At 46.7% G+C, this 141987-nt stretch overlaps 6 protein-coding genes across 12 annotated transcripts; 3 read left to right on the top strand and 3 right to left on the bottom strand.

The window, feature by feature from the left end:
* Window positions 1–37231: 37231 nt before the first annotated feature.
* LOC122620970 lies at window positions 37232–69955 on the top strand. The gene is made up of 6 exons (XM_043798671.1): window positions 37232–37269; window positions 56942–57158; window positions 58820–58911; window positions 59191–59301; window positions 67410–67679; window positions 67802–69955. The coding sequence occupies exons 2-6, from the start codon at window positions 57014–57016 to the stop codon at window positions 68180–68182; spliced, it is 999 nt and encodes a 332-aa protein (XP_043654606.1). The 5' UTR covers window positions 37232–37269; window positions 56942–57013; the 3' UTR covers window positions 68183–69955.
* A 10120-nt stretch (window positions 69956–80075) lies between these two features.
* Window positions 80076–81511, top strand: LOC122621415 (males-absent on the first protein). The gene is made up of 2 exons (XM_043799266.1): window positions 80076–80241; window positions 80304–81511. The coding sequence occupies exons 1-2, from the start codon at window positions 80122–80124 to the stop codon at window positions 81480–81482; spliced, it is 1299 nt and encodes a 432-aa protein (XP_043655201.1). The 5' UTR covers window positions 80076–80121; the 3' UTR covers window positions 81483–81511.
* A 1001-nt stretch (window positions 81512–82512) lies between these two features.
* LOC122618982 (dynein axonemal heavy chain 10) lies at window positions 82513–115647 on the top strand. The gene is made up of 46 exons (XM_043795589.1): window positions 82513–83661; window positions 84362–84417; window positions 84541–84664; window positions 84763–84869; window positions 85641–85873; window positions 86739–86869; window positions 87043–87671; window positions 88037–88227; window positions 88430–89024; window positions 89077–89383; window positions 89439–89837; window positions 89903–90776; window positions 90834–91187; window positions 91245–91536; window positions 91614–91772; window positions 92931–93083; window positions 93504–93722; window positions 93794–93928; window positions 95175–95596; window positions 95656–95851; window positions 96932–97165; window positions 97609–97714; window positions 98104–98224; window positions 98571–99315; window positions 99369–99896; window positions 100415–100573; window positions 100976–101086; window positions 101710–102540; window positions 102667–102759; window positions 102837–102997; window positions 103086–103410; window positions 104874–105062; window positions 105119–105912; window positions 105974–106338; window positions 106396–108701; window positions 109400–109471; window positions 110186–110651; window positions 110715–110857; window positions 111098–111428; window positions 111494–111625; window positions 113274–113485; window positions 113879–114019; window positions 114200–114304; window positions 114470–114571; window positions 114720–114866; window positions 115228–115647. Exons 1-46 carry the CDS (start codon window positions 83076–83078, stop codon window positions 115375–115377), a joined length of 15231 nt encoding a protein of 5076 aa, XP_043651524.1. The 5' UTR covers window positions 82513–83075; the 3' UTR covers window positions 115378–115647.
* An 85-nt stretch (window positions 115648–115732) lies between these two features.
* On the bottom strand, window positions 115733–116570 carry LOC122618983. The gene is made up of 3 exons (XM_043795591.1): window positions 116449–116570; window positions 116137–116370; window positions 115733–116081 (listed from the first exon to the last, which is right to left on the bottom strand). The coding sequence occupies exons 1-3, from the start codon at window positions 116518–116520 to the stop codon at window positions 115749–115751; spliced, it is 639 nt and encodes a 212-aa protein (XP_043651526.1). The 5' UTR covers window positions 116521–116570; the 3' UTR covers window positions 115733–115748.
* A 195-nt stretch (window positions 116571–116765) lies between these two features.
* Window positions 116766–136691, bottom strand: LOC122619246 (papilin). 6 transcript variants are annotated; one of them, XM_043796049.1, is made up of 18 exons: window positions 136313–136691; window positions 127645–127705; window positions 127405–127583; window positions 126259–127287; window positions 125892–126195; window positions 122250–125835; window positions 122003–122182; window positions 121548–121718; window positions 120406–121439; window positions 120164–120347; window positions 119910–120104; window positions 119655–119825; window positions 118822–119387; window positions 118607–118757; window positions 117927–118343; window positions 117654–117812; window positions 117474–117590; window positions 116766–117415 (listed from the first exon to the last, which is right to left on the bottom strand). In XM_043796049.1, the coding sequence occupies exons 1-18, from the start codon at window positions 136333–136335 to the stop codon at window positions 117246–117248; spliced, it is 8697 nt and encodes a 2898-aa protein (XP_043651984.1). In that variant the 5' UTR covers window positions 136336–136691; the 3' UTR covers window positions 116766–117245. The 6 variants fall into 6 exon arrangements, with proteins under 6 accessions (XP_043651984.1, XP_043651987.1, XP_043651985.1 ...); XM_043796052.1 differs by lacking the exon at window positions 117927–118343; XM_043796050.1 differs by lacking the exon at window positions 121548–121718.
* A 2020-nt stretch (window positions 136692–138711) lies between these two features.
* On the bottom strand, window positions 138712–141244 carry LOC122620535 (translation initiation factor IF-2, mitochondrial). 2 transcript variants are annotated; one of them, XM_043798037.1, is made up of 5 exons: window positions 141024–141244; window positions 140795–140915; window positions 140160–140728; window positions 139687–140106; window positions 138712–139624 (listed from the first exon to the last, which is right to left on the bottom strand). In XM_043798037.1, exons 1-5 carry the CDS (start codon window positions 141168–141170, stop codon window positions 138791–138793), a joined length of 2091 nt encoding a protein of 696 aa, XP_043653972.1. In that variant the 5' UTR covers window positions 141171–141244; the 3' UTR covers window positions 138712–138790. The 2 variants fall into 2 exon arrangements, with proteins under 2 accessions (XP_043653972.1, XP_043653973.1); XM_043798038.1 differs by having other exon boundaries at window positions 140795–140904; window positions 141024–141111.
* Between the last annotated feature and the right edge of the window lie 743 nt (window positions 141245–141987).

The raw sequence follows: 141987 nt of genomic DNA, 5'->3' as shown, positions 1-141987 counted from the left end.
GAAGTCCTCGTGGCAGCGACGGCAAACAACAACGGACATGTGTCGCTTAACATTCTGCCAGAGGCAGGACTCGCGTCCTGGGCCCGCTATATTGAGTTGCCTGCCCATCAGTCAGCCAGATAGCCATCCTGGCAGTCAGTTAGTCAGTGCTCGATGCTGGGTGCTTGGTGCTCAGCTTGCTGGTCGGCATCAAATGAAGTGAAATCGATGCGCTGCTGACTCTATTCATATGAGCCAAGTAGAGACAAGCGGAGGTGGGGACATCCGTCCACTGTGCCAGTCAGTCAATCCAGCGCACCCAAAGAAAAGGAATAGCTGAATCATTAGGGAAGCTAATAAGTTGTATTACAAAAAAATTCATTCTGCTAACATTGGAGTAAGTAATGATATATTAAGATACTTTTCAGAATAGTAGTGAAATACTAGAAAAAATCAATTGGAAAAATGCATTTGAATTACTTATTGTTACTAATCATAATCTTTGGAACATCGATTTAAATTCTTTTGCATATATTCGATACGAGATGCGACTTTATATTTTTGTAAATATTTTTTCTCCCAGTGCAGATATCAGAGGGCAGACACCGAGGAGCAGATTCCGAGCTGCGGGCGGGCGTCATGCGGGCAGCTGTCAATGTGTCTATGGAAATGCGCGGCGCACATTTGAGTGGATTTGCTAACTGATTTTGTTGAACAGTCGACTGGCGGCGCTGCTGATTTGCTGATTGCGATGCCGCAGTGTCCGAAGTGTTCTGGTTCTGGTTCTGGCTCCGGCTCTTTGTGCTGACAATCGAATTGTGTTGACGCGGCTGGATTATTACTTCATAAGCAGGGTGAAACAATAAAATAATAATGCCCAGCCCAAAACCAATGCCATCAATCGCCCCAAAACCCAACCAAAGCCAAGCCATCGCAATCGCAATGTCAATTATCAGCGATTCGTTGTCAACGTCTCTGGCTTCTTGGCATGCCCTTCCGATTCGACAAACCCATTAACCATTTCATTCGATTTTCGTATGCGAATCGCAATTGCCACTGGCATTCCATATTAACGGCGGCTAAGCTAATTTGCTGCCAAGGACATGGGGCAAAATCGTGTGGATTCAGCTCGCAGACACTTGAGGGCCACCACAATGGCAATTGCCACATAAAAGTGGGCGTGGCTGGACTGAGTAATAAGCTGCGAAAGCGTTGAGTTCATTTAATTGAGCCGGAGATCAAATCAATCAGTTTTGTCGAGACATCCAGATTGCTGTGGGCCAATTACGTTAGAAAATATTTGTCTGCAATCCAAACTGAAAGATCACTATTTTCTATCACAGTTTTCATTATTGGCCATTTTATTACATTTTAATATTTAAAAAAAAATCAAATAAACGGAATTGGTTTATATTATTGCCATTCACCCATTTGGGAAATATGTATAAAGTGTAAGACAATAAATTTTTCATGTTGCCGAAATTGTTTAAATTTCAGCAGCGACATACGTGGCAGAAATTTTAATTAATACCCTTTGCCAACAATCAAATGTTTGACGGTTTATTTTAAAGCAATTAACCAACGGGAATTTTTTCATATATAAAATAAGGCAAATGAGAGCAAAATAGAGCCAAATAACCGAATCATCATTTTAATGCATTTATTTGACGGTGCAAAGCGAAAAAATGTGTGCCCTCAGCTGCTGATGGAGTCACAATGACGTGACAGGATGAAATTGAACGAACCGAAACGATGGGGCGCCAAGGTAGTTATTTCCGTTCGCAGACACTTCCTCCATAGAGTTGAGAACCTGTTAAGCACTCAATGCGTAGAAGAAAACATTCGGAAATAAGTTCATTCATATGGAGTTTGGGCCGGGGGCGAGTGATTCCTCCACGGGAGCTGCGTCCGTGGTCGGGCCTTTAAATGGATTTTACGGAATCCTCATTTAAATACACAACGGGCGGCAATCATTGCCAATGGGGTAACACAGTAACGCAAATACCCTCACAAGGGACTTTGGGGTATAAATATATTACAAATTAGTTGAAACTATGTAGGAAAACTACCATTATATTTTTGCCAAATATATATATTAAATCTATAAGTGTAATGACTTACTAACATTCTATTAGAACCTTCTCCCAATCACAGAAATGCCCGATCCCCTCCAAGGGTATGCATATGTATGGCTTTTGTGGTATATGGAAGCGAGCGAGCCAGTTCAGTAATCGCATGTGCCTGGCCGCAGGAACAACCCACATGCATACACAGCTGCCCCTGTGTGTGTGTGTGTGTGTGAGTGTGGGAAAACCGGAGAAAAATAGCAGGGGAAAATCGGGGAAAAACCAGGAGGGGAAAATGGGCAAGGGCGGAGGTCAGCGAGCGCTGGACCGGCATAAAAAGCTTGTTCTATGCAGTCGTTTAGCTTAACCGCAACATTATGTCGAATGCTGGAATCTTCAATCTGCTGATGCTGCTCCTGCTCCATCTCTGGTTCTGGTTCTGACTCTGGCTCTGGCTCCTCTTGCCAAGCGAACTGATGGGGTTCCCGGGGGCTTTAGTCAGTAGTCAGGGAGCCTGGGAGTCCAGGAGTCGCTGGGAGTTTATGTTTCGGGTCAAGCGTGAAGGCATATTCATTTTACCCCATGTGCCATGTCCCATATCCCATATCCCGTATCCCATATCCGTGGCCCGGACCTAAATTCCCGCTGAAATATGCAGAGCGATGCGTGTGTACGTTAGCATTGTTTAATTTTGAAATTTTTGCCCAGCGTACCAGAGCTTAATAAGCAAAACCCTGGGATTGCATTCCTCAGTTTTCCGTTCAACGCTTTGTACGAGGGACCTTGAAAAACTAGACGAATGAGTTTAAATGGCAATTACCAGTCAAACATTTCGGGTGAGTATTTCACTTTGAACAGCAACTTAATTCAATTGCCGCTGCACTCAGCAAAAGGAAGTTTTTGGAGATCAACGGGAGGGAAAGAAGTTCGCATTCAGACAACTCAGTTCGCTACTGGTTGGCTGGCCAAGTCCATTAAGTTGTTTTAATTATTAAGCAGCCTTAAAAGCGATGCCTTTGCGTTTTTAATTCCAACGAGCCTTTGCATTTAATTATGAGCACTTTTGTCTGCTCTGCAGCAGGACTCTCACAGTCCTCTCACAGATCAGAGTTTAACAAACTTTGTCAACTTGACCCTGCCCAGCGAAAAGGGTCGTCGCACAATAAATAATACGACCTCTAATACGATGGGTGGTGGGGCTGAGAAGGCATATAAATTGAGGAAAAATTCCGATAGCTGGCCGATTGGCTTTTGCCACCTGACAGTTGAAACTTTTGCCGAAAAACCCAGGGAGCACATGCACGAAATCATATCCACGCACAACAAACACAAATCTTACCCGCGCACACACACGGGATTTTCTATATAAACACACACACATATACATACATACATATATGGTATATTGGAGGAACTTGGGCCTGATCCCGAGACGAGGGCTAGCTGCGTCAACGGCACAATTTCGTAATTTTTATGGCAAAAGTTCTCTAATCAAATTTAATGAATTGTGAAAAAGGCAACAAATATACGACAACTTTCTGGGAAACTTTGCCCTGAACCCGAGTCGAGCATCGAGCATCCAGCATGGAGCATTGAGCATCTCGTGGCTGATATTTGTTATAAGTAGACGTCAACCCAGCGAGTCGAGGATGCGGCATCGATTCGGTTTGGCGTTGTAAATTGGCGGATGTGATTTTTGTGGGCTGGCATTATTAAATGCGGCATAAAATCAGCCCATCCACTCCGCATTGAAGTCTAACAAATGCGAACAGTTAGCAGGGGCAGCCAACAAATTGTTGTACACATTTTCGTTTTTTTCTTCCCTTTTTTTTGTTTTTTTTTTTTTGGCTTTTTTGACTATGGCTGCTCTAGCTGGTTGTGTCCTTTGTTGTGCCTTGTGGCTGCTGAAGTGTCCTGGCATTGTTCGAGCACTTTTCCCGGCTCAAAGTTTGTCAATGTAACGGAAAACTGTGTTTAAGTAAATTTTTCATAAATTCTCTGTTTGCTGCTAGGGTGCAGATGAATTGTGGAGTATCCCAACTCGGCAAGATAAATATGCAAAGTAAAGTTTACATTTTTTGCACTTATTTAGTTAGTAAAAAACAAAGTTTATATTCATATTTCCGTATTTTTGTTAAGTTGTAAGTGCGACTTTGTAAGGCTTATACTCTAATTAAGCTAATTGCAATTGAAAAGTAGCATTTTTTTTTTGTTTTCTAAATTTATATGTCAGCCACCCTGTCGTGTGCCTGCTGGCGGCTTTTATTATAAGCCGCCATAAATTGTTATATTTTATTAATGTGCCTCGAACGCGTCTAGTTCGTTGGTTGCCAGTTGGCCATATGGAAGTATTAATCAAAGCGGGAACAAAAAGCGTAGCATACATTTGAGCGCTGCAAAATTTCGGCTATTTTTTATTATACGCGTATTTTTGGCCGTTCTAGCCAAAGTTTGGTACGTAACGCACCAACAGAAACAGAAGCAATTTACGCATTGCCACAAATATTCGACATGACTCTGTGTGTCTGAGTGTGTGCGCCCGCGTGTGTGTGTGTGTGTGTGGTGCCATTATGATTACTCATACGCTGCGTTTGCAGCAATCATACGGCACGTTATTAGCTGTGTCAGCCTAACAAAAATAATGACAATGAGAATATGCCAAAAGTATTTGTATTTCTCTGAACGATTTATATATGTATATGCATGTATGTATATATGTATGAGCGTATGTATACACGTAGTTACCCAGCTCGTTGCCAGATGATGACGACGTCTTAACTCCTCATTGCCGTCGTCGTTAGCGTCTTGGGCCAACTGAAACGTTGAGATTTATGTCTTGGCATGATCTTTTGTGCTGCCAGAGCAGCTAAGAAAATATTATATGAAATAATACACACAAAAACACGCTTAAACACACGAGCACGCATTTGATAGCAGCATATATGTATAAGCTCGGTATATATATAGTCGTACACTCATTTTTGGGGCGTTAAGTGCTTTCTGCTGCGTCATCTTTTAAGTATTTGCAGCATAATTAGCTCGCCGAGTGCGTGTGTCAGGAGTCGAGTGTCAAGTTGAGTGTCGAGTCGAGTCGAGTTAAGTTGAATTTGGACCAACTAACACGGAATTCGCAGGCTAATTGTTTCGTTTCAAAAGGTACGTACAATGTATATCTGCGTGGTTTGAGGGTCTGCTGTTAAAGCCGGTTAATTACGGCCTCCCATTGAAAATCATTCGGCTTTAAGCCTTTTGCTCTTTTGGGCTTAGAATGTCAATAGTCACAAGACGAATTGAAAACCACATCAAAGTCTCGTGACCCACGCGACCTTTTTCCACAACCTTTTTAGATATTTTTTCGAATTTGTTAGCTAATTAAACATCAGTTGGCTGGCCATAAATTGCCGCTGCAATAGAAATGCTCGGCTCATAATTTGTACTTTTTTATCCCTCGGTTTTAGGTCCGCAAATTGAGTTCATTGCACTTGTCGGCCAGCCAGCGGCATGTTGCAGCCACGCGGCGTATGCGCAATATTTGCTGGCTGTGCAGCATTTCTTTGGCACTTGGCTGGCCAAAACGCAGTCAGCTGAACTTTGACAGTGGCGGGCTATAATTTATGACTTGTTTTACAGGCACCCCCACATATACGAACACACTCCATCGATAGATGGCGCCACTCGCTAGCGAAGCACTTGAAATATTTATGGAGTTTTCTTTTCGTTACAATTTTTCTCCCAGATTTTCCGCATTTTTTTGTTTTATTTTTTTTTTCTGTTTCGCTGCTGGTCGCAATGGCTTGCTTTTCGTTCTCTGATGTGGTTTTATCTTGGGGACACGCCCCCGCCGACAAGCTTCTGTAAGGAGGGGCGGTCGGGTCGCTCAGTCAACAGTTGACTTTGCCTTTGTTTATGACATGTCCCCTCATTCATTTTAATTAATTCTAGCCAGCATTTCGCGCCCATGGCAATGACGTCCCAGTGCAAACAATAAAAAACAAGCGAACAGAAGGAAAAAAAGGGACTTGGAACTCGGACTTGGAGTCCAGGACATTTGCCTGGACATGGCGCTGGAGGATCTGAGGATCTGGGGGTTTCCCCAATGTAGAAATCACGGGGGCGTTTATGCTGGCCAACTATTTTTATTTCCATTCTCATTTTTATGCTCATTCCTGGCGGCTGCCTTACAAGTTACCCGGCAACATTGCGAATTGCGATGTCGAGGCCAGGCATTGGGGGCATGGGCATTATTGACGTAGTTTATGGAGCCATTTATGACGATTCAACATTTTTATTTCCACCGCACTGCAAGGAGCGTTGGCGGAGGATAAAAGGGCCGAAATGGAAGGCGGGGGGGCAGGGGGCACAAAAAAAAGGAAAACAGGAAGTAGCAAGGAGCAGCAGCAACTTAAATTTACTGCTTGTAAAAGCCGCTTGCCCCGGTGTGGGTAAATAAAAACAAAAGGCGGGGGGAGGGCCGCGAGAACAATGCCAAAACAGCGAAGGAGTCAGCCATAGATAAAGCTTAGATGCGCAGAGCGTATCGAGTTTCTATTATCTCTGCGAAAACGTCGCGACGTCTAGGAGTCGAAAAGTTTTTACGCAAAAGACGGTGAACTTAAAAAATAAAAAAATAAATACCACGGAAGCATAAAGCAAAAGCGCCAGCAGCCCCACCAACAGCCAACAGCCAAAAGGCAGTACGAGCGCTGCATTCACTGCTGCATCTTCACACAGGCGCATAATGAAGCGCGTCATTATCCTTAAGATACATAAACAATGCCGGCGAAAGCAGCAGCTGACTGGAGGTAGTGCGGCTGCATGGGTACACCCGGAAAAATCAATTGTGCAATTGAAAACTTATTCACGTTTTATTTGCGTCATTTCAGTTGAATAAATGTAAGGTATGCGTGCTTGAAATGCAATTATGGGCTGTCAAAAAGAATGCAGGGAAATTACACAGTTGCATACTATTGAAAAAAATCGAGTGAAAATATATGCTTGCATACTTTTTGACACCTTTGTAAATGCTTTTGAATTCCTGGTAATATTTTAAATACTTTTTTAACTACTTCTGCAATTATTATAAACAAAATGTTTATAGTTGTGTCATTTTTTCATTGCACAGTGTATAGCTAAACTATAACAAGCGGCAACAGAAACAACAATAGACAGCCGGGCAAGCGAGTGGAAAATACTCGGGCATTGTTTCTGTTCAGTGCTTAATTACCAGGCAAAAGTTCCATAGTTCCTTGAACTGGGCGAAAGTTTGCGGCATGCGAGGACTGGACAATGTGACGGTACACAATTACCTTTTGCATTTCGCAATGCAATAAAATTCACGCAAACCATGTCGATAAGATCCGGGAGAATATTTTCGAGTCTCTGGAATTGTGGAATTCTCAATTAGCTTGCATAAACGTTGTCCTATTGGCCAGACAGACACAAACATGCAGCATGCGGCATGCGGCATGCAGCATGGCAGGGTGGTCGAGTTGGCTGGACAAAATAATGAATTTAATCGAAAAAGTGCATAGAATAATATGCATGCGAAATATTTTTAATAGATCGTTTTAGTGGCATCCTTTTGTGCTGCATCATGCCACATGCCTCATGCCGCACGCAAGTTTATTTTCTCAGAGAGGGCGAGTATTTCCGTCCCTTTTGTTTCTTGCCGAGAATTGCATCTATTGGTTTTTGAATTTTAATTAAAATTTGATAGCTGGCGGCGCCAAAAGCTGCAGCTTGGGCTCGCACAAAAATACTGCAAATTGCAGGAGCGTCGAAGGGTTGCATTATTTCGATTTTATGGCGGCATTTACAAGTACATAAGTAACCCCCAATTTTTCGACTCCCATGGCTGTACAATGAACAGAAATCCCTTTGCTTTCTGCTGTTATTGTTGTCTAATACCGGGGTATGGTTTTGTTTGGCTGCTGAACTGGCGAGTTACGCAGATATTTGCAATCTGGTGCTCTCAATAAAAGTTTATTAAGCCAACAAATGTTGCACCACTGGCGTTGGGTGCAACAATTTGGAGCACACGAAAGCTGTGTACCATTAAACCGTAACCTGTAACCTCTGCCAATCAAATTACAGCCGCGGTTTAGTGAGCCCGGCTCAAAATTTCATTTGTGTTAAGCTGGCTAAATTGTTTTGCTTATTATGAAGCTACAATGCTGCCGGCAGTTTCGGCTGCTGCACGGTGCACATGGCGTATGAGTAATGTTTATATGAAAATTATGCAAAATGCATATTAAAAAAGAAAGGTAAACCCGCTTGTTGGCTGCTCTCTAAACGGCGGGTGCAGTAAAAATGTGAGCCAAAAGCTTCTTAAGGATTAAAAACGTCAGCAATTTTGCGGTACACAAAAAATGAGGGGCCCATTTGCAAAGAAAGGAAAACAAAAACAAAAAAACGAGAGAGGACACGAAAAAAGAGGTAACAAAGCAAAGGCAACAGCCACAAAAATATTTAATAAATTTTACAAGTAAATAAGCACCAGCAGCAGGCAGGCGGGGAAAAGTTGTAAAAACTGCAAGAGCGCAGGATTTTTGTTGTCCACGCTGTGGGGGCAGCCATGGGTTAAGGGTTCATGGTTCGGGGGGTCGCCGGATGCCACATGTTAATGATAGTTTGCCAAAGCCGCAGCTGCAGCAAATCTGTTGCCACACGACGGTTCTCCAGCGGAATGCGGACACACGGAGGGCTTTGTGTGCCTGCCTTAGTTGAGTGACATGTAAATAAAAGTAAAGTGCGTTGATGGTGACGACAAAGTGAAACGGATGCCGTTGAACGCCACATTTGGCTTTAATGCTGCATAATCGCCAAACAATTTCATTTCTCACACTCAGGTTGCTTTTGGACCTTGCTTGGCCTTTCCTGACTTTCCTGCGAGTGTCAACAGTTTTTGCAAGCTGCACGCAGGGCCATAAACACACGAAGGGCCAACCGAAAGGAGGCGGAAAGGTCCTTTGGATCTCGCTACTGCCATGTATTTGCTATGTGCTATGTGCTATGTGCAGGAGCATCGCTCCTGTCGGCCCGGTTTTGGGTCACTTAAGTTTTATGTGGCGAAACGCGTTACCAAATTGCGTTCAAATTGCGCACGCAGATAACAGTTTTTCATTACGGCACATAAAAGCGTTTGCCATTGTCCTGGACGAGCCCTGATGTTGTTCTTGCTGCTGCTGTGTTTGGTCCTGCCAAATTGTTACGCCAACACGTGCCGCACTTTGCAGCTCATGTCAGCAGACAGAAACATCCACATCCACATTCACAGCCACATCCTCATCCACATCCACATCCACATCAAGGGAACAGGACAGGCGGCAAAGGCAAAGGCAACCGAACGCAGGACAGCAACAGGCACAGCTTTGTCCAGTTTAATGCTGGGCAGGGTCACTTCGCACTCCAATATCCCCCAGGACACCCAATCCCTGCCCACATGTCGCCGACACATCGCTGATGATTCCATAGCTCTTAGATTAGAAGCTTTTCAAAAGCCACACTCGAAGAAAAGCCGGCGTGAATGTCCCTTGAGTTTCCTGGAAACAGGCGTTTCCCTGGTTACTCGTTAAAATTCGAGGAAATCGTTTTTCTTCTACACTTAAGGTTCGTATGCAGCTTCAGTTTACACATGCAGATTTAGTTTGGTCCACTCCACTTTTTGCTGAATGGAATTCTTTTTTAAACCTTAGACCTAGCTGTTTCTATCCTATGGTTTCTTTTTTTAATTCACGAAGGAACTGAAGAGATTGAACCAACATTTAAAAGCTATTATAAGCCAGAAACATTTTCCAAGTGCACTCCATCTTTTAAAAGGCCAAAATCGTGCTTATTTAGTGGCGCCAGTTGGCGGCCAAGTTAATTTTTCAAGAGCCTAAGCGTCCGGAAGCCGATTCGAGTCACCCGATTCTGATTTAAATATGTGTCGCTGGCAGTCGTCGCACAACAAAAAAAGGCGAATCGGAAGTGGCAAAAATACTTGTACCAACATTATGTTCTGCTATGGGGGCCCGGGAGATTGATGGGCGCCCGTCGAGACTTGTCTGGTTTCGGTTTTGGTTCTGGTTCTGGTTCTGGTTCTGCGATGCGGGAAGGCGAAAGTTTGCAGGCTGTCATTGTGTAGCATGCTTTTAGGCGCTGACAATGAAAACTTTTGTGCTTATCATGCGTGCAAGTTGTGCCAGCGTTTTAATTGAAAAATACTTAGCAAAGTCTCTCTGCAGTCCGGGGCTCAAGAGAGAGTGTCAAATGGCAAAGGCACACCTTTAAAGCAGCCGTTCAAGTGCAATGCACACGCATGGCAGGATAACACCTTGGATCCTGGCATCCTGCGAGTCGATATGCAGCCTGCACGCTGGTCTCGCATTTAATTGCTGGCTTAAGTCTGCTGGCCCACTAACCTAGTCAGTCCGAGGCTCTTAGCCCGGCCGACAAGCTCTCCATCTCTCTCTCTTTCTCTTTCTTTTTCTCGCTCTCTCGCATTTCCGGTTCCGCTCTCTCTCTTTCTCTCTGTTGGCCACGATGAGGACGATAGTGTTTTTAATTTGGTCGGGATTAGGATGGGTTGCGTGCTTAAATTTAAAAACTCCTGAAGAGAGAGTCGGAGTAGAGTGGAGTGGAGCCTGCCTCCATTCTGATTTTGGTGCCATCACGTGCTGTTGGCACGTCTCCGGCTTTCTTATTACGCACTCGTAAAAAGAAACGGCTCCTCCGCCTGACTTGTCCAACTCGTTCGGGATTATAGCCATTAACTTTGGCATTGCATATCGCTGCGTGACGTCTTTAGCGCGTGCAGTTCGTTCGGACCTGGCCTGTTTGTCACTGTAATAAACTTGGCAACAAATTGCCAGCCAGCGTGTGTCTTCCTCTGTCTTCCCCCTTAACCCTTCCCACCGCTCGCTTTTTTCCCTTTGACGTTTAACCCTTTGGTAGCATTTTGACACGCACGTGTCGAAAAAAGGCACATACATTTTTAAGTGATTAAAAAAGTGCGCACACACACACACACATACACGCAGAAATTGCCAGCGCGAGAGAGAGGGACGGAAGACAATAAGCAAAAACATTTAAATGCGAGCAACGTGCAAAAAATAAATTGTTGTCAATGCGCGCGGGGCGAAAAAACGCGTTGCAGCCTCTTATCAGGCGGAACACTTTGGACTTGGCACACAGCATCCACAAAAGGGTCCTTTGGTCCTTTGGTCCTATTCCCAATCGTTTTGGTCCACAAAATGCCGAAGCGCTCGCGTTCCACACAGAGCCGACAGGATGCGAGCTCGGCTTTTTTGGCCCGTCAAACCGAAAACAGGACTTCGGCACGTCGAGTTGCCTCGTTCCGCCGCGACTTCGAGTGCGAATCAGTTGAAAAAGGTCCTTCGTGCGGGTCGGTTAGTGTAACGGTGTTTATAGCGCTCCCACTGGGAACTGCTGCCTTCGCCCAAAAGTAAACAACAACAATAATTAAATAACATTTGTCCACCGCCCGAGTGCTGCATATACATATAAATCCATGCGTATGACTGGGAAAGTTCGCAGACGACAAAGAAACGTATTCAAATTGTATAAACAAGAGACCGGAATCGCAATGACCACCGCAAGTGGGCACTGATAACCCGGCGATAACGCGGCTCCGTGTGATTCCATTGGCAATTTGCATTGATGAACTGTGCGCGCCGCCCGCAGTGCATAACAAAAAGCGAAACCCCAGCCGTAATCCGAATTCCGTCATCCGCATCAACCGGAGCGTGGGGGGTTCATCGATAATCAGCAGTGGAAGAACCCCTGCAGACCTCCAGACCGCCAGGCCAGAGAATCCTCCTCCTGCCCGATTATCCTTTGATGTCTGAGTGAGTGAGAGTGTGTCTCAGTGTGCAAAGTGTGAAAAAGCGCAAAATAAATATTAAAAGCGAAACGTGCGTGGATTAGAAAGCATAAACCGGCTGGCTGGCAGGCAGGCAGGCGGGCAGGCTGGCAGGCAGGATCCTTTGAAAGGAGCAGCAACCACAACAACTACCGCCAACTTGGTAGTGAGCGGCAGCAACATTCCCATAAGGTTCGTATCACATCCTGTATAAAGGTAGCAGTGGCAGTTCAATGCACTGCCACTGCTCTTTGTTTTCTCTCCGCTGGGTTCTTGTTATCCCAATTTTTCTTTCTATTTTTTTATTGGGGCCGCGCGCACGTTGGCGCATAATTTACGCTAACTTTTCACTTTGCCACCAGCTATGCCAGCTATGGCAGCTATATCGGATATACCTCTTCGCTTATTTCCCCTGGCAAGTGAACTGGAAAGTTCGGCAACTGCAAACAGAAATTTGAATTTTTCCGTTAAGTGGGTCGCTCAAACTTGCACCTGTCAGAGGCCTTGGGCACTTGGTCAGCGGAGCGAGCATATGCCACCGGCCAACATCCAACGGCCAACAGCCAACATCCAACAATCGGTTGACAGGCCGGTCCATGGCCCACTTGTAGGCCCATCATCCGATCGCTGGCTGTGTTGGTCCATGTTGATTTATGACAATCGAAGACAGGGAATCTCCCCGTCTATTTGCCCAAGTAGCTCTCTGTGTGTGTGTGCACAGCTCCCGTCCGACTGGAAACTAAATAATTATGTAGAGCAGGTGGGGCTAATGGGTGGGATTCTGCAGCTCACGGCGCCGCATTTCTGTCTCAGTTGGGTTGAGTTTAACGAACATTTATGCGAGTGCGGTTGTTTATGCTCAGGCCGAGTTATGTGGCACTCGAGAGGCGTGGCAACCACACACTCGCACTCACACACACGCACACATTCCCATTCGCACTCGCACAGGGGGCTCTTTCGCAGCCGCACTCATACGCCGTGTGGCAGACGGGCTGGGGCAACAACGTTTGCATATGTTCATCAAGAATGAATTAAAAGTTATTTTAAATTCGTGACACTCGCCTAATTTTGCAGGTCTCCAAATGTTTGTGCACAGGAAGAATAACAAGCTTAAAAATAACAGAATAAATATAATAATAATTGTAATACTAAGCATTTCAAAAATGAGATCAATTTGTTTAATAAAGTCGATGCAAAATAATCTAAAAAATTTGATCAATTTGTTTAATAAAGTCGATGAAATATAAAATGAATAAAAAGTATTTAAATCAGACATATTTCATAGCTTTAGGTAGCTTATTATAAATTTTAGGAAGTTTCAAGCCTCTGAATTGCCATCAAAGGCGCTGCTACGACTCCTACTCCTAGGACCAACAATTCTATCCCTTCTAATTAAGCTCGAGTTTTGTGCAGTGCACTTGTTGGAGCTCCTCAGTTTAAATGTGTGTGTTGGCTCTGTCAGTTGTTCTCGGCGTTGCTGTGTTACGTTGCTCAAGTGGCGGAGGTGTCACCTGGCAGACAGGTATGCTCTGCGACTATCATCCTGCCACTCACGAGCTCTACGCTCTAATGCGAGCACACACACTCGCACACCCGCACACTCACACACACACGCGCGTACTGCAGGCACACCGAGCAGACACTTATGTGTACCCCATAGGGGCAATAGTCGCCGGAAGGACTCGGCGTGGCAAGTGAATTAAATTTCAAATGTTTCTTAATTTACTTTTTCGGTTTTCTGTTGACAGTTCAAATTGCTATAACAAATTTTCTAGCGCTACGCATGCCACTCATTCATTCATTCATTTCACTTTGCTCACAGGCTCTGAGGGGGCGCACATGCATAAGTGAAATATTATGTACAACTGTCGGGTTTGTTTTTCCTTTGCTTGCTTTTTTTTTCGCAGTTTTTCTTCCTTTGCCGGTTTTTTGCTTGTGTTCTTGTTGAATTTTTCTTGTTTTTTATTTCGTTTGCCGGTCGTCGTTGGTGGCGAAAATAAATGAAGCCATTCGAGCGCAATCAGAAATTCGCATTAAAGCGTGGCGCACACGCATTTCCAATGCGATTGTCAGATTGAGAGCACCAAACCCATATAGGAATCGTGTTCGAGCAGCAAAGTCAAAGTTGAAACGGTTATTTCAGCTCGGTCCAAGAGGATGGCTTAGAAGGCAGGATGTTGGCAGTGCCAGGTAGAAAAATCGAACGCGGATCAATAGGAAAGAAATTGCAGACAGGTGGCAAATGGAGTAAAGTAAATTATACCGAAAGCTAATATCTCTGAACCTAAAGTTGATATATAAAAGTAATAGCTTCTTTATTAAAATAAAATATACCGATGAATTCTATTCAAAGAGGAAATATTAAAAACATATAAAACGGTGTTTAGGCCAAATTTATTTAAATACCATACCGGAAATTAAATCTAATAGTAAATATTGATGGAATTTTAGCGAAAATATCGAAATGAAAATAGGATAAATATCAATGTATTCCATTTGTTGTTTGCTGCAGGGGAAAATGTGCAGGTTATTTGATATAAATAGAGATGTACATAGAAAAGAGGGAAAAATTCACTTTAGTAAATGAAACTAATACAAAACGAAATATGATTTTAAACAGTACACATATAGCCAACAAATTCGGCGCTATAATGTTCTCGGATATTACATTTTTCTTTGCATCCTTAAATTTACTTCATTATTTCGACTCCGTTTTGCTGATGATCCGAGTCCTTTGGGAAGGGTGCAGGAGAAGTAAACTGCAGGCAGCACTTGAGAGCCTGGCTAAATGAAAGGAAACAAGAGGCAACCATCAGCGTCTGTTTGTTTGCTCGGTTGTCTTAGTCGCCGAGCGCTAAAAACCATTTAAAGTTTTCAGTTAACTCGCAAGGCAAACGGAATTGCTGCGTGCAAAATAAATAAATACTTTGCGAAACTTTCAACAGCCAGCCAGCCGTCGTGTTTTCGTGAACAGCTCGCAAATTGAACCTAAACGTAATGCAGTGGAATTACAACTTATTCGGCGCAGTAACCACCATTGCCGACGTGTTTCCAACCTTTAACTGTTGCCGGGCCCTTTGTTTCGATGGCGGCCACAAAAACCGGTCTCCACCAAATGAAATTAGTGTCAAAACGCTGCTCCTACAAGTGCTGCATGCCTCGTCAAATCCGTTTCCGTGGCGAATGGCACTGGCACAGGCACAGGCTCGAAGGATAGCGACAGACAGGCGACAAGGCAAGGCCGGTGTCCTGGCCAAAAGTGGGCGTAATCGCTGGCATCGTCGTCGTTACAGCGAAGCCAATGCCTCTGGCAATCTAGCAACCAACAACTAGCAACCAGCCACAGCTATATTCACAACTACGAAATTATATCATCATGGTCTAAGCCTACACAGAAGACAATTTTCAATAAATTTTACAATTTTAAAATCAAAACAAATTTGTTAAAAGTAATAACCTAAAATATGGTTTAATATATGGTAAAATATGGTAAAATATGGTTATTACTTTTAACATATTTTTTCGATTTTAAAAATGTAAAATTGATTGATAATTATCTTCCGTGCAACACACACATTAAATGGTACATAAAATGCATTTTAAGAAAAAACTGTTAAGTAACTTTCTAATAGCAGATAAAATATTTCAAAGTGTCCCAAAAATTAATGAACATCATTTTGATCCTAAAACATATATTATATATCATTAAAAGTATAAAGTGTCATATTTTGAGCAGTCGTTTAAATTGTTTCCTGTGTAGCCATACCAGTTACTGACGTTTTCCATGTTGCCAATGCCTTTTAAGTTGATTATGGACTCAAAAAAAAAAAACAAAAAAAACGCAAGCTAGAAACAACAAAATAAAGGATGGAGAAGAGCAGTGGAAAAAAGCGGCGCCGTTGTGCTGAATGAAATTGATGAAGTAGTTTCAAAAGCTGCTACTGCTGCTGCACTACCTTTGCTTCCGAGGAAAAAACCCTTCCTGACCAGAGTAAATAAGCCTTGTTTTTGCCTCCTGCTCTTTGCAACTTGTTTGCCGCTAAGTTTTTGCCAGGACCTCCCGCGCTTTTACCTGCAAATTGAATGGGATTTCGGGCTGCAGCCTGCGAAGTGCATTGCCCCGGGAAAAGGACAATGGAGTGCATGGAGCTGCATCGCATTGTGGCCAAATGGAGTTCTACATCGAGCGAATACCACTCAAGTTGCGGCCTCGCTTTGATTAACTTCAATCAGCGCTGGGGAATCGCTTTCAAAATTAAAATTTATTGCCAATTTGCGGCAAATTCGATTAAGCTTAGGCCGCTGCTTCGTTTTCCTCTTCGTGGTCCTCCGACACAAAAGCCAAAGTCGAGCTGGAAAAACACTCAGCTGGACAAGGAAGGAAGGAAGGAAGGAGGGAGGGACGGAAGGAAGTCTCGGGCATTTAAATCCAATATGTAAATGAAAACAGGATGGAACAGGGAAGGCAGCAGGATCAGGCCGTTGGACTCGAACCCCCGCACTCGAACTGTTGAAAAGCTGTTGAAGTTTATTGGAAAAATATTCAAATCACGTGGGTGGTCTCAGCTCATCGCCCGGCAACGTCGACTTCCTCCTGGCTGGGTGATAAAAATGGCCAAGAAATTACTTATAGATTGAATGGAATCGTCAGCCGCTCCAAGACTCCAGGTCTTTTGCTCCGAATCCGGCACCGGCTTAGGCATTGCTTTGCTGCTCTGGTTTGTCTTGCAACATTTTTGATCAATTTAAATGCCCGGCTAAGACAATAAAAAGTCTTATTGGACCGGCTTAGCTGGGGATTTCGAGAGGCCGAATGGCATTCGCATTGTTTCCGGCCCAGATAAGCGTGCAATTAAAACTGAAGACGACTTTTTGGCCCGCTAAATGGTGAAATGATGTACGGTAGCTGGCGGTTTGCAGCTTCTGCAAAACTTATCTAATAAGTGTCAGTTGGACAACGTGGGGCAAACAGTATTAGAAACGATAACAACGTGCTGCGGCTGACCCCCGACCTCAAGGCAAAAGTTTCACTTTCACTTTTTGGGTTGAACCGCCCAAGACTTTTGTCACTTTTCCGGGAAAGGGCAACTCCCCTGCTTTTGAGGCTTTGAGTCGCAAGGAGCAAGGAGCCGGAAAATCAATGCCTATAAATTGCTTGACGCCTGCTCACGCTTATTTATAGCGTGGGGATTTATGTTCGGCATATTTATTTATGAACAACAATTTGCCGGCTGCTTTAAGGCTCATTGATGCCCGATGCCCGGGAGAGGGTCGTAAATTAGCCAACGCCCTGCAGCAACAAATGTAAATAGTTCAATAACAAAGGCGCTGCCAATGCCAATCTGTAGAGCCCCATAACCAATAACAATCCCCGGCTGCAGGCAGTTCGATCCTAGAGCAGGAACACATGGACATCGCAATGGCCAGGAATAACGTCTGTCGAGGGCAGCAATAACAAATGGACATGTTTTATTTATGGAGCAAACGTAGACGACGACAAACGACATCGAAAGTAGCTGTTAAAATTGTTTTAATTTGCTGTTCGCAGTCGAATACACACAGCTGAAGTAGGACTAGTACAAAAACACAGCTGACAACATCGGAAAACGACAGGGCCAACAACAACAAGCCGTCATCAAATAAAAGCCCAGACTGAAGGTCAACTAGGTTGCGAATGGGTCAGTAAGCCAACGGCAGCCAAAGCCTAGATACACGAAAAAAATAGAAAACCCAGTTAAATAATAAATAAAATCAGCATTGAGTGTCTAAAAATAAGTAGCTTAAAAAGGCATCGCAAACACTTGATTGTTTAATTGTTTTTAAAGTGTACATAATTTGATTATATCTTTTTACATCTATACGCTTTAGATTTTATAGTTGATTTTAATATTGACCGCAGTTGTGGCACATAAATCAATTCAATCGTTGAGTTTGTAAAAATAGAACAATGAATTAAACAACAGGGCACAGAAATATATATTTTTGCATTTATTGACAGGTTCAAAGCTCACAGAGCACACGATGATGGACCTTCTTTCGCACAGACGAAAGGCAAACAAAAATGGGTGCAAATGAGTGTCGATGTCCTTGCTGTGGGCGGTGTGGGTGGGCGATGTTGGTCCTTGCTGGCACCAGCGATATTCTCAGCTGCTGTTGTTGGTGCTGCTCCTTTTTGGCTGGTTAAGTGACCAAATCGAGTACCAAATGGGCAAACGTCTGCTCCACCCGATGTAATAATTCAATTGTGCAGCGGACCAATGCCTTCAAGATGGATGGCGTGCATTGAGACTCGCCTTTGGCGACATTTGTGTGACGTGTTGTCCTGCCGTCTTGCTGAATTATGTATAGATATAGATATAGATATGTGTATGTGTGTGCGTGTGCGACGCTTCGAGGCGCAAATGCTCGAGCTAAAAACTTTGCCAACTTTGGAAAACAAAAAAAAAACCAAAAACGGAAAAAAATACCAGCGAAGAGAGAAGCGAAGAAGTAAAGCTGAAAGCTGGTAGCTGGTGGCAAAGAAAGCCAATGCCTTCAGTGGATTTAAGTTGGCTTTGAGAGTCGCAGCAAAGCCATCGTCATCTAGTCATATACTCGTTGCCAGATAAGCATTTATACGCATTAAAGCGACAGCCAACTTTTGACCAACTTTTCCTCTTGGCAAAGTTATCAAAAATTCCACTTGCGCAGTGAATCAAGTGCCATTTACTGATTGTGTCCCACGGTGCGGCGGCTGAAAGGAGCTGCCTGCTCCTAATCCGCTTCACATTTTATCAGCGCTGTGACAGTGGCTCTCTCACATCCTTGAATTCAATCCCCCTCTATCTGTGTGTGTGTGACTGACTGCGTGTGTATTCATAAGTTCACCCTAGTCCTGAATAGGGAGTCCTGAGCCTGGCCTGAAGCACTTTTAGGCGCTCTTAGCGCGCCCAAACTTCGAGTAGCCAGGCTGAAACAGCTGAAACGGCTGACTGGGAATGGGGTCGTGTTAAATCGACGCCTAATGCCACATCTAAGCCCTTAACTAGGACATTGACAGTTGTCGTTGTTGGCGGCAAAAGTGTGGGCAACTTGCTCTCTCTCTCTGCCAGCCCGACTCCTTGAATGCCGGTCATAATGAATTAATCGAAGGCCAGACACGCATTTCCCTGTAAGCCGAGACCTCCACTAAAACTATTTGAACCACGTCTTATCTGGCCGCTTTGGGGCTTTTCCCTAATGTCCCGGAGCCAGTCTTTTGGACTTATTTAAAATTAATTAGAAACGCATTAGATGCGGATTTTATTAGACGTGATTGCGGGATTAACAGATTCCATTGAGTAGGCTGGCCGAAAGTTTGTGCATGAGTCCGAAAGTGATTACTCAGCATTTTGTTACCCATTTCTGGTGAATTTTCAATGGCAAATATGCAGTTGGCAGGCGGCTCGGGCCGTGGAGATATGCTTGAAAATATGCTTTCTGGCCAGTCAACAGGCATGGCGCATACGTCGTGTGGGGAATGGAATGGAATGGCAGTGTAGAGCAGAAATAACAAGCGATTTTTGGGGCAAAATCAAAAATCAAGTCATTGCTTTTGAACTACGGCAAACATGGGGACCATAAACCGGAACGTACACCCGGAGAGAGATAGCCGGAGAAAAAGCGGCGCTGAGCAGCAAGGGGAGTTGTGCTGGAAGCAAGCTAAACATTTCCTCAATTTATTGGTGAAATACGATTTGTGCCAGGAGACTTTTACGGACTGGCTGCTGAGCTATGCCATGTACTCCAGACTCCAGATGCTTTTTGAGGCATCAGGGCATTTTATGCAAATGTGGCAACTTTATGGTTTGCTGCTGGTTCATGTGCATGTGCATGTGCATGTGCATCTGCATGTTCATATGCAAGTGCATGTTCTGGTGAACGCAATCGAAGCATATGACTTTTAAGTGAACTGTGGTCATCATTACGCCGAGCTCCTCAACGGCTTCCAATCGGCCATATATGTATATATTTGCACATGCCTTGGCCAGCAAAGAAGTAGCAAAGGAGGGAAATATATATTGCATAAGCGGGCCTGGGTCGGGACATGTGGAATACGGGTTAAAGCGGCCCGTAAGTGACAGTGACGGGAGGCAATAAGGACCTGAATCCTGTCCAGTCTAAGCCTTTTGTACGGGGGGAGGGGGGGCAGGACAACAAGGCAACAGAAAGAGAATTCATGTAAATTCAGTTGAGTTAACAATTGCAATTTTTGCATGGTGCTGCCTTTCTTGTGCCATTCGCAGGCTTTGCCTTTCGGTATGTTTTGTGCATTTGTAGCATCGTTGGCTTTCTGCTGCCTCCTGCATATTGACAGATAAATCAATCAAACTTTCCCCCATCCCTCGGATGCACCACTCCACCGACGTAGTGTGTGTTGCAAGTGGTAGTCAGCTTTCGGGTTTGGCATTTGGTACTTCGCATCAGCTTCAGTTCCCATGCGCAGTCAAAGATTTTCAATTAAAACTCTATGTTTTCCGACTTGCAAACAATAACAAAAATGACTAAATTATCCCCGGGCACAACAATGCTGTTCTAACAAAAATTCCTCGTTCACTCGGTATACGACGTATGCAGTGCAAGTATCTTAGATAATCGAAAAACTTTACCCTGGCATGTCGAATGGCTTGAAGGGGTTTTCCAAACTATGGTTACTATATATATACACATATATATGGATGCTGCGTTAAAAAACGATATCCGATTCGCTCGCAGGCGTTTTTAGAAACGCCATTAGTGCCTGACTGGAGCTATTAAAAGTGAAAAGTCAAAAGCAAAATTCATCCCTTTAACGTGCAACTTTTAGAGCATAATTAATCATTTCTTGTGGCATTTCGTGAGTGTATGAGTGTATGAGTGTGGGTGTGTGTGGCTTTGCGGTACCGTTTCGCAAAGTTTGAACTAAAAAACTGGTATTGGCTGTGGCATCAATTATAATTAGCTCGAAAGTAGGTTCAGGCCTTAATTATACAACTGGTGGACCCCACAAACTGTGGGCGGTCGATGGGGAAGTTGCCCAACTATGGCTGATTGCCAATAATCAAGTATACGCCCCGTGGCGCCGGGGACAAAGTTTTAAAAGCTGCGTGATTTGCGTTTTACGCTTTTAGTTCACAATTTGTCTTCTATTGACGTTGGATATTGCGCATTTTAAACAATTTACGGGGGTATCAATATTTGCCGAATGTGTTTTGAATATCAAATGAGTCCCGGATTCCCATTCCCATACAGAATGCCATTCCGGGCCCTTTCACTCGTTTCGTTTCACTTCGCTTCGGTTTGGTTTGGTTTGGTTCAGTTCAGTTTGGTTGAGTTTGGTTCAGTTGCCTTTTGTCCCTGTAAATTCATTAAAAATTTGCTGCCACACGGCGAACACAAAATACAAATCCGCAGTGCAAATACACAAATTCTGCGGCCTGAAAATGGGAATGGAAACTTTTGTGTGAGTGATAAAAGAGCCGGGTTCTGCTCTTTGGGTCTTCCGGCGGCGGCTGTTCGGCTGTTCGTCGAACTATTTGAGCGTCTATAAATAAACACGGAAGATGTTGAGGGGCTTTTTCGCCCCTTTCTGGTTTTGGGGCTAACAACATAAATCGAATCTTATTTATTTTGGTTTTGCAATTTCTTGAGCATGAGTGTTGCTTGCACAGATAAAACGTATTGAATGCCCCAAATCGCATGCCGGCATACCCAAAAATACGTTCGATGCCTTGCCATCATTTGTTGTTGCTGCTGCCGTCGTTTCTAATGCCCCAGTCTAAGTCCTTTTGGCACCCTCGCACAAACGGAAGCGATTTGTAGGGGGTGCTGGGGCATAGGAATTTTGTCATCAGGGTTGACCCAATGGTCTCTGATTGATATATGCACAGGGGGAAAAAAGCAAGGAAAATATGTATTTGAAATGTCAATAAATGCCAACTTAAGCTATGCCCATGAATATAAAGCAAGAGAGCAGATTACAAATGGTGCACAATTTAAATAAAGTAGCAGGGTAGTGATTTGGTACAGATGTTTTTATAAATTAAATTCATCTTTGATACTCATGTTTTTCTAAGTGCATACTACAAAGGCACAAATGTGGGCTATCCAATTATTTTGGCTGCACTCCCAATTAGATTTCCATTAACAGGAGTGTTGCTTACAGCAATAAGGGCATTCGAAATTCACCCTTGCCCAATCGGGAGTCCCATATCTTGTTGCTTTATTTATTTGCACACAGCGGCAGGGACAGGACAAGTTTAGCATGAATTCGGGTCAACTTTATGAGCAGCCACGCAGTGCGTGTTGTGTTGCTTTTGGGCCGATTCTTTGCGACTCCTGTGTGTGCTTGTTTGTTTGTTAAATTCTGCAAAATCCTTTCATACAGAAAATGGCAAACAAGCACAGTAGCAGCTTGCTGCTTGCTGCTAGAGACAAAGGAGGAGCGAAGGTCGCAGTGAATGAATAAATAAATAAGCCAGAGCCGCTGTTCCTGCCACTGCCACTGCCACTGCTCCTGTATCCTGTACCCGAATCCACAAACCCAACCCCAATCCCCACACGAATCCTTTGAAGGAGCATCGTTTGCTGACTGACTGCGCTGGCATTTTTGGACAGCGAGCAGTGGCGAATGGTAAATGAAATGCCGTGCAAAAATTTATAGAAAACGTATTTATGCGTCGCTCTGCTCTGTTCCAATTCGTTTCTCTGGCTACAAAGTAAACAAATCTTGGAACGTGCCCCACATGCCCCACATGCCCGGAACTCACCCACACACTCACGTATGCTATGTGTATCCCCAGCACGCACACACACACACACACTACACACACGTTTCGAGGATCTGGCGAGCCATGAAAGCGAGCCAGAAATTAAATTTTCGCAAATTTGATTCGTAATGCGTGCAAGGAAATTCATTTAGCGCGGCATTGTCAAACAATTGAAACTGCCTTTTACACTTAATTGCGTGTTTATACGTCAATCAGCTTGGCCACTGAGCAGCTTTGCTCCTTCGCTTGCCTCAACTATGATCCCTTGGCCACGCCCAAGAACTTCCTATCGGCCTTTGTGATTTCGTACACGTAGTGTCACGTTCTTCAAAATATGAAACGCTCACTGATTTTTAATGAACCAAAAGTTGTTGGCTTGGTTTTTGGGCCAACAAGGTACAAAGTCGCAGAAAACTAGAACCAGTCGAATGGGGGGCAGTGGGAGAAGTCGAAAAAACTTCAGTCCTTTGATTAATACGTGCACTAAACGAGTCCTGCCATCCCTACCTGCGGGCATCTTCTCTAAAGTCCGGCTACATCGTTACGGTCATGTACGCAATAATTAAAAGTATCGAAACTTGTGTGTGACTCCACGTGTATCCATGTGGCCATGTGGCCATGTGTGTTTCCAGCCCTGTGTGTTGTATTGTGCCCTGTGTGGGCACTTGTCGCCTGGCCGCGCGGCCACTCACTGCGGCTGATTGCAAACGCAAACGCAGACCGGCGAGGGGGACGCCACTGTTAGAGATATGCCACGTTACGTATACGACATGTGGTCCAGTGTGTGTAGTGGGTATGTGGTACGTGAGCTTCTACGATTGTACGGGATTTCTTTTTCTGTGTTTTATGCCCAACACCCCCACGATGCAGTGAGAAAAACCAAGACCTAGGTTAAGAAAAATCGTTCTCTTCGGCTTGCCCTCATAAGTATGCAACAAAAACCATTGCAGCAATTAGGAATGTCCCTTTTGGTTATAATTTGATCCAAGGCCTCAGTTGTAGCTTAGCCCAAGTTTGAGTAACAAGTATAGCATTTCGCTCAGTGTGCCAATGCCGGCTGGCTGGCCAGTCAATTTAGGGGCATGGCCGCTGTGGCATAGATTGCCAGCGCACGGAACAAAGCAAATGACAAATAAACAAACAAACAAACAAATGGAACGAAACGTAGTCATTGGAGTTGCTGCACACGGAACGTGTGTATAAATAAAAACTTTGCAACAGTCGCCCCGAAGTCTCAGAAAGAAGCAGTAAGGCGAAGGGGTCCGGAAAAGCAGGGGAAAGCAAGGAAAATCCAGATAGCCAGAGAGCAGGCGATGCCCCTCCGCACTAATACACAAATACACTTAAGTTATTGTTACTGTTATTTAGTTAGTTTATGCCACTTTGTATTATGTGTGTGATTTTGAGGCGGTGCGTGAGCGTGAGCGTGTTTGCTCTTTGTCTGCGCCCGTATTTGTTCTTCATTGTATTGCGTTTTCTTCTGATTTTCTTGCAGCCGCCACCGCAAAACCGGAAAACTCAGCCAGCAGTGCCGACAATGAATCAAACAACTCCACTTTGATTTGATTGATTTGCGCTGCGTCAGCTGGGCGCGTGTATGCGGAAATGGGGGGAGGGTTCAGAGTTGAGAGTGCAAAATGAACAAAAATGAAAATGGAAAAAAGGGAATTTGAATCGGCAAAGCAAATAGGAACATGGACAGCATATGGAATTGTTTGCACTGGCAATCAGACAGCAGACAAATATATTTCAAAAGACCGATTTCCAATATGCCCTCGAAAAATCCACTTCATTGGAATCTCTAAATATTTTAAAATAAATAAAAAAGCACTTTTCTAAATGACCGTTAGCAACAAAAAGCTTTCTTAATTGATGTCGAGAGCATATTCAAGATTACTTATTTTCAAAAGAGCATTAATTATGATTTCCTTGAGTAACTTCAAGAAATATTAAATTCTAGGAAAGCTTAATATCCTCTTTGTATTAGTGGTGATCAAATTTCAAGACTCATTCAAATACTCAGAGTACTCGAGAAAGCCCTTCAAGTATTTGCCACTTAATAACCAGCCAATAAATCAGATGAAGGAAAAAATATTGCACCTCAAATTTATATGCCGCCTGGAAGTTCAGACTGTGAACAAAACGTCTGAGCAGAGCATTAAGTACAGTGAAGTATTTGCAATTGATTTTAAGGTTTCCCCACCAGCAGCCATTTATCCTCCAGCTGCGAGTGTGTGGTGGCACTTATACACAGAACACCGAGCACAACCCACTCAAACTCGGCTAGGTGTTATGTGTGTGTGTGGGTGTGGGTGTGGGTCTAGGCTTAGGCTCCATGATCCAGGATCCTGAATCCACTCCAGAGTCCTTTTTATTTGCTGGCTGGCGGAACATGAAAATTTACTTTGCATGAATTTGTTCGTCACGCTTGATTTTTTATTTATACATCAAGCTGGCAAACCAAATATGTCACATGGGTGTGCGTAGGCCGTGAACGGATTAGGAGCGTAGCCAGTAAATGGGTTTTGAGGGGGCTTTTCGAATGGGACATAATAGATTCAAATCCCACATACCTTTTGTTTTGGTGTGAGAATGTAAATTTAATGCGTCACGCTTGGGTTTTATTTTGTAGTTAATTGCAGGTGGGAAAGCACTTAAATAATCCCCTCTACTCCAACCCTGAACTTGGTTTTTACTTTGGGGAAAGGTGGTACTTTCCCAGTCATAACCTGATGACAAACCCTTGGATGTTAGTGCCTTCGGTGAGGACATAAGTTCCAAGCTAATTAAAAGTCAAAAGTCGAAGTGGAATGACTTTTGCAACCCCACATGCACACACACGCGTATGTACATATGCAACAACATGGTTCGAATTTGACGCATTGCTCATACGCAATGTGGAACAGCAGCAATGTCGAACAATAGCGTTCCGTAAACTTCAAACGATTGACAGGATGTAGCGCAACCAGGATGCAGAGGAGGGAATGCAGGGAGGCGAAACAGCAATGGAAGGGAATTCGCAATTGAAGCTTGCTGCTCGCTGCTTGCTGCTGGCTGCTGGACATCCTGCCGAGGCTTATTAAAATTTTATTGTTCAACCCAGTTGTCTGGCCGAAGAAGGCGAGTAGTTGACATGGGGAGGCGACATGAGAAAGTCCATGGAGGCGGGTGCCAAAGACACAATTGTGACGGCTGTAGATCGTGGCACAAAAGGAGGCGTCCACCGGAGGGCGGATTGAAGGCGGACCGTCCATTGATGGGACAAACAAAAGGCAGGTGCAAAATGCGGACAAAGAAACACTTTCACGGAGAGCATTACAGCAATGACAACGAAGGGTGGCCAATGACGGGGGACTCTGCCTTTGTGGAAACTCGATAAATTACAAGATAGCGAAACGAATCAAACAAAACCCAAAATTAGCCGCTACTCGCTTCCTGCAACTTTTGTTCCCTGAGATTCTGGTAATATTTTAATAAAAATGTCAACTTTTGAGCGCACGACAGGTCGCGTGACATGCTGCCACAGACAGGTGGTGACGCAGCATCCAGCAGCAGCAGCAGCAGCTTCAGTCTCAAGTGCCTCATCCCGAATACTCCCCCTGATGTATTTATGATGAGCCCGAACTGATCCGCCTGCTCCACCACCATAGCCACCGCCACAACCAGTGTGTATGTGAAGCACGTTTTGCGATTTTGTGATTTTTTGCTGAAAATCCATTTGACGCTTGGCGCCGCCGCCCGGGCTTACAGTTTAGTTTATCTGCGTAAAAATATTTAAAGGACCCTCGTGGCCCGGCATCGGCAATCTGGAAATCTGAAAATCTGAAAATCTGGAATCAACGCATGTAGGCCTCATAATTCTGTCAGCGTCATAAACGCGTCGCTTGCCTCAACATGGCAGCTGCATGCGAATGGAATAATAAAAGAGGACACCCAATCTGCCAGCCCTAAAACCCAAGCCCCACCCACTCAACCTGCCTATTCCAGGATTCAACATGAATCTGAATCTGGGCAACTTTATGTTTTAATTTGATTTGATTTGTGTTGCGTTGTTGTGTTGTGTTGTGCCGCGCACACTGTCGTATGTGCAAATATTGTTAAGGCAACCAAATTTGATTTATCACGCGCTCGCACCATTGGATTTTCCCCACCGCCCCTTTGTGCCAGGCGTCTTAATTGGTTTTTGGCGTGCGAATTTTGGGCGCGGAAATGGGCCGAGCAATTAGCTGCACTCCGTATGCCACTTTAGAGGGTGTTGGGGGCGGCAGCAGCTTGGCTGCCTGTTAAGTGGCCACAAGTAGCAAAAAGCTGCAGATTTCGCCTGGGGCGAGGGAGACAATTGTCGGCAGAGCTGCCAAGTGAAGTTTGCAGTGGAAATTAAGGAATCATCACAAAAACCAAGCCCCGCGTTTATGCGGAGCATTTTGCAAAGTTGCTCATAAGCAAGGTCACACTGTTCATTGTCACAAGTAAGTAAGGCCACACTCGCTACGCCTGAAGTAGGGTCACACTTGAGTCGTATGTAGATGTGGTCACTCATTAAGCTTTCTTAAGAGGCAGTAAGCAAGCAATTCAAATTTCTATAGGTTAATATAAAGATTACTAGAGCTAATATATGTTTATGCCATAGAATTAAAGTGCCTAAGTAATATTCTGCAGCTTATCAAGATTCATGAAGTGCAAACCTTTTTGTGGCTGCCTTCTTATCCATATTGAATTCCCCATTCATAATTCATTTGATAAATTGTGAAATTGAAAGCGTATTTTGTTTATTGAAATAAATGCATAGCATATTCATGAATCGAAACCCGCCAAGAAGGTTGAATTAACCGGTATAAAAGGCAGACCTAATTCCCCTCCCAGTTAATCGGATAAATTCAGCTTTTGTAAACTCGGACAGCCACTGGGTGTGAACGCAACTAGAAGGCGGACAGCTGCTTTTTGCCGCACTTTCTGCTTTAGCCAGTTTCAGAGTCTGCTGACTGTGCTTAGGATTGAACTGCCATTTTAATTATGCAGCAGCAGCCGACAACCGACGCTCCACGGTCCACGGTCCACAGTCCACGGTCGACATCAGCGGGCGGTTGTAACTCAAGGGCGCGCCGAGGTCGTGGCGCCTTGCAGAGCCTGCGAAATTAATATAAAATGGCAAAAACTTTGCGAGGACATGGAGGGCTGGCGGTCGAAGAGGGGAGGGGGCATTTTAGCGAATAGCTACTGTGCCTCAATGGCAGATTGTGGCGCGAATGCAGCCGCCAACTGCATAAAATTTAACGAGAGACCCCGGACTGGCTGGCAGCATTCAGAAACAATTTGCTGCAGATTATGAAAATTGCTTAAGAAATTAAATTGCTGCAATGGGCGTAGCTCTATGTACCTAACTACATACATATATATGTAGCTGCAGGAATAGCAGAAGCCGCGTTGGGCCAAAGGTCCTGCGGTCGCAGTAGCAGTCGCGGTAACCGCGGGAAATTTGCATTTCCATTTGCGGTTACGGTCGAGACTCCAAACCCGCCGTTTGCCAGCGCCTTTGATTTGGCCCGGCACGTAGCAGGCGGTGGGTGGATGGGTGGTTAGATGGTGAATGGCACACAAAAAGGATTTCTGCTGCCTGTCCACTTTCTGCCTTGGTTACTAATTCAATTTGCAATAACAACACTGACCGACAGCGGTATGCTCTAATTATATTGCGGCTGCTTTGGTCAGCCAAAGCGGCTCGGGCCGTGAACTTTATTAAAAATATTTTGGGCACAGGCACCCCCACGAACCTGGAGTGTATTTACATACTTTTCCTTGCGCGGGAAATTTTTACGATTCCTAGACCAATTTGGAGGGCAAAGCACGCGCCCGGCCTATAAAGTGGGACCCTTCTTTATACATTCTTTTTTTTACTGTTCAATTAGCATAATGGGCACACCAAAGAAATGACGATTCTTGGGGGAGTGGCAAGTGGGGAGCAGACAGGAAGACGCGACTGATCCTTTTGGCAAATAAATAAATGCATAAATATAAATACAGTTGCGGTTGGAGTCCGAATTTTGGGGCATGAGGTTGTCCTTTTTCTCGTTTCTTCATTTGGGCCCTTCCGTTCGTTTTGAAAATGGTCAGCCGGCAGGCGGCACATCATTTCCGGTTTGTTTACGCAAATCGAGCACATTTCGCATAATTTCCTATTGCCAAATGGTAGAGCGCTGTGCACGGCATGCCAAAGTTACTCCACATATTTATATATATATGTATGTTATGTGCGCAATGTTTTTCTTGTGGCAAATTTTATGAAAATGCTTCCCAAATTGAATGAAAACATATTGACTATGCCATGACGACGACGTCAACGATGGCAAACGGCAAGAAAAACAACGTTGTTGATGGTTGACGGCGAGGATTCGGATTGGCAATGGGAATGGGAATGGAGGTATGTGGTATGGGGTATTGGGCAAAGCGTTTGATGTTGGCACTGCAAATACATGTCCCTGTATATTTGCCTACAAGTGAATACATACATACGTATGTGTGGGTTTGGAATCTATGTATGTGAGGTCCTTGGTATCTGTGAGCTTGCGTTATCGCCTGCTATTTGTATTTGCTACCCGCTGAGTGTGCGTTTGTGGGTTGCGGGGCTTTTTCTGTGGTTTTTTGAATATGTCTCATTTTGTGATTGCTCCCCTGCCATTTGCCTGGCATTCCGCCTCCTCCTACTCTCGAAATCCCCCACCCACATCTGAATTCCAATCCTGGGACAAACATGCCCGTTGGAATTTGATTTGATGCCGGCCGACAATAGGGCTTGAACTAAGAAACCTAGGCACACTGACCGCACTGGCTAATAAACAACAAAGCGCATAAATTGTTGGCCTAGACAGCATCCAGTATACGCCCGAGTGCCTACGCCATGGCCAATTGGCTGCAATTTAGCAAAATGCATCGAAGCGAAGGACCCCGGGTGAAAAATCCAAATAACAAAAACTAAAATAAAGTACGGAAAAAATGACGAGAGAATTTTCAGGCAGCAGGAAAATGAAGCCAGGCGACGAAGGACAAGGGCCGAAGGACGACGACGGGACGGCTATGGGAGATCAAGCTCAGGAATGTTGTGTACTTTCCCTGCTCGTACATACACACATACATACTCGTACATATGGGTGTATGCAGTTTCTGGAGAACAGATTGCTTTAATAGTTTAGTGCGGGAATTTTCTGGCTGGGCTATGGAATCCATTCAGTATTTGCTATCAGCTTGGTTTAGATTTAACATTTTCCTTATTTATTTTTAGACGAATTGAATGAAATTACTTATTTTGAGTAGATATTTTACCTTTTATAGATCATGGAATTTCGTTAAGTATGTGGTATCAGCTATGATTACACTTAACATCCTTATTTATTAGGAAAAAGGTGCAGCTTTGGATGAACGTGAAAACGTTATAAAGTTTTATTCTATTTGTTTACATTCATGAAACAATTTTTGAACTGCAAATTAGAGCAATGGAAATTCGACTTCCTGCGGCTTACTCCTTATCCCCTGATAAGCATTGTATAACAAATGGCCCGTTGGCTCCGCCCCTTCCGAATCCTAAAGGTTGTCGTTTATATCGCTTTTTTGCCATGTACATATATACATATATAATATAAATAACATCCTGCCCCTGCTGGCTTGCTGGCTGTCTGTCTTTGACTTGCCGTGCATAATTAAATCAGATCACATTTTAAAATTCCATTTATATTTACCTCTTGTCGGACCTGGGTGTCTGTCCTTTTGTCGGACGGGACCGACTCGTAAATCATGATTAAAAGCTTCGGGCGACAGGGCTGGCCGCCCAACTACTATGCCTAACACGTAGCCAACCAAAAAATAAAAAAAAAAATCGAAAGAAATATACTACAAAAAAGGACAACAACGGGGCGGCAGAAACTTCAAATAAAAAGCGCTGCGGCCAGCAAGACGACATCGCTGGCAGAGCAGCGGAGCTAGTTGCCGCAAAGATGGCAGAGCTGGGCGAGATTCAATTCTGGAGATACAAGTGGCACAAGAAGAGCAGTTTCTGGTTCCAGCCAGCCAGCAGCTGCGGTGGTGACTCACTTCTCAGCCGCCAGAAGAAAGGATGGGCAAGAAGCGAGACAACACAGCGGAAGCAACAAACAACATAGAGCACACACAGTTCTAAAAAGAACAAGAACAAGAAAAAAACGAAGGACTGAAAACGTGATATGGTAGGGTAGATGGTACATATATGTGGCTCGACTTGTATATAAGGCGAGATAAATCAAATGTGGCGAGAAATTGCAACAACAATGGCTGGCAAAGCCAAGAGAGGAGTCGCCGTCGTCGGCGTCACAGGACGAGCAGAGCAGAGCGCAGAAAAAAAAGGGGGAAGGGGGGAGAAAAAAACTAGCCAAAGCGAAAATGCGAAAAATTTATCCAATTTGGTAAAAATTTAGGTCACAGCCGGGGTTCCTCTCCTGGAAGCGCCAAAAGCGCAGCAGTGGCATCCACAGGCCACAGGAAGAGCTCAAGTGCAGCAAGTGCTGAAGCCATTGTCTCGCTCTCGTTGGCTGTTGGTCGAGGCGAGCCGAGGAGCTATTAGATAGCGTAAATTTGCAGGACATTGCAGGACGATGCAGGACGTCGGGAGAATGGTTGCAACTACTCTATACTCAACTAACGAAGCCCAACGAAACCGCACGGAACGAGGCGCAGCCGGCACAAAAGTGAGCCATGATAAATATGGCACAAGGGGGCCTGGAAAATATAAACATAAAGCATAAAACTGAAGGACCAAGGCAGAAACAGGAGGCCACTCTGAAGGAGTCCTGGTCAGAGTTCGGTGAAAGTTGGCAACTGCTAACTGGTTACTAGCAACTGTCATTCCCAGCGACACATACACAATTTACACAACTTACACAACGGTGGCCCCCACAGCCACCGCACAACCCCCACCCCCATTCTACTGACAGCTAATAGCACATGAAATGAGTAAATTATCGCACACTTGGCGGCAGGGACAGCCGCCTTCACGCTCCTCCCCTCCATTGCCAGCTAATTTGCAGTGAAAAGAAAACCAACAAGCCACAACATTGCGTATACGTGATATTTGCTCTCGGCGAGTGCTCAGCATCCCCCATGCGATGTGGCTGCCAGTTGGCAGATAAGCGAGAAAGTGCAGCGTAAAAAATCGAATGCATATTTCACAAACATAAAATGACGCAAAAAGAGTGAGAGGAGTAGAAATTCGATGCCAGGAGGTGCAAAAAGGTAAAAATGACAGAGGGTAGAAAGTAGCAAGTGTCCTGTTTCTGCCGATTCTGCAGCCAGTCAGCCAGCCAGCCAGTCAGCCGTGCCAATAGTATTTTCTGAATTACTTCGCACGATATGAACTCTGGCAACAAGTCCCAATAATTCTTAAGCTGCCAATAAAGGAAAAGGAAACCCAGAAGCACCAGAAGCACCAGAAGCACCAGAAGCTCCTGGAACCGTGGGGATGTTGGGCTGTTGCTCTGCATTAAATCAATGAATCGAACGGGCAACGGATGTCAGTAAGTTGCCATTTTGAGAAATTAAAAGTGCCCGTTGCCGCCTTCATTTCCGCTCTGCCATCTACTCGCTTCCGCTGCCGCTGCCGACTGCGGTCACACTGCGTTCCCCCTGCAGGTAATTCCCCAAACGCAATCCTATTAAAAAAAATGCGTAAGGATACTGAAATTACTTTCGCCCAGGAAGGCAAAGGATCCTGGACCCAGGAAAGCCGCAAAGCACTCGATAATGATGCCCTGACCATGCTGATGCGTCCGATAATAAGCTGCCTAATAACCCAAGGCGACCTGCGGAGACGTTTATGGGCGTGGCCCGGAATGGGCGTGAAGCTCCTGCTGCTTCAGTCGCTCAGCTGCTCCTTTACAGTTCGTCAATTTTAATGGTCCTTGGGAGGACACACTCGGAAATCGCTGCTAAAAGTAATTCACTTTTATATTAAAAAGATTTTCGTTATGCCCGGGTAGGTCGCTCATTTGCATGGCGTCCTCTTCTTGGCTGTTTGTGTGTTTGGGTGTCCTGTTCTGTGCTGTCCTGTCCCTTGGCTCGGCGCAAAAAGTAATAAAATAAACAAGTGTCGTGGAAAAAAAAAGGACGGCCTGCTGTAAAAACCGGGTCTACACCAATGTCCGCCGACAAAATGGTGTGAAAGTGATTTATATTTTAATTCAAAAATGAATTATTTAGCACACTTTTTAATTCCTTTTAGTCTTCTTCGCTTTATTACGGCTCGAATCTGAAATTCTGATTACTTTTTATTTGCTTTTACTTCCGCGAGTTTATTGCATTCGCTTCGGCCCAAAGAAATGCAAATATTTTTTGCTCATTATTGCGCTACATTTAACAGGGCCAAGAGAGGCCTAAAAGCTGTTGACAGTCGGACAACAGAGTGAGTCCTTGTGAAATCAGAACCAAATGCCATCAGACAATTTGCCGCTTAAGCGTGCAATGACATGGCACGGAAATGGGAAAAGGACTTGTGCATAACATGCATAATAAGGTACATCAGCAAGGACCCGCCACTCGACTCCACTCTGCTCCCTGGGATAACTAGTTCCTGCGATGTTATGCCTGCTCCAGAGAATTTCCCCATCATATGCAAAGCAAAATCTGACGGTCCTTAAATAAACCATCCTGCGACTTAGCAGCCACCCAGGCTGGTGTGGCGTTATGCCTCGCATTATGGAGCGCATAAAAGCTGGTTATAACCATTATTTGGGCGGACTGTAAGTCTCTGGTTGAATGCCTGTGAAATCGACAGTAAATTCAGCACTCCTTTCTGCATACTCTCTCTCTCTCTCTCTCTCTCTCTCTCTCTCTCTCTGTTGCAACTGATTATTATGAACCCATATAAGCAGCCCGGGGAACCGAAAGCGCTAACAGACCTTGGGCCAAAAACAAAGCAGCAAAGCGGCAGGAGAAAAAAAGTATATATTGTGGGGGCAGGGCCAACAAACTGCGAATAGAATGGAATTTGCAGTGTCCTGGTCGCCAGACTGCAGCGAAAAAATTTGAATATAAAATGCGTTATGCTGTGGGATTGGTGAGGGGAGAAGGGCGAAGGGGGCAGGGCGCGGAACGTAGGGCGTCGAAAAAGGAGCGCCAGATCCTGCGGCAACAATGAAATTGCGTATGTAAATTTCATGTCGTTACCAGAGGCAGCGGCAGCGGCAGCAGAAGCAGCAACATTGCTGAAATAATTAAAGTGGAATGCACCCGCAACAAAAAGATGGAGAAAAAAATCGCGACGCGGCCAGTTTGGAGCTGGAGTTTCCATTTTGGAGTCGCAATCGCAGTTGTCCTTAGTTTCCGGGGTCCTGGGTCGCGAGTCCTGGGTCCTGGTCCTTGTCCTGGTCCTCCTGTTTGTCTATTGCCAGCTTGGCAGCTTTTTTTCGCCCATTCCTTGGTCCTTCGTCCATATGCAAAATAGAAGCAGCAGCAGCAGCATCTGCTCCATGCTTCTTGCATTGCAAATGTGCGGCTGCAACAACGAGACACTGACTGCAACTTGTCAAAAAATGTCGCAACAACTGCGGCAGCAGCAAACGCTTTTGCTTTGCTTTGGCATAAATATGAGTGCCATCAAATTAATATGCGTGGCATATGGCGGACGATTTTGTGGTACAACATGTTAAGTGCATTCAGTGCCAGATGTTCCCACAGCAGTTGGCAAAAAAATGTAGGCCAGGAAAATGCGAATGGGAAATAAGACAAATTTCTCAAGTTACTGCAAATTAACTGAAAGTATCTCTTGGGTAATATGTGTGCTTTTCTGCTTTTGTTTTTGATTTTTAGGTAAAAAACTTATTTGTTTTGATATTTAACATCATCATCTTAAAATAACTTCTTTATTGTTTGCATCTTGTATTGAATCAAAATTTAAATTGAGAATTCATGTAAAATAGTTTTAAAGTAATTCCGCGCCCCGATTTTTTCCTGAGTGCCGAACTTTGGTGCCTCGGGAGCAGTGCATAATGCAGGCAGGACTCCTTGCCGACTTCTTGGCATCTTGGCAGGTTTTTCACGCTCCTTGAGTGACGAGCACGGATGCCCGGCGTGAGTTATGATGCTTAGCCGCGTTACTGCGGCTGGCGTGGCAAAGATAAAACTCCCATCTCCTCGAGCGTTTTTCGAGTGCGCTGCAGCCGGAGGAGTGGTGGGAGTGGCAGGAGCATCCGGAGCATCCGGAGCTGGAGGAGCGTTTAATTTGACTCGGAGTTGGCACCCGCAACTGTCCACGGGTGTGAAGCTTTTAGCGGAATTGTCTGCGGCATGAGTATACGTGTGTGTGTGCAGCATGCACATGTTGCACTGTCAGCTCAAGTGTGGCTGTGGAGAAAAAGCGGCGAATCCTGTCGCCGTCACCTGTGCCCTTTGTTAATATCCCAAATGGATCTCACCGCATCGCCCCGCATCGGCGGTTGTGCTTAATTTAAAAGCTTTTCATTAGAATCTCAGCGGGAAAACAAAATGCCAAGCTGTCGAATACCCGATAAAGATGGTTATATGCCACCACTCAAGGATATATGTCCGTCCATCCTAATCTACTATCTGCTGGCTAATGACATGTGAAATGTGTTGATAAAAAGCTTGGGAATGGGCACTAAGACATTATAAATTTGCGTTCCGAACGTTTGGCAGCTGTTGATTCAGTCCACTCAACGCATCACTGGGCAAAAAGTGGCCGGGCTTAGTTTTTGGGGGAGTGAAAAAGCCGGATCAGCCGCATCGAACCGGGATGGAGCACGGACCTGCCCCTTTGCCACATTAGCCACGCATCAGCGGGCACACGGACGCTTCGAGGCAGGCAGCTGCTGTCGCATTTGATTAGACTTTGTTTGCTTCTCTCCCCGGCTTTGGTCAAAAGGATATTGATAAAGGCATTGCGAGTCCTTCCTTGTATAGGTGTGTGTGTGTGTGTGTGTGTGTGCGCAAAGGTGCGTTCCGAAAGTTGAGTCAAAGGTTTTTCGCTTTGACTCGTAATTAATTTGCTTTGTTTCATCCGCTTGACTGGGCAGCAACCACCCAGAACTGCCCCAGAAAAGTGGGCGTGGCAAGTGGCAACCGCTGCGTCGCAGTTGGTGGCCGGCCAACTGAGCTGGCCCTTCGGCCTCGGCCATAAATTATTTTATTAAGCCACTTCGGACGGCCTTTCAGCACGCCCCGAAGTTATGTGAATTATTTTGCAAAAGTTAATTTCATGCAATAAATTCTAAATCGCGTTGGTAACATTTCATGCCACTGGAGGCGATTTCAATTCGTTTGCTGCTGCATTTTTGTTTTTCATTGTTCGACGGCAACTTTTTGGGGGGAGCCTGTGAAGCCTGGCCCGAAAAAGTATGCGGCATAATTACATTTTCAGCAGGTGATTAAATGGGCCGTAATTGTTTCTGGCGCTCCTGTTGTTCTTCGGGCCCCCACTAATAGCCGTAATTAGTGGCTGATCCCGCTGCCGGGGGATGAGTTCGTGTCCGCCAGGATGAGTAGGCTGGGATTGGGCTACGGGCTAAGGGCTGGGATCTGAGAACTCTTGGGGGCTCTGACTTTAATTTATGCCCGCGTGTCTTGCAGTCGTTTGTTTGTTTGTCGGTCTGCCGGGGGCTACATTTAAATTACACGATTTAACAGTGGAGCCTCGACCTTGCCTCCCGGTGTCGGGCAATAAAAGTTTTTCACTCAAAACAATAATTGAGCGACATTGCCGGCCCACTTGACTTGGGTGTGTGTGTCGGTGTGTGTTGGTGTGAGTGGAAGTGGAAGTGGCACTGCGACTGTGTTTGTGTTTGTCCTGGCTGCCTGGCTGCCTGACTGCCTGGAACTTCGGGCATCAATAAGCATCTCTTGATAAATGTCCAATTTAATTTTGCTCTCTTTACTTATCTCCGGGACTGGCGCTGTGCCTTTGATTCGACTTCACCACCGCCGCCCACATGGTCGCCCATTTTTTTTTTCTCTGCTTCCTATATGCAGGAGGAGCTTTTCCAGCTTTTTATCCCATTCTTTTCGTTTCCTCCGCCGTTCTTTTTTTTGCCGATTTTATTTCGTTTCATTGGCACCATTTCTTACACTTTGTCGGCTTCTTTTTATGCGCTCTGTAATCACGATACGAGCGAATGAATGGCATATTCGTTTGCCACTTAAGCAGATAAGCATTTCAACAATTGAGCGGCGGGATTATGGCGAGAAGTTCGATTTATAACCTGCAAGCGTACAAATAATTTGATATGAAAATGCTACACGGCGCTTTTAAGGCCATCATGCACTTGTTGCGAATTGAGAGTTTACCGGGTTTCTATGCCGAAATCAGTGTATTTTTCATTCGAATATGGGCTCCATCTTCTTGGCTTCCCCACATCAATTCCATGATTTTCATTTTTTCCCTCTTTGCTGGCCAATTTATTTTTCCCTCCATTCTTCTTAGGGTTTTTTTGTATTTTCTGTTTTTCTTTTTTTTGGTTTTTTTTCTTTGCAGCTTGCGCTTTAAATGTAATTTAATTCGTCTTCCATTTCTACTTGCAGACACTGCCGCCAGCAGACGGCGTCTGGCGCCGGAACTGTCTAGCGGGTAAGAAATATGCTGAGGCTTTGATTTAATTGAACTTGCGTCATTTTCCCCCCAAATGGAGCCCGGCCGCACTCGAATCCGGATCCGGGAACTGTGCATCTGCTCCATATTTAAAGTACGGCGGCCTTATTAAGCAGCTGGCGGGCGGGAGAACGGGGCGGAACGGGGTCCATTGAGTTTGGCTAATGGAAGTCTGCCACTGATAGCAGGCGTGCTCGCTGAGATCCTGCTTCCATGCTACACTGCAAAAAAACAGGAAGTAATCAAGAAAATCTAGAGGGTATCAAAAGCAGCCATACAACTGCCAGAAGTTCTTGATTAGCAGCATGTTTTGAAAAACCTCCTTGGTAAATCTCAATTTTATGAGGTTTGAATAATCTTTTCAAGTGCACACCATGTTGGTGCCACATGTGGGCCAGCACCGCGGCTAGTAAATATTGTCTCATTTGGTATGCTGTGTGCCGTGGCCAAAATCAATAAATCAAAGCTGGCCAGGGATGAGCCTGGATGAGGATGAGGATGAGGAGGAGGATGTGGCGCAGTTGGTGGACCTGCGAACTGGGTCTTGGTTGCGACGTCACGAATGTCGCACTCCGGCGCGTGCCTTGGTCCCAGCTGGAGCTGCCAAACATATTTGCGTGCGCCAATGCAAACAATGCCGGGTGTTGCCACACATTGACCCCCACCCACTTGCCACCCACTAAACCAGCGAACTAGCCACCCACTAGCGCCCAGCGAACCGCGCCAACTATCGTTTCAAGGCCGCCTGCTTATTCAGACCGGTATCGCAGCCCGCATTGATAGCCTGTCTAATGTTTACAGCTGCTTTGCCTTCCATGCCCAGAGGTCCTGACCTGGCAACAGGTTGACCCGAAACCCCCACGCTGGCATGCAGTGCAAACTTCAACATTGCAGCCCAGAACGCCATATTCCCATATATATACATACATATGTACATATGGGATCGAGTTGAATCTTTGCCCGTCTGTCAGCTGGGAACGGAGCGACCACAAAGGCAAATACGCTTGGCTAAAACTTGAAGCGGCTCAAAAGTTTCACGTTTTAAAGGCTTAGCCCAACCCTTTTGGGCCACGCCCCCAGAGGGCGGCTGTGCTGGTTTTTATGCGCCGCTCTGTGGGTTTAAAAAGCAATTCCGCAACTGTTTTTGCACACAGCATATGTATTTGTAGCTAGCTCCCTTCACACATATATTCGTATATATATTCGTATTCGTTTTTCATATATCCCAGCGGGCTGGCAACAAAGCTACCGAGCCGAGCAGAGCCATTCCAAATACCATTTCCCAGGATCCCATACGAATACCCAGTCCCCAAGTTTCCCAGTCTCCCAGTTTCCCAGTTTCCAGCCACCAAACAATGCTGTCGTTATCGTCGTTTTCACTTCAATTAAAAGTTGGCAACTTTTCTTGCCATGTTTACCTAACTTGGCTGGGACAACGGAGAGCAACGGGCTCCGATTGCCATTATGCAGATTCGTATGGCTGATTACCGAATTACAAACTGTAATGGCAGCAATTGTTTTGCTGAGACTCCCCGAGTTTTCCATATGCCACACGCGAATGGTAAGTAGGCCGCAAGTTGTCACTGCAAACAAAAAATGGCTAAAAGGGAGCACACAGCCCCACCCCCCAACACTAAATGCCTTCAAACAGGCCGAAATGGGATGGTATGTGGGTGAACATGGAACAATGTCATGCAACAATTTGCAGCAGACACTCAGCGACACCCACACACACAGCCATACTCACACAGTCATCCACTCACACATAAAGAAGGTCAGACCTTAAAGCACGTATCCGACGTGTGGGCCGAACGACTTCCGTGCTGTTCACGCCCCAATGCGTTTGCCCTCTCCTTCCGACCCGCTGATCCCACTGCCAGGAATTTCCGCGAACGTTAATTGCGACAAGCCAGCACTCGCCTGGGGGCCAAAGGAGCAAAAGAAATGCCATCTGCTTGCACCTGGAAATGGCTAGAGACAGGTGCACGCAACTGTATAACAACTTAGTTGAGGGACTTGCGCCCTCAAAGGAAATACTTAAAAAAAAAGAAGAGGAGAACCAGAAAAGGAGACTCAGCACACATACGCATTAAATATGATATGAGATGTCCCCAGACTTTGCCAGGTGTCCCTTGGGGTAACTCCACCTAAAACTATATTTTCCGCAAATAATTACATTACATACATTGTAGATGCTTTCTTTCTGCTTAATACTACTCTTTGCTAAAGCATAAAAGGGAATTGAAGATACTTTTATTTTCCAAAAGTCGTATTCCAGCAAGGTCTCATGTAACAATCAATATATTTGGATATAGCTTCCATTTCCGGCCATCTCTAACTGAAGGGGTCACGCTCAAAGTCGACCCACGACCCGCTGCCGACTGCATATGTTGCAATCGAGGCCAGGATGAGTTAGGGGATAACCATTTTATGGAGGTGCCATTTGCCATTTACTCGCCACCGCCACTCGCTTCGCTTCCTCGCCATTGAGGCTGCCTGGCAGCTTGGTATCATTAAAATTGATTTTGCAGAAGGATGCTGTTCGGTTGGCGGCGTGAAGCGGCAAAGAAAAGACTGAGAGCCGTTGAAAGTTGGCTTTTCTATTTGCCAAACACCAAGGAATTTGCTAAATTGCTTTTCTGCTTGCACCAGCACCAGCTGCCTTGGCACACCTGTCCGCCCAGTCAGGGGCGGCGGTGGAAGGGGGGGGGGCCAGAAACGGAAGCGGGATCGGTAGCTACTTGGGATGTGCGTTTGGTTTTGCAATTAGTTTCTGCCTCGGGCCAATGGCAAAAAGTTGCAATCGCTGCTTAGTCATACAAAAGCGAAAGCAACAAGGGGTGGGAAATATAAAGGAAACTGCTGAAAGGACCTGCCACACAGTCACACACACATACACTTACACACATAGACTTGCACGCAAGCTAAATTCTTTTTATTGTGTTCCATTGTCGAGTTATTGTTGCGACTTTGGCAACTGTAACAAAAGCGATTAAAACTGCCATAAAACCTGAGCCCATTAATAGCGCAATAATATTATCAGCTTATGTCCGATGCCTCATGCAACCAAATCGTTTTCCCTTCGTCGAACTAAACTTTGTCTCTTGTATTTTCATTAACATTTATTGGTTTTTTACTTAGACCTACGGACATAATAACTTGGTTGAAACACACACACACAGGCACACAATCTGCAGGTCCTTCAGCCTCCATGGGTGTGGGTGTGGGTGTGGGCGTGGCTGCCTGACTGGCACACAATATTTCGCGGTCGTATCAGCGTCATCATAAAATAACGTTAATGACGGCAACAAGGTCGTAAAATCAAAATTTCTGCTATTTCAACGCTGAAACCGCTGCGGTTGCGAGTAGCTGAAGCTGGCAGCTTAGCAACATTGTTGATATGAGACCCGCTCCCGTCCACAGATGAGATGGTGGCAATGACGAAGTGGATGAAGGCGATGGAGATGGAGACGGGGACGGAAAGAGAGACCAAAGACCCAGACCGGGGCAGACCAGAATCGAGACTTTTGCCCTTGCAAACCAGCAGGCGCCGACATGATGGCCTGGTTACAAGCCGCACAATCAAACGCACACAGGCAGGAGCAACACACTCGGTCCGCAATGTATCTGTGCTGTAACATGTGGCGTATGCGTAATACCACGAGAATTTAATTACTTTAAAGGCGCGGCTCTAGCCATTGGGCCATTGGATCGGAAAACGCAAATAAAGCCATCATCCAAACGTGCACAGATTTCTGAGATATTCTCAGATATATCCCAGAAATAAGTGGTTTTGTAGAAGCTGGCTTGTTGGTTTGGACACTCAATGCAGTTGTCTTGAGATAATTCCTACTGGCTAAAACATTTTATTTAATAAAATATATTACAGTACTTATGTTTTCAATATATACAGCGTGAAGCAAGTGTCTGCATAAATTTCTGATTGTGTTTTTTTCCACCAAGTCAAGTTTTCCCTTCTGCAAAATTGCAGCTAATGTGCTGTCCTGGCAACCAGTTGAAAGGGTCCATATATTTTCTATGTGCTGGTGGGACGTGCAGCTGTTTAAATATTCATTAGCCAGCCGGCACCGCAACTCCAGTGTGCGGCAGGTCAGGGTCGATTTGTGGGCCGCAAGTGAGAAATGATATTTGAAATTAATTTAAATCACCGAAAATGTGAGCCACCAATGAATTGGCCATTGCAGGGAGGGTGCAGTGCTTTTGGCCTGGCGATTTCAGGCGGCGCGGGGGTATCAATGGGATATCGCTTTCGAGACCCTTTGCAGCCATTGTCTGAGCCCAGGTTTATGGCTCTTGGCCAGGGTTTATGGACGAGGACGAGTGCGAGAGCATCGGCGTTCAGATTTTATCGTGGCGGGCGTTAAAAGGTCGTAAATGGCTGCTGTCTGTGGCCTAAGTAAATCAGCATAAAACCTAACTAAATGAAGACAATCAAAGTGTGGCCACGCCCCAAATTGCATATACATGATATATATAGTATATATATATATCTATATGTGGTTGTATGTGTCTCTCATTTAGACATCGGGCTACTTGAATTGAGTCACAGCATCTGGCGGGTTTGTTTGTCATGGTTTTTGTTGCTCCTCGGCTCTGTGCACTCGAAATTATGCTGTGGCCAGGACTTTGCCTTTTGGCCTCATTCCTCTCGAAATATTTGCAGGCCAAGCAGGGAAGCAGCACAAAAAAAGATAGCCAGTAGTAGCCCAACAATATGGTAAACTATATAAAAATTTGCCTAGGCCAAGGGACAAAAGGTCGGGATAGCGACATCGTTATTGTCCTCATTGTCCTGGGCCTGGTCAAGTGGCTAGCAGACGGGCCGATGACGAGGACGATATAGCCATATAGCTATAAAGCTATGACAGTGGCAGTGGCATCAGCAATAGCAGCATCAGCAGCAGAAGCAGCATCAGCAGCATGAGAAGCGAGCAAAAACAGCAACAAGGAAGATTTTACTGTCCTAATAAAAGACAAACAAAGGACTTTTTGGGGTGGCCTCCACGGAGCTCTTTCGCATCGCAATTTTCATTATTTTATTTGCCTATAAACGGAGCCATCTTTTCTGCAAGTGTATACGCCCCACACACACACACAGATCCAATTGTTTATTTGCCTACACTAGACAATTTTAAGCAAAATAAGTAATTAAAAAAGTCATAAAGTGGTCGGCTGGTGCTTCTATCTCGGCAATAGCCCAAGCTCCAAGCTCCATAAAAATCAATGCCGACAGTCTGGGGCCGCAGAGGCGGCAGCAAGTGGACGAGTAGAGGGATTGGCACTTCGGACTGGACCGAACCGAAGCGGACCGGTCATTGGGTCAGTCGCGTCGAGGTCAATTCACTTGACTTTAAACGATAAACATACTCGGCAACAACAAGGCAAACAACTTGTAAGCAATTAAGGCAACGTATTGACTTCTCCTCCCTGCCCATTTTGCGTGTGCGAATGTGCAGGATGTGGTGGCTGTTGGCCAAGAGGAGGAAAGTAGCAGAGGCATGTTGGCCGAAAGGGGATGTTCGAACAAGCCGGCTGTCGCCAACCGTCTGCCGTCGATATCCTTGTCGTCGACATGACGATATTTACTCCCTTACTCCGCACAAAGTTAACGGCAGAAATAAAATAGTATTCACCGATCAGCATACCATGCAATTCGATATCGATGCGGTAGGCAGAAAAGGTCGCTTAACTTGATTACCAAATTTACGGGGTATGCATGGCATTGAAGTCGGGTTTCTAAATTTAGAATGAAATTTGGTATCGCATTCATAAGCCAGTCAATTACCAAAATTAAGAATTTAACTTAACTTTTAGGAATTGAAAAAATAAGAATTAAATGGTCAACGACAAATAACTTCTAGCACGATTCAACTCCACACTAAAACTTAACATCCATATCCAGCTAACTTCCGATTTGAAGAGCATATCCGTTTCGGCTTTTATGATGCTTCGATTTACCCATTTAAATATTAACTGACTGTCTAGCTAGAACTGCTATATTATTGCCCCCCCTCTTCAGTTGATCCCCACTACGGTTTTATTTTGCATTTGTGGCCAGTTTTCGGGCGCCACTGGCCAATTAGGGACAAATTGTTTTGTCTTTTCTTTGTGCTGCGCATTTGTTTAAATGGATTTTTCTGCGTATTTTGATTTATTTAAAATATATTTTTTCATGTATTTCTATGGCATTGTACTCGTGTGTGTATGGGTGGGTATGAAAATAAATTTCGGTCAATGCGCTGCACAAAGTAAAGCGTTTTTATTTTGCATAAAAAGTGTTTATGCGCTGAAAATTGAGGTCGTCAGCGTTTTGGAGTACATGTGTCTGTAACTGTGATTCTGTATGTGTAATGCTGTATGTGTGATTCTGTTTGTGTGTGTGTGCACTAGTGTGTGAGGGTGAGTGGCAAGTTTTGGCTCTGGGCAGAAGTGCCACCCACTTGCCACCACCCACTTTCACTACAAGAGCCTGCTAAATGTTTGGCGACATGCTGAATGCAGGCAAAAAATGAAATTCTCCGCCTGTTTGCCGCTGTTGCTGCTTTTACGGCCGGTATTGTATTGTTGCCGTGAAGTTGAGCTGTGTTAATGAAATGCGTTTGGGTTTTTTAGCTGGCACAAAGCGCGGCTTGCTGCTTGCAACAAGCAACGTGCAACTTGTGGAGGCCGAGCGAAAACTTTCGCGACTGCCTCTCGAAAAAAGGCCGCGATTCGCAACTGTAATTAAATGCAGAGCATAACTGCTCCGAGCAGCGGCAACATTTATATACAAAGCACTAACACACAGACGAAGATGCACTATGAGAAAAAAGATAAACTTTTAAAAATGGTTTGAAAGGTAAATGACCTCTGAAGACATTGTTTTCATTTATAACGTTGTAAATTGTCAAATATGACTTTTAGCAATTACTTAAAAACTTAACTGTGCAATTCATTCATAGATGTTTACTTTTAAAAGTCATTTTTGTTTCCTTTTATATTTTTTGCAGTGCACCGACTTTTGCGCATTTACAGTACTTTCTCTGCTTTTTGTTTTCCCCAGCATTTTGACCTAAAATTTTCGCAGCCACCGCACTAATGTCAAGTATGCTGCCGGCAGAGTTTTCATTTCGCATATGCGGCAATTATGTGCCCCTTTCCACGCTCCTGTCTGTGAGTGTGTGTGCGTGCTGTGTGCAAGAGTGTGAGAGTGCGAGGATGTGTGAGGGTGTGTGCGTGTGTCTGGGAGCAGTAACAATAATTGCGGGTAATCAAGTAATGCTCATTTGCAAGGCACAACAAAGTGTATCGTCGCGATAAAGAAGACATCGTGCTGGCAGACGTGGGGTTGCGTCAAATGTGTCATGTTAATTCCAGGCGAACAGGCAGCCAAGTTAACCGCTGATTGAAGTGCGACGCCCCAGCGATAAGACAATTTCCATTCAGCGGATTTTTCCTGGAAAAACTCGAGCTCGAGTGCGTGCATATGCGTGAAAGGTGCGACTTTTAAGTACGTTACGTATACGCACAAATTGCGGCTTTATTGCGCTCAACTGTGAGCAAATTGAAAGCGGAAAAAACAAATCGAACAAAAATGTAGACAAACAAGAACCCAGTCAAATGTGAAATGAAACAAAATATTCTTAATTTATGTGTACATAGAAATACATTTTGATCCTTTTTTCCGTCCATGCTAACCTAGTAAAATTGTATAAAAAACAAAAGGCTTAAATCAGAAATCTGAAAGTTTCAACTTTAAGTTTCGATTGCGTGCGCAAGAGTCGCACTGAGGGATTAAATATCTATAATATAGACAAAAATAAGAAAGTGCACTCTACGTTTGGTACAAATTTATGTCTTTGTTTTGGCCATGACAAAATATATATTTCCCCAGAAACCATTCTAATTTATTGACCCAAAACACCATTTGCCACTGTCACATTGATACAAAAACATCCTGAGTTAAAATATTAAAGGTGTTTGCTTTCCATTATTTAAAGCTGGAGTTCGAGGACCAGAATGAGTTTTAAGTGAACTGTCCCTTTCATAAATTATGTGGCATACCTGATTTGTGGATTTCCCTATTTTTGAAGGCTGTATTTCAGGATTTCAGAAGCCACTTAGTGCTTGAGAGAAAAAACAAATAGACCAAAAAGTTGTGTAAGACAGCGAGTTTTCCCCGCTTATCTACCCCCCTGCCATCAGTATGCGGCAACTTTTCGAACCATCCTCCATACACTGGCCTTTATTTTAATTTATTTGCCATTTCGGCACACAGCCCCGTCGCCCAGATAAACACGCAGCATATAGAGAACAGCGAGGCATCAACGCTTGGCTTTTTGGCAAAAGGCTATGGGAGTTGGCTTTTTATAAAATAAAAATAAAATAACAAACTTTTGCTCTTGCTTTGTGCAAAGGGCTAAGAACAGAGAACCGAGAACCGAGAACAGAGGGAGCAACAACAGTTTAGCCGGCGTGTGTGAGCAGAGCAGGCTGTCAAAAAGTTACTTATTTTCTTTTAAAAACTTGTACGAGTCCTTCTGCTCGGCGCGCTCTGCCGCTCGATGTCCTGATTGCTCCGCCCTGTGCGATGTTTACACAGCTTTTGCTTTTGATAAGGTTAATCAAAAGTTTTTTAATCCATTCTGCATACAGGCAAACATAGACCGGCGCACACATGCCCACACACACACACACACACACATACAGACACGAGCGCGAGGGGATCATCAGTATCAGATTCGTGTGTCCTCATTATACATTAGTGCCCCGCGAAAAAGTGCAGAAGAGTGAAAGGCGAGGCAAGGCTACTTTGAGCTCGCGGCTCATTCGAACTTTCTGGCGCTGCAAAGTGAATTTCATGAATGCCAAATTATATGTATTTGTTTTCTTCAACTTGGAACAGAAACAGGAACAGGCACAGAAACAGCCCGCACTAACCAAGCGCACAGCGCTGAAAACTCCGAGATGGCTGGCTGTTTAAAAATCGCATAATTTATGTGCCAAAGTTCAGCGAAATCACTTTGGACAGCAGCAGCAGCAGCAGCAGCGTCGCCTCTGATGGCAAAAACTTTGCAATTAAGCTCCGAGAGACATTTGGCAAACGGCAAAGTGAATCGAATCGCTTCTCCGTCTCCACTGCGCCCTCCCATCAAATGTGCCACCTCACAAGCCATTCAACGTGCACCCTACCCTGCTCAGGTTGCAGTCCCTGCCGGGGCTGCTGCAACTTTTGCGATAACTTTAAATCATCTAATTATGAGTAGCAGGCATTGGACAAGCCTCTTTGCTCCGCAAACAGCAAAAGCAAAGCATAAACGGCTGGTGGAGTTCTGTAAGGGTGGTGGAGTTGGGGAACTGCCAGTGGCAGCATTTAATTTCCGCTGTCTCAGCTCAGCCTGCTCACCTCCGGAGTCCTACAAAGTCCTGCGGACCCTTCGATGGAAGCCAGGTCCCACCGACCGACCGACCGTCCGACGGACCGGCATAACTGACACTTTACTTCATTTCAGCTGACTGGAATTAATGGCTTTTGTTGGCATAGTTTTAACGCTTGAAGTTCGACTGCCGTGCTGTGTGTATAAAATTTATGTTCGAATTTATTGCAAAGTTTATTAGACAATTCCTTTATTTTTGCAAAGTAATTTTCGCCAAAGAAACCGAAGGGAAAATTTTTGTGAAATTTATGAGCTTCATAAATGACCAGGCATCGCAGGAGCACGGTGAGCACATAAGCACCAGTCCGGTCAAGTTGTGTGCTAGTGCTAGTGCTAGTGCGAGTGGGAATGGGCCCACGCGGCGTATGAGCAACGTGCCAATTGCCATGATTTCTGTGTAACAAACGGCCGGCGGAGGAATGGAATGGAATGGAATGGCACGGAGTTAAAGGACCTGACAGAGTAAGGTCGGTAACAGCTCTTCACATTACGAAATGATGTCGGCTGAATGCAAAAATGCCATAAATATGAATGAGCTGCCGTGCAGAAAGAGGAATCCTTACCGCATCCTCATCCCCATACCCATCGTGGCGCACACTGTGCGATGCCATTGCCCAACTGATGTACTTTATTTGTTACAACATATTTAACTGTAGTTTTCCGCCCACCATCTCCACCCCCCTCCCTGCCTCGTGATAACCCCCTTCATCTGTGGGCAGGCTTTTAGTTTCAGTTTTCTGCTTCTGATTTATGGCGGCGCAGGCAAAACATTTCAAAAGCCAGTCGTCGAGTCGAGGAAACTGTGTCAGGGAGCAGAGAGCACCAAGAGTGTGTGTGCGGGGTGTGTGTGCAGGGTGTGTGTGTGTGTGTGCTTGTCGGCCAGGTTGGTTGGGTGGAAGGGACAGAACTTTTGCTCATAACTTGCTGTCCATCCGCCTGCCACTTGTTGTGTGTGTCTCATCAAAAATGTATTAACGAGCTTGCATAGCAGAAGATTTTTATCTGCCGGCGTTGATTTCATTTTGAGCTTAGTCCGAGCATCCATCTCCCTCCATTTAGATTTGGCTTAGATTTGTATCGCTGGCGTTTTCAACACGTGCATGCAAAGTTATTTGTGGCAGCTGCGACTCGAGGCGCCGCCTTTCCTCGTTCGTTTTCGTTTTCAGTTTCCTTTTCATTTTTTTTTTGCCTTCCGGCGAAACTTTTAATGGCACATTATTTCGTGCTATAAATTATGAGTGAGGCCACGCCGCGTATTAACCGCCAGCAGATAAAAACTGTTAACATTTAACAAAGTCAAGTGGCGCCAATGACAAAGCCCTTTGACATTTACGCTGATGAACCAAATGGGTGGAGGTGGGGGTGGTTGGATTCCCGAAAAGGTGCACTTTCGAGACTCGTCGCCCCTTTCATTTGGCGACTAAGCAAGCGGAAACTGCTGGGGAAAAAGGGAAAAGTTTCATTTCCAGGCGTGACGCGATCTTCGCAAAAAAGTTTCCCAGCTACACACACACACACAAACATATATATAGAAAGAGCACAGGACACAGAGAACAGGAAAAACAAGGCCAAAACACAGAAATAGTGAGCACAAGTTTCAAAAGCCACTTTATCTTGCGGCTACGCTACGCCTAGAAGTGAGCTATACATTATTTTCTTCCAGTGGCTATGTGTGTGTGAGTGTGGCTCTGTCTCTGTGTGGGTGAGTTTCGGGACGGTATTTATGGGGGTGATGCGGATTTTTGAGCAAAATAAGCAACTACCCAGAGAAAAAGTTATGAGTTTCGTGTCATAAAATGCCACCGAAACGGCGGATGCGATTCCACCTGCATGGCCATTGCTTAAACGAGTGTCTGTGTGGGCGGTAGATGTTTATGCCCAAGCTCATTTCACGCTTCCGCTTCCGTTTTCTATTATATAAGACAGCGGCAGCAGCAGTCGTGGCGGAGAAAAAACAAAATCATAAATTTGTAATAAAATAAATATTCCTTTATCCGACTATATAGTCCTCGCCGCAACAGCACAAAACATAACTTCAGCTTAAGCCAAAGAAAAAACCCTGGGGACGAGGCAGCTAAAAGCGGGACGAACAATGTTTTTTGGCAACTTTGTAACTTTCTCTTTGGCGCAAAAAATTAGCTGGAATTGAATTAAAAGCGGGGGGCTAATGAAAGCGTATATTTTCGGCTTGCTAATCAAATTAAATGCAGTCAGTGCCTGATGAGCAAGCTGGGGACCAAAGGCAAATAAGGCAAATGGAAAAGGATGCGAGGATGTCACGCAGGCCAACATTAACCCCAAAACGACCAAGGGGGTTTGGCTTCAATCTCGGCAGAAGGCTGCAGGGCTGGCTTGTCATGATGCCGCCACGCATCGTGTCGCCTACAATGTGGCAACATAAAACTATTACCGCGACGACATGAACACAACTCCTAATTACCCAGGGATTTGCATTTGTCTTGCGACGTGCACAAAAGCACACACACATCTATACGCACACACACGCACACATACGCAGACATGGAGAGAGAAATATATGGAGAATGAGGATATACTGTATGTGAATTTGTGGCATGTTGGGGGCGTGGGTGTCATAAACGAATCTTATCTGCCGCGCCTTTTTCTGGGCTGCCACGCCCCCAGCCCGGCACTCGCCTGTCTCCGACATGCAATCGCTATCGTTCGCAATCTCTGGCTTTCTCTCTTTTTTTTCTCGCTTTTCTCCGCTTTAATTTAACGGCTTGTAGCGGAAACGCAGCCGCCATTTTCTTTTCACTTCATTGCCATCACTGCTGCTTTCGTCACTTCCCCTGTGCAGCCCACCCACACTGTTGCAACCCCTTGTCAAGGCCCACTCACTACTTAGCCCAAAAGTCATTAGCTTGTCTCGTTTATCTTTTAATGAGTGTAAAATTCAAGAAAAAACGACATGGCAGCGCCTGCTTAACAGCTAACCAAAAATTCCGGCACAGAGGCAAATTATCGAGCTGTTAGGACTGCTCAGCCCACTTCCCATTTCCCTTTCCCCCTCGACTTTCCACTTTATCTCTATGCAGAGTCAGGGGCCAAGTGCCTGGGTAATCTAAAGAGGCCTGCTAATAGGCAAATGCTCGTCATTAACCCAATATCCGGAACAATGTTGCCATCCATGAGCATGTGAAAATATATGAAGGGGAACGGTTCCAGGGATGGTTAGCTATGTGCATGTAACATTATTGAAATCCTTATCTGTTAGACACTATAAAAATTGTAAATAGGAAAGCCTTAAGCTGTAGATACTAGCAATCACAGAGATTTCAGGGAAAGGGGACAAACAGAAGCCAATAGAAGGATATGCATGCTGTGGAATACAAAACCCCAAATTTCCAAGCAAAACTATCAGTCTTTGTGACACCATAATCCGATTGAATAGTTCAAGACAAAAAAATAATTAGATTTTATTTCCCCACCAAGCAGTGTAAGTATTTTTCGCCCTACCGCACTGGCCATAGTTTACTTAGTTTTGCGCTGGTTTATGTGCAAGCGTAATCTTTTTTCTCTACCTCCGGGAATGCTGAAGTCCATGTTGCTTAAAGATTATGGTCCGCTCTTCGGTTTCCATCCAACTTCCGTCATTTGTTTGGGCGCTCTTTAATGTTTTTCCCCAGATCCCGCTAGTTTACTATCGCCGCCTTGGACTGGAGTTGCTGATGCTGCTCCTAATCTCCAGTTTCTACTTAGCATTAAGAAGCTTGCCTTTAACCAACACTTGCACACAAATCAAGTATACGCACTGGGGTCCGGCGACTGGCCAGCAATGTTTTAGTCACTCCCCGGCGGAGGGAGCCATTTCCCAGACCGCCTCTTCCTGTTTATTCTTAAGCTGCCACTTAATCCAGCCACTTCATCCGCTCCACACCCATCACCCAAGCCCGCTCCCGTGCCCGTTCCCATGCCATCCCCACTCCCGTGGATAAACAGCCACGCCCCCTTTTGGGGGATTCGACCACCGGGAGCCGGGAGCGTGTGTTTGCGTGCTCACCAGGCGGCGGATTGCCGGCATACTACGGCAAACGGTTACGGATTTTTTTGTTGCTCCGGGTTTACTTTTTTTTTTGTCGCTCTGCCGTTTGGCCCCTAATTAAATATTAAACGCGCCTAATTGCGCATTTCATAACTCAGGCAACGGCAGGTAATTAATTATTTACGTTTAACTAAATTGAGCAGCACCAGCCACGGCGCTTCACGCACAAACTTTCGGCGCTCCAGGCCCCCGACAAACAAATATGCTACAAATGGCTGGGTAAAAAAAAAAAAAAGAAATGGGAAGCCTTGTATGGATTTAACCCAGGCATGGTAAATTAACATGTCTACGGCAGGCGAAATTGGCAGGAGAATCGTTAGCGCCTTTAAGAATTAGACCCACAAACCGTTGACTTCACATGCGTGACTTTGATGTTGAAACCGAAAACTCGGCGATGCCGCAGGGCATTTAATTATGCAAAACTCTGAAGGAAGTCTGAAGGAAGAAGGAAGCTAGAGTAGTGCTGCTGGTCGTGCATAAAATGAGCAACTGGCATGATTAGCTCTGTCATCCCCGAAAACCCAAAAAACAATCCGAGGCATCGAAATTAAAACCGAGAAATCACAGAGCTGCCCGTCCATTGTTCGGCCACAATTTGCACAACTTTTGGCAGCCAGTGGTTAGGAAACTTTTACATTGAGTATACACACAGAAGATGGGGGCTGCTGCGATGTTCCATGGGTTGCAACTTGCTCCACAAACTATTTTCATAAATAGTCGGCGACCAGCGCCAAATGCAAACAGAGTCCGTCGTCTGGTCTCCGTCCATCCGCCCATCCGTCTGGCCGCCCATGCCACGCCCTTTGGAGGACAGCCGCCCTCGAAATCACATCGCCGCCTTCTGGCCAAACTCCTGACAGCCACCGGACAGGCGGCGTGAATCCTTTAAGTTTCTTTTGTTCGGAATGTACTAATGCCGGTTTTTCACTGTGTGATTTATCGGTTTCGGGGTTCACAGTTCGAGTTTCAAATGCATTTTCCATGTTACCCGGCTCTGGGTTGAATCTGGGTGGGAATCTATCTGGGCTCCTCTGTCAGGCGATGGGACTCCCAGAATCCCAGACTCCCAGTTACAACAAACTTCAAATGGCTTTCGGTTACCTCTCATTTGGGTGCTCTGCGTGGGTGGGCAAACTATTTGGCCTTAAAATTGTCAACTCATCTCAACGAGTGGCTTTTGCCGGCAATAATAACTGAATGATAAAGTTTTCGTGTGAGAATGGGCGGACACAATTTCAGCAACTCAAATACATTCCATAGCATCAGCTTAAGTGAATGGCAATAGCTTTTAACGGCTAAGAGTTTGACTGCGGGCCTGGTACATTTATATTATATTGGAAATTAAATTAAAGCCCAGAGATTAAATGATAAACATATACGAGCATGTTATGCCTTCAGCATATTAGTCTAACTAACAGCTCCATTTGTGTTAAACGCAATAATTCGAATTTGTTAGTGCGAAATGCTCATAAAGAGATTAATCGAAACCACTTGCGTAAATAAAGTGTGAATATGCGAATACAAGAAAGTTAATTAATTTACCTGTTTAATTTATATTTTCTGGTTTCATTTCTATAATAATGCTTAACGATATGCTATTCTATGGCAAAATACCTGTTTCTATATCTATAACCTAGTGCCAAATACTAATTAAGAGGCTATTCGAAAGCAGTTAGGCGATTAAATTGCACATTTACCGGGCAGATCTAATCAGATTTCGGTTGCCACCTCACGCCTGAGTGGATGAGCCTACAATCGCACACGGCGTCAAAGCGATGGGCAGTGGCTAATTAGGGCTCTGGACCTCAGGATGCCCCAGTCACAGTCACAGTGACAACCGCAATCGGCGTTTTGATTAAATATTGACCCGAAACAACGGACTGCCATGACCACGTCTTCGGCGGCCGGCTATCGCAGTTGCCTGCAAATAATTACGGCTAAATTCATTAGTGAGTCATGCATAATTAAGGGAAACAGAAGGCGGTGGACGGTGGGCAGGAGGGCGGGAGGCGTGTCAACTCAACGCTGGGCAAGAGAGCAAGTCTTTGAGTGGAATATGCATAAGTGGCGGAGGAAGTAGGAAGTAGGAAGACCGTTTGATCAGGCTTGGCAAAAAACAAAAAAAAAAAAGAAAAGGGGGGAAAGAAATCAATGTCCTTGCAGGAAGTGCCTTGGCAATTTGCAATCCTTTGTGCCATTACACAAAGCTTCCGCCGCCTGTATCCTGGCAAATGGTCGTGCTCCCGGCTCCTTCGATCCTAGTTGGGTTTCAGCCTGCAGCCAAACGCTGCTGCAATCAAAGCGTGCCCCTAGTGTTGCTAACCAGCAGGAGCAGCAGCAGCAGCAGGAGCAGCAGCCGCATTAATCCTTCATTGGCAATCAGGAACCTGTGATGAACTCGCCTTGCCCCGCCGAAGAGCGGAAGTTGTAAAAACGCCAACGCCGCACAAAAGCAAACATTGAAGGGTATTTTCGGGGGCCAATGGCTGGCGGCTTCCCTTTTTTTTTTTTAGAAGCAAACCAAAGAAGATGGGGGCTAACCAGTGGCACGGAACCGATTATAGTATTCCGTATTTGGGTCCTGGATTCTGGATTCAGATCCGACCCCGTGGGGCATTCGTCAAACGACGCATCAAGCGAGGCAATTGTTTCGCCAAGTTTCTTTCTCGCTTTGGCATTGTTCATTATGTACTTTCTGTTGCCTTCAGTTCTTTTATTTTGGTTTCGTTTCGTCTCGTTTCGATTCGTTTGTCCTTGGTCCTTGGAGCAGAGCGAAGGGGCCTGCTTTCCGGCGAGGAGAATGTGGCATAAACACTGATTGATTGATTAGAGGCTAGAGCCGTACGAGAGGCGGAAGGAGGAGGAGCACAAGTGCTCCAGTCGCCTCGCACGGGGCACTAAACCTAATGAGAAGCCCTCGAGCAAGTGTCGCATCAATCAAGGACGCATTTAATGCGTTATAAGTGTGTGCGTATGATAGCAACGATTTCTCTTGATTTGCGATTATTGTTTTGGGTGTATATGCTCCGTCTGACAGCCGGCGATTAGCAAAGTGGATCAGCGAAATGAATGAGCTTCAAGACCGGCACAGCTGACTGAATCCTTTAAGTGCTTCTGCTCTTAAAGCCGTACCAGTTTTCCTGCTTACCCAGTTGTGTCGCTACAACAATGACAATTTTCAGCAGCTCAAGTGTCGGCGATTGGCATCATGGCTACGAAATCGATGCCAAACTGGATAGCCAACAGGGCTTACCTGCTGCTGGCTCAGCATACTGGCCTGTCATGCCTTCCGCATTAGAAACCGGTCAGCAACTGCTCTCCAGTAACTACTTATTGTCTACACTTAAAAAAGCCAGAAAACCAAACAAGAATTGCAACAAAGAGATACAAGAGGTGGATAAATGGTTATATATTAGAGAGAAGTGTAACTTCTAATTGAAGTGTATCTGTTGTTTGCCATACACCAATCCATTGCGTTCGGCGAACTATTTCATGTCATTCCGGAAAATCATATCAATTGGCTCGGCCACTGGTTTTGATGGGTTTGCTGAGGTGTCCACCCCTCCGATTCGATTTGATTTCAACTCCAACTATATAACAGTAGCTATCCCCGCGTACAGATACTTTTGCCCCCATCCAACGGATTTCGATTTTCGCAGACCCCTGGCAAAGTGCTCATTATCAGCTGAAATGTTGTCAATTACGGATTTTCGTTTGCTTTGTTTTGATTTGACTTTCAATTGAATTTCTCCTCGGAATTTGAATATCCGGCATTGTCCTTTGTCCTCGCCATCGTAGCCATCGTCGTCATCGTTACGAGCGGTTGGCTCCCCAAGAATCCAAATCCGACGGAACCGTTCCCCAACCGCCATTGCCGACGTTGCCATTAGGTTAAGCGTCCTTTTCAGAGCTGACTGCTTATGATGAGCTGGGCTCTGCTATTGGCAAACTGCAAACTTTGTACATAAAAAATTAATTTGATTATTTCTCCCCGGCGCTTAGATTTGCGTTAATGACGCCATAATCAACTGTTTTATGGCACTTTAAAAAAGTTAATCCGACACATATACGCTGCACTGGACATTTTATTCAGCTGAAGCTGTAACTTTTTTAATTACACACGTTTTCATGTCTGGGGTGAAATTTTGTTGCCTCTCGAAAAGCGCCGAAAAATAATTTGTTAATTTACTCTGTTTATAATTATGATCTTCGGAGCTCAGTGCTCAGCTTTCAGCTTTTCAGGGCACGCACACATACATTAAATCAAATATTTCAATCTTATTTAAGTCTGCGAAGCACAAAAGGCTTTTGGGTTGGGCCTGAAATTTACTATGCGGAGAAATTTCAATTAAAATCATAATGAAATATTTGGAAATTCGTTTTTATCAAATTTGAGCCGGACTACAAATTTTGTGAATTCCTAATGCTAGAGCACACAAAGACAATGGTTGGATGAAATACAAAAGGGGCTGAGGAACATCAGAGGATATCATCAGGACCACAGACAGCCAACCGCAAAATAATTTCCCTTAGTGCCCCAAAAACAGAAAGGCTATTAGTCAGCAGAGAAGGCCTGCTGCTTGGGGCCAGGCCATTCAAACAATAACACCGAAACATTAAAGTTCAAAATGATGACCCGAACATAATCGACTTGCCTACAATAATATTTAAATTTAATTTAAATGCTCACATGAGGGCATTTAACGGAGTCGATCCAGCAAACCAACCCGCAAGCAAACAAATCGATGAGGATGTGTCTCAATCTGCCGGACAATTTGCAAAACGATATGCTTGAAATGGTCGAAGGGAAAGGTCGTTGGGCATGCAAAATGCAAAGGCAACACTTCGTCCTTCGTCCTTGGTCCTTGCTCCGGAGTCCTTCATCCAGTGGGTGGCCGTGTAGGTTAATGCGATTGTTGTTTCTGAGGCAGAGGGACGACGAACGACGATAACTTTGAGTCGCCTGCTTAAGAGCACAAAATGATTGGAGTGCCAGAGGTCCCCCGTCCAGACTAATGGCATTTTACTGCTCCATTTCTGGGTTTTGTCTCTGGTTCTGGTTTCCTGTGTTTATTTCGAGGGATTGCCATTCAAAATTGGAGCCAAAACGCTCTGCGCACTCGACCTCAAGACGATGCAGCAAATGACATATAAGCCCCAACCCAGGCTTATGTGCTTAGAGCGCCTTGAATTAATGCGTTGATATGATGATATCATTATCAAAATATCCTGCTTCGTATCGTAGTATCTCCGCTTTTGTATCTGTATCTGTAGCTGTATCTGTATGTGCAGTGTTTGCTTGGGGGCCATTTGTAACTTTTGACCATTAGCTTCTGTTTTTGCGGCCAAATGGAAGCCAAACAATTGGTCTTGCTGATTTTGCGGTCTAATTGATACACGACGCAGACGTCTTGTCCTGTCAGCCAAGTTACAAATGCAACCAGCAACTGACAATTGTTTTCAATGTTTTGGTCACTAGTAGCCACCCTGTTCTCGAGAACCCTCCCCCTTTAGAACTGTCCACCGTTCACATATCCAATCTATTTCAGTTGTCAGAGACGCACCGTCTCCGTCCCGTGTATGCCAAATAAAGCCCCCAGCTGTCAATCAGTGGGTGTTCTGATGCATCTGTCTGCTCTGGTCCGGTCTGGTCTGGTCTGGACTGGTCTAGTCTGGGCGAACGCTGCGTATGCTTAATGCCATTTGGCTCACACACATTTGGCTCACGCACTCACACACAGAGAGCATCGCCTGTTGTGTGCTGTTTAGTTAAAGGTTTCTGTCTTGTTGCCAACTTTTTAAGCACGTCGAGCTGTTGAAACTTACGGACGCGTGTCATTGAAAGCCTTAGAAAGTTCTCAAACGGGAGAAGAGGAGACGGGGGACACATCTAGGACATAGTACCTCGTCGCTACTACAGAGTACAGAGTACAGAGCACGGAGCTATAGACAGAAACAAAGAGCACTGAGAGAGCGGATAAATAGACTGAAGATGGGGCTGGATGGAAGAGCAACATTTCAATTTGCTGCTACTGCTGAAACTTTGACAAGTAGCCAGCCAGTTATCAATAAGCCTGAAAGCATCATCTCAAATATGATTATATGGTGCTTCAAACTTTTTCTCATGCACTGCAACTCTCTCTCTTTGCAGCAGCAACAGGAGCAGGAGCAGCAGCAGCAGGAGCAGCAGCAGATATTGCGACTGTAGCGGCAACAAATAGACATGGCCAGCCAAAGGATACGGAGCCGGCCAGAAGAAGGACGAAAAGGACGAAGAATGAGCAGCGCCTGCCGACCGGGAGCCTTGCATACGGCATTCAATATGCTGGCGTTGAGCTGGATTATAATCTCAGAGTTATTGCTCAGTGGTAAGTGTTCAAAAGACCCACATATAAATGGCATATTGCAGGGCTTCCCATTCCCCTTCCCCTTCCCCATCCCCTTCCACATCCGTTTCCGAATCCGAATCCGTATCCCCTACCACTTCAGCCAGTGTGTCATGTTAAACAAGCTGAATTTATTATGCCAACTGCGTGTTGCGGGGCGTGGTTAAAATTGATTATTTAATCTACCAAATAACTGTTTATACACATATATTATGCACTGGACCACCCATTTATCCAGCCATTTGACCAGGCGAAAAACCAACTCTTCCGCCGAACGGCGGTGAAGTAGTCAATTTATTAAATGGTCCGGGAATGGGCGAGCATTGGCCTTTGATTAATATTGGTTTGTTCAATTAAAGTTGCCATAATTTGGCCAACCACATGCCTGTCACTTCACTTGTTTCCGTCGCCAACCCGCCGATCCCACAAATCGATGAAAACCTTTCGTATGAAATGTGTGTGAACCGTTGCGAGGACAGGTCATTTATTGAGCACTACCCTTCGAGATCGAAACTACGTATTTATCATGGTCTTTTATGAGGCAGAATAAGAAGAAGGCCATGCATATTAAAATATTTCAATATATTTCCATTCGCCCCGAACCGGCACTTAATCAAGTGCTCGGTTTGATTAACAAATAGGGCTGCCCGCGGTCAGCAAATATTCATTTAAGACCGAAATTTATTCTCATTTAGCACTACAAAAGATACAGTTGAATTTATCTTTATTCATTTGGTTACTTTACAATTAAAAGTATATAGATATGAATTACGTATGTAAGTGTGTATAACAACATAAGGGCTTCAGTAAAACCCAGAAAAATTAATTAATGCACCGCACACTTGTAATTAAACAACTTGCAAAGTAAAATCAATAAGGATCATTGAAACTGCATATAATTTGCGATGCCTGCAGAGATCAAAGTTTCGTGCAAGTTTGTAAAAATACATAAAAATACATTTATTAAAACTGTTTGCATGTGAATGATATTTCTTTAATGTCATATCTTTAAATGTACGATGTCAACATGGACAATTAAAGGAGCATTTAAACTCATTATACCTTTAAAAAATTATTTAACTTTAATTGCATATCTCGATGGCAAATATAACACTTTCTGCTCTTCGCGTAAATTAATTTAACGCTTTGTGCTTATGCAATAATCATATTGGCACATCTCTTTACTGGAATTTATTTAAATTTTCAATTGATTCGAATGAGCCACGTTTAATGTGGATAATTGCGGTAACTCGCGTTCAATTGCGCTATTCAGCCGTTTCAAATGAAAGTGGAAAATCGAAATCGAAGCGAAATGGAATAAAATAAATAAATTTCATTTAATGCAAGTCAAATTTGGGCCGTACACTCGACTTTGTCATAAATTAACATGCAAGTGGAGTTCCCAGTAGTTCAGGCCTGATCCCTTTCCTTTGCCGCCTGGTTGGGTAATTGGGTTTTATTTTTCGATATTTATTTCGTTTTTTATGCCAACTGTAGGCCGCCTTCCCCCACTCTCCGTTGGTCCCGCATAATCGAATTCGTATGGTTGCGTATACGACATGTGGGACAAGTCATTCGGGAGATTCGACGGTTAAACGACTTTTGGGACTGCCTTTAATATTAATGCCACCGCACTCTTTCAGCTCACTGCCTAAAGGACCTGAAGATATTTGTGCCGGAGGCCGTACTAATGGGAAATGCAGCGACATTGTCTTGTCAATACGATTTGGAGCAGGTAAGCGACACTTCCTCCAGTTGTAAGTTGGCAGGAGCGTTGGAACAGCAGCCAAGTCAACAATACGAAGGATATTGTCGTCGGCGGCATGCTTAATTATTATAATTACTTGCACTTTGTCTTGCCGTCGACGCCGTCGCTCTGGCAGTCTGTCTCCTTCGCTGCTGTCTCCTGATCCCCCCGTCGCCTATTGTCCTGGCTGCACCTTCCGCTCGGCTCCTCCACACTATTCACCACTCAGGCTTTTCATTAACGCATTTTCCTTCCGTTCCTCCGCAGGCGGCGCTGTACGCGGTACGCTGGTACTTCGGACAGGAGGAGTTCTACCGCTACGTTCCCCGCGAGGCCAAGCCCACATTTGTCTTCGCCGTCGCCGGCATTAATGTTGATGTAAGTTAAATTAAGCTGAAGATGCCACAATGGGCACAAGCTGCTCGTACTTTGCTCTATTAAGTGTAATACTCCTTGGAACTCGAGGTATTGCAGTGGTATCAGAAATAATGTTTAATTTTTATGAAAAAACTAAAAAAATCTAGACTACTCTGAGGCGAATTCCTTTAAGAAGTTATCTTATAACTTCAAATGAAAATAGAGAAAAATTGCATATTTGAAAAGTCAGTACTCGGTATCTGTTAGTTTGGCATTCTGATCATGGTTTTTGCTCGCCCATTGTCGGCTTAATGGACAAATCACTGGAGCAGCAGGCCATGTGTTTCGTTCGGGCCGAGTTTGCATTCCAACAAATGCAAAATGGGAAAGCATTCAAATGTTGTGCAAATATTTAAATGCGGACAATGCCGGGGGCAGTCGCAGTCGCAGTTGCCGCTAGCATCTTGCCGCCTGTGTGTCCCTCTTTCGGTGTCACCCATTTCATTTCTATTGCTGTGCAATATTTGTTCACTTTTATTTACAATATTCGGTGGTGTTTTGCATTTACAAGTGGGCATGTGTGTGTGCGTCTGTATGTTGTCTGTGTATGAAATATTCCGCTCTACAATTCGTAAAAGTGCCACGACACACACTCACACACATGCAGCGCGCTGAAATATTGCGAAAAGTGCAAAATAGTTTATGGCGCGGCTGCTGGCAAACAAAACCAACAAATAAACAAACAAGTTCTGCACTTGCAGCAACAAGAAGCGGACAGGAGAGCCCACCTAGTGGGGAAAAATGCTCGGCACTCGCTTTTCCATGCTGCACTCATTAATAAAAACAACAGCCGCAAAGTAAGCGATAAATTACTCGACCAGAGTCCAGTGTGAAAAGTGGCGAAATTCCTTCGACGCTATTTAAAAATCACCGTTCATCTTCAGGCTTTCCAAATTAATGGGAAAAGCTGTGGAGTTTCTGTTTTAGGTCTCTACACATATACAAACTGTATACAGAAGTTTCTTGCCAGAGAAAAGGATTTACCAAACTAGCGGCTACTAAGCATTCAAAGTTTAATAGAACAAGTATCTTAATAAGCGCCTTAAATACAGCTGAGTAATCTTAATCATAAAAATTGCATTAACCATTTACGTGCTGTTGTACAATGTACAGGATAATATTCCACTGATTTAAGAACCCAAGAACATCTGCTGTGTGCCGATCAAGTGCGCGTATTCAAATATTCGATTTCCGAGGGTGGTGCCAAACGAATCGATTGTCGTATAATCATAAATAAATAAATTTGAATTTGCCATGAAAAATTTGTATGAACGAAATATAAATTGAAAACTCATTCGTCCGCACATAAAACTGCAAACTCATTTACAAACACTTCGGGCCACATTTTTCAAATGCGCCAAAAAGGGGGAACGTTAAATAATCATAAATAATGGCATAAAGCAAGGGTGCAATGATGGAGTAATGTTTGTTTTGTGTAAGCGAAACAAAGCAATCGACGAGGGATGGCGCAGGCTGCTCCATAGAAATAATTTGCCCCCGACTTCCGTTTCCGGTCTGTCTCTCTGTCTGTCTGTCTGGCTGGCTGCTGCTCGCTCTGCTTAATATCCATTGGTCTTTTTGGCCATCTCCACTGTATCGATAATGGCGTGCTGACCACATCAATCAGCGCGGACTTGATTAATTTGCTTTGATTGTGTCTTTAATTTGCACTCCCAGTCTCCCCAATGCATTGGCGGAGACAAAAAAGGGAGGAATGAAAGAGAATCATGCGAAAGAAAACCCAAATAAAATACAATAAAATACAGCAAAAAAATACAGCGGTCCCTGCTCAGATGTTAATTTGCCACTAATTAGCATTCAAAGGCATTTTTGCACTAATTAAATATTTCGATTGCAGCGTTCGAGGTCCTTGGCGCACTGTGGGCGTGGCTGTGGGCAGTGAGCAGTGGGCGGGGCGACAAGCAATGCGTGTTAATTATTTCCCGATTCCATCTCCCCCCCCCCACCAATCTTCATTTGGCCTTACATCGCCAGCGAATTGGAAACTATTCAATAAAAACGAGCACGCTCACAAACAAACCAATGCATTGCAATCCATTGAGGTTAATGCGAAATTTTTCGTAGCCTACTTATGTGCGCGCTCCAGATGCATCTGGATGCAAACTCATTTTAATTTGAGCAAATTTTCACTTCGCTCCCGAGCAAAACGGCTTGAGACGCAATCAGCCGTTAACCGCTAAAGGTGAAAAGCGTAAGAAAAGATGGCAAATCCGAGTGGAGTGAAGCTCGGGGGGGGGTGGGGTTCCTGTGGTCGATTGCATAATGCAAATGATTTAGCCATCGTGCTCGCTGTGCAATTAAGTTTGAAGGTTGGCCATAGTTTTTAGCCCCCACCCCACTGACCCCGCTGACCCCGCTGACCCCGCTGCTGATGATGATGAGGCCATGTTAAAAGGTGGCTTTTGAAAAGTGCAAAAGTGCAAAAACTAAACTGCAAAAAAAAAAAGAAAAGGAGAAGGTGAAAAAAATACCCTGCACCCCAAGGCAGCAGCAACAAATCGAAATGAGGCGCCGGCAGCTGTGTTTTCCAACTTAAATTGATAGTTGCCGGCACTAACGAAGGCAAAAGTCAAAGGCCACACCACAAATGGAAATGGAATTTTTAAGTTATGCCAAGGCAACTGGGCCAAATGAAGAGGGGACTGGCTAGTGGATGCTGGATGGTGGATGCTGGATGGTGATAGTGAGCCAGCTACGAAATTGTGGCAAGTGCCTTAATTGAGATTAAAACATTATAACTTGACTGGTTTTACTTTTGCTAAATCATTTCAAACAGCTAAACACGCTTAATGAGAAAAGTTACGCTCGTGCCAAGTTGGCGGCCATTATGCATATGCATACATGTCTGTGCGAGCATGTGAATGTGAAGGAGCGTGTGTCTGGGTGTGTGTGTGTGGGTGTGGGGGCGTGTCGTAGGTGTGGTGTGGGCGTGGCGCATAAAGCATCGAGCACTCGAAAGGCAGCTGCAGCTGCCGCTGCTGATGACGCTGCCGCTGACATCCAAAGGCACTTGTGGGCGCACTGGGCGCCGCAGGAGATGGGGGCGTGGCCGACCAAAGTGCACTCGTGTCGTCCACTTGAGCGTTATTGGAATGTAAATGTATGCATATTAAGGCGGTGGGCAGGAAGTCAACGCCAAGTCGCGTCGTCAAAACTTCAAAAGTCATTCAGCAAGGCAAAGCAACAGCCACGCCTACCCCGCCCCCATGCATAACACTGGCAGAAATTATCGTGGGGCTCTGAAGTTCGATAATTGGTTTCTGATTTGGGACAGCTCGCTCGAACTTGGTTATGTATTTTTAAGGGAAATTGATTTCGGGACATTTTCAAATAATAATTTTCTTTAGATCCTAGTCCTAGATTTTTCTCGGTGCAGTACTTTACACATGTCAACGGGGACAACAGGAAAAAAAGTAAATATGTATATAGAAATGAAAAATGAAAAAAGGGGGGAAATAAACAGGAAAGCCATCATGTTAAATGTAATTAAATTTGTAATTTAGAGACACCGCTCGCTTCGCTGGCAATCTTCAATTAAAAACACAATTACCAGGCCGCCATCTCAGCGGGTTGAGGGTCATCCGTTGAGGGGGAGGAGGAATCCTGTGCGGGGCGGGACAGGAATAGGATATGCCAAGTGCTCTAAAGTTTTGCGGCTTATTCATTGTCCGCCACAACAATAAAATCACCAGCCAGCCTCTGTCCCTGTTCCTTTCTCTCTAGCTGTCTCTCTCTCTCTTTCTCTGCCATTGGCTGGTGGACACACTTTTCCTCGGCAGTCGCCCGCTTTTCCAGCCGCGGAGAGCACAGAAATTTGCGCCCCGAAAACTTTTTGCACACTGTCAACACGGAAGGAATTATTCCGCATTAAGTTTGCGGTAATGGCAGCGTCAGTCGTACTCCAACACACACACACACACACACACACTGAGTCGAAAGCAGTGTCCTTTTGGCTTTTGCCTGAGTGTCCTGGCTGCTGGTGGGTTTGCTTTTAACATTGTTAATAACCCGACACGCCTCGCATTTATGCACAGCAATGTGCGCTTAAAATTAATGCACTTGCCTCTGGGAAATTTCAGCGGCGGCCGAAAAGGGAAAACTGGCGACAGAAGTGACCAAAAAAGTTGGCCGTAGTCTATGGTCTACGATTTGAATGTACTCCCAAGGGTTTCCCTCTTTTTTGGCCTTCTTTAGGCAGTTGTTAATTAGATGCACTAGACGGGCGCGGGAGGCGAAGAATTAAGTGTGCAAAGGGCAAGGGCTAATTTTCTATGGTTTAAGTTTTAAGTTTTAAAATACACGGTAGTTTATTTTTTGGCAAATGTCATGCAGAGTTCCAAGCTTAAGTTTTCTTTGATAATTTTTAAATAATAATAGTAATAAAGTTCGATTGATTTAGTAAATTTGTATTCTTCTTTTAGCTGTATTATACTTTAATCCTCGTACCTTATGAGCTCCCCCTTTCTGAGGACTCACTTCAATTTCCATTAGCCACTCAGGCTAGTCACATGCAGGCATTTTCCCCAAGCCATTTTCCGCTGTTGTTGTTTACGCCATCGCGGCGGCCTTGGCTAGAAATGGCTGTGTGACAAATGGCAACAAATAAACATAATAAATAAAAATGCGAAATGCGAAATGCATTCGTGAAGTGTGCACACCCAGCTCCCCGGAATCGCGGAGTGTAACTAGCTGCGTCCGTCCTGCAGTCCTTCCATCCAAAGGCCGCCAAATGGCATTGGTTAGAGGGTGGAGGTTCTGGGGGTTTGGGGGTTGGGGTTTTAAGGGTTTTGGGTGCTTTAATGGGGGTGGGGCATTCAGTTGGGCGTGCTGTTGTCTGCCTGGGCCAACAATGAGCACAATAAAAAGCCATGCATTTTCCAAACACCAAAAATTGTTCATAGCAACTGCTCTGGCAGCAGAAGAAGAATAACAACCGCACCGGAAACATCTCATTCACTAAATTTGTGGTCGGTTTTTGCCCAGCGTTAGGCAGTCGAAGTTGTGAAATGCCAACGGCAACTGGAAAATTCGCAGAAGTGGGTGGCATGGCCGGGGGAAAATTGGTTGGAGAAGGAGGAGCCGTTAGTTACAACAATGCTCCAGGCAACGGAAATTCGGCATGACATAATACGTGCACATGGGAGTGTGTGTTTGTAAGTGTTTGCGTGTGTGTGTGTGTGTGTGTGTGTGTGTGCGGCGGGGAATAGGAGTGTGTGTGTGTGAGTGTGGTTGTGTGGCCGCGACTTGAGTTGATACAGCAATAATTCATAAAGTGTTGCATGCAAACGAGGATGCTGCAGCTGAGCTCTGGCTCACACAGATACTCCGCATCCTCGCGTGCGCGTGTGTTAGTGTGCCGCATGCGACAGCGTTGGCAAAATTAAAATTGCTGCACAACAAACAGCGGAAACTCAGCGAGGAGCCAGCAGTCGCAGGAGGAAGAAAACGGAAAATGGCTGTGGGAAAGTGCTGGGAAAATGCAATGGGATGGGATGGAATGGGAAGGAGCAGAGAGAGAGAGAGTTGAGAAAAGTGAGTCGGGCAGGGCACTGCAATGAAATTCATTGTATTCTTACAACTCGGCGACTCTGGCAGCTCAGCTCAGCCGGGCCGAGAGCTTTTTTGCCGTAAAGTTATTATTTCATAAAGCCAGAATTATTGAAACAATACTTTACTCTCACACATGGCTTGAAGGGGTGTGCGTGTGTGTGTTGCCTGCCTGGTCGGTTGGTTGGTTGGGAAAACTCCTGTGTGTGTTTGGCATGCAAAATTACGCTTTAGTGGCGTCATTTCATTTCTTTCTTCCCTTTTCCTCATGCCAGAAAGTTGCAGCTGCGACTGCTAAAGCAATATAAAATATAAATAGAAATTAAAAGCCAACAAATAAATAAAAGGGGGAAACGGTGTGGGCCGAGTTGGTACAGAAAAAAAAGCCTTTTCACGACAAACGCAACTTGAGTTGAGTTTTCCCTGCCTCACATTCTTTGCTGCTTCTTTTTTCTGTTCTTGTTTTTACTGCCCGGAGGAGCAGTTACGAAATGGCCACAGTTTCATGCGCGCAAACTAAAAGGATGAGTATGTGTGGGTGTGTGTGTGTGTGTATGTGTGTGTATCATTCCTCAAAATGGCAGACATTTGCGTTTGTTTGGCGCGCTTCCTGGCGCTGCCACTTCCGCTTCCGCCGCAAAGAACCACCGAGAGTACCAACAAATAAAGTCACATGCAATTAAATAAATATGACAGACGCAGCAGTCCGCCGCAGGACAACAAGAAAAATCCCCACCGCACCGCACCGAAGCAGTTGAATAAATAAAGCGGGTCAGGAACAACTTTTCCGTATATGTTTGATTACATAATTAGTGTCATTTAATTAGGCGGGGTCGAAATCTCCTCAGGCGCAGTAAAAAGCGGCAACTCGGCGTGTTTGTGTGCACAGCTAAATTGAAAATATTATTCAAATGAGATACTTCAACATTTAAAACCATTATTTGCTCTCACAACATTGTGTGCATTTCACTTTGGTACACTGCCATCTATACATAGATAATAATCCCTACATATTAGATCTTGGGTGTTTTTATGTTTTCCTGTTGTTTAGTTCAAAACATATTTTGCAGCCAGCGCTACTTCATAAGTCCCTAGCGCCCATAAGTCATGGAAACCAATGCGAAATCATAGTGCATCTCTGGCCCAGGGAACATTATTCATGGATCCAGCCACACCCCCCTTTGCATATAGAGAACCTTATCAATACGATTCGCATTTGTTTTCATTTTACGATTGCGTAACGAGATCAGCGTCGACAAATCCGAAAGCCACTAAAACCACAGCTCGCCAGGGGCCACGAAGCAGCCATTCCATGGCCAATATGCCAATTGGTAACCGCCACAGAGCACAGGGATTCACCGAGAAGGGGGAGGGTGGGTAAGGGGGTAAATACCAGAAGGTTGTAGGTGCCTGGCGGCCCTTATCGACGGCGTTATCTGCGAATGAACTGGCACAACTAGCTGGAAAGAAAACAACAAACTAAATAGGAAAAGCCAGGCCAAGCCGAGCAATGCGCCAAAGTGTTGAAACAATCGTAAAAAGCTGTTGTTTGCCGCGGGGCACTAGAAAGGATAACGGATGGGGAATGGGAATGGGGCATGGGGATTGGTGTGTTGCGGGTGGATGCTCCTCTACTCTATGCTGCCACGAGTATATGCCAATAGCAATAGGACCCACCGAGCGACCAACAACGGCAGCCATGCCGGGATTAGTACAGATGCAAATGAACAAAGCGATGGCAACGTTGGCGCTCTGGCTTTGGTGGCATATGCAAAACTCGAATGCGAATGCGAATGGGTTGTGCTCGTCGCTGGCTGAACTTAAATACAAAAGGCCAGGACTGCGATAAAAGGACCTCCCTCACATGCACACACTCCCCACACACCAGTAACACACACGCTTCACACACTCACACAGACTGGGTAGGTAATCGCGAGTGGTTCGCTGCTGAAGTGGATTTTGAGTAGGATATTGCACAACTGTTTGCCAAGTGGCAAGCGCTTGCTGGCAATTAACAGAATATGCTAAACTGCGACAACGAGTGCGTTTCACAAACCAAGTGGTCTCGAAGCTGAAATACCCTGTCAATGCATCCCCCAAGGGTGGATTCACCCAGCCATCTAGCCCGCTGGGTTGGGCATACCCAAACCAATCTGTTACTTACTCATGCTCTGCTGATTACCAACAAATGCGTTGCCTGCGCTTTTCATGCCATCTGATGTGGGTTTTTTCGGGGATGTCGATCGGAATGAGAACTCTGCTCAAAGATGGAGTTTAATTCGATTCGGATATTGGCAGTGGCAGAGACGCATTTTCATGGCAATCTCACTGCGAAAAGAAACATTATTGCAGGTTCCAAAATCAATCAAACCAAGTCTAGCACAGCTATCATTTATCATTTCGAAAAGAGTTTATTACTTTTTGCTTGCATTGCTGTGTGGTTAAATGCTGAAATCCCTGCAATGGTGCTTTAAATCCCTATGCCATTTGCCCACTTTCAGCTCGCCAATTCGGATGCCACGTCGGTGACGTTGAAGGGTGTCACCCGGGAGCTGAGCGGCAGCTATCAGTGCGAGGTTTCCGAGGACGCACCGCTCTTCCACACCGAGATTCGATCGGCCTACATGCAGGTGATTGAGCTGCCCAAAGACGACCCGGTGATGCAGGTGGGCAAGAAGGTGATTGGCATCAACGACAACTTCAAGGCTACGTGCGTGGTGGGCCCCTCGTATCCGCCGGCCAACATCACCTGGAACATCAACGGAAACCAAGTGAGTTGCAGTGTCCCACAACACATTATGTACTTCCATTTATCGTTATATTAGGAATCAATAGCCTCAGAAGAACTTGGGTCCCTTCCTTGACTGACATAATCTCCATTCATCCCTTGCAGATCCGCCAGACGCCGCTGCAGCGCATCTCGCAGGACACCTACGATGGCTCCTCCACGCACTCCCTGCTCAGCATTTCCCCGAACAGCCAGGCGCTGCAGGGCTTCTTCGAGACGAAGTACCAGCACAGCGTGAACCTGCAGTGCGTGGTGACCATCCGGCACATGTACCACAAGGTTGTGGCGCAGCGGATCGGCCTGAATGCGGCGCCGCCGACTACCATATCGCCGAATCTGCTGGGACTCGAAGGATCCAAGCGGTATGCCAACGGAGATCCTGACAATTCGGCGCTGACAGGCGCCTCGCAGCGCTGCTGCCTTTGCTGCGGAGCCTTTGGCGCCGTTTCGCTGGCGATTTTCACACTGGCCATAGCGCATCTGTGACCGCAGCGGACCGCTTAAGTCCGCCCATGGTAAAGGCAAGTGCAGCCGGACAAGTCACCTCCAAGGATGAAACAACAGCGCGAGCTGTGTAATTAAAAAATAACAAAACAGAGCGAGTGCTTGATGGCAGAAAAACAACAGCAAAGGATATGCAAAAATCAAAAGGAAAACAGAAAAAAAAATATTATGGGATTGGGAGTGGGGGGAAAGTGTTGGCGACAGCGACCCTGGATTGTCAACGCCTAGTAGCATGTCCTTGTATTTTATACTTTTTTTTATTTGCCTCATTCGCCAAACAAACCAAAACAAAAAAAAACTGGGTCGCAGTCCATAAGTTCAAAGCGAAGGATAATTTTCAATGCATTCATTCATTTGCGATGGCTACATACAAAATTCTGATAATAACAATACATTAAACATAAGTCAGCCGGGGCTGAATTTCCACACAAGCTCGGGCATAGATCGAAAAGAAGGTTAAAATAATAATAGTAAAAGTACAGTAAAAAGTAAAAAGTAAAAAGGTAAATAGCGTAAATTTAATACGTAACACACGTAATTGCATGTTGTGCATGAGGGCGTGGTGTTTAACTCTTTGAAAAAAAAACAAAACTACAAAACTGCCTGCAGACAACACAGAGTATAGAAAAAAGAAACGAATCCATAAATTTAAATAAATTAACACATGCACTGGCGAACAACACTTGCAAACAAGTTACATAACGAAAGAAAACAACAATTAATAAGCATAAGTGACACACATTTAACTACTAAGTACACCCTACCCTCCAACTACCGCAGCCTAGGCACATAAGTTATGTAAATAATTACTGTAAAGAACTAAAGAAAAAAAGCAGTAAATAATAAATTAATAAATACGAAACCCTCACATGGGCAAACATTAATTAAAGCTAGAGCAAAGTGTGTGGAGAAAAAGTTAAATACAAAACTAATTAAGTCCATATGAAAAATCAATGAAATCGAAAGAGTCAAATTGGATATTGGCCAAATTCAGTTTAATTGGATTTGTTTTCATTTCAATTGTGGCTTATTTGCGGTATCATTTTGTCCATTTTCTGTTGAAAGTTTAGTTTCCGTCGAACGGTTTGTGTTAGCAGCATAAGATGGACTTTGTTTTAGACTAAATTTACATAACTAAATGCAACGTATATATATTTAACGAGTAATGATTGCCGTGGAGAGGTAACTTAGTGGGTATGTGTTAGTTGAAAGATGTTAAGGGTGCATTCTGCGGAACGCACTGAAAGTAAATCCAAACTCCTTGGCCAAAGGACTATTTTTAGATGTTGATGCGCAGCGCAAACTCACACAAAAATTCAGGTTGCGTTTGATTATGAATCGTGTTCTGCATAATCGTATTTCTGAGCTAAGAAACGAAAATTCTTGGAAGCACTTCCAACTACAGAGTAAGCCCAAAAAGCAAAATAATGTAAATCAAATGAGACGAAAGGGAAACCAAAATTATTTTAGCGAGTTACGGCAGGTCGAAATAAGTGAAACCCAAACTAAACTTAACTAAACTGAAACGCAAACTAATAATAAAATGTAAAATCAAACTTAAATACAGGAAAACGAGAAAATAACACAAGCCCATGAAACGAGTCGAGCGAACGAGTCAACGGGAGGAAATTATATATTAAATATGCATAATTATGAATAATTTAATGCGAGTTAAGCAAAGGCAAAAAGGTCAAACGAAATCAAACCACACAAAAACCAACAAAAGTGCACGCCGATGTGGGCGTGGAATTTAGCTCAAAATTAAATGCGATAAAGGCAAGAATTATATGACGAAATAAATAAATAATACAAAATGTACGTAAGCTGTTTTATTGCCATTTACGGGTTTAAGGTTTTGAACACTGTTTGTGTCGCCTGGCACTTTAGGTGCGCATAATTAAGGCAGTGATCCCCTTATTAGGACACACACACACACACATTCGCATGGAGGGAGCGTTCAAGGATGCCCATGACGAAGTTGGTCCTTGTTTCTCGCGTTCGCCAACAACAGCTGCACTTACATGCAACACCAGTTACCCACTGAAGCTGATACCGCTGATGACACAGCCGGGGAGTGCTAAACACACACAGACACACACACAGAGAACGGAAGACCAGGCGCCAGGGATCAGGGTCCTGGGAACAGGAACAGGAGCATGAGCATGGGCAGGACCAGGGCAGCGCCAGCGTCTCATGTTTTGTAAATTAAGCAAACAAATTAAGTGCACTTGGCACCCTGGCTGGCACAAACACTCTCCCTACACGCCGTGTAAGCACATTGTGATTGTAACAAAAGCACATATATCAAAACACGTATGGTGGGCACGCATCCCCTGGCGCTCGTCCTTGAGCAAAGCTGCCGCTCAAGGACGCCGGTCGCCCACCCCCAGCACACCGTTAGTTTGTCTTAATTAGTTGCAGCAACAGCAACAGGAACGCCACAGACCGTGGCACGATGCAAAGGCCACAGAATGGCAAAGCCATCGCGACCCAGCTCGTATTATTTACAAGCCATTGGCTGCAGCCAAGACCCAACCACAAATTTCAACTTTGCACCACCAAGCTAAGAGCTCCCCCCACCAGCACACCACCAGCTTGCTCAACCCTTTGCGCCATAATTGTGCAGTCATCGTGCTGTTTAAAGTTTTACACGTAACCATATTGCCAAGGAGCTCGACGCGCACACACGGCGTATGCGTAACGCAAAATGAGTAGGCAAAACGCCCAGCCATTACACACGCATATGGCTACGTGCCACATACGGGGGTAAGCTCGGGTCTCAAGCAGCTCGAGACCTCTTCAATCGTCCTCAATACTGCTGACACAGCTACTAAGTAAACATGTGGCCTATTCTGCTGAGTAAATCAACTATAATTACATTCGACTACAGGGTGGAAAGATTAGAAGAAGAAAGGTAAAACTTATGAAAGGTAATGCCACTTACATAGTGAAACCCTTTCGTATCATCTTTTAAGTTAGCTGCGGGCATTGCCATTTCTATTAACTGTAGGTATACCATTTGCCATTTCTATAAACTGTAGAAATACCAAAATATACTTTAATAGTTCTTGGAACTTGTTCGGCAGTATAACAACTTTATAGCGTTACATTTCAAATAATTTGTGGCATTGAAAGACCATTCATCACTGACAGTTCACTCTGTAAAGTTTTTAAACCCTGGCGAAATGTGTTTCCGATTAGAATGGCAGCACTATATGGCTGATTCTAATCCCAGTCGCTATGCGGCTAAGCCAATACTAATGCAAATGCCCCATTTTAATTAAATGCGTATCGGGCAGCAAATAATGCAAATGGGATACTGGAATACTGGGATACAATGCTGGGATACGGCAATGCCGGCCCGCTTGCCAGAAACATCAGCAAAATGAGTTGCATATTTTGAAGCACGATCTATCGCTCCCTTCGAGTGGAACTCCCAAAATGCCAGGACAATGTTTCACAGCCTCCGCCTACACTTTTGGGGGCGTGGCAGCGCCGAATGATTTGGTTTATGGTCGCTGCATGCATTTAACAACACAAAACGTCGGCAGCAAACACAGTGGCCATTGGCTGAACAGCCAGCTGACTGGCTGGCATTCCGAACGCAAAAACATTGTTAAAATACAGCAACATTTTTGGATTTATAGCGCGCTAATCGCGGCCAAACAGCAAACGGCAGTGGGTGAGTGGCCAAGTGGGTGGCACTGTCATTTGGTGGGGGAGGGTGAGGGGGAGGGTCTGGCATTCCAAATTGTAATGGAAATTGAAATGCAAATGCACGGCATTTACGAGTGCTTCTGCAGCAGCGGCAACATCGGACAAGAGCCAGGACAGGCCCTGCCAAAAACTCCACAATAAAATGTTGCAACTAAATACACGGGGAGAAGAACAATGCAAGAGCTTCGCAATTAGCTGAAAAAGTCACTGTCACTATGCGAAATAGTATGGTTTAATAATAATAAGAGGCAACTTTTCCTACGGAAAGATGCCTCTTTTCTTGATAAGAGTTGTCTAGGATAGGATTCGAGTTGTCATGCGTTTATTTTACCCACAAGTGGGTAGTTTTTCTCTCGGTGCACGACTACGGCGCCCGTTGCCGAAATCGACGTGCACTTGGCAGGCCAGGCGGCTTACTTGGCCGGCATTGTGTTTTCATTTCGCAAATGCAAAACAAGACACTGCCGACCACGCCCTCAAATCGAGACAGCCTATGGATTTATGGCCCCGCAATTAGCGAAAGAAACAGATTTTCGCCGAGAATACAATATATATTCATGGCTTCGTCGTGATGCTAAGGCAGAGATGCGAACGAGTTTCCGGCACAAACGCTTTATGACATCTTCTTCGGGGAAAGAAGGCAGCCGAAAACTGGTGATGAGCATCTTTTATGACAACCATCCGACGCCTTGGACATGCAGCTGACGGGAACGTGATGAATGCAGCTCTCGGAGGCGACACTGCATCATAAATTCAGCCAGTGACGTTTAGCAGCATCCCCGGATGGCTTAGATGCAGTGGCATCTTAGATGAAGGTGATGGCGATGGCGAGATGGCGATGTCTCTGCCATAATGCCGAAGCTACGTGCATTCCATTTGGCTTTGATTCGAGACGATTGATCAAATCAACGAGCTTCGAGCAATAAATTCGGAATTCAAAACTAGCAAATAAACAGTTATTATGGCCTGTGCCATTTGCTGGAACATCAAGAATCAAAAGGTGGAGTGGATCTTCCGCCGAGGAAGGAAATTCGGAGCCAAACGTTTAAGCAAATTGACTTTGCTTGTTTTGCCAGCCGTTGTTTGGCTTGAAAATTTGTTAATTCTGCGTTGAATTAAGATAAAATCTGCTTACACTGGCTTATGAAACCAAACGTCTACTCAAACGAAGCATCTCCGACCCCAAATGAACCCTTTTATTTCGGGCTAACTCTTTTGTTGCTGGCGGGGGCGTACTCCACTCCCACTGATTGTTTTCAGATTCCGAGAACAACAAGAGCAACTCGGCAACAGTTTATTATTTTTGCTCATCAGTGGGGGCTTCTTCAACTGCCACTCCACTCCATGCCACGCCACGCCACTCCCACTCGAAATAATGTTGTAGGCACTTTTTGGGGCTGCCAGGGAAGCCCTTGCAGCAGCAACAATTTGTAGCGCAGAGATTAAAACTTTTAATTTGCTTTTAATTAATTAAGTTGAAAATCACAGCTGAAAGTCACTGGATTCCTCACTCCCAGTTTCTCGTTTACACGCTGCACGCTTCACCAGTTGGCAAAGAGTAACGCCCAGAAGCCCAAAATGGTTTTACATGCCGCCTTCGAAGCCTTGTCGTTGATGTTCGTAAATGAAAGTTGTATTTTTATAGGTGTTTAACTTGCTGGGCAAACTCGTTTACCTGGCGTTTAGTTTGCTATCATTAAAGTTGGCCAACTTAAAGCGTGTTTTGTGCTATTTTGTGCTATTTTTGAGGCTCTCGAAAGTAAGTTTTCGGCCCAGCCATCGCCGCACATACTTGTTTGCAGTTACCATCGGGCCGACTTGGCTGGGAAACATTCATCAAAGTAAAAGTGGAAAAGTTCCTCCTCTGCCGGAGTGGCCATATGCAATTCAATTTGCATGGTGCGCCCCGAATCAGATGCAGAAACAGAAGCCAGTTAGATGCCTTGATAATGGCCAAATAAAGCAAATTTTCAGCTTAGAGAGAGAGAGAGAGTTTTGGTTTAGCCGTAAAGCTAATTGAAAACTTTGTTCGATCATGACGCCAAACCAAACCGGATATAGCCTGCTTTCAGCTGAACATCAAAATATTCCCTGTCCTGGCATGTTCCACATTTCCACTGACTTTTCTTTTGTGCCGCACTTTTCGCCATTCATGCGGAAGTCAAGGTGACTGCTGATGCCACCTGATACACGCAGCTGCAGCTTTTGGCCCAAAAAAGCAGGTTACACGCTTGTTACAGCACTCGATGCAGTCGCTGTCCGCTGCCTTTTGCCACTTTTTTTCAGCCGTTCTCTTGCCTTCTGCCACATATCTTTGGCGGAAAGAAGCAAGTCGACTTCTGCAGCATGGCTACATGGAGGAAAATCGTCAGTGCCACATACCAAACGGGCTTCTTTTTATGGCATAAAATCAATACGTGTTTAATTGTATTGAATAATTATGAGGAAGAATGACTTAATCGCTGTTTATCAGTATAATACCATGTAGAATTGCATTGTACTTGGTTACATTTTCATTGCCTACTTTTGGGCTTGCTAATGTGCGATTTCCGGCGCCTGCTAGACATAAATTTATAACTCTTTTGTTATAGTTAATAGCTGAAGTATCCTTTAAGTACATGCTTTATTGTGTCTTTAGGTTTTTCAGTATCAAATCCAGAAAAACTTTCTAAGATTACGCTGGGGAACCGATAATGCTTTGTCATTTTTTGCCGTGCATATATTCTTCGGTTTCCTCACGTGCCTTGCCGCTCCTTTGTATGCTCAACGTGACGGAAATTAGCGTGGCTTTCGTATGTGTGTGTATGTGTGTTTGTGTGTGTGACTATGACTATGTGACTACGTTCCATATTTATTTTGCCACTCTGCTGTAGTTATGAATGTACAGATACAGATACAGACACATGCATCTTTAGATTCCCCGAAAATTCTCACTGGTATTTTCATTCTTTTTTATTTAATTTTTTCTCGTTGGCTCTGCCAACTGTGATTGATGTGTGCACATTCCAATGGGGGGTTTGGGTACCATGGGGGGTTGGTGTTTCCCCCTCCCTTCCTTCCCCCCAACCCCTTCAACGGCCGCAAACAAACATTTTACGTTTGAGTACGCGCCACTTTTGGTTCGGCGCTCCATTCTGCTTTACTTCGCCAGAACACGAATTTGCGCATATTTGCTTTATATACAAACACTCGAACACACAGACACACCCCATACACACACTCACACACACACACAGAAAGGAGGCAAGGCAACGCTCACATGCGCACACTTCAATCTTTTATCATAATTTCGATGCTGCACGCCTCATAAATTTGTTTGCTGAAAACATTTTCACTTCATTTATTAGAAAAAACAGACGTCCCACCCAACATTCAAGCTCCCACTCTTTTCATGCCATTGGGGAAATGCATTTCCACCAACTGCTAACCATTTTGGTTTTTTTTTTCCTTTTTTGTATTTTCACGCCCCACACCCGAAGCCATTTGCATATGAAATTGCAGCTGACTGTTTTCCATCTTGGTCAATTATTTGGGCAAGGCAGGCAGTGTTCGGCCTTTTATGCGTTAATTGCTTGAAAATTGAAACATGAAATTAAATGAAAACAGCCTTCGACGCTCCAGTGTCCCCAGCATATAACTCATACGCCGCGTGTGCCACAAAATGGCAGGCAGACAGACAGACAGATAGACGGACAGACCGCCTACAGACCGCCGCGCGACCGCTGTCCGCCACATGCAGGTAATTAATAAAAGTTCAGCCCTTGCCTGGTCCAGCCCCCAAACCACATTAAGTGGGCAAGTGCACTGGAAAAACTGTAACAAACATTTTCTAAAAGATAAAGTGTAAAATAATGAATTGAGTTTCACTTGTTTTTCTTAAGTGGTCAATGTGTAAGAATGTAGATACAATAAAACTAGTAAATATTTTATAAGACAATCCTTATAGTCTGTGTTTCTTTCGGTGTATGCGAGTGTGAGCGACAATCAAGAGACATTTCTCAACGAGTCCTGGCAAGGAGGAGTCAGGAAAACGTTCGGGAATTATAAAATGCCAGTTGGACCAGGATGCGACGTCGGGCCGCTTGACAAGTGACAAATAAATGCGCTTTCAATGTGTTGGTTGTCCGCCTCTCCCGCCTCTCCCTGCCCTCCATGTCCTTTTCCCCCCTGTCCAGCCCCTTGACCACTCCATACTCTAGCCTTGCTGGCTGACAACTGCAGCGAAAACAGGAGCAAACGTAGCGGGCCTTCGCTGCTGCGTCTGTTAAATATTGCAATATTTTTCCGCCTGCCTCCTTCTCGAACGCTGGAAATTATGAAAAATTCACCCTGACATCGTGCCGCGTGTGTGGGCGTTCGTTTGCCCGGCTTTTGTATAATTTCGTGTGTTTTTATGCCGCAATATTGCTTGCATATTTTAATGAAACAGCCACATGACGGCTGCCGCGCACATTGCTGGCTACGCCAGGATACGCCACACCCAAAATCGAGAATTCTTGAGAAGCTGCCGCCGCTGGCAACCGTGAGTGACAGCATTTACGCACCTGACTCCTGGCTCACCCAGTCACAAACAACAGTCATAACATATTGACGTGTTTAACTGTGCGAATGGTGCCAGTGGTACAGGCCATATATACGTATAAAGGTACATGCATGTGGCAGAGTTCATGGCAAATTAAACTCGTCCTCAATTAACGAGAAAGCTGTGCCCATTTAAAGGTCACCAAGCTTTCGATCAATTGCATAGGGTCAAACCTTTTTGTAAAAGTAAGATGTAGCTGCGACAAGCTTTGGATCACCAGACAGAGCAAAGAAGACGGGATCCTTGCACTGCATTCGTGGCACATCCGCTGACCGATACTCAGTCGAATTGTATCAAAGCAATTGGTTTCTGGAATCCTCAGCAACAGCAGCGTACTTGTTCATGTTGCTCTAACTTTATTTATGAGTCAATGACGTCGCCTGCAACTTCCTGTGACGTGACAATTTCCCCGAGCACTTGGCACAAAGCGTCATTGCGAGAACGAGAGGCGCCAAATGAAAACACGTGACGCCCCAGCAATTGGTGGGCAACAAAGCTCAAGCTTTTGAGTTATGGCCAAACGCAGTGGTGCACACAAACAATGGAGGCAGCAGGAGGAGCTCAGGATCCCGGACACGCGGACACCGGAAGGCAGCCACTGGCTACGTTTGCATTTCAATTGACTTTCCGTGAGCTTCGCTCACCACCGCATCCTCATCCACATTCACATCCACATCCACGTCCACGTCCTTGTCTTCGTGGTTCTTCGCTCGCCGCAGCTCTGCATTTTTCACGATAAAATCATAAATCAGCGGTGAATCAGGTAAATAAAAATAATGCTCGAACTCCGTATGCAAATTGAACCGAGAGTCGGAGCAACGGAGACTGAGATTTGACTGTGCAAAAATATGATAAAACTTGAGCCAGTCAAAAAAACTTTGCAACTCTGGTCAAAAACTTGACTTTGCTTATGCGAATGAGGTGGCTGGGTGGCTGGGAGGTGGCTAAAAGGTTGAATAATATTGTTGAAGACAACGCTACATTTTTCTCAAAACTTTTCCATTTTCAGAAGGATTTCAACCGGCGTAAATGGAACTGACTCAGCAATCAGACTATGTTAATTAGCCAGCGCACTAAAGGGCATTCCAAATGATTCAGAACGAGGGGAAACAAGCCAACTGGTCACACAAGTCGCAGCAAAACTTGGGTTCAATGAATTCGCGGGCAAGAAAATCAAAGAACCAATCAAAATCTAATTAACAAACCCTTATCAACTGAGAGCAGCCTTAGGATATATTTTAAAAGGTGTAGTTGATGGACTGAGCTGAAATTGGCTAATGAAGAGCCGGTTTTGAGACTCATTTGTGGCCCAAATAGTTCCGAAATTCCTGTGGACTAAACACACAACTGAAATGGGCCTGCGCTTTATTACTTCAAAAATGCGGCATTTGGCTAATGCTCAAAGGAATCGATCGAGTCCATGCCGGCGATGATGGCGCATCGCTGGCCAATTATACGGCTTTGAGGGCATCATTTTGGGATTGGAACGTTCCTCAGGCGTCGACTCGTTAAGTATCCGCAAAGCATGCAATCTCTGCCAGTTACTGGTATTCGGCTTTGTGGCAGACAAAACTGCATTGAAGTTGTTGCGGTTATGGCACTGCTGCTCTAACTGCCTAGTTGCCTGGCTGCATGGCTGCATATGTGGATGCCATGGCAATTGGCCAATGCAGGCGTCGTCTTAAAGTAGGCCCAGTTTATTAATTAACGCAACCCGACCGACCACTATTCCGGCTTTGCATCCGGCAGCCCAGCAGAGACGCCCGACCACACTTGGTTTGATTCCAACCGGATGCTAGCGTGGAACTGGGTATCCAGTGCACACTGGCTTGCATATTGAAGTGCGATTGCCTGGCTCTGGGCATGCACCTCCTGCATCAATTATGGGCATTCAAACTGTTTGTAACGATTTTCGAAATGTTCATCTGGCTAAACAAAAGCCCGCCTGGTGATGGGCTTACCAGGTGGCCCCATGGAAACCGTTTCGCCAAGCCCATTGGCAGCCCAGTGCTTATCTTCACCGGACAGGTCAAGGGCTAACAGGTATCGATCCAGAGCCACCTGCCTGCATGGCCAAAGCATATTTTTAAGACTGGTTTGGTATAGAGTAATAACAAGCAGGCAGAAAGCTGCAAGACGTGAGTTTAAGTACATAATAGGTATTAAAATATACATTTATAAAGCGCTTTACTGTGCTCCTAACACATCGAAATAACAAGAGAATTTATATTAGAAAATGTTTTTAGCCGAACTTGAAGCTCAACTTTCTTGGCAGCTGGGGCCTCTTTGAATAATTCTGCGCACACCTACGATCCTTTGGCTCTAATTAGGGAGTATGACTCCGGGGCCCAAGAACCTCCTTTCTGTTGACTTCGCTTTCAAAGGCATGCCCCTCATCATTTAAAAGTTATTAAGCACAAATGCAAACAGACGTTCGAGTTGTCTCGAAGCCATGGTTGTGTTTATCAAACTCGTGTGACGTAGATAAATATGCAGTAGGTGCACGGCGAGGGGGTTTCGAGTCCTGGCAGGATTCAAGCGGAAACGAAGCAGCACAGCAATAAAAAGTGTTCAGTCCTCGAATTATATAAAATGAATAATTTTCTGACTATTAATATCTAGTTGAGACATGCAATTTAGTTTTTTCTGCAGCGCATAGATATTTTACAGAGAAAATGTAAATATAATGTCACTAGGAAGATCGGTAGAATATTTTTGCGTGTACGCAAACAGAGACTCTTATAGGAATGGCACACACAACGCACACACACACACTCAATCACACACACGCACATATGCAGAGTGAAGTCAATAAATTCTCATTTCGCTGGATGCGTGGAATATTTCACCTGCAAACAAAGTGTGCTCCTCGCCACTCTGCGCTCCGCAGACGCAATAATAAATACAAATAAAAACATGACGCATAAAGATTACAGCCACCGCAAGCGAATGCTGTAGCGAAAGGAGCCAACTCATCTAGGAGCTTTCTATCCTGCCAGCCCCTTTCCCTTTCCCCCTCCCCCACACCCCCGCCATCCACACACACTCTCAATCCAATCTATATTAAGTATACGCACCGTTTGAACCATGCATTTTAATGATGTCTCCGTTGGCCCGGGCTCGTCACCTAATCTTTCGCCCGGACTCCTGTCCTCCCGCTCTCGCCCTCGTCCTCACCCTCACCCTCGCATCCACCTGCTGTGACGACGTAAATGTTCATTTATTTTAATTAGTATTGAGCCGGGTTGTCCCTGCACTGGCGTCTTCGATAGATCAAGGTAGCAGGATGTGGCGTAGCACTGAGCTTATATCCCCAAAATGTTTTCGCACTCAAAAAAAAGTTGCGAACTTGTAATATAATAAAATATATATTAGCTAAAAAGACACCCACTTATACTTATTCGTATTTATTAAATGAATAACTTAAATAAAATTAATTAATCTTTAAATAGAATTTTAATGTTCCGATATACTGGGGCCCCCTTACACGATTCGATTTTTGGGAGACAAACTTTATCGTTTAATTATCGATATCACCAATCAAAGCCACGCTAAAAGTGTCACCACCAGTGAATAAAGCAAGTTTTAAAGCAAGCGTAAAATTCGCAATAAGAATTGATCGATGGACAAGGAAAACAGACCAGGTGACCATGTAATGAAACAGCCGCTGGGGGATCAGGAGGAGAAGAGTCCAGAAATGCCGGACTTTCTGAAAGCCCTAAATTTGATCAGAATAAATATGGTAAATAAAAAACATGTGAAGGTGGCAAACAGGTAATAATTTCATTCCTTGTAACACTTTAGATTGATACACAGGAGTCCTCAGCGATTTCCGGATCTGGCCATAGTTCTCCTAAAACAGTTACAGGATCGGGCATCCAGGCTCATAGAAGTGGCGCTATACCGAAAAAAGATACAAAAGTATCTTCCCCACTTCAGGAAATATCAAATACCCCGAAGAAACAATTGGAAGGCACTCAGCAGCCTAATGTCAGTAGCACTGGGGATGTTGCCAAAATGGGCAAATCCAATTCTTCCCAGCTTCAAGAGACATCAGATACAAAAAATAGTGATGTCAAACCATCTTCCGACCAGGAAGAGATCGGTGAGAAAGAGGAGGCAAATGTAGAAGAAGACCCAGTAGAGGGTAGAACTAGAAAGTTGCAAATTGGGCGCTATGAGATAGAAACCACGTATTCCAGTTCTTATCCTGAAATAAACGACAAGGTGCCCATCATTTACGTTTGTGAGTTCTGCCTGAAGTACATGTGCTTGCGAAGAAGCTACTCCTATCATCTGTTCCATTGCAAGAAGAGGCGTCCGTCGGGCAGCTTGGTATACCAAAAGGACGCTATTCACATCTACGAGGTCGATGGCAGCAAGGAGAAGCTGTATTGCCAGTGCCTCTGCCTAATGTCCAAGCTCTTTCTGAAGCACAAGGAAACGCTCTACAGCCCGAAACTGTTATTGTTTTATATCCTGTGCCTAAAGGACAAGGATGGCGAGCACCTTGTCGGTTACTTCGCCAGGGAGAAGAAGCCTGGGTCCAATGTCAACCTGAATTGCATTCTTGTGTTACCGCCCTATATGCGCCAGGGTTACGGAAAGCTGCTGATCGCCCTCAGCTACGAGATCTCTCGCAAGGAGGGAGTCATCGGAGGTCCCAAGAAGCCGCTGTCGGAAGTTGGCAGGCTGTGTTACCTCAGCTATTGGGGCCACATCCTCCTCGAACTGTTGAGGCGCCACGCCTCGCCAGACCGGATAACCATCGAAGAGCTGAGCAGAGCGTCTGGCTTCCTCAAGGAGGACGTAATACTCACTCTAAAATTTATGAAGATAACGACGTACTACACGGATGACCACATCATGTGCACTACTCCCTCGATAATCGAAAATCGCCGTAGGCACGAGAAATTTAAGAAGCCGAGGTTGACCATTCAAAGAAAGTGCCTCGTCTGGAAGGCAGTCACATCACAAAAGTAGCACATAAGTTTGGCCATCATTTTTTTGAATACTAGAGAAATGATATTGAATCTTCATTTTCATTATATTTTAACAATTTGTATGTCATCAATTTATACCAGTGAACTGGTACGAGAATTTTGTTATCTGATTTTATTTTTTGCTGTGCACCTTAGACGGTCTAATAAAAAAATAAATTAGCGAGATAATCAAAATTCAAGGCTTGTGGAAAGTGGGTAAAATCCAAGTATTAATGAAAAATCGAAGACATCCCATGGAACCGATTCCTCAAGCCCATTGAAGTGGCTGCCAAGTTTGATTGCGCAACTTTGATGGTAGCAACGGGATATGCACTTTAAGTGAAGTCGTCAAAGAGCCTGGCAGTCGGTTGTTAGGCAATTTCAGATACGGGCAAAGTTGACTTTTGCACTTGCACTTACTTAACCCACAGCCTCACTCACTCACTCACTTTGCCGTGTTGACGCTGCCGAGTAAATATTTCCATTTATGGTCCTATACACTTATTGAGCGTGGCCATCGTTCCACGTTCGCCTTTCGCCGCTCCCAGGTGCCAAAGGGGCTGCGGGGCTACTTGACCTGGACCCGGACCCGGACCCGGAGACCTGGCAACTGGGAAAGTCCCTGGCACGTTGCTAATGTGCATAGCCATTAAGTCAGGGCTGCGTGTTTTGTTTACGCAACGGCGTGAGCTCTATAACTTGGCAGGGGTTGTGTTGTGTGGAGTTGGGCTGTGCTGGCCTGGCCTGGGCTGAGGCATTCAAAGGGCCCCACAATGCGCTGGCATTGCTATTCGACTGTTGCATGTTGCAAGTGCAGCTGACAGGTAACCGGAAGGGGGGCACCAGAAATTACATTAAATCGGATGGGCTGGGGATTGTTGGGCTGGGCTGGGTTGGATTGGGTTGCCCTAACAACAGCTAGTGAGCCAAGGCAACCAGCAACATAGCCGGGAAATGGAATCAAAACAAGCAGCATAGCAGCATAAACAATTTAAGCAACATCGTTATTACTCGACAGCTTTAATCAAAGCAGTCCTGCTATATTTTCGTCAGGGAAATGGAAATAACTTTCATCAAACACCGTTAACAAATTGTGTACCTGTATATCTTAACACTGAGTGCGGACGAAGAAGGACAACATTTGAAGGCATTCCATATTTGGTTTTTAGACGGCTGGCTGGCATCGGGCATCGGCCATTTGCCGGAGCTGCAGCCGCAACTGTTGTCCTGGGATACACAAAAGGATTTTCAGACGCCCGGGAGTAAATACGCCAGCACTCTGTGGCGGCGGAAGCGAAACCAAACTGCACAGCCAGGCAGCTGAAATTGATTGAAAGAACAACAAAAACGGAAAGGTGGTTGGTTGGTGGGCAGCCACCAAGCTGGCATCCAAGTGGGAGGACGCGTCGAGATCCTGTTTGTAACGAGAAATCCTGCAAAATCAAGGCAAACGTTTGATGTTCAGCCGCGCGAAGACGCCGACGTGGCAGCCAAACAACCAAAAGAGAGCAAGCACAGGACCCAAAACCCAAAACCCACTCCACCCTCCACCACGCCCAACTTCAAGAACCTATTCAAATAAGCGACGACCACCATGTCACAAACGCAATTTGAATCCACCACAGACAGTGTCGATGCCACGGCAGAATCCCTTCACCACGATGAACCACGTGTCGTCTGGCTGAAGACGATTATATCCAATATGCTGGGTGTTTTTGAGCCCAAGTATGTGAATTCTACGATCAACAAAAATATGCCCGCCGTGAATGCGTTTTTCCAACGACGCTACGAGACCCAAAACGATCTGGACTTCGTGGTGCTTTTCGTCTGGCGCACCTTCTACGACAAGCTCATCGAGGAGGAGATTACCGTGCTGGAGGAGGTGCCACGCCCACCACCCACAGTTCCCGACAAAAAGGGCAAGGGCAAAAAGAAGGGCGATGCCCGGATGGCGGGCGGAAAGTCCGCCGGCAAGGCGGGTGCAACTGCCGGAGCAGCCGGAAAGGGTCGCAAGAAAGCTGGCCAGGATGCGGCGGCACCAGCCGCTGGTGGAGATCAGGAGCCGGCCGAAGAGGTCAACACGGGTGGTGAAACCACAGATGCCGAGGTGGAAGGCGAGCTGGAGGGCGAGGAGGAGGCAACCGTGGCTGGGAGTGGCAAGAGCTCAGCTCGATCCAGACGTAAGTCAGAACTACAGAATGTTGGGACTAGTACTGGTTCTTAACTAAGCCTTATGACTAAACTGTTACAATTTACTCTCTGAAACCGCATGGAAACATACATATTTTCAGCCAGCTCCGATACGGAAAACGGTAAATAAGATGGATGCATTACACGAGTTTCCTTTTGTAACTGTCCAACGTTTTTAATTTAAAAGTTTTCGGTTTTTCCTCCTTTATTTTCCCCCATTTGGGCGATGCATAAATTTTTAGCCCGTCCAACTTGATATCAAACGAAAATCTTGGTCCACACTTTGATTCGCGCCGCCCACTTCACATCATAAATATTTAAGGGCCTCATTTTCGTTGCGTTTGCCCGGCTAAAATTCATTTCTTTTGTAACTTTTAATTTGAATCACCCAGTCCAAAGCAGCCACTATTCCACCCAACCGACTCATTTGATTTCCCATTGCCTGCTGCACAGATAAGAGCAAAGTTTCGCCGGCTCATTCATTGCATTTAAATGGAAACGCGCAACTTGCCACAATGCAAATTCCGCCCGCTGCACTTTGTTCCACCCCATCAATCTCAATCACAATCGTAATCGTGGAGCTGCATTCGCTTACTCGCTTCTGACACGCCCACTTTTTGGCCCCTTACTAATGCACTCCCCCAAATGTTCCACCTCCTCTCCCACCCCCCTCCTCTATCACCCGAAAAGGAAGCAAAGGCAAGAAGAAGAAAGCCAGTTATGTACCCGTCTACGTGGAAGTGAAGGTGAGCACCCTAATTGAAAGGCACACGGAGTGTTTGGGAGATTCCTAATTGAAAATGGCTCAACTCCTTGAAATTGATGTAATAAAGCATAGTACTAGACAGTAATGTCGCCTAAAATTACAGAAACTGGTGCCGGCGTACGTGAAAACCCCACAAGTGCACTGCCACTTTGGAAGGATGGAGTCCGATGCCCTGGATCCCAAGATTAAGTACATATACATTGTGCGAAAAAACAGGAGGGAGATACGTGAGTATATGACAAAAACGTAAAATAATGAAAAATAGTTTAGGAATAAGTCTACAAGTTATGATCCCTTTAAATTGTAAACTTTGGTGTCCTTTCAGCCAATTTCAGTGATGTATCGGCCTGCTTTGCCCAAATGCCGCTGTACTTTCTGATAGGCACCGTTCGAGGGTCACTCATCCACTCGCTGAAGGATGACTTGAACCTGGTAAGCCTGAGAGATCCGTACTGCCGAACACCCATCCGTAATCGGACATTAAAAGACGCATCACCAAACCAAAATCACTCAAATTTGCACCCGATTCGCTCATTTCACACACCATAAACCGTTGTTCAATCAATCAAGGACTTTAAGGCCGATCCAGCATTGTTTCAAGGACTCGTGCGTCCTTCCTTCCGCTTGTCCTTTCATCCCGTAGTCCGCTCGCCGACCGCAAAACAAAATGTTGTGACGAATTGTAATTAATTCCCGAAACAAGGCAGTCATCTATCAAAATGCCCGCTGTGCCGCAAGATTTTTCCGCACCACTGCACCACTTTTGGAGCTGTGAGCTGTGAGGATATCGGGTGGATTGGGTGAATTGGGTGACTTGGTGGGCTGGGTGGTTCATCACGCCCACTGAACCGAGCCTTAAGCGTTGACCGCCAACGCAAATTGCTTCATCATAGCTCCAAAACGGGCTGCGGTTTCCATTAGACTGCCAGCCAAGACTACGGCCTTGTGAATTCTGCGGTCCACAAAGTCGGCAGCGAGTCGGCTTCCATATTATTAGCTTTGCATGAAAATAAATTGGAAAATTGTTGCCTGAAAATCAGTTTTCGGCGAACGGCGAATGGCGAACGGCGAACGGGGCGAATCAATTAGAAAGTCTACACAGACCGCAGGCCCTGAACAACGCGGCCTCCAATATCCGGGCACTCCATCTTTGATTCCATTGTACATGTGGTCTCTATTTTTTCGTTTCACCCCAAAAACCAGGTTTACAAGAGCGCCATTCAATTTCAATTTCGCGAACCGGCCACAGCGGATAGCCAGCAAATGGACAGTTATGAGGGCCAGGCCGGCGGATCCGGGGACAGAGGTGCTGGCGGCGCTGGAGGAGCGGGCGAGACCGGCGAGGATATATCCAGCGAGGCCAAGGAATCGGGCCCGGGTCTATTGGAGCTTTCCAAACCATCGGAATTTCGTTTGAAAGCGCTTAAACAACAAAAGTATTTAACTTTTAACAAAGGCAGGGTGTGGCATTCGCTGCTCTGCTGCTCTGCTGGCTTCTCGGCAAGAATCGGGGCTGGGTTTATTGGTTTCAAGCTGATGCTACTCGTGCTACTGGTGGTGGTGGCGGTACTCCTGCTGCTGCTGCTGCTGCTGCCTCTGCTGGAGTGGAGTGACTGGGCTCCGATTGTGAATGCTGCTTTTCTTTCAACCAACCCATTCGACTTTTTTCTCGCATTTTTCGGTGCAAATTTTTTGTTTGCCTTTGTTTTGCGCTTATCGCTGGTTACCATCGGCCACAGTTGCCTTTGCTCCCCTTTTTTTATGCTCCTTTTCCCGATCCTGGTGCACAGAACCCTTTTCGCACATAAATTACAGCGCATCCGATAAGAAATTTTTATTTTTAATCGGATTTCATGCTACCATCAACGGCGCCGTTCTCCGTTGTCGTCGGTGTCGTTGGGTTGTTGTCTTCTGGCCATTTTCCATTTGTTTGGCAGGCAGCATTTATGGCACTTCCTGGCGAGCCTCATTCATCCTTGCATTGGCCTTTCATTGCCGCCTCGCGAATGCCACTTGACCGCCACAGTTAAATTTTTTCCCCTTTCATTTCGGGCATCTTTTTTGTTTTAACATTTCGTTTTTGCCCTTTTCTGTCATGCAGATTAAAAAATGCCAACGCAGTAGGTGCCGGAGTTGGGTTCGTGGCCATATCCTCGTCCACTTCCAGCGGAGTAGCCTTTGTTACGCTTTGTATTTGTTGCTCATTTTGCTTATCGGTAGCCTTTCATTACGCTTTGTGTTAATTTTGCATACTGGCCGGCCGTTAATTGTGTTTGTTTATTTGCCTGCCACTCCTACCAGGAAAAAGAAGGAGATGGAGGCCGCGGCCAAAAAGGCGAAGGCCAAGAAACCGGATGCGGAGCCCACGGAGGAGGATGAAGAAGGTGAAAGCCACAAAGTTGAGGCCCATTTGTCGTCCTCCGAGGAGGAAGGTGAGTACATATTTCAAGGGAAGCTTCATAAACTAAATGAAACTAAGTAATCGATCTAGGTATAATTATCTTATTTAGTTCTAATAAATACTTGGGCTAATCCCATTAGAAAACTAATATTTCTTTTTATCAAACATAATATCATGATTCACTTACCCAATAATTCTTTATAGTGGAGATAAAAGTCGAGAAGCTGACGATCGCTCAGCGATGGGAGAAGATGCTCAGTGAGACGAAGGCCAAAGTGGAGGCGGAACACGCTGCCGAGGAAGCCACGCCGCCACGAATCACGCCCATCCAGAGGCGGCTACTCAAGGAGATCGAGGAGTTCCAGAGCGAAATAACCTGGACCATCAATCACATTGTCTGGGCCTTCAGTCTGCCATCGTCGTACATTCTGCCGGGTCAGGAGGCCACCGAATTCGAAGACGCCATCATTCGGGTGCCCGTCGATCCCAAAAGACTGGACCTGGTGATCACATACACCCAGCAGCAGCTGGAAGAAGTGGTCGACGGTTGGATAAAGTACCTCAAGAAGACAATGAAGACACTTACCGATGCCAAACTGGACGATTTTACTCCCATGGCGGAGCACCGCTACTGGCACAAAATGGAGGTGGAGCTCTACGGAACTTTGGAGCAGTTGAAGACCGAGTTTGTGGTAGCTGTTCTACAGCGTCTGGCTGATGACAACTCGCCAGTTCTTGTCGAATGGCAAAGTGTTATCGAAAAGACAGAGGCTCGCTTCAAGCTGGCCAAGGAAAACTCAGACTACTTAGGAACCATCATAGATTATCTAGAGGTGAGTTCCACAGCTTAAGGTTTTTAGTTCTAAGCTGAAAGAAGAAATTATTTTAACTAACTTTTATTGGACAACTAAACTTCTTAGATACATACCAAATCCAAAACATTGATAACTAGAAAAACGTATTTCAAAATGATACATTTGCGAAAAGTGGCAACGCTAAAGCAGAAACTTAATTATGGTTCTGGAACAAGTGGTTCGCAATAGAGCTTGTTCCTTTCGGAACCGAAACCGTGTAGTGATTACGTTTTTGAGACTTCCTTGTTAACTTATTTTCACGTACTTATTCTAATTGTAGTCGTAATCTGAAAACTTACCAGTGAAAGTACTAATAGTTGTAATTCTCTTTACCCACTCACCAGAAAGTACGCAGCTATGAGAGCTTCAAGATGGTGGTGCTCCAGATCCCCAACATCATGGTGGGGCTGCGTCACATCTGGACCATGTCCAGCCACTATTGCCGTGATCCCGAGATGCAGGTCCTGCTCTGCCAGATCTCGAATGTGTTCGTCCAGAAGGTGAAGAGCATCATCAACTTTGAGAACATATTCAAGTAAGTTAATTTGCATAGTGCAGTGTGCAACTTTCGTTTATAAACTAGAGATGAGCGCCTGAGGCACTGGTTCATCAGTTAGAGATGGAATATCTATTGCATGGATCGTGTGCATTGCGATATTCAACCGTTACTTCTGGTTTTTGGATGGATTCAAGAGCAAAGTGATTTGAAATTAAATTTACATTTTTCTTGTCTACAGGTACTCGGCGACCTACACCTACGAGACGGCCACCAACTGTGCCAACTTGCTGCGCTGCTGGAAGCAGGCCTACAAGCTCAGTCGCCAGCACATCGAGGATTCCGGGGCTGGATCCCGCTGGGAATTCGACCGAGTGGCGCTCTTCAACGAGGTTAACCACATCCACCGGGTGGCCGTGGACATTGCGTATGTGGGTCGCACATTCGTCCAGTATGAGAACCTATTTGGACACCGCTTGAAAGCCTGCATTGCGGATCCCTCGATTGTGGACAACCTGATGCGCAAGGTCTATCGCATGCTGGACGATCTGATCAAGAGCGTGGACTATGACATGTTCAGGCCGGGTAACTGGGAGAACTGGGAGTACTCGCTGGAGTTGTTCAACAAGCGGCTGGATAGCGTGGAAAATGAGGCCAAGAACGTGATCGACCAGAGCATCAACTCCCTGCTGTCCTCGGAGAAGGGTCTGGACTTGGTGGTCAATGCCATGAACATCGACACCAGAGCCACGCTACAGGAGTTCGTGGCCACCAAACATGAGAATCTACTGCGGTTCTTTGTGACTGAGATAAACGCCGTTGAGCGCGTTTTCACGGTGCGTTGTGATACATGAAAATAGTCCCCAAATAATGTGGTTGCCTTTCCAGAAATTGAAGAAATCCCCGCCCATGGCCAAGCACCAGCCGGCCAAAATCAGTGCCATCTTCTGGGCGCGCTTGCTAGGCAAGAAGCTCAAGACCTCCGTGCTGGCATTCAAGAGGGTCGAGGATGAGCCGGCAATCAAGAACAGCTTCCTGAAACGCAGCTCCTTCAAGCAGTACTTTGAGTTGATGACCGTGATGTTCCAGTTTGAAAAGGTGCTCTTCGAGAATTTCATACAGAACGCCACGTACTTGGTAAACACCACAAACCGGTCCAACGTGTTGAGTATTCGCATATGCAAGGAATCTACAAGTAGGGCTTTTAAACCGCAGGTTACAAAATAAGAAACTAATCTTTGTCCTCGCAGTGTCTTATATTTCGGAAGCCGTACAGACCCTGAAGGCCAAACCCCGGCCAGAGATGCAAATTACCAGTGACAGGCGTATTACACCCGTAAAGTCTTCAAATCTTATGCCCGTGCAATCGGAAGCATTCAGTGCCTATAGCAACGCGGATTCGGCAGGCACGGAACTCAGCTCGGAATCGGAAAATGAGGGCTTGGGTGTGGGTGACACATCGCAAAAGAAACTGATGTGCCGCATCAACCGACTGACCGTGCTGGTGGCCATGATCATGTGGATGGTCAGTAACACGCGAAAGGCCAATATACAGCTGCAGGAATGCACAGCGTTTCTTAGAATGGTCAAGGACAAGAAGCCCAAAGATGTTACGGCCATGGACAGGCATTGTGTAAGGACTTGCGAATGTAAGTAACAGGCATATAACACTATAAGATAAATTTTATCGAGGTATCACTTTTCCTGACTTTAGTGCTTCAACGAGCCGAGTCCCAGTATCTGCTGCCCATTTGGCGTGAACTGGTTGGGGAGAAGACACTCATCGAATATGACATGGATTTCGTTGTCAATCTGAAGCGTGATGTCTTCGATGTCCTCTTTGAAGCTCAGCAGTTTGAGCATCTCGGCTTTACACTTCCCGCGGTTTTGCGCACTGCAATCATGAAGAAAGATCTGCTCTTCAAGGACTATGAAAGAATGACCGAGATGGTTGACAGGTACAGGGGAATCATCAACAACCTGTCTATGTCCGAGGTCATCTTCCTACGCGGCCACATCTACGACACTGAACTGTTTATCCAAATGGGCGTGGGTCGATACACTTGGACGTCGTTCAATATAGGCAAATTCTGTGATCAAATCAATTCGCAGCTACGCAAACTTACCTCTATAGTGTCGCAAATCAATTTTATTCGCCTGGATCTGCGCTCTCGTATCGATATGATTAAGAGTTTCAATTTGTTCAACCTTGATGATGAACTTAAGGTTGATGAGTCTAGATCCTCTGAAGAATCAATGAGTCTACAAGACCCAAAGGGCATGTCCCAAAGATTCAAATCGGCCACTGGGGAAACCATAACTATGTTTTCGGTCGAAAAAGATGTGCCCGCTGATGAAAAGGCAGAGCAAGCCTGCGGATCCGGTATATATCCATGCCAGGGATACTTCGAAATCTTAGAGGCATCGCGCAATCGAAAGGCAGCGCAAATGAAGAAGCTTTACGATTCCCTAGGCCCGGTATTGGTCAAGCTGGAGAGCTTGGTGCTGGGCACTTTTTCTGGAAGGTCGGATCGCATGAAAACCTACTACGAGTATTGGGAAGAGGAGACATTCAAGTGCATTGTTGAGTAAGTAGTTTTCCTCTTCAATAGTTCCCTTACTTATATTAATAATCTCTTTTTTAGCATGACGTATCAGAATTTAAAGTGCTATATCAACCGTCTGCTCTCCAATAAACCCATGTTAGAGGTGAACGCTGTTCTCCTAATGTCGGAAATCGTCCTTGAGCCTTCGGTTCAGGAGCTGCAAAACACCATTGTGACTGCCACCAAGGACTATATATCCAGGTTGAGAATCTTCACTCGTTGGATGACCGGCACCTGTATAGCCTGCCCGCTGGTGGAAATGGGCAAACAGTTCAAGTACAATTACACCTACTATGAGGACGTCATCAAGATTCGATCCATTGTGGATCTGGTCATAAACATACACGATTTGGCTTCTAGAGTGGCCAACGAAGCCAGGGGCTTTGTGTCCCAGTGAGTAGCGCCTTATTTGTGAAAGGAAAATTCAAATTAATGCACTTTATGTTGAAGATTCCGCAAGTACTTCAATCTGTGGGCCTTCGAGAAGAGTTTCATCTGCCAGAAGTTCTTGGAAAAACAGGTGACGCTCATCGAAATCGATGAGAAATTTGCATTTTACTCGTCCATTGTGGAAACGCTGGCCAACACCCGCAAGTACCAGGACATCAAGTGTGTGCGCATAAATTTGGAGCCCTTGCTGGTGAGCATAACGCAACATGCCCAGGACTGGTGCACCACACTGGGTGAGGAGCTGTTGCGCCATGTCAACGATAACATGAGGGCAATGCGTAACGAAATCAAAGTGAGTTTGGATTCTCCAAGATTCCACAAACACATCCCCAACAAACATCCCTCCTAATCTGTGCAAATCTGCGGCAGACCCTCAGCCTGAATCTCAACAAGACCACACGCGAGCTGGAGGACTTCAAGCTGGTCATGACCACGATTGGTACGGTGCAGTCGTCGACGTTGTCGAACGAGCAGAAAATCCACGAAATGCAGGAGACCTTTACCATTCTCAGCGAACACAGAATTATGGTAAGAATCGCCTTTAAGTTTTAGTTACCCTATCGCTCAATATTTTTCGTGAGCTTCTCATTCTAATCCAATCGTTGTGAAATGTGCACATCCCCTCCGTTTAATGAAAGTTACTTAAGTCTGCCAACCATGGCGCGCTTATTTGTGTATTCAAATGAGCAGTTTTACAAAAATCCCATCGAAATCCCAGCAGAGCTGGACTGAGGCTACTGTCACTGTTTCTATTTCTGTTTACATATGCATATTCGGCGGTCGGTCTGGCCAGGACCATTTGGAAATGGCTTTCCGCTTTTTGGCGCAGCCACCGCACAAATGGTTACGTAAATGCTGCTGCAGCAACAGCAACAGGACTATCCATAGTCCATAGTCCATGCTCCATAGTCCAGATTAGGATCCGGACCCGACCAACGCTGCGTATCCGAATCTGTGTCTGTGTGCTGGCCATTTCGGTATCCGCTCGCTCCGCTTCGCTTCGGTCCGTTCATTTATTGATGGCATTCCGTTGCGGCGGCGACGTCGCTTAGCTTTGGCCAGACAAAAAGGAATTAACTTGCATTTTATATAAATTAATGAACGAATGAATGCATACGCCCGCACACAGGCACAGTGTAATATATATATACAGCTGGGGTTAAGAGAGTAGCTCCGGGCGTATGCGCCATGAAATGGTAATTTATTTCAATCGAGCTTAAAATATGATTTACTTCCGTTTTTAGTGTATAAAAGGATTTTCAAGGTTTTTCTTTCGAAATGTAAACTTTTACAAAATAGTGTCTGTATAAATAATTAAAATTGGTTATCCCTACCATGCGTAAAGGATATACCATCTTTATATGCTCTGTTAACTACATTTTTGACCTCACCTGTATGTATTGGCGTTGCAATTGCCGGGAAAGGCCAAATGAAAATTTATGCGGTGGTGGCCCTGAAAGCTATGCTATAGTTTTTTTTTATTCCACTTCGGGTTGCGGACGGTTGGATGTGGGTTAAAAAAAAAAATAGTAGCTGGGAAGAAGCGATGGAACACCACGCTTCGCTGGTCGTTAGTGAATTTCGGCACTTTTCATGATTATTATTTGCACTCAGCCATAATTGAAGGGCACTGCTTAATTTTTATGTGCGTTGTATTTGCAATTTAATTCGCCTCTGCCATTCCAGTTCCCCTACGAGGACATGCTGATGGCCCATCACCTGGAGAAGCGCTGGAAGAGGCTCTTCCTATCGGCCCTGTATCGCTATGAGAAGCTGCAACCAATTAAGCAGAAATTCGCCGACATGACTTCCGTCGAAATCGATGAGTTCTGCGATGATGTAAGTTGTCGAAGGAAAAGGAAGTGCCCCGCAGGTCCTTCCTTTTCGAGTTGTGACAATGGGATTAGGACTGAGGCTGGTGCTGCTGCTGAGGCTGCGCTGTCGACTTTGCATTTCCGCTATTTTGCGTTCTTTCTCTGCAATTCTGTTTTGTTTCCTCCCATTATTATTTCCTTTCAATGGCATTTTAATTGGATTTTTCCGCGCGCTCAACCATTATTGTCAATTGTTAGCGGCGACGTCGCTGCTGTCGTCAGCGTAAAATGAATTAACTTGAAGTGTTTATCATTTGAATTAGAGCGCAAGACAGACGGATGTGGTGGCTGGGTGGGTGGGTCAGAGGCCACCCATTCTCATTCCCAATCCCAATCCCACTGCTACTTTATGCTGCACTAACCTTTTTTTCCATTTGCCCGACAGTTGGCCGAGTTTATCAAGGATTACGACGAGAACGGCCCCGGCTCCGTGGGCGCTGAGCTAGAGCGAGGTGTGCGCCTAATGGATCCGTATGGCCAGAAAATAGGCGAACGCGAATTGCGGCGCGAGGAGTTGGCCAATGCAGAGCGACTGTTCGACATGGCCATGGTGGACTACCATGAGTTTGCGCGGGTGCAAACCGAGTTTGAGGGACTGCAGCAGGTAGGGTATTCTTTTTAACAATTATCCTTGCATTGCTCATAAGATATGTTTAAACCCCTTTCCACTGGCAGCTGTACAAACTATACAAGGCGCAGAAATACGCTCGCGAAGGATGGGGCAAGACCTTGTGGGCCGATCTGGATCCCAATGTACTGACCGAGGGCGTTGAGAGCTATCTGAAGGAGTTCCGGAAATTTACCAAGGCGGTAAGCTTTTACTCCGGGGCGCGGCAGCAAACTTTGCCAATTAAACAAAGTTTTTCGGCCTGCTTGGATTTTCATAAAATTACACGACGCCTTGAAACAACAAAAGCAAAATACTTTTGAACAGTGAACTCACTGTGAAAGGCGTCTTATGATGCCACTTTCACGCTCAAGCATGTCGGACTAGTTGAATAACTCAAAAGAAAATCTCCGAATATTAGAAAAATCTGGCATTTCCACTCGGTTGGCGTTCAAAAGTGTGCGATGGGGGAAAACGATTGCATCCGTTTGCTGGGTATTTACTTTTTTCATACCTATGGCTTTCCATGAGGTTTCCCCAAAAGCTTTAGTTAAAGAAGAAATGAGAATTTTCTGGCCACGCCTTGCAGCGACAAAATTTTGCACCTAAACTGATTATGACAAATTGATTTATTTACTTCACTAACAAGTTTTTGAGGAATTTCGCTGGCCGGGCCAAAAGTTTGTTGCAGCCAAAACTTTTCTCGCCCATCGCCCGCCCATACAAATGAAGTGGGCGTGGCACCCCGAATGGGGTGGCACAAAAGCAATGGTGAAAACTGTAGGTGGGTTTGGCTTTCGGGCATCATAACTCCGGCGGAGAGAAGATTAGTATGGCAAATATTTCAAAAGCACCGCGATTAATATAAACAAATTTGAATATAATCATTCGACACGCACATATTTCAGTGCAGTTTTATCGCGCATAATTTCGGCAGCCAGTCCCCAAAAGCAGCAACTACTGAAAGCCAGGCAATGCCGATGCTCTACATAATCAGCGTCCTAAAATGTAAATCAATTTGTTCAATATTGAAAATAATTAAAATGCCAGCGGGCTGTCCATGTCAGCTCCCTCCGACACTCAAACTTGTTGACAGTGGAGCAGCATTGCTGGCTGCTGCTCCTGTTGTTGGTATTTCAATTTATGTCCTGAATGGTCCGGAGTGCCGTGCATTTTGCATGTGCAAACAAACGGACGGCAGCCCGGCGTGCAAACAGACTGCGCTTTTTGGCTAACAGCAACGGCAATGATGGGCCACGTTGGGCAACGATGGTAGTTGGTAGCTAAAACATAACCGAAACCAAAAACCACGAGCCGCAGGACTCGCGTTCGTCATAATTCAATGGGGGGCAACCACAGGCAACAACCACACTATTGTTTCAGCTGATTTTCAGCCAGCTAACTAACCATCCGCACTCCGCTAACCAACCGGAACTTTTGCGTTTCCAGGTGCGCACCCTGCCCGTTGGCGTCCAACTGGAGATCCACATGAAGCAGTTCAAGGGCACCGTGCCGCTGATGGTTAGCCTCAAACACGAGGCGCTCAGGGAGCGTCACTGGCTGCAGTTGATGGAGAAGACGGGTCAGTACTTCGACATGTCACCGGCTCGATTCACGCTGGAGAACATGTTCGCCATGCAGCTGCACAAGTACCAGGAGATTGCCGAGCAGATCCTGACCAATGCCATCAAGGAGCTGCAAATCGAACGGGGTGTCCAGGCTGTCATCGAGACCTGGGCCTCGATGTCCTTCAAGACCTTCAAGCACTTCAAGGGATCGGATGATCGTGGCTGGGTGCTGGGTCCTGTGGACGAGATCATGCAGATACTCGAGGACAATGCCATGAATCTCCAGTCGATGGGGGCCAGTCAGTGAGTATTCATCATTCCAAGAGTCCTAGTTACTGTTGTATTTATTCGTATATCACCAGGTTTATTGGACCCTTTCTGGAGACGGTGAACAAGTGGGAGCGAACGTTGGCCCTCATCTCGGAGATCATCGACGAGTGGCTGGTGGTGCAGCGCAAGTGGCTCTATCTGGAGGGCATATTCATTGGCGGCGACATTCGCACCCAGCTGCCGGAGGAGGCGCGGAAATTCGATGACATTGACAAGGCGTATCGCAGGGTGGGTAATCCGTGGTATTTGCCGGTGCTTGTTATGTAGCTGCTATTGGGTTATTTGGAACGCACACTTAGTGTCTGCCTACAATTTATTTGGGTTGATTTAATGTGTGCCGACAGTATGGCGACTCCTTACTTAACGGTAAACATAATACGCATGCAAACGACTGCTATTGTGTATGCGTAATTGTGTAGCCCCACACACACACACACACTTGCACACACACCGAAATACGCCAGGAAATGGCAGGATATCCCAGGAGCCGTAGCACATTACACATACGCAACGTTGGCCCGAGCAGTGTTTACAAATGCCAAGCACTTTCACCTTCCACTGCTACCGACTGCTTTCTCCTCGTTCCTCGATCCCCGGTGTGCAAGTGGGCGTGTGGGCGTGTGGCCATGTGGGGGGATAGATTTGTGTTTGTGTTTGGCGCTTAACTTCACTTAACCTTGCCAGCCACTGGATTCCTTCCTTCGTTTGCTTTACGTTTCATTTGCAACATTTGCCGCCATATTTGATGCCATTTGTGAAATGATTTATTATTTTGATTTGCTCTCGACATTCGTGTTAAGTTCCATACACTCTCGAATGGGAGGGCCTCTCACTTGACTTGACCGAATTAAGATCCTTCAGTTTTGGGCTGTAGTGCCACTCAGGCTTAAAATTATTGTACACAATTGGAGTATTGCTTTTAGTTTGTTCCACAGCTTGAAGCAACAGAGTTTGCATTCTTGGATGGGTTTTAAGTGTAAGCATTATAGAAACTTCAGGGATTACATTTAACCGGAAGTAATGATTGTTTTAGACGCATGCATAAAATACATTCTATGTTGTGGTACCTCCTAATGACTAAATTATAATCCCAACAGCAAAACGTAGAGTATGCGAATACCATATATCGTGCACCATAACCATTCCCACTTTCGTCTAATATGTTTGATTGTATTTGGGTTGGTCGTTGCGCTCATTGCCTTTCATAATAATTTACTGCCTCGACTGGCGATGCCGCGTCCTGGTTCCTGCTTCCTGCTTCCTGCTTCGTGCCCCCTGCTACATCTTGCTCTCCATCTTTCGTTGCAGATCATGGTCGATTGTGCCAAAAATCCGTTAGTGGTGCCATTCTGCACAGTGCCCGGTCGCTTAGTGGAAATACAGGGCCTGGGCATTGGCTTGGAAAATTGTCAGAAGTCGTTAAACGAATATTTGGACTCGAAGCGTCGCATTTTTCCGCGTTTCTATTTCATATCCACCGATGAGCTGCTCTCCATCCTGGGCAGCAGTGAGCCATCTGCAGTGCAGAACCACATCATTAAGGTGGGTATCGGGTGGGTTTCAGTTTGGGTTTGGGTTTGGGTTTGGGTTCAGGATCTGGCTTCAAGTTGGTGGGTGTGCTGCCTTTTGGTGGTGACAACAACAGATTTGCCAAACTGCCAGTGACATTATTTTTATGTACAACGGGGCGTGTGTGTATATACATATATATGTATATGTATATGCATGCATGTAAGTATGTATATGCTATAGAGTCTTGCCATAAAAGTTAATGTCACTGTTTATTCGTTCTGGCCAATGTCCATGGCGGATATTACGCCAATTTCTGCAACACATGCATGGCTCTGGTTTTCGTTTCGTTACGTTTCGTTTTGGGACGCTTGAGCCGTGGTAAATTTTTATGAATTTATTTGGCTTATAAATAATATATATATTTTTCCCTCTCCCTGCCCCCTTTCCGTTTGCATTGATTTTGCAATTTTCAGATGTACGACAATATCAAGTCGTTGCGCTTGGTCAAGGAGGGCAGCCAGACGATTGTTACAGGCATGATTTCCAGCGAGGGCGAGGTCATGGAGTTCCGGAACTCTGGTAGGTACTGCTCCATTCCGTTGGGGAAACGGATTCGGGGCAATCCAGCATCCACGCACTGATTGCCAATTTTAAAATTGAACTTTTTTATGGCAATATTGTCTGCTGCCTGCCGGCTGGCCAATTTCTTTTAATTAATTTGAAGCCAGTCGCAGTTGGCATCGTATCGCATCGCAGCGCATTGGGATGGGCATCCGCATGAGCTTGGGCATCGGCATGGGCCCATCAGCCAAGCTGGGGATGATTGCTCCTCTGTTCTTACTGCCATTGTTGTTGCTTTATTGTTTGTTGTATAACACTTATTGATATTGGCAACTGGGGTTTATTTATGCGGTTATTGTCTTTTCTTTTCGCCTGCTTCTTCCTCCTCCGGGTGCGATGAATAACAGCTCGGGCAGCAGGACGCGTGGAGTACTGGATGAACGATGTCCTGGACGAAATGCGCCGCTCCAACCGCTTCATAAACAAGACGGCCATCTACGACTTTGGCACAGATCTGCAAATTTCAAGGTAAGTGCCGCCGTCAGCTGGGCATAAAACATATTTAATGCCCCGGTCCTTCCGCTTCCTTTTCGCATCCTTCTGACGGCGAAGGGCAGAGTGACTCCTCGGGTGGGTACCAGAGTGACACTTCGGCAGCCAATTCCTTTTATGGCCGGCGATTTACATTGCGGGAAGTCAACTGCTCCGACTCTCATCCAGTTCCCACTCCGGTCGCGACTGTATAATTTTGTCATTTCGCGCGATTTATTATTTTGTTTAAGCCGTGGGGCGCATGGCCTGGCATATTTATGGCCAATTGTATTAAATTGACAGTCATTGGGCACTTTCGATTTCGACTTTGTTGTGTCCGCAGGCCCGACTGGCTAATGAACTACCAGGGAATGGTGGGGCTGGCTGCCAGTCAAGTCTGGTGGACGGCCGAGGTGGAGGAGGCCTTCGACCAGGCCCAGAATCATGGCAACATGCGGGCGATGAAGGATTTCTTGGGCAAGAACAACTACCAGATCGAGGAGCTGGTCCTCAAGGTGCGCTCCAATCTCTCCCGCAACGATCGACTCAAGTTCAAGGCCCAGTGCACAGTGGATGTCCATGCGAGGGACATTATCGACAATTTTGTGCGGGACAATGTCCTGGATGCCAGCGAATTCAGCTGGGAAAGCCAGCTCCGTTTCTACTGGATGAAGTTCTACGATAATCTGCATGTGCTCCAGTGCTCCGGCAGCTTTGACTTTGGTTACGAGTACATGGGTCTTAATGGACGCCTGGTCATTACGCCCCTCACGGATCGTATTTACTTAACCATCACCCAAGCGCTGCTCATGAATCTGGGTGGTGCTCCTGCTGGACCAGCTGGAACGGGCAAAACAGAGACGGTTAAGGATCTGGCCAAGGCCATGGGCCTGCTTTGTGTGGTCACCAATTGCGGCGAGGGCATGGACTACCGGGCTGTGGGCACCATACTGTCCGGCTTGGTCCAGTGCGGTGCCTGGGGATGTTTCGACGAGTTCAATCGTATCGACATCTCGGTGCTCAGTGTGATATCAACCCAGCTGCAAACCATCAGAAACGGCTTGATCAGGAAACTGGATCGGTTTGTGGTATGTAGCTATAAGATTAGTCATCTACTCTGTTTAAAAATGGTTTCTTTCAGTTTGAAGGCGTTGAGATCCATCTAGATCCCAAGTGCGGCGTGTTTGTGACCATGAATCCTGGCTACGCTGGCCGCACGGAGCTGCCGGAGTCCGTTAAGGCTTTGTTCCGCCCCGTGACCTGCATCAAACCCGATCTAGAGCTGATCTGCCTGATCTCTCTGTTCTCCGATGGATTCCTTACCGCCAAGGTGTTGGCCAAGAAGATGACCGTTTTGTACGCCCTGGCGCAGGCGCAGCTGTCGAAGCAGTGCCATTACGATTGGGGATTGAGATCCCTGAACTCTGTGCTGCGAATGGCTGGCGTGATGAAGCGGCAGTCGGAGGATCTACCGGAGGCAGTGGTTCTGATGCGAGTACTGCGTGACATGAACTTTCCGAAATTCGTGTTCGAGGATGTGCCATTGTTTCTGGGACTCATCAAGGATCTGTTTCCTGGTATCGACTGCCCTCGCATCGGTTATCCGGACTTCAATGCCGCCGTGCGTCATGTGCTGGTCAACGATGGCTACATATTGCTGCCCGATCAGGTGCGTCTGTCCACTGGTTTGTGCCCTGTCACTGCCGTGTTGACAGTGGCATCAACCCATAGTCAGCCGTGTCACTCTCCTGGCGGCCATCACTTTGACACTTTGTAAATTGCGCCATGTCGCATAATCGCAAATGAAGGAAATGTTACAAAGCATTTTGCCCCCGCTTCTACGGTGACCCACCGCCCACCGCCCACGTCCAACTTCAACTTTGCTTCTCCAACAACTGCTGACAATTTTCACTAATACAATTTTCCATTTCTTCATTCTCTCCTCCATGCACGCTGTTCTCGAACTCCTGGCAAAATCCTTGCCACTTTCATCAAACAAAATGTTGCGCAAATGTCGGCCACCTCCTGCCGGAAATGGACAACTGCTGGACATGCGATGTCACCCGGGCTCGGTTCCTCCCGTCCGGGCAACACCATTTATGACAACTAAATCCCTACAATGGCCACGCCTTCTTCGTCCTTTCGAAAAACTCTGGCTGGCTGGCTGGCTGGCCGGCTGGTTGGCAGGAGGACAAAGTAGTGCAAATGTACGAGACCATGATGACCAGGCACTCGACCATGTTGGTGGGCCCTACAGGTGGCGGGAAAACTGTCGTCATAAATGCCCTGATCAAGGCGCAGACCCACATGGGCCTGCCCACCAAGTGCCTTGTGCTTAACCCCAAGGTAAGTGGACCCATGGCGCCATCCCCTCAGATTTAGACAAGCGCACAAATTGCCTCCTCCTGCGGGCACTTTTAGTTTCCACCGCCCTTTATGAGCTTAGGTGCATGTCCTTTGGCCTCGTCCTGTCTTCAAATTGCACTTCTCTCTGTTTTCTGTTTTTCGCATTTCGCTTTGGCCAATCCGAGTTGTTAAGTGCTTGTGAAATTGTTCAATTGCTTGGACTGTAATTACTCCATGAAATATTGAAAAACATTGATACTGCAATTCCGAAGCAATCAGGCTTTGCACCGAAGTCCACAGAAAACCAAAACATTCTTCATCATTGTGCATACATTAAGCTTTAAGAAAGTATCATCATTGGCATGTATTCGGTCATGTTTATGATCATATTTTTATTTGCAGGCCTGCTCCGTGATTGAATTATACGGCTTTTTGGATATGGAAACGAGGGATTGGATTGATGGATTGTTTTCAAATATATTTCGTGAAATGAATAAGCCCATCGAGCGTGAGGTACGTAAAAAGGGGCTGCCTATTTGGGTGGGATTAGGTGGCTTTGGGGCTACGATGGCAAACAACTGGGCAGGTGCGAGTGCCAACCCGCCGGGAATCGAAGTGCAGCATCAGCGAATCCGCATCCCCATCCGACAACGACCACACTCAATGTCGTCTCGCGTTCGGGCTCCAATGCAGGTGCTTGGTGGTTGCGCCGCATCATTCATGCGGAAATCGCGTTCATACAGTAATAAGCCGGGATGGCATAAAAACTGAACATGGGGTATATGGGTTTGCTGCAAGTTCGTAATTTCCTAAAAAATAAATTCCATTTAACGGGTGGGTTAGGTATTAGCTTTGTTAATTACAATTAATTGATACTTCGAAAATTTCCCGAATGGGAACATGACTATTACTTTGTAGGGTAAAAAAAAGTATTTCCATGAGATTCGGACAATTTTTTATTGAGCGAATCCCTGCTGAGTTTCGCATCCAAGCCAAGCTCATTCATTCGGCTCCGCAGAGTAATCACTCGTGGGTGGTAAGCTGACTGGGGGCGACTGGGTGACGACGGGAACTCGGGTGACAGGCGTTGAGTAACGCACTTAGGCTAATGCAACCCAATGCCAATTCACCGACAGGAGCGACGCTACGCCTGCTTCGATGGAGACGTGGATGCTCTGTGGATCGAAAACATGAACTCGGTGATGGATGATAACAAGCTGCTGACTTTGGCTAACGGCGAGCGCATCCGTCTGGAGAACTACTGTGCCCTGCTCTTCGAGGTGGGCAATCTGAACTACGCCTCTCCAGCTACCGTCTCCCGCGCAGGAATGGTGTACGTGGATCCGAAAAATCTTCGATACAGTCCGTTCTGGCAGCGGTGGGTGCTCACCCGGCCGGAGCCTCAGCGGGAACTGCTCAACGACTTCTTTGAGAAGATCATCACGCAGACCATAGCCTTTATTCTGGAGGGCCTCGATGGCACCACTCAGGGTAATCCCCTGAAGCTTGTCATAATGCAAACGGACCTGAACATGGTGACTCAGTTCTGCAACCTCTACGACGCCCTGCTGCCCAACTACGTTATGGATAGTAAGAACTACGATGAGCCGGTGCAGCAGACCTACAACACAGACAGTCTGGAGTGCTGCTTCCTGCAGGCGGTCTATGGCTCCATGGGCGCTTGTCTGGTGGAGAAGCATCAGCCTGTCTTTGATGAGTATATGAAGCGCATATCCGGCTTTCCGTTAGTGCAGGACACACCGGAGAATCCCGCCTCCGGAGGACAGTTTCCGCAGAGCAAGCCCACACTGTACGACTACTTCTGGGACGTGAAGGACAACGTGTGGAAGGCCTGGGAATGGGTGGTGGTGCCGTACACGCACGACCCGCAGGTGAAGTTCAGTGAGATCCTGGTGCCGACGGTGGACAACACGCGAACAAATCGTACCCTCAGTCTGATGAGTGAGGTGAGTGGTGCCTGGCTGTTTGGGAATGTCATTACTCCCAGCTTCTGGGTAGATGCCTTATTAATGTTTGTCCCTATTTCGATTGCGTTGCCTCAACTCCAACTCCAACTCCAATCCCGTTTACAGATCAAACGACCCGTTCTGCTTGTGGGAGAGGCTGGCACATCAAAGACGGCGACCATCATGCAATATTTGCGCAATCTCAATCCGAGTGTCAACGTAATTGAAAAATCTCTCTGACAAACGTCGCGTTCCCGGCTAACATGGCGACCCCATCCTTTTCGCATCCCTTTCAGGTCATACTCAATATTAATTTTTCATCGAGAACCTCATCGCTGGATGTGCAGCACACCCTGGAGGCGGCCGTGGAGAAACGCACCAAGGATACGTACGGGCCTCCGATGGGCAAGAGAATTGCCTGCTTTATTGATGACATGAACATGCCGCAGGTGGATGAGTGAGTTCATGTCGTTACGGCGGCAAGATAGCGAAACGAATTCCATCTCACGGTTCCATCTCATCTCGCTTATCTTCCTCCCTCGCAGATATGGCACTCAGCAGCCAATTGCCCTGCTGAAGCTATTCTTCGAACGCGGCGGAATGTACGACCGCGACAAGGATCTCAACTGGAAGAAGTTTAAGGATCTGACCTTCTACGCAGCCATGGGAACAGCGGGCGGCGGTAGGAACGAGGTGGATCCCCGATTTATCAGCATGTTCTCCACCTACAACATCATATTCCCCAACGATGAGTCCCTCATCCAGATCTACTCCTCCATCTTCAAGGGCCATATGCAATTTGTGAACTTCCAGCCGCAGTACATGCTTATAGCCGACATGATTGTCCATATGACACTGAAACTTTTCAAGGTAAGTATAACCCCTATATAATACTATACAAAGATGTATAGTGGAGTTCTAAAGTACTTATACATTAATTTTTAATGTTTATAATGTTTTTAATGTGCTTAAATCCCCACTTTGAACTCAACGTTACCAAAGTTGATGGCTTTCCAATTTCATGCCTCAGAAATACCGATTATAAAATGTATTTTTGTGACATTTAAGATATTTCTCTGACACCCAATAGACTTATTGTTCTGCATTTATTTATCTGCCTTCGGTTGAAATTTATTTCAATATCAGTGAACACCTTGACTGCATTCAGTGCAAATTCACTAGAAGAAATCAATTCCTGAATAATGCTTTAAGGCCTCTCACAAATTTTATGAAATTCGATTTACATATGCAAATAACGACAATTTTTCATAATCTGCTTTGCCGTGCCGCTCACCTCCTGCCACGCCCCACGCCCCACTGCCACACCCCCTGGCTCGCTGTACAATGGAAATGGAAATTATTCAATGGTCTGTAATGCACTACGACGTCGGGCTTGGTCGTCCTCTCCATCGTCCTTGTTCTCAATCTCGTAGCTGCTCCATTGGTTTCTCGAGTGCAACTCAGTGCCGTAGTCGCCGTAGACGACCCACCCGTACTTGCACCACCAATCCACTGCACTCCAGAACCACTCCACTCTGCCCTCACAATGGTCACCCGCCTCGACGGCTGCCTAGTTGACTGTATCTGGGCCTTCGCTCCCGGCCGTGGGTGTGGGTGTGGGTGTGGCTGTGTATGTAGATGTAGATGTATCTGTATCTGGTGCTGGTGCTGCTGCTCTGCTCAGCTCAGGGCGAAATTTGATTATGTTCAAGTATTGAACTGTAGAGAGATGGCTCTTTTCGCAGCTGTGGGCGTGGCACCGGGTCCGGAGCATTAGTTTATGGTCCTTTTAACAATTGTTGACACTAAAATATTATCGCATTTCATTGCGTGCAGATAAAAATGCATTTGTCGCCGCAATTGCCACAAGCAGCCAGGGAAGCCTCGGTGGTAGCCTGGTAGCAAGACCCTTCCATATCCGAAAAAATGATTTACTTACACCTGCCCTTCACCCTGGCCGTGCGGCGCCCACCGGGCAAGAGGAGCTCCTAGTTCGTATGTCTTCTTTACACACTCAGGGCAAGGATATTAATGCGCCACGAAATGGAGTGAAATGAATTATTTGAATAGAATTGCCGTTTCTCAGAAGCGCGCGCTGCTGGTGCGGCGACTGCAGCTCGATAATGGCTGTAAATTCAGCAACTTGGCAGTGTCCCCAAAAGTGGGCGTGGAAAGTCCTTGCTGCGACCCTTGTGAACGCATATTGCTAGTCGAGATAAAATTGATTTGTGTGTGGGCTGTCCATGGGGGGGACTGTGGTGTGTGAGCTCCACCGGTTACATGGACCATTGTGTGGTTAGGCTCGCTTATGCTAATTGCTTCCTGATTCCCAGATCGTGATTGTGGACCTGCCACCAACGCCCTCCAAGTTCCACTACATCTTCAATCTGAAGGATCTGTCGCGTATCTTTGCGGGACTGCTGCTCATCGAGCCCACTTGCTTCAAGGGCCTGAGGGACCTGATTAGGGTGTGGCGCAACGAGTACACCAGGATCATATGCGATCGCCTGATAGCCGATACTGTGAGTATTAGTACATTTGTAATACCAATACTCATTCCTGTGTTCTTGTTTTCCAGGACATTGCCAATGTGCGTCGAAATCTCGCTCTCGAAGTGGCTGAACGGTTTCCTCCATCTTTCGAGGAGGAGCACGGATTTATTGATGCAGAAGCAGCGGAAGCAGAGGCACAGGCTCGCCTGCTCTATGAGCCATCCAAGGCTGATTTCGATGGAGGAGAGGAAGAGGGCGAAGAGGAAGAGGAGGGTGAAGAGGCACCTCAGGTGATACTCTCGCTCAAGGACTACGTCCTGCGCGATCCACTGCTCTTCGGAGACTTCCGCAACTTTACCAATGAATCTGAGCCCCGTTTATATGAGGATCTGTTGGACTACAACTCTGTTTACTCCCTTTTCACGGAGATCCTAGAGGAATACTGTGAACGCAAACAAAAAATGACATTGGTCCTGTTCGAGGACTGCCTGGAGCACCTGACCCGCGTCCATCGCACGCTGCGCATGAATCGTGGACATGTGCTGCTCATTGGAGTCGGCGGCAGTGGCAAGAAGTGTATTACGCGTCTGGCCGCCTTTGCCGCCGAATGCGATGTCTTCGAGATAACTATTTCCCGTGGTTACAATGAGGCCGCGTTCCGGGAAGATCTGAAGATCCTTTACACCATAGCGGGCGTGAAGCGAAAGAAGGTCGTGTTCTTGTTTACGGGGGCACAGGTAGCAGAAGAGGGCTTCCTGGAGTTGATCAACAATATTCTGACAGTGGGCCAAGTGCCAGCCCTGTTCCCCGATGAAGACAAGGATGGCATTGTCAATCAAGTGCGCAAGTTCGCCGAAGAGGATGGAGTTTCGGCATCCAAGTGAGTGACAGAATATCAACCATCATTCGTGTTGGCCTAATCCCATTTTCCTCCATCGCAGAGACGCTGTTTGGGGCTACTTCCTGCGCACCTGTGCGGAAAACCTGCACGTGGTCCTATGTATGTCCCCGGCTGGCGATGCGCTGCGCAATCGGTGTCGAAACTTCCCGGGTCTCATTGGCAGTACCTACATCGATTGGGTGTTCCCGTGGCCCCGCCAGGCGTTGTACGCGGTGGCCAAGCTCTTCCTGACCGAGCACCGCCTGATTCCGGCCAGCCATCGAGAGGCCATAGTGGAGCATGTGGTCCATGTCCATACTTCAATACAGCAGTACTCGAAGGACTATCTGGCCAAGCTAAGGCGCAACAATTTTGTCACCCCCAAACACTACTTGGACTATATTAACACCTATAGAGGGTTGTTGGGTACGTGAAACCACAATAGAGAAATAATATCTATTTCATTCTAATATTTTTATGCAGAGGAAAAGGCGAAATTCATTACCCAGCAACGTTCGCGTCTTGGTGAGGGCATTAAAAAAATCGAGGAAGCTTCCGTGCAAATTGACGAACTGCGTATTATTGTCACGGAGCAAAAGAAGAACGTGGCTGTCGCCTCCGAGGAGTGCGAGGCCATGTTGGTCACCATCGAATCGTCCACTCAAAAGGCGAATGTCAAGAAGGCCGAGGCATCGGAGAAGTCTGTTGAGGTGGAGATTAAGGGCAAACAGATTGCTATCGAAAAGGACGAAGCCGAGGAGATTCTGGCAGAGGCGATGCCGGCGCTGGAGGAGGCCAGATTGGCTCTATCCCAACTCGAAAAGGCTCAGATCACTGAGATCCGATCCTTTGCCACGCCACCAGCCGCCGTGCAAGTCGTTTGCGAGTGCGTGGCTATTCTGAAGGGCTACAAGGAGATCAATTGGAAGAGTGCCAAAGGAATGATGAGCGACGTAAACTTCCTGAAGAGCTTGATGGAGATGGACTGCGAGGCTTTGACGCAGAAGCAAATTACCTCGTGCCGACAGCATATGAAGACTGGAAACCTAGAGGATATGGCGAAGATATCCGTTGCTGGTGCGGGATTACTTAGATTCGTCAGAGCTGTGCTCGGCTTCTTCGATGTATATAAAGAGGTCAAGCCCAAGAAGGAGCGCTTGGACTTCCTTGTCGAAGAGCAAGAAGTACAGATTAAGCTGCTGAATCACCTGAATGGAGAGATCCAAAAGCTGGAGGAGAAGCTGAATGAGCTGAACGAGAATTATGCCACCTCCATGAAACAGATGCGTGCCCTCACTGAAATGATGCAGCAGGCGGAGCGTCGTCTGATTGCCTCCGACAAGTTGATCAGTGGTTTGACTTCTGAGCTAATCCGCTGGAGCAAAGAGATGGCTAGCCTGGGACAGCAGCTCATCGACAGCGTCGGTGGGTGCCTGATCAGTGCCTCATTTTTGGCCTACACTGGCGCCTTTACCTGGGAGTTCCGCAAGGCGATGGTCTTCGAAGATTGGCTGGAAGACATTGTGTCCATGGGAATTCCCATACAGCTACCATTTAAAATCGATGGTTACCTCACCACCGATGTCGAGATCTCCCAGTGGAGCAACGAGGGTTTGCCGCCCGACGAGCTTTCCGTCCAAAATGGCATCCTCACCATGCGCGCCTCGCGCTTTCCACTCTGCATTGATCCTCAGCTGCAGGCCTTACAGTGGATCCGCAAAAGGGAGTTCAGAAATAATCTGAAAGTACTTTCATTCAGCGACTCTGACTTCCTCAAGCAGCTGGAGATGGCCATTATGTACGGAAATCCTGTACTATTCGAAGATGTGGACGATTATATAGACCCAGTGATTGACGACATTCTGCAAAAGAACATTCGTATTCAGGGCGGTCGCAAGTTCGTCATGCTGGGTGACAAGGAGGTGGATTGGGATCCGGGCTTCCGGGTCTACTTAACCACCAAGTTCTCTAACCCCAAATTCGATCCCGCAGTCTATGCCAAGGCACTAGTTATCAACTACACGGTAACCCAGACAGGTTTGGAGGACCAGCTTCTAAGCGTGGTAGTGGGTACCGAGCGTCCAGATCTTGAGGCTCAGCGTGAATCCTTGATTGCCCAGACCAGCGAGAATAAGCAGTTGCTGCAGCAGCTGGAGGATTCACTGCTCCGCGAGTTGTCCACTTCGACGGGCAACATGTTGGACAATGTGGAACTGATTGAAACCCTGGAGAACACAAAAACTAAGGCTGGCGTCGTCATGGAACAGCTAAAACTGGCTGCGGATACGGCGGCGGACATTGAGGTGCTCCGAAATGGATACCGTCCGGCTGCCAAACGTGGAGCTGTACTTTTCTTTGCACTCTCGGACATGGCCACAGTGAATAGCATGTACCAGTATGCACTGGCCGCCTATTTGGATGTGTTCGTTTACTCCCTGCGAAAGGCTGTGCCGGATGCTAGTCTCAACAAGCGGTTGAACAACATCATCAAAACGCTTACGGAAAACGTTTACTGCTACGGCTGCACGGGCATCTTTGAAAGGCATAAGCTGCTCTTCTCCTTCCAAATCGCCACTAAACTCGCCCAGCGGGACGGCATTTTGCTGCAATCCGAACTGGACTTCTTCATCAAGGGCAGCATTGCCCTAACCAAGAGCGAGCGCTCCAATCCCTGCAAGTGGCTGAGTGAGAAGAGCTGGGAGGATCTGCTCAAGTTGGCCTTCGATTTCCCAGATACTTTCGGCACCTTACCAGACCACTTTGGTCGTTTCCTTGTCGAATGGAAAGAGGTGCGTTGAACATTCTTCTAAGCTCATTTAAAGGCATACTTAATTCAGTTATTTTAATATAAGTCAAAGATAGAAAGTTAATTACCACATTCCAATGCTCAAGAATGGGTTGCCTTCTCAGTTTTGGGCAATCCACCTTTAATGCACAGTTTAAACGTAACTTAAGCACCCAAAATGCAGAGCTTCTGAACCTCAATGGAGGTTCAGCCGTACGCTGTTAAATGTTCATGTTTTCCATATTTTTTGTATTTTCTTTTCCGATTTTCCCGCTGCTCGCTTGGGTGCATCATCTTCAACGTCAACGTCAACTCCGATGCCGTTATCAAATTGCTGCTACTGCTGTTCTGTGGACGGTGCTATAAAATGCACAACAACAACGGCGATGGCCCTACAACAATAAACAACCACCGCCTCACGGACCCAACATCCCAACATCCCAACATCCCAACAACCCAACAACTTGGACTCGGATGGTCGATGGGAACGAAACTGCTTCTGATTCTGATTCTGACTGGCATGTGGCATTCACTGACTTCCGTTCCGTTGCCGACGCTCATTTTGCCTGCACTTATCGCCATCGCCATCGTCATCCGAATGCCCATGAACTGGGTGCTGTGGATTCTGGTCCTGTGCTCTTGGTGCTCGGTCGTCGGTCCTGTGTACTGTGTGCTGTGTCCTGTGCCCTGCCCATCGTGCAGTGGTTCGACTTGGAGAATCCTGAGGAGGTGGCATGTCCGGGCGACTACAACATCAAATGCAATGCATTCCAGGCAAGTGCTGCGTCCTGCCGCTGCTGTATATTCATCCACTCGCTTTGCATGCTTTCAGCTTCGAGTGGTCCTGGCCAGGAGCTGCTCCTCCAACTCAGGCTCCTGCTCAGATGCTCCTTCTGAGTAGTTGCTGTTGCTCTTGCCCGTTTGCCATTGAGCGTTATTGGATTTCGTACTTTATGCCCGCTTGTAGTGGATTATTATGTACAAACCAGGCACAAACCCATCTCCATACCCACCCCACATCATCCATATCCATGCCCCAAAAGGACACCACTTCGGGGTGGGGGGTGGCGTTTAGTTTTACTCGACTTTTGCTACGTCCTGCAACTTTGGCGCACATTTTCCTCTCAAGTTATTAGCAGCCTGTTTTTGTCAGCCAGCATGCCTGGCAGTATTCCTATATATGGATGTCTCCTTGGGTGTCTGTGTGCATTACCATATTTTATCAATTTTCCAAACCATTAGATGAGCGGCAATTTGCGCCCGCAGTCGCACTTGAAACCAGCGCCAAGCGAAGCGAGCCCAATTTGCACTTGAGTTGTGCTCGAAACCGCAGAAACCGTTGGCAACACCCAAGAGCAACAGCAATAGCAACAATGGAGCAGCTACTGGCCAACTATGGAGGACTGATGACGAGCTGTCGTCGGCTCATTGTCATTTGTGTGTATTAAAATGTCTAAAGCCCAAGGATTTCGCCCATCTCGCCCACAGAAATTAATGTTCCTGCGCTGCTTCCGCGTGGATCGCATCTTCAGGAGTATAAATCAATACATCGTCGAAACGATGGATGAGTTCTATATCATGCCGCCCGTGGTGAGCTTCTCTGCCATATACGAGCAGACCTCCAGCACGATTCCCGTGTGCTTTGTACTGAGTGCCGGGTCGGATCCCACAAATGATTTGATCAAACTGGCGGATTCGATTGTCGGCATGTCCAACTTCTGTCACATTTCGCTGGGACAGGGTCAGGAGAAGGCCGCCTTGCGACTCCTGGACGGTGCCATCAAGCAGGGAATGTGGCTGATGCTGCAGAATGGACACCTACTGATCAGGTTCGTGCGGGAGCTGGAAAAGTATCTGGATCGCATCGAGAATCCGCATCCGGACTTTAGATTGTGGATAACCACAGATCCCACGCCCTCGTTCCCTATTGGCATTCTGCAGAAGTCTCTGAAGGGTAAAGTGTATACCTCTTATATATATTTCTGAGTATGCTTACAATTAATCTTTATTTTCGCAGTCGTCACTGAGCCACCCAATGGTCTCAAGCTCAATCTGCGCTCCACGTACTTCAAAGTGCGTCAGGAGCGCCTCGAGAGCTGCTCTCATGTGGCTTTCCGACCACTGGTCTATGTGCTGGCCTTCTTCCACGCCGTCGTCCAAGTAAGTGGACCAGTTATAGTGAGCCGTAGATATCGCTATTTACAGAAGGAACCCAGCTGGTCGAGTGTGTGGAGTTGTTTATTTATTAATCTCTTAATTTCTAGCAGCTGAAAGCTTTTCAGAGTGAAGTTGCACAATTGATGGAGCAGCAGCAGAAGCAGAAGCAGTTGCAGCAAATTGATATTGATCGTCCAGTTGCAGGCACTCCGATTAATTTGTGTAACCATTTCCCATCCGCAGGAGCGTCGCAAGTACGACAAACTGGGCTGGAACATAGCGTACGATTTCAACGACACGGACTTCGAGGTGTGCACCGAAATCCTGCGCACTTACCTAACACGATGTGGCACTGGGAAAATACCGTGGAACAGTTTGAAATACCTAATTGGCGAGGTGATGTATGGAGGACGGGTCATCGATGACTTTGACCGGCGGATAACCAACTGCTACATGAACGAGTACATGGGCGACTTCCTGTTCGATGAGTTTAAGGTATTCCACTTTTATGAGGACGACAACGTGGACTACTGCCTGCCGGAAGAGGAGACCATACTGAAGGAGGACTACATAGGTGAGCGATGGGCGATGGGAGGACACATTTTCGAGCTATTTACATATGTAATGCATTGATAACAGCGCACATCGACAAACTGCCGCTGGTCAACAAGCCGGATGTATTTGGTTTGCATCCGAACGCGGAAATCGGTTATTACACAATGGCGGCACGCAACATTTGGAACAGTTTGATTGAGCTGCAGCCGCAGACGGGTAAGTGGATGGTGTAGGATCCTGGTCGGATCCAATCCAATATTTAACCGCCGTACAGCCGCGGGCACAACTGCTCGAGAGATAGCATTCCGCACAAAAAAAAAAAAACTCACATATTATCCTGATTATCAAACGCACTTGCCTGGCCCCATACGGCTATCCGCCGATAATTCGAAGCGGAATCGGAAAAAAGTAATGATAATAATGTAATGTAGATATGACCACTGGCCAGTGGCCAGTGGCCACCACCCATGGTAAATGGTAAATGGGCAATGGTAAATGGTTCAATTTGCATGCAACGTGTGCCAATTGTCAGCCGTTTATTACATTTTATCTTGTTGATTTTCATTCCGGCACACTCTCTGCTATGCAATGTTGTATTTTTGGCATGTTGAATTTTTAATTTAATTTAATTAATTAGTTGCGGTTTTGCAATTAACTTTATTGCATGCGCCATTATTGCCGGCGCACAACAGCAATGCACACATTAAAAATTAAAATAGAACCGCACACGTAGCCCACATGGCTCGGGTCAGATTGGAGGGCAGTGCACGGGCATATGTATCTATGTATATCCGTATATATATACTCGTACTATATATACAGATGTATGTATGTATCCTCACTACACCTATCCCACTGGTATTCACTCACTTTCATCGGATTGCCGCAAATCGCAGCGAATCGAGTTCAAACCTCACCGCACCAACCGCCATCAGAATTACCAAAAAACGGCAAAAACGTCACGCAAAAGTCGATAATTTTGCGTTACGGACTTAAACGTGTTAAAACCGCCATCAGTGTGCACTTTCCAGCTGCCAGCCCCCCAATTTTATTCACCCACTCAGAAACATGCATATTTTTTATATGTGTGGCCTTGTAAATAATTGTATATACAATTTGGAATATTTTTTTAAATATATTCGCACACACGAAGTGACCAAGTGGACACCACCGACCGAAGTCAATCCTGGTAAAGTATTCAGCGTAAACAGCAGAGCGCCACCCCTCCATTGTCCATTTAGTGTAAATAAAAGTAATAATAAGAACAAATATTTCCACTGATTAAAAATCGAGTTTAACCATTTCATTTCAATCAAGATACGCAAGGACATACGATTGTCCAAAAAAGTTCAGCTGCAGGGAATATTTAAAGCGCTACCATGAATAGGAAACTGTAATTCAGTGTTTCTGAATCATGCACAATTCCATTGTTTTAGAGATTATTGATGAGCATATTAGTAAATTTTTAATTCATTAGTTAAAGCAGAGCTTCAACCCACAAAGTGGGAAAACAGCAATATGCTCGAAAACCTATTGAGTAGCTCCCAGTAAAATTCCGATAATTTGCATATTCATGAGCTTTAGTATTTGCTAATTGACACTTCAACAAAAAAGTAAAGCGGGGACGAAAAAATTCTATTTGGGTGCCCGATAAAGGGTAAAATTAATAAAATCAACAGAAATGCAGGGACGAGAATGGACGTGGCAGAAAAAAGAAAAAAGGGGAAAAAAAAGGGCAAATGGAAAAACCACAGGCCCTGCATATATTACTGCGGCATTTTCCTTGCCTTTGTCCCGTCACCTGCCAGCACCACAATCCTCCACTGACGTTCTTTCTCCCTTTTTCGGTGCATGGTGCATCCAGGTGAGGGAACTGGTGGAATCAGCCGCGACGACTTCATCGACTCGGTGGCAGCCGGCATACTGAAGAAGCTGCCCCCCGCCTTCGAGACGTGGCGCATCCGCAAACAGATCCAGATGAGCCTGTCACCCACCGGTGTGGTGCTGCTCCAGGAGCTGGACCGCTTTAATCTGCTGGTCGTGCGGATCAAGAAGACGCTGGAGCTGCTCCGCAAGGTAACTAACAGTATTAAGGATATATACATGCACAGATTGTGGGGGGACTTAGTCGTATATGGCTGTCAATAGAGGCCGCACATAAATCCTTCAGCCTTGTTTTGCATTTCGCATTTGTTTATGCATTTGCCAACTTGGCTGGCGACCAAGCAAACAATGTCCAAATTTGAATGTGTACCATGGGCTGGAGCTGGTGCTGGTGCTGGAGCTGTATCTGGAGGACATGGGATGGGAGATGCCGCCCCCAGCTAAGGCTGCATTTTGTTGCCAAAATAAATTTACAAATGCAAATGAACCCGGGGAGGACTTTTGTCTTGGCCCCGGGATCTGCAGTCACGCCCACACATGTGCCTTTCCATTGTGCCTTTTAATTTAATTGCATGCTCTCCGCAGGCCATTGCCGGCGAAATCGGCATGGACAATGTGCTGGACAACATTGCCAACTCGTTGTTCAATGGCCTCCTGCCAGGCGCGTGGAGCAAGTTGGCGCCGGCCACATGCAAACAGTTGGCCAGCTGGCTGGAGCACTTGCGGGTGAGTAGATTTGGAACGAGCCAAGCCGAGTCCCAGTCGGGTTGGATCAAATGGAGTCCTTCCGTAGTGCACAGTTCGCAGTCCTTTCACAGGCGCCTCGCTCATTAATCAGCTAAGCGCAAAATCAATCAAGGTGAGTTCGTGTCCACTAATCAGCCGTTCTATCTATCGTTCGCACAGCTCCGGGCCGTGCAATACAAATACTGGACGCTTTCAGGGGAGCCACTGGTCATGTGGCTGTCGGGACTGCATATTCCGCAGAGTTATCTCACGGCCCTGGTGCAGGTGAGTCTGCTATGTCGCGCCTTTGCTGGTGGTGCGCCGCATATGCACTGCGAGAAAAGTGCTCATCATACAACACATTTCTTCTTATTCCCGGTTGCATGCTCAACATTTCACATTTCTCTTTGTCTGTACCACTTTTCTGAGTGTATTACCCCAACCTTTCAGATTGCCTGTCGCCGCAACGCCTGGCCATTGGATCGCTCCACGCTTTTCACCTACGTAACCAAGTTTGCGGACCCCGACGATGTGGAGGAGCGCCCAGTGACGGTGAGTAGGGACAATGCGTCCATTCACTGCTGGCCCACCCGATGTTCTAAATGGAAAACGATGACCCAACTCCATTCTGGTTCAGGGGCTGGCACTTATTTCGTAATTAGGAATTCTGTTTGCATTTTAATCGCTCAACTTTTTGCAGGGCTGCCTGGTGCATGGTCTGTACATTGAGGGCGGGCGCTTTGACATGGCCAGTAATCAGCTGGCGCGTTCCCATCCCAAGGTCCTGGTCGAGGAGCTGGCCATTCTCGCCGTGGAGCCCATCGAGGCGCACCGTCTCAAGCTGCAGGTCAGTGCGAATTTGGGGATCAGGTGTGGGATTGTCCGCGGTGTGGGATTGTCCCGGCTGGTCAGCCTGGATAGCCAGGATAACCAGGATAGCTACCGTCTGGCAGTGACAAGTACTAATGTGCGCTTGTATATGCCAGGGGGCGCTGGACGGTGGCGGGGGCGTGGTCACGCTGATATTTGTTTAAATGCATAGCACTAAATTACAGCTAATGGGTAAACTGTTGTGCTAATTGTTTCCGTATTTAAACACTAAAAGCTTTTGGGCAGGAAAAGAAACATGCTTTAAAGTGGGAGAGACCGTGAACTTGGTCTTCAGCAGTTTCGACCACAACTAACTTTTTTTTTTCCTGTTCCTATAGAATACCTACCTGGCCCCGGTATATACGACCTCGCTGCGCAGGAACGCCATGGGCGTGGGCCTGGTCTTCGAGGCTAATTTGGCCACTTCCGAGGATCTGAGTCACTGGATTCTGCAGGGCGTCTGTCTCACCCTGAATACAGATACCTAAGACTTTGCTTTTATAAGAAGACTGATGATTACTGAATGTTATATGTATATTCGTACTCGATATATTTGTAGCTGTTCTTCCACGAAGATAACATACGTTTATGAGAAAAGAAGTGAAATGAGAACTAATGAGGGAGCTTGTGGTTTACGTCTTGCCACACTCTCCTGTTAAGTTGAATTAAAAGACCGTCTTCCTTTTAGTATTGATTAATATTTATCGAATGGATTTACTAAGCCAAATAAATCTATGTTTACAGCTCTGTAGTGGCAATGGAGTTTATTATTATTAAGTACGTAGGTTGCTAGTGCCTGTCAATAACGTGATTTGTGCCTGAACCGCCTGATGATATGCCTCCGCTCCTCCGCCTGGCATTACCTGCGTCGCCAGCATCCGAAGCAGCCCTTGAACTTGTCCAGTATGGTCGTCTTCATGGAGGGCAGCAGGAGCTCGAGATTCTGGGTGCCAGCACTGTCGTCCGACTCCAGATCCGAGTCAATGGTCATCTCCTGTATGCTGAAGGTGTCAGTCAGTTCGTGGTTCTGCTGGCGTCGCTTGGACCGCTTCAGCTGGGCCGGAAAGAAGGAGATCTCCTCGGCCTCGTCGCTGCTCTCGGATTTGTAGTCCACCAGGGGCTTGTGTTCCGGCTCGCCAGGAATGGGTAGTCGGTTGATCGGTATCAGAGTGGACGACTGCGTCTTGGTGGCCTGCGGTTAGATAGGATACTGTATAAAACATATTGAACGTAGTGGGTTAGCGCACCTGCTCCTCCTGAAACTGAGTGTAGTTCCGCCGGGCGCGCTCGACCTTCAGCTCCAGTTTGCGCTGCAGTATGCGGCATGTGTTGGGTGGCTCGTGGCCTCGACCGCTTCCTCCGGTCGCTTCCTCCTCTTCATCGATTTCTATGGTCGTGGGGGCATAGACCTTGCCGGCACCCCTGAATGCCACCTCAAACTCCAGATCCGACATATGCTTGGGTGCTCCGCTGGCCGTTTTCTGCATTGGCGTTACCCGTTAGCCGTGAAAAATTGCATTTTCCTCACTCAGCTGTTGTTGTTGATCCCATGTACTTACCAGGAGTCCCGCGGCCCCATCCTCGTAGATGTTGGATTGCCTGTCCTCGCTGTCGATGCCGCTATCCTCCATAGTTGAAAAAACCTGGACTAACTCTCTCGAATTGGTTTAAAAAAGCGAAATAAACGCGATGACAACACAAACAAATTTTATTGTCTTCCTCTGCACGACTCCAGAACTCCAATCAACCCCAGAACGCAGAGCGCAGGCTCCACGAACAGCTGCTGGTGGGAAAACTGGGGAAAATCAATAACCCCTTGGCCGGAAAAGCGTTGCCAGACGGGGTGGCATTTTCAAATCGTGGGTCATCCCCCGAATTGAATCTTTTATACATATGCACTCTTTATTATGTAGTTTTAATTTATTTACAATTATTGGTTTTTTAGGCTTAAATGCTTTACTCGTTGCACAGAAATGTCGTAGAAACTAAAAAGTAGAAGGCAAATTCGTTTTAGCCGCTTTTCTTTCCTCGATTGAATTTAAGGTTACTCGTTATCAAGAATAAATAGGAACACAAACATAAAAACACTAATACTATTTGCTTTTGTCCTGGAAGAGAGTAAAATACTACAATAGAAGTTCGTTCGTTCTTGATCGGTAGGCTATATATATGCATATAAATATATATAGAGATATATATATATGGTGGCTATGGCTAAGCAACGATTGGCTTTTTGGTCTCTCTGCTTTTGGATGATGGGGGATGTCCGCGAATGTCGATCCAATTATTCTTGTGTGGTGCGTTTAAACTCAATTCAATCCGAAAACTAAACAAAATTACTCCTCTCTGTGTCGAATTACACCGCATTGGGATGGAGAGAAGGCGTGGCCACCTGGCCAGCCAACGTGCAGGATCGGCAGCAGAACTTGGTGTAGTACGGATTGGAACAGTATCTGCCCTGGACGATCAGCTTGCAGTTGGCGAAGTACGGATTGTCAACGCACTCGGGCGACACAGGTACCACAGCTGCAAATATAGCCACATTAGTATCCCCAAGACTACGATCTTAAGACCCCAAACTCACATTGAATGGACACATTGGCTTCTCCATTGGCGTAGGTGTACGCATTGCTGGCCCGGCAAGTGTACTTGCCCGAATCCGAGGGTGTGACATCATTCAGCACCAGGCGATGTGGTTGGTCTGTGGTTACAAAAGATTTCCATTTCAATGGATCAAGTTACTATGCTGCAAGTTCCAGCTTACATGTAATTTGAACCCGCTCGTTGTTGTAGAGAGGCACGTCGTCCTTGGTCCAGGTGACATTCGGTTCTGGATAGCCCTGCACGGAGCAGCTCATGACAATGGTGGATCCTGGGGTGTAGCTGTTCTTCGGCTCCAGCGCCAACACGGCATGGACATTAACTGTGAGTCATTTAAAGAAGCGATTAGTTTCCCGGATACCAAAACATTCCGAATCAACAAAAACATCCAACACCATGCCAGGCCAGCGGAAACATGCAAAGGTGCTGTACTCACCTGTGGGCTCTGGCACATAGGCCGGTCGGGTGGGTCGGTAGGGATAGCTGGGTCGCTGGGTCACCGGACGGGTGGCCGGGCTGAGCACATACTGCATGTACTGCTCCTCCGCGGCATTCAGTGGGCGGACGGGACCCACCGCCTTCAGGGTGACGCGCAACGAAACCGGACGCCTTTGGTTGTACACCTCGCAGGTGTAGAGGCCAAGGTCCGACAACTGGATCGAGTTGAAGACCAGCGAGAAGTCGCGTTGCATCAAGCCATTATCGAGGCCAAACAAGTGTCCGTTGCGCCACCAGCTGACATGCGGCACCGGGAAGCCACCGGCCGGACAGCGGATCACCGCCGGGCGGTTCAACTCCACGATTTGGGTAACGTTCTTGTCTCCGTAGATATAGGCGGGCTGGTTTACGGGTTCTACCGCCACCAGGTATCAAGCAAGCAATTACGGAAAAGCAGGCAACATGCGCAAAGTGTTCAATATAAAGCAGTTAGTTACGTAGCCATCACCAAAGCGTATAAATAATCAGTAGCTAGTAGCAATAGCATAGTCGGTAATCCCTCAACAGGGTATTCATTCATTCATTTCCTACTTAGGTCTTTATAAACGGTGGACTAAGTCAAGATCTCAACATTCATACCACTCAGCAAGGATAATAGGATAATTGAAAAGGACGCACCTGTAACCTGGAGGGCGACCTCGCGGCGCACGGGTTCTCCCAAACCATTGCTGGCCACGCAGACGTAGGTGCCATCGTCGGTTTGACGCACCTGGACAATGGTCAGATCACCGTTGGCGGTCAGCACATATCGTCCCTGGTTCGTGTTGATCTGCAAAGAGCACAGTAATGCATTTCAGGCAGACTAGAAGAAAAAGAACCCGCCAATAGCTTACCACCAAGTTCTTGAGCGACCAGGTGATATTCGGAGCGGGATTGCCAGTGGCGAAGCAGCGCAGCACAGCTATGCCGCCAATGGCAGTCTGGACATCCAGCTCATGCGCCTCCTTGGGTTCCAGAGCGGCTCTGATATCGCCCGGATAGGCGACCACTGGAGCCTGAGTCCTGGGCGGCTGAGTGGGACGAGCGGGATGCACACACAACTGACCGCAGCCGTCGCTGCAGCACTTGTTGTCTCCGCGACAGTCCGCATCGGTGTAGCACTCGCGGGCACATCCACTGGCATTGGCCGACAGAGCCGGGCACTCTCCTGGCTTATATATATCGCGACACACTGGAGCAAACTGGCGATCGTCGGAACTGGCCACATCGACGACGCACTGCTGGCCCTCCGGGCAGCTGTAGCCGTCGCACGGATTCTCGCAGATGCACTGCGTGCACTCCGGCTGGGATCGGGCAGCCACACGGCGAACGCCGTACGGACAGCGAAGCTCCTGGCACTCGGCATCGAAGGTGTCGCACGGGCTTTGTCCAATTTCGTTGTCCTGCTTGTTTGGTTCCGCTGCAAGAGAAGGGGATTGCGAATCAGCCAGGAAAGCTAGGAAAGCGAGACACTCCATTCCCCAGAACCCGTGCAGTCTTAAGTCTAGTGAAGGTGCACTAACGCAACTACTACAGATGCTACTTCAAAGTTTCTACAAGAGCAAGCGATTTGGGTGTGGGCAGATTGCAAGGTGCATTTGTGGGTGGGTGGGTGCTGTTTGTGGTGCAGTGAGCTCTGTGGTGCACAGAGCTTTGTGGTGCATAAGTGGCTGGAGGTGGGGCTTACGTCGGCATTGGTTCGTGCATGCCTCGTAGGATCGGAAGTTGTTCTGGTTGCCGGAGCAGCCGGCATAAATGAAGGACACACAGTTTCCTACAGCGTCGTCGTAGTACCAACGGCGCTCGTGCACCGAAGGTCCATTGCAGCGGCCCGTCGCCACCGGCAGCAGGCAGATTTCTACTTACGCAAGAGAAGAACCAGTTAGCCCAGCGACTCCATGGTGACCCCCTGGTCGAGACCCGCCCGCTCTGTATATGTTACCTTTATCCGAGCCCACACTCGGTTCACGACCGGCCAGGCAAACCGTCTGGCACTCGAACAAATCGCTGAAACGGTTGCCAGTGCCATCGCATCCACCGTAAGTGAATGGTTCGCAAGCCTGGCTGCCTACGTTGAAGTAGTACTTCGTCTGCCAGTCGGTGCACGGACCCGTGGTCACCGGTTCATTGCAAACGTCTGACACAAGAGATTATAGCATCTGAAACAAGTACCCAGCCCGGCTGCCCCAAACTTACCCACTCCCTTGAACTCGCCGCACTGCCGTTCGCACTGATCGCGGGTCTCGAACCGGTTTCCATTGCCTCCGCATCCCGTGTAGGTGAAGGCCGTGCAGGCCATGTTCTCGTTGTCGTAGAACCACGCGGTGGTGCGGTTGTCGCATTCGCCCGCCTCCGCGGGCTCGCTGCACACGGAGTAGATCTGAAGGAGATGTTACAATAAAAACACAATAAAAATAGCGAAAGGAGAACAATCCTACCGGCGCTGGAGGCTCCACAGCAGGTTCACCTGCTTCTGGGCGGCAGAAGCTCAGGCAGTCGCTCTCCGACACAAAGTTGTTGCGATTACCGCGGCATCCGGTGAACTCGAACTCGTGGCATCCACCGCTTCGCTCGTCGAAGTACCAGCGTCGGGAGAGGTCATTGCAACGTCCTCGGACAGGAGGCAGGGCACAGGTGGTCTGGGCGTCGTTGCACTCGTTCTGGCACTCCTCCTCGGTGGCATAGTTGTTGTCGTTGCCACCGCAGCCCGTGTAGACGAACTCGTCGCAGAGTCCCTCCTCAATGTTGTAGTACCAGCGGGTCACGTTGTCGAAGCAGTTACCCGGCTCGTAGGCCAGGAAGCACTTGGACGTGTCGTGCTCCACGGGATCGGCACCGATTCGGGTGTCTATGTTGGGCGAGCAGCGAGCGGAGCACTCCTCCTCGCTGGCAAAGCGGTTATCATTGCCGCCACAGCCTCCGTAGTAGAACGACTGACAGCGACCCTCGGACTCGTTGAAGTTCCATTGGAGCGCCCATTGATCGCACTGTCCGGGATCAGCAGGCTGACTGCACTGAGCGGCAGTAGCAGGAGCTGCCTCTGGCTGCCTGGTTGGAGCTGGTGCTCGTGCAGGAGTCGGGGCAGGAGGCTGCTGTCTAAGACAACGCTGCTGACAATCGTTCTCTGTCTCGAAACGATTGCCATTGCCGCCACAGTTGCCATAGTAGAACTGACGGCAAGAGCCAACCTTCCGATCAAAGTGCCACTTGAGCACCCAGTCACTACATTCCCCTGGAGCGGGTTCCTCATCACAGACGTTCTGGGCCCTGGGGGCGGGGGTGGTGGTTGTGGGTTCGGGCTTGCGGTCGCAACGTGCCAAGCAGGACTCCTCGGTGGGGAAGCGGTTCTCGTTGCCGCCACAGCCGCCGTAGTAGAACTGGCGACAGGCCTGATCCTGGGTGTCGTAGTACCAGCTGGTGACGTAGTTGGCACACTCGCCCACCTCGGCCGGAATCTCGCAGATGTCCTTGGCTAGTTGGGTAAGGGATTGGTAGAGTGTCAGTAGGGCAGGGGTTTGGGTGGCAGAAAACAGGAACACATTGAAAGCAGCCTCCGGAGCAGGCAACATTTAAAGCTTACCAACTTGACGGGGGCAGTGGTCCTCGCAGGACTCCAGGGTCGGGAAGTTGTTCTTGTTGCCACCACAACCCGTGTAGTAGAAGGGCACGCAGCGCTTCTCGTTCTCGGAGAAGTGCCACTTGGCCAGCTTTTCACTGCAATCACCGGTTTGCTTAGGAAGCGCACAGCGGTCTGGGGTTGTGGGATGGTGGAGGTGTTTGGTGCAGGAGGAGATTCGGATGCGGGTGCAGATTCGGAAGGTCGGCATAGCAAGTAACAAGCAATCATGCACATACAATAAAGTAACCAAGCAGTTTTTTGGGGGAGAAGGAAAGTTTGGGAAGAACATACCGTTAGCCAGGAGAAATCAGAAGGTTTAGGCTTAAAATAACTCATTAACCCAAGCATAAAATGGCATACAACTAAGCCCATTACCCAACTCAAGGCACCGCCACATACTAAATCAGATCTCAAACCTTTAAGCACGCCGGGCTGGCGGCAGTTGTAGCTGCAGGCATGTTCCGTGGGATAGTTGTTCCTGTTGCCCTTGCATCCGCCATAGGTGAAGGGTCGGCAGATGTCGGTCTCGTTGTCGTAGTACCAACGCTCGAAGTTGCCGGCACATGGTCCGCTCTCCACGGGTTGTTCACAGGTAGCTGCAATGGGAGAATGCCGATGATCGTAGCATCGTTGAAGAAGGAATACGAGTAGATCCAGACTTACGCAGATTCTCACTGGCAGCACAAGTGCCCTGGCACTGTTCCAAGCTATCGAAGCGGTTATTGGTGCCGTAGCATCCGCCGTATTGGAACTCCTCGCAGCGGTTGCGGTCGACATCGAAGTACCATTTCTTGGTGAAGCCAGTGCAGGGACCTGCGCTCTTGGGCAGCAGGCACACGTGCTTGCCGGTGTACTCCTGGCAGGTGTCCTTGCACTCGGCCTCGCTCTCGAAGCGGTTGTCGTTGCCATCGCAGCCACCGTACCAGAAGCGAGCGCATCCTCCGTAGGAGGTATCGAAGTAGTACTTGACGCTGTAGTTGTTGCAGGTGCCGGTCTCCTTGGGCAGGCCGCAGGCCTTCTGCGGTGGCTCCTGGACATTCTCGCATCCGCCGAACTTCTCGTCCGTCGCCTTGGTGACTCCATCGGGACAGCAGCCGAACTTGCTCTCCACACAGGAGCAGCCCTCGCCGTTGGGGCCCTTGGCCGGGGTCTTCTCGTCGTCGCAGCACTTGTACTCCGTCTGGGTGCAGTGGCAGCCGTGGTGGTGCGGTCCCTTGGCGAAGGTGAGCCCGTCCGGACAGCATCCGAACTGTGTGGTCTCGCACGGGCAGCCCTCGTGCTTGGGTCCCTTGGCGACAGTGATCTTGTCGGGACAGCAGCCATGCTGGGTTGTCTCGCAGGCGCATCCCTCCTGGTTGTAGCCAGTTGCGGCCGACTTGTTGTCGGGGCAGCAACCATAGGGAGTGTAGTGGCACTCGCAGCCCTCGTTGTTGGGACCACGGGCGGCCAAGATGTTGTCGGGACAGCAGCCAAACTCGGTGTCCAAGCAGCAGCCTTCCTTGTTGGGACCATGAGCCGCGGTCTGGGAATCCGGACAACATCCAAAGCGTTCACGTGTGCATCCAGGGCAGCCTTCGCCATTCGGACCGCTGGCAGGTGTTTGACCATCCGGACAGCAACCGTTTGCGGACTCTCCGCAGCCCTTGGGAGCTGGTGCCGCAACGCCGCAACCCTCGAAATCAGGACCCTTGGCGGCAGTTTCCGCATCGGGACAGCAACCGAATTCGGAGAAGGAGCAGGACTTCTTGACTTCTGGCTCAGATGTCGTCGAGTCTTGGCCTGATCCTTCAATCTCAGTTGTTGTCTCTGGCTGGGACTCCTCTGTGGTCGTAGTGGGCGGTACAGTGGTGGTCTCTGGACATCCCTCATCGTTCTCACCATCGGCGGCGGTAAATTTATCGGGACAGCAGCCAAAGAGAGTCTCAGCACACTGAGACTTGGGACATCCCTTGTGGTTCTTGCCCTTAGCCGGAGACACTCCGTCCAAGCAACAACCGTACTTTGTATCCGCACAGGTCTTGGCAATGGGGCAGCCCTCGTCAAATGGTCCCTTCGGAGTGGACTTTCCATCCGGACAGCAACCGTACTCCGACTTAGCGCAGGTACTCTTCTTCGGTTTACATTTACGAGGCTTGCTCTTGGTAACTTCGGAATCGAAGGAGTATGGAGTACTGCTCTCCGATTCGTCATCCTTATCACTGGTGCTCCAGATATCACTGGTGGTGCTGTCCAGATCTGTGGACTGGGTGCTGTATGTAGATCCTTCGGTTGTGCTTTCAGTGGAGCCTTCAGTAGTGCTTTCCTCTGTTGGACCACTTTCGGTAGTGTCGCTGGTTCCTCCACTAACAGTACTATCCGTGGATTCAGTAGCATCTGTAGAGGAAGCATCAGTGGAGGAAGCATCGGTTGAGGAACCATCTGTGGAAGAGGATGCATCTGTGGAACCAGATACTTCAGTGGAAGATGAGGAGTCTGTGTTGGTAGAATCAGATGTAACATCCGAGCTTGTGGAACTGGACAGGTCCTCGACCGTACTTCCCTCGGTGGTCGATCCATCACTGGCATTAGCTTCAGTGCTTTCGGTTGGTCCAGAGGATTCGGTGGACAATGTGGTGTCCTCACTTGCGCCCTCAGTAGAGCCATCAGTAGAGGCATTAGAGGAACCATCAGTGGATTCATCAGTTGATCCATCAGTGGTGTCGTCACTGCTGTCAGAAGCAACTGTAGTTGCATCTGTGGTTGATCCATCACTGGACAGTCCGGTGGTTTCGGTTGCATCCGAGTTGGAAGTGGAAGAAGAACCATCTGTTGTGCTTTCCGATGCCGATTCGCTGCTCGAGGAGGCGTCTGTGGTGGAGGATGCGTCCAGGGTAGAAGATTCTGTTGAATCAGTCGATGATTCAGGAGTAGTTTCAGTTGTCTGATCGGAAGTAGAGTCCGTAGAATCTGAAGATGCTGTTGAGTCTGAAGTGGCATCAGAAGTACTGTCTGATGAGTTCTCCGTAGTGCTGGACACGCCATCAGTGGATCCCTCGGTACTGTCACTAGAATCAGATGAGGCTGAGGACGAAGCCTCTGTGGTTGACTCATTAACGTTTGATGAATTGTCCGAAGAGTCCGTGGAGTCATCTGTTGAACTAGAGGCTTCCGTGGAGCCTTCAGGAGTTGAATCGGAAGCATTGGTGGAGTCTGTAGAATCGGAGGCGCTTGAGACATCGGTCGACTCCGAGACGGAGGCGTCTGATGAGCTCGGGACATCAGTGGAGTCGTCAGACACACCAGTGGGTTCTGTGGATGAGTCTGTGGAGTCGCTTGAATCGGAAACTGAGGATGCCGGTGCTTCAGAAGTTGCATCGCTGGAAATACTGGAGCTGGAGTCGCTGGAAGTGGAGTCACTGGAGGTGGAGTCGGAATCCGTGGAGCTAGACAAATCAGTGGATGCCTCAGAGGTTTCCTCGTCATCACCGCTTCCTTCTGTGGAAATGCCGCTGTCGGTGGTTGATTCCGAATCGTATCCCGATCCCTCAAATGTGGTTCCAGTCGATTCAGACTCGTCGTAGGGTGTCGGGCTGTCACTTTGCATAAGTTCTTCTGCCTCGGGTGTAGTTTCACTACTTGGAGTTCCTTCCAAGTCGATCACATCTTCGCTCTTTTCATCGTCTGACAACCCATCGCTGATCAACTCAATGCCATCTTCATCGCAATCCTCCTCGTCATCCTCGATGGGCTTATCAGTACTTGTCAGCGGTAGTATCTCATCCTCAGTGCAGGCCTCTGCATTACACTTTTCAGATAAAGGTTCGACCTTTTCTTCATCGCAATTAACCGACTTGGTTCCATTTGAAAGGCACAGGACCTCACGGACTCGTTCTCCTCCGCCGCAGGGCTTGCTGCACTTGCCCCAAGGTCCAGTGAACCACTCGCCGGGGCAAACCTTCTCCTCGCCCTCGCATTCCTGTTCTGATTCCGGCTTCGTTTCCTTGTTGCACTTTGAGTCATCATCTGCTGGAGTCACCGTCTTGCCATCGAACTCCCCGCAAATGACAATGCGAGATTTGACACCTTTTCCGCAAGGAGCAGAGCACTTGCTCCACTCCGAGGAGAACCACTGCGCCTCGCACTTGGGCGACTTGCACGACCGCGATAGAGTGGGTACCTCTGGTTCACAAAACTGGTCCGGATACACCTTACCTTCCTTGTTGCCGCAGATGGCGGTACGTGTTTCGGTATTCTGACCACATGCATTGCACTACAAAACACAGGAACTCAGTATTTTATGACAGTACAGGTATGCACAATACTTACACCGCTCCATTGGGAGATTATCCAGTCAACTCCCTCACAAGGCGTCAGGAGGCAGGACTTCTCCGTCTCCGGCTTCTCCTCCACGCAATCTTCTTCGGGAAGGACTCGTTTGTGTCCGTTCTCCTCGATGAAGCAGGTCACCTTTCGCGTCTGCTTTCCGTCGCCGCACAGCTTATCACATGGCGTCCAAGGTCCCAGATGATATTTGGGGCAGTTCTTGACATCGCGGTTGCATTCCTCTTTGGTGGCCGGCTTGTTGCCCACCTCCTTCAGGCACACGGCATCTTCTTCAACGGTATGCTCGCTAAATTGAAAAGCACCATGTTATTGTAAAATATATATATATCGTAGTTCAAGAAGGACTTACCCCGAAGAGGAGATTCGCTCGCAGGTGATGCTCCTGTTTTGGAAGCCATCGGACCCGCAGCCCTTGGAGCACTTGGACCACTCTCCCTCCACCCAGTGTGGTGCACACGGTTCCGTGCCGCAGGCCTGTTCCTCCGCTGGCTTGGACTTTTCGTCGCACAGCGCAGGGTTGACTTCCGCCAAGGTGATGCGGTTGTTGCAAGTGACCTTTCGACTCTGAGTGCCACCGCCGCAGGAAGCGCTGCAGTCATTAAACTGATGATGCGTCCACGTGTGCGTATCCTGCTGCGAGTGACTAAGGCTCTCCGGAATGCTGTACTCGTAGTCGAGGCTGATGTTCTTCTCCTGCACCAGCATAACTATGAAGAGGCTCTCCGAGATGGGACCGCTGCAGGTCAGTTGGTCGGGAGCGGCGAAGCCCATGGGCTTGCGTTCGTAGTTCCACCACGAGCTCGCGAAGAACATGGGGCGTGGGAAGTCGATGCGCCAATCGCCGTTCAGGTAGTAGTGTCCACTGTGGTTCCGGCAGGCCAGGTAATTGCTGGAGGGCACCGTCTCCTCGATGCGAATGTTGGTGGCTCCCTCCGGGAGAAGCAGCAGGTCATTGTAGCCGGGAGCCAGGTCCTTGGTGTTGATGGTGTTGCGAATGGTCTTGCAGGTGCTGCCATCACCGCCACACTTGCGGCACTTGTCCTCCTTGGCATCGCTGCCCAGCATCATGTCACAGCCCACCGGCATGCACTCGCCGTTCACGCACACATCGAGGTCCTTGTCATTGCAGCGGGTTCCGTCCACCACCTTCTCCCGCTGGCGGAAGTAGAAGCGCTCGCCCTTGGGCATGCAGTTCAGCTCGCAGGGATTGGGCGCATTCGTGTACGGCACCCACTCGTAGAAGACTCCATCGAAGTTCTGTCTGTCGAAGCGGGAGCACTGCTGCGCCCGGAAGTCGGACTCCTCCTCCGGACAGTCTTGGGTGTTGCAGGAGAAGTAACGCCGACTGCCTCCGCTGCACACTGCCTCGCCACGACCACTGTGGAAGGGATGAGGGGTCAAGAAGGTACTTAATATATGCTAGGTCTCTATCTCTATTCTATTATAACATAAGGCCATGTGTTGGTTTCTCTTACGATGGGTCTTGTCTACTCACTCTCTTCGCAGGCACTCCCGAGTCTGGTAGGACACGCCACCGCCGCAGGTCCTGGAACAGTCCGAGGGTGAGCTCCAGGGTGTCCACTCATCGGGATCGCTGCCCTCGCCGCCGGGCGTCACCGAGCTCTCCGGTAGGTACATGTTCGCCCCATATTGTCTTTTTTGTCTGAGTCCAGGCTGGAAAAAGGACTCGGTGGATTAGCCGTGGGTCCCATCAGGATCTACGCGGCATACTTACGAATCTGCTATGGGAATCATGGATGCCGGCCAGAACAATGAATGCTACCAAGGCAGTTGAGCTGCAAGTGGAGAGCGGAGAAGGCAATTTAATTAAACGCCACCCAGACATAACCTCGCCCAACTCGGCCATTCATTAAAATCATGGGACCGAAGTCACGTGTTGACTTGTTGCACATACACTCGCATAGCCATGTATTTGTTGACGCTGACTCCGCCGCATGCCTGTGGACACACGAGTGCTCAGACTCATTAGAGGAGCAACAGGCTGGGTGGCTCACTCTGCCTGGCTGGCTTGCTGGCTGACTGGCTGACTGGCTGGCTGGCGGGGGAGCAACCAACTTGGACTGGGACTTTCTCAAAGACATGGGTCCGCGTCCAGCGAAGGGGCACAAACAAACTTTTGTGGGGCTTCGCGGCGACAACATGATGAACTTGTTTATGCTCACTGGCCAGAGCAAGCAAACATTGAACTTGTTTTTGCGGCTAAATCTGTGGCGGGATGGTCGTCGGTGGATTGTTGGTGGATTGTCGGTGGATTGCCCCCCACCCATCGGATGGCGAAAAGAATGGGACTTGGTCAAGTAAAATTTGCAATTTCTTCGGTAACATTTTTTTATTATGCGCCGCGCGCACGGACCATAAATATGCAATGCCACATAAACAAGACATAATTTAGCAGGGCTTCCTGCCGATTTGCCAAAACGAAAAGCAGCAGCAAGGAAGCGCAGAACCAAGCAAATAATAAGTACCGAAGCCAGGGAGAATATACGATTATGCCGCAGACAATTCGACGCCGCCGAATCTGACTTCTTTGGGGAAGTTGGTCCACGGAGGAGGATGTCGGATGTCGCTGCGCCCCGAGGACAAGTTGCGTGAATATGTCAAAGGCGTTCAATGTTGCAGGCAACGTTTGCTGCACTGCATCCCCGCGCTTTCTTGTTGGGGGCTTGCCAATTTAATTTCTGACGCTGCTGCGTGCGGGGAGCCGCTCGGTTTGTTACGCTTGGACGCCTCCGACTGATGGCGCTCGCCTCCTTGCCTCCTTGCCTCCGCGTCTCCTGGCCTCCAGTCCTCCTGGCTTCGAAGGACATGCCGTGGTCTATGGGTCCTTGGATTCTGGGGGTCCTGCCGCAGCAGGCGTGCTGCTTATGACAGCCGAGAGCAGCAGAGGGCTGGGCGCCAAGTGTGGCCATAATTTTTATGCTTCTGTGTTGGCATTTTAATGCAATTTGAGCGCATTTCCCTTTTGAAACCAATGCCAGGACACCTATTGCTTTGGCAAGGACAACGGAAGGCAAATGGCAAACCGACAACGGCACACATTTCACAGTCCATTGAGCAGGGGCGGCGTCTCCCAGTCGCCCAGTCGCCTCCTTCTCAGCCATTGCGTCATGCGAACAGGACACTAAGATACCCGCCAAACCAGGACCACGACCACGACCAGGGAACTCCAGGACCAACTCCATTAATTGGGCAGTGCCAAGGAAACCGATGAGCTGGCAAAAACCGCAAGAGCGCACTTCTCGATTTCGATTTCAAACGCGTCTGCTGATTACGCAAAATCCTCGGACCCCAGATTTTTTGTTTGTCGGTTGAGTGAATGGAAATGGGAGTGGGAATGGGAATAACATTGTTATTGCCACATGCGGCGGATGCCACGTGACACTAGCACAAACAGTTGGCCCAATCGTCAAATAAGTTACACATGTCATGTGAACCACCGCAATGCCGCCACAGAAATGTCAAATAAGTCTGCAGGAAATGTTAAGTTTTCGTGGGCGGGAACTTTACACAAATGCGCTGTACTATACTCGTATGTATCAGATTAATGTGTCGGTTGGTGGGCCTCCATCCAATCCCTGACCCCATTTAGTGTGGTGACCAGGATTTAGTTGGCAGACTAGATCAAAGCTGCGCCTCTAAGAGGGCCAATTATCGGGTCGCAATGCCTTTCTGGCCTTTCTGGCCTTGCAGCTTTCTGGCCAGAATAGCAGTCCCACAATAGCAGTCCATTGTTCATTGTGCGCCGCATTACAAAGGCATTTGGGCTTCGGATAGCGGCTCTCTAAGCGGTGATAATATTTCTTTAAGGGGCTCTGGCTGGCAATCACTGCATAAATGCAGTGAGAGTGCAGGGAAATGCTCCCTTTTCAGCTACACAATTGCAGCCATTATCAGTCAACTTGAACAACTGCAGCATGGATGCAAATCCAGGCCACAGATACAGATATAGTAGTCGTACGCTCTCTCCAGACCGAGTAGCTAAAAGATATTCACTCCGCATCCATGCCAGAGATATATTCACGATCGTGTAATTGCTTTCAAATGCCTGCCACGCAACAAGTGCATTGTGGCATAGAATGCGTAGCACACTCGAAGAAATATATTTATTTTTCATATTGATAGTATGAAGGAACATCCTAGAGGAGCAGATTGATACTTTCAAGAACTGACATACTGAGATACACTTTTCGTTTCAGTGAAAGGGCATTTCAAGAATGTAGGTACTCCAAAAAGATATGTTTTCATGTAAAATGTTGCAATGACGATCGTAAATAAAGCGCCTGCTAATGAGCCGTAAGAACAACATTATCAGTGGCACTTAGCCGCCAAACTGAAGATCGACAACAAATTACGGCTAATTCTGGGCCAACTGAATTAATCTAAATTTGGAAAAATGTGTAGCAAGTGGAAAACCAAACAATTGCCGCAAAAACAACCATAAAGTTCGGCCAGTTTTCACACCTGACCATCGAGAACTGACGTTGGATTTGTTTACATGACTCATCCGCGAGGTCGAGTTAGTAGAATTTCCCGCACTTCAATCGCAACCACCCACTAGATTCGATTCTTGGAGCCACGCTCCCATGCCAATTGATCGGGGAAGCAAGTAGCTGGAGTTAATCAATTGGCGGTGGGGCATGCAATATGCGAGCTGCATCCACGAGGATTCCAATGCCGCAGCTGCCAGCCTCTACAGATCCCGGGGCCCTTTGATGAAGATGGAATGCCCATGGCCCCGGTTCGCCCAGCTGCAACCGTTTGACTTCTGCTGGCCCCTTTTTCGCTTTTTTATGTTGATTGCGAGGAACGAAAGGAATTCGATGTTGCAGGCAACTGATTTAATTGCAGGCAACGCAACAAAATGCGCATAAGTGCACCCGCCTCCTACACAGAGAGAATACTTCTATAGTACATGGGAATAGGAATAACAAGATACATTCTATTTGGAATGCGTTGCCCTTTCAGCCATCCAAGATTGATCCAGGCAGTGAATCCTAATCAGCTTCGTTAGTGCGTTTTATTTGGCCGCAAAATACCAGGCAGCAATTATTGCACGGCGATCCACCTCATTAGGCGGAAGGATGCGTGCGAGTGTGTGACACCCGTTTGTTCAAATACAATTACATAGTCATACAATTATCACAAGACAAGCAGACTCTAATGCAAAGCGCCAAATTGTGGCTGAGGTGTGTGGCCAGGTGTGTGCGATGATGGTGCTCCTGCTGCAGCCGAAGCTCCCATGATGACGATGATGATGATGTCTCCATGAAGAAGAGGCGGGCAGAGGGGCTGGTGGAGCGACGACATTTGTTGCAACGGAAGTAAATGTTTGCATTGTTGAAATTTTAATTGCATTTGCATAAAGCAACGCACACAGAGATACAGTGGAGATGGAGCTGGAACTGCAGATGGAGCTGGAGACGGAGCGACATGCTCGGCTCTGGCGGGGAATGGAAGCCCCAGTTGCAGTTGTGCTGCTGCCATTTTGACTGGCAGAGCCAAACACTGGCACACAGCACACAGCACTCAGCCTGGCCGAGCAATTATCAATTTTGAAATTAATTTAACTTAATTGAGTAGTGAAAATAATAAACATACGCCTTTGCCCTCAAGTGTTTGCAAAATGCACAGAGATTATGCAACATTTTGGCAAATTCAGTGCTGCACTGCCACAATGTTGCAGCAAGCAGCAAGCAGCAAACGTTGAATGTTGACTGTGGATTGTTGGGGGCTGAGGAGAGGCACAACAAAGTTTGCCCAAATGCCTAATGAAATATTTGCCACGCATTTGGCCAAATGAGCAGAGCAAATGAGCAAACAGAATGCGCATTTAAGCCCAGTTTACCGAGTCTGGGCGCGAGAAAAAGGGAAAGAGATTTCACTATGCGTTTCACTTGGCCAACTTACTGACCCATAAATTTCCCTCGCTGTCAACGGCGCCGGCCAAATGTTCGACGGGCAAACAAATCTTTACGACCATGTCGCGGGAGCCACCAGAAGCGGCCTCCTCCGGAGAATCAACAGCGCTGTGCAGCTAATTAGAGGCATCATAATGCCGCTGTCGCGACTTCCCATCCTCACAGCCCCACAACTCCACAGCCCCACATCACCATCTCCACCTCCACCAAGCCCCACGAGCATTCGCAATTTTCTATTTGTCCAACTCATTCGACTGGAGATTGCAACAAGCTGCTTGACTTCACTTATGGCTAATAGCACTCGAAATGGGAAACAGGGGAAATAGTTTCTGGGGAAACATACACTTTTGCACCTCCTCGAACTTTGAACCCACCTCGCCCAGTGGGGGATTATTAATCAGGCCTCTGTGTAAACATTTTAGCGCCGACTTGCGATAAAGTAAAAAAAGTGGAAATGCTGCTCACAGGATGCCAAATGAGCTGGCATATTTCAGCACTTAATTAGCGTGGAACTAATAAACTAAGGGAAAAGTAAATAAATGCTGGAATTCTTAGGCAAACCGCAGCTATTTTGGGAAGGCTACTTTTTATAGAATTTTTAGTTATGTCAGATCATTCCTGCGCATTCGGTTCATACTGCTCAAGCAATGGAATTGCCCATTACTTATGCTAAATAGAAATATCTGTCCGAATTTCAACAGCCTGTTTGCTGCTGGAAGTCGAAAATAAACAATGAGCAACTCCCAATTTCAGTTATTTACAATAGCCTTCAAATCGACTTGGCTAAAATGCTACCATGTCGGCCAGTGGCAGCACGACTACCTGACGCATAAAATGTGGAGCAGACGTTGATTTATAGCGCAATTACGGCTTAGCTCATCGTTTCAGTACCAGTACTTGTCAGCGGGTTCCTTACGTCTTGCAGTCTCCTATGGAGGTATTTATTAAACATCCAGAGCATCGGAAGTGGCAAAGGGCTACGTCCCTGACCCCCAGGAAAAAAGGGCTATCAGTCGGGTCTGCAGTTCGGTTCATTTGCTGTCATCAAGATGCGCATCACGTTTCCCAAGAACACCCAGCAAACCACCGATCGTCGCCTGTCGTCCGCCAAAACATTTTTATGGGTTTTTATATATCCCCCCTGTTTTTTTGCGCTCTTTTTTGTTTTTGGTTGGCTTTTGGCTGGCGGCGCATATATTTCACTTGTTGATGCTGCCCCAACTTTTCTGGCTTTCTGGCTTTCTGGTTCTGCAGACAGAACTTTTTAGGCACATTTTACTGCATGTGACGCATCGTTTGCCGTTCGCCGGTTGCCTCCTGGTTGGATCTGCACAATTTTTGGATATTTTTGCAGTCATGCCATGGGTTGCTCCTCCGTTTTTATTCTGCTTTCTGTATTTAGTATTTTGTATCTTTCGTCTGCCTGTGCAATTTCAGCGGCGGCATATTTTGGGGCATCCTTTTTATCTTCCGCGTTGCCAGGGAGCGACGACCTCAGCCGATCGATCCGATTGTGTGTGTTCATATACTCCACTCCACTCCACACCACACCACTTTACTGGTGTGTGAGGGCAAACATTAACAATGGCTCTTAAGCTATTTGCCACTCACACACACCACACACTTGATTCGGATGGAGGAGTTGGAATAATTAAACGCCACCCAGTCGGCAGCCTTTGCTTAATTAAGCATAAGACATTAAGTCATGGGAAAGCGCTGTGCAGATCGGTCGCGAAACCATTAACCATGCCATTGGGGGTCTGATCCCTCATCCCATCGATGCCCCATCCATCCCGCATCCATTCCCCATCCACAGCAGATGTGGCAAATGCAGCGTGCAACATCGCCGCCATGAACTTGGGAGGCAACTGAGGCATGGAATAGGCATCCACTGATCCACAGGATTGCAGCAAGTTGCAAGTGCAACAACAAGGGGGGCGTTTGTTGAACATAATTTGCAGCTTATTTGCCGCATCATTCGATTTTCCGCAGAAATCCATACTCGTACACACATCCATACACATTTCCGGGCGGGGATTTTGGATTTTGGTTTACTGAATTTGCACACTTTGGCGGCAGAGAAGCAGCCACTTTTCTAGATCAACATTGGGATTTCTGATTTATTTATAGCCATTAAGGATCAATTATGCAATTCGAGTGTTTACACTCGACTCGAAGCGCGTGTGTGCATGATATTCCCAGTTTCAAGGCAACTGCCATTGCGTGTTTCATTTCAAAAGCATACATTTTCGAAATATACTGTTTATAGTTGCGTCTTGCGGCTCTCGCACAGATCACACTCAATAAACAATTTGGCCCAGCAACTATGTGTGGGCAATTAGATACGTGGGGTACGTGTTCTTCGTGTTTTTCTTGTTGCATCCATTTTCCTGCTGCCCAGCGGAATTTAGTGTTTTCCGCGGAATATTATACTTAAAACATAACAAACATTGACTGTGCTGGGTAAAATATATCAGCATAGGTAGCGTCTTATATTTAGATTGGGCATTTTCATTGAGTACACAAGATCTGAGCATCCTAATTTCCACAGAAAGACGAATGGGGGCATGTTGGAATTTTTCGACTCTTCCAAAGAGTGAACAGAAAATCTCCAAACAACGTCAACTGGAGTCAAGTTCAAAGACGTCACGAGCCACAGATTTTCGCTTAATGTAATGTATATTTTGGCCACTTAATGGCCACACACAGGCGAGATACAACCTACAAGATACTCGCTTACTGATTTACCGAGTGCGTTAAAACGTTTAGTTTGTGCCATTAAACTACAGACATAATGATGTTCATAGGTATGTTGACCCGTTTGGGGGCTCGGGTTTTGGGTTTGGGCCAGCCCAATGATCAGATACCCTACTCGAGAAGATTTTCAAGCAATGTATTCTCAAGAACTTTTCCATTAATTCAACTAAAAAACTGAGGCAGGAAAAACTATGATATGATTTCCTGTGAATTGCGATTAGCGGCCACATGTCCCCAAACTCTGGCCAACATGGGTCATGTGGTGGCCACATTTTCATGCCGAAATCTATAGTTTTTCCCCTTTTCCGGCAGTTGACAGAGAGATTGAGATTTTTCGCTTTCAAGTGGCTAACGCACAATTTTCGCGAAAAACTCTAAAGAACTTGACGAATGGATGCGCTAACTGCCAGTTGGCCAGTTGGCCGAGGAACAAGTTTCTGGGCTTTTATGTGACGGTGTCGGACTTTACAGTTTATGACTCTGGCCAAAAATAAAACGCACGCAACGCTTGTGGTCAGCGAAGAACCGCCTCGGGTGGAGATTATGGCCAAGATAGGGATGGGGATGTCCAGCATGTGCGTGAGATCGCTGGGCTCATGGACTCATGGAGTCAACTTTGAACCGACCTCCGCAAGTCCGCAAGTTGCTCTGCAAGTATCTGCTGGCCTGTCCAAGCATCTCACCTGGTTTTCTCTGCCTCTTTTTTTTTTGGGGCAGGGAAGAGGGCACTTCAAAGCGCACGCACTTCACCTACGAACGCAACTCTTGGGGATAAATATTTACATTTCCATTTGAAAATTTGATTTGATTTCTTCGTTTCTTTTTCCAGGGGAGGCGGTCGATACAACACACACACATATTGGCTGGAGAAACAGAAAGAGCTGTCGATGAGTTGCAGGTGAGGTAATGGCACAGTTTCTGGGCCGGTGGGCGGAGAACCACCGATCTGGCTGTTTGAAGTAAGATCGTGATGCCGGAAATTAAGATGTTAAAAGCGAAATTGATTGTGGTTTTAATTGGAATTGGCCCTGTTCGATCAAATTAGCTGAACTATACGTCGCCTAATTGATTTAATTTATTTTAGAATCCCTTGAAAAGGATACGCAATGCCCTTCGCAAAGGCCATAACTTTTAATATAGCTCCCAGAGCTAAATTGCTAATGGAAACATTTTTGCCAGGACGCAGCACCAAGGACGAAGAGCAGCAATCAGGACCCACACAAATACCAACTGAAGCACATTAGGGAGGGCTTGGAAAGCGCTTTGAAAAATGTTGCAATTTTCATTAACAAACTTCAATTAAGTTGGCAATGTAATTTGGCATGCAAACAAAATGCTGGCCAGGATAATGGCAGTCGCGCGCACAGTGTCAACATCGAGGAACAGGAGCAGGAACAGGAACAGGAGCACCGCCTGTTGCACAGCGAGCACGTAGCCAGGATACGCCCACATCGACATCCGTATCTGCACATGTGGCAGGACAACTGGGTGGCAGGATGAGGATGAGAACTCGGGCCGAGGAGGAGACCCGTGTCAAGTGTTTGCCCATGTAGTTCAAACGGAATTAAAATTCCAATTGACACAGTAATTTGCTAGCGACACAAAGGGAATCAATTTCAGGGATTGCAGTGCCGCATCCGTCGCGTTCGGATGGATATGGATACAGGGATACAGGGATACATGGATACATGTTTGTCGGATGCTTACCACAGCCGCCTCGATAAATCCATTTTGTGGCTCCTTGCTGGCAGGACAGCACAATAAGCGTCGCCTCACTTTTCGCGTTTCTCACCCACTCGAATATGTATATATATTTATATATATATAAATCTATTTAATTTTTTCTCCTTCTGTATCGTTCCTTGTCCCTGCTGAGTGGCTAACACTTGAGTGGAGCACCACTTGAGTTTTAATTATCTGGCACAGAGTTGAATCACTTGAAGAATCTGAATCCACTCGGCACTTTGCGCCTGCGCATTGCCGCAGGATATATCCGGTCCGGTCGATCGATCGCGCACTATCCTAAGAGTCAAAGTCGAAGTCGAAGTCGAAGTATCCGCCTCGATTCGGCACACATCCGCAGGGTTTGACGGCACGCCAGCAACTGATCGAGTCGCTCGCATGCGATCGCTCTAATTCTGTGCCACAAAAGCCGCAGCAGAGCAAAAGCAAAAGCAGCAAAGCAAAAGCAGCAGGGCGAGCGCAGCAAAGCAAGAGCAGAGCAGCGGATCGGAAGCAGCAGCCCAATAATCGCGGCACCCAAGCACTATAGTTATAGCTATAGTCATAGACATAGCTTCTGTTCTGCAGCGATAGCGCCACAAAGGACGGCTTCCGCCCCTTCTAATCTCGCGCTCCCAAATTGAATGGGTCTCTAGTGGAGTCTCTATATGGCATAGCATAGCACCCATTCTTGTCGCTAGGGCTTCTTATTCTTGTGGTATACAATATAAATCTACTTAGTTTATGCACGCTGCATCGGTGATCCTTTGCCAACCGGCCCCCACTAGAGACTAAAGTCGACTCGGGTTCGCTGTTTTTTCTGCCGACTTTGTAACAACTGGTTCCCCGGCGACTCGCACTGATCTTTATGCGTTGCACGTGTGTGAGGAGCGATACGATACGATACGATACGATGCGATACCATCCGATCCAAGCCGATCCGCTGCGAAGTTGGCAAGTGATTTACTGGCCCTGCCCTCCACATGCTTCTCGCATTGCGCTCGCCGTGCCTGTCAAGATCAAGCGGCGGTACTAATGAGCCGCCACTGCCAACACATGTGGACATCCTTTGGCCAGTGGTCCTGGTTCATTCGTCATAACCCCGAATGCCGCACTCGCATACCGAATGCATCTCAATTTCACTCCAATTGCGACTGGCAAGCACATGTGCGATGTGTTTACACTGATTTGCTCGCCCATTTCACAGACAAATTTAGGCATCCGTTCTGCTGTGCTGTGCGATTGTGGGATAAATTGCAGTCTGGCATTGCAAGAGCGTCATTGGGGCAGCATATTAGTTATTCGCAGCATCGATTTCACGAAACTTGATGAGTTCATTCATGAAATTCGCCCATCTAGAAAAAGTCAGAGCCTGAACGATAATTTCCGCATTCCGCTTGGCTCGAAGTTCTATATATAGTTTATATCCAGCACTCAAATCTCAACCGAAACTCAAGTTTCCGCCCAAAAAATACGTGGCCTGATATCATAGAGCCAAAGAATGTTTGGGAACGCAACTTGAATAGAACTTCAAACTTTCATTTAAATTGGAATTTATCGGGAAAGCGTAAAGAATTTTGCATGGCAACAGCCACAAGAGCTTATCTCTTTCGAGTTTTAGTATAGCATCGCCTTATCACCAAACATTTTGTTCAGTTTTTTCGGATCTTGGACAGAATAATCCTATTGGAACAAGCAGGAAGCTTCCAATCCCAAACATATACGATTTAATCTCAACCACAAGTTTCCGCCAAAAATAGTTTAAGCTCGCTGATTCACAAATTTAAACCCGAATATGGTGTGTGCGGTTATGAAAGTCCTTGAGCATAATTATATAAGACTGATGTTACATTTATTTTTACACACCGCCTTATCAGCACTCGACCAGGGAAAGTCGCCTCCAGTTAGCTAATAAGTCGCACAAATGAATTATCCACTTTTCAAGGCGAACCAACGACTTGCGATATATGCCGCGCGCGCATGATATTATAGAAATTCGCAAACATATATGCTAAGAGGCGCGGACTTGATATAAAAAGCATTCATTCATGAATATAGGACCAAATTCTAATTGGCTCCGCGGCGGAAGCCTGTTATCTCGACCAGTCGATATGGGGCTACGGACACCGCCTTGGTTTGTTGGTTTGTTGGGTGAACTCCAATTAGCATGGCGATGACCCATTTAGAACAGCTTCCGTCTCTGGGACAGGGGCGCTTCTCTTCGCTCTGTCGCTCTCGATGCTAGAACGTCTCCCTTATCATCGCCCAGTTCCGCTGCCACTCTATATCGGTATCCTAAACGCCTAAGTATGTGGGTGAAGGGTGGCAGCATCAGCAACAGCAACAGCGGCAGCAGTGGGATCAACAGGAAGTCGGATAGTGAATTGTTTTATATAAACAGTATATAATAGAAAACTATAGATTACAGGACGATAACAAGGCAGATCTAGCAGCGCATACAAACTAGAAACCTGGATCCCAGTCCGTTTGCTGGGCCTCCATGTTCGTGGTGTAGCACTGCAGCACATCGCCGGCCTGGGGCAGCACCTTGGTGTCCCTAAAGCGTAGTCCGCACTCCACGTCCTTCTTAATGGTATCCACTTCGTTCTTCAGATGTCGCATTGACTCCAGGCTGCCATTGTAGACAACCTCTCCATCACGCAGCAGGCGGAACTTTTGGGCCTTCTTCAGCACTCCCTTCGTGCAACGACAGCCCGCCACGGGAACTTCCTTGCGACCTTCATTGATGAGGAAGTTTTGCAGGACATTGGCCTCGCCCAGAACCTCCTCCACTTCCACGGGTGGCAGCTTGCTGCTCAGCTGCTCCTTCAGATCGTCGATTAGCCGGTAGATGATGTTGTAGCTTCGTATGTTCACTTCCTTGGCGGCTTTCAGCTGAGGAGTCTCCACGGCGAAGGCATAGATAATGGCATCGAAAGCCTTTGCCAGCTCGAGATCGCCCTCGGTCACGTTTCCCACACCATAGTGCACGATGTCCAGGCGGCAGCTCTCGTTGCTGTTATAGGTCTCCAGCACATCAAGTATGGCCTCCACAGAGCCATGCACATCGCCCTTGATAATAACACTGACTCGAGGCTTGCCCTCGTTGTCGTCCACCTGTTTTACCCGTTGGCCACCGCGCATCCGGAATCGTCCGGCCAGTCGACGGGCTTCTCGCTCAGCTCTGTACTTGGCCTGGTGCTCCTCCTCCTTCTTGCGGATCTCATCACTGCTCGACTCGATCTTCTCCTGCTGTGCCTCGTGTTCGCGGTACTTTAGCACGGCGTGGGCTTTTTTCTAAACGCAAAGAAGGCTCTTATTATTGTATGAATATAATTAAAATACTTGACTAGATCTACCTCTGTTTCCACCTCGAGTATGAGATCACCGGCGAGGGGCAGCTCGCGCCAGCCCAGAATCTCTACTGGTGTGCCCGGTGGGGCTTCGCTCAAAGGCTGGCCATTGTGATCGAAGAGACCTCGCACCTTGGCGTGAGCCAAGCCACTTAGCAGCACAGAGCCTTTGCGAAGAGTTCCGCGGGAGACGATGGCTGTCGAGAGTTTGCCACGCCGGGGATCGGTCTTCGATTCCACTACAATTCCCTCAACAAGACCAGTGGGATCTGCTTTAAGTCCCATTAGGGTGGCCTGTGTGCTGACGGCCTCGGCCAGAAGTTGTAGGTTGGTGCCCTTGAGGGCTGAGATCGGAATCACCTGGACATCACCGCCGTGCTCCTCGAGAGCAAGTCCCATTTGCGCCAGCTCTCGTTTGCTCTTTTCCTGAAATGAACGGTGTGTTAGGAGCGCTTTTCATAAACTTCTCTATAGCTTACAATATTGGCCTCTGGCTTATCAATTTTGTTGAGCGCTACGATTATGGGCACTTGAGCTTCTTTCGCCAGCTGGATAACTTCACGTGTTTGCGCCATTACACCATCTTCAGCGGCCACCACGAGGACAATAATGTCCGTTGCAACGGCTCCACGAGCTCTCATAGCGCTAAAGGCAGCATGTCCTGGTGTGTCAAGAAACGTGACACGTTCTCCGTTCTCCAGGGTGACGGTGAAGGCGCCTATGTGCTGGGTAATCCCGCCTGCCTCGCCGGCCGCTACATCAGCACCTCGCAGGGAATCCAGGAGCGTGGTCTTGCCATGATCCACGTGACCCATTACGGTCACCACAGGCGGACGGGGCTGCAGGAGTTCTGGAGCAGCAGGTGGCCTGGGTGCCACATCACGCTCCTTCTGCTCATCTTCGGTTGTCGCTTCGGGTGTGGCCACCACCCGCGTTTTGGCTCCCAGTTTCTTGGCTATTTCCTGGATGATTTTGAGATCCGCCAGCTTAAAAGCGGGTTCAATGTTGTCGGCGCCCTTGACATACAGCATGGCCTCCTGGACATCATCTGGAAGAGGAATAGTCAAAAGTTACTTGCTTATATAAAGATATATCCAGTGGATTAGAAGTTTACCCAGTGGCCTTTGCAGTTCCTTGGCCAATTGGGCCACGGTCATGTGCCTCCAGATGTCGGAGGCGCCTCCGCCCGCCGTTTGCGCCTTCTTGGGGGAGTACTCTATAATTCTGGGCGATTTCTAAATCAATTAGTGAGTGTGTCCTCTGGGATCAAGCGGATTATTAAGAGATTCAAGTTTTCCGGCTCACAGTTTGAGATGGACTGGCTCAGTGGCTTCAAAACCTACCTTCTCCTCCGCTGTTTTGCGGCGTTTCAAACTGGCGGCGCTCACATGGAATTCTCGTTGAAACGCCGGCGGCAGTTGCCATTGTGTGACTGCTCTGCTGAAGTGCAGGGTATGGCCAAGTCGACTTATATTTATAATCCGCAACATTTTTTACAGATAATATTATACTTTTAATTGAATCTAACTTATGTTTTAGCTGTCGCGTAACGCAGCAGCTGATTGATGCCAGGAAGTGCAATTCCAATCAGCTGCTTCACAGCGTTGCCATGCACCGTGGTGGCCGCCTAGGGGGCGCTGGCATTTATGTAGAATTCAGTATGTAGAAATTCTACACTGAATAATTTACTTACAAAATATGTGTACCTTCGGTTAAGAAAGGTTTTAAGAAACATAGAAAATAAATCTTTCCATTTAAAGAGTATTTAAAATTTCTTAAGATTTTCTTTTCCTACATATTAGCTTAAAAATAATGTACTGCGGGTAAGCCCCTTATTTCTCAGTATTTCCACAGTTGCCACCCTGGTTTTAATGCATGTCCGTACCTGCCATCGTGATTTCTACAAATGTCTGGAGTTGCCAGACTAATTTAAAAATGTGTATATTCGATTTTAGTCGAACACAAGTTTCTGCTGTAAAATGTCAACTGTCAAATATCTAATAATGTATGTAAAAGGATTTTGGTTCTCGTCCTTTTTTTGAACTTGACAGCGTTTTATATATTTATTATTTTTTAAAATTAAACTGTTTTATACAGTAAATAAGTAATACAATGTCATGGTAAATAGTACTAAGCAATGAGATGTTTGGCGTGCCTGATTAGCTCATTATTTAAGTTCTAATGAGCTCTATTTAAAATTATAAAGGCATACCTGGAAAAATTATTTTACCTCTATAATGATTTATTTATATCGCTTCAAATTCTTTAAATTGCCCTTCTAAGCGGCTGCGTGAGTGTCAATCACTG

The sequence above is a fragment of the Drosophila teissieri genome, chromosome 3R (genome assembly GCF_016746235.2).
Source record: "Drosophila teissieri strain GT53w chromosome 3R, Prin_Dtei_1.1, whole genome shotgun sequence".
In the NCBI taxonomy this organism is placed as follows: Eukaryota; Metazoa; Arthropoda; class Insecta; order Diptera; family Drosophilidae; genus Drosophila; species Drosophila teissieri.
Note: the sequence above shows the minus strand (reverse complement) of the source record. Positions and strands in the feature narration are given on the sequence as shown.

What these genes read in the sequence shown, in the direction of transcription:
- LOC122619246 (XM_043796049.1), bottom strand. Translation starts at nt 136,335, where the DNA reads ATGGATTTATCGAGGCGGCTGTG. An exon ending in GAGTGTGGGCTCGGATAAAG is followed by an intron (nt 119,826 to 119,909) that starts GTAACATATACA and finishes TTGCGTAAGTAG; the next exon opens with AAATCTGCCTGCTGCCGGTG. An exon ending in GGTCGCTCAAGAACTTGGTG is followed by an intron (nt 118,758 to 118,821) that starts GTAAGCTATTGG and finishes TGCTCTTTGCAG; the next exon opens with ATCAACACGAACCAGGGACG.
- LOC122620970 (XM_043798671.1), top strand. Translation starts at nt 57,014, where the DNA reads ATGGCCAGCCAAAGGATACGGAGCCGGCCAGAAGAAGGACGAAAAGGA. An exon ending in GTCAATACGATTTGGAGCAG is followed by an intron (nt 58,912 to 59,190) that starts GTAAGCGACACT and finishes GTTCCTCCGCAG; the next exon opens with GCGGCGCTGTACGCGGTACG. An exon ending in TCGCCGGCATTAATGTTGAT is followed by an intron (nt 59,302 to 67,409) that starts GTAAGTTAAATT and finishes GCCCACTTTCAG; the next exon opens with CTCGCCAATTCGGATGCCAC.
- LOC122618983 (XM_043795591.1), bottom strand. Translation starts at nt 116,520, where the DNA reads ATGGAGGATAGCGGCATCGACAGCGAGGACAGGCAATCCAACATCTAC. An exon ending in ATGGGGCCGCGGGACTCCTG is followed by an intron (nt 116,371 to 116,448) that starts GTAAGTACATGG and finishes ACGCCAATGCAG; the next exon opens with AAAACGGCCAGCGGAGCACC. An exon ending in CTCAGTTTCAGGAGGAGCAG is followed by an intron (nt 116,082 to 116,136) that starts GTGCGCTAACCC and finishes ATCTAACCGCAG; the next exon opens with GCCACCAAGACGCAGTCGTC.
- LOC122620535 (XM_043798037.1), bottom strand. Translation starts at nt 141,170, where the DNA reads ATGTTGCGGATTATAAATATAAGTCGACTTGGCCATACCCTGCACTTC. An exon ending in ATAAGCCAGAGGCCAATATT is followed by an intron (nt 140,107 to 140,159) that starts GTAAGCTATAGA and finishes CGTTCATTTCAG; the next exon opens with GAAAAGAGCAAACGAGAGCT. An exon ending in TACTCGAGGTGGAAACAGAG is followed by an intron (nt 139,625 to 139,686) that starts GTAGATCTAGTC and finishes CTTTGCGTTTAG; the next exon opens with AAAAAAGCCCACGCCGTGCT.
- LOC122621415 (XM_043799266.1), top strand. Translation starts at nt 80,122, where the DNA reads ATGGACAAGGAAAACAGACCAGGTGACCATGTAATGAAACAGCCGCTG. An exon ending in ATTTGATCAGAATAAATATG is followed by an intron (nt 80,242 to 80,303) that starts GTAAATAAAAAA and finishes GTAACACTTTAG; the next exon opens with ATTGATACACAGGAGTCCTC.
- LOC122618982 (XM_043795589.1), top strand. Translation starts at nt 83,076, where the DNA reads ATGTCACAAACGCAATTTGAATCCACCACAGACAGTGTCGATGCCACG. An exon ending in ACATATTGCTGCCCGATCAG is followed by an intron (nt 99,897 to 100,414) that starts GTGCGTCTGTCC and finishes GCTGGTTGGCAG; the next exon opens with GAGGACAAAGTAGTGCAAAT. An exon ending in CCCTCAGTCTGATGAGTGAG is followed by an intron (nt 102,541 to 102,666) that starts GTGAGTGGTGCC and finishes TCCCGTTTACAG; the next exon opens with ATCAAACGACCCGTTCTGCT.